General features: G+C 46.5%; 3 protein-coding genes across 15 annotated transcripts; 2 read left to right on the top strand and 1 right to left on the bottom strand.

The window, feature by feature from the left end:
• Positions 1–11,613: 11,613 nt before the first annotated feature.
• On the bottom strand, positions 11,614–71,392 carry MRRF (mitochondrial ribosome recycling factor). Of its 11 annotated transcripts, XM_078436516.2 has the most exons (8): positions 71,172–71,392; positions 66,270–66,490; positions 57,904–58,059; positions 54,472–54,590; positions 48,580–48,671; positions 28,092–28,251; positions 27,785–27,855; positions 19,981–20,063 (listed from the first exon to the last, which is right to left on the bottom strand). In XM_078436516.2, the coding sequence occupies exons 1-7, from the start codon at positions 71,363–71,365 to the stop codon at positions 27,811–27,813; spliced, it is 987 nt and encodes a 328-aa protein (XP_078292642.1). In that variant the 5' UTR covers positions 71,366–71,392; the 3' UTR covers positions 19,981–20,063; positions 27,785–27,810. The 11 variants fall into 11 exon arrangements, with proteins under 11 accessions (XP_060464759.1, XP_060464757.1, XP_060464758.1 ...); XM_060608776.3 differs by lacking the exons at positions 19,981–20,063; positions 27,785–27,855 and adding an exon at positions 11,614–11,986; XM_060608774.3 differs by lacking the exon at positions 27,785–27,855 and having other exon boundaries at positions 14,482–20,063.
• RBM18 (RNA binding motif protein 18) lies at positions 71,282–92,952 on the top strand. Its single transcript, XM_060608786.3, has 6 exons — positions 71,282–71,395; positions 74,261–74,389; positions 81,893–82,019; positions 85,240–85,326; positions 87,022–87,107; positions 90,648–92,952. The coding sequence occupies exons 2-6, from the start codon at positions 74,277–74,279 to the stop codon at positions 90,805–90,807; spliced, it is 573 nt and encodes a 190-aa protein (XP_060464769.1). The 5' UTR covers positions 71,282–71,395; positions 74,261–74,276; the 3' UTR covers positions 90,808–92,952.
• A 9,383-nt stretch (positions 92,953–102,335) lies between these two features.
• On the top strand, positions 102,336–127,734 carry LHX6 (LIM homeobox 6). 3 transcript variants are annotated; one of them, XM_060608790.3, is made up of 10 exons: positions 102,336–102,640; positions 103,779–103,850; positions 104,248–104,430; positions 104,790–104,911; positions 113,708–113,928; positions 116,542–116,642; positions 116,863–116,958; positions 117,176–117,350; positions 120,467–120,570; positions 125,509–125,664. In XM_060608790.3, the coding sequence occupies exons 1-10, from the start codon at positions 102,557–102,559 to the stop codon at positions 125,527–125,529; spliced, it is 1,179 nt and encodes a 392-aa protein (XP_060464773.1). In that variant the 5' UTR covers positions 102,336–102,556; the 3' UTR covers positions 125,530–125,664. The 3 variants fall into 3 exon arrangements, with proteins under 3 accessions (XP_060464773.1, XP_060464775.1, XP_060464774.1); XM_060608791.3 differs by lacking the exon at positions 102,336–102,640 and adding an exon at positions 103,292–103,464; XM_060608792.3 differs by lacking the exon at positions 120,467–120,570 and having other exon boundaries at positions 125,509–127,734.
• The last annotated feature ends 228 nt before the right edge of the window (positions 127,735–127,962 follow it).

Raw genomic sequence — 127,962 nt, 5'->3', positions numbered from 1 at the left:
GCAAATAATAACAATAACATTTACAGAGTACTTACTATGTGCCAGACATAGGCATAGGCGCTCGGATTATCTTATTCAATCCTTAAGGCAACTCTCTGCAACAGGTACTATCCGTTTAGCCTAGCAGTTAAAAGCTCACACTGCGATCAGAATGCCTGGGTTGAGTCCTGGCTTCCCCACTAACCTCTGTGAGCTTCAGTTTCCCCATCTGAAAATGGGGGGCAGACAACAGTCGTCCTTACTTCAAGGGTTACTGTGAAAAGTCAGTAAGATAATAATTGTTGAGAAGCATATAGAGCACAATACCAGGCACATAGTAAGTGCTCAACAAATGTTACCTGTGACTACTATTATCCGTCTTATAGATGAGTACAGTCAGGCTGAGAGAAGTTAAATGACTTGCCCGAGGTCACACAATCTACAAGTGGAGGAGGCAAGACTCGAGCACAGGTCTGTGTGACCACACAGTTCAGGCCTTTGACACAATTCCACTGCTCATGCTTCCATGTTATACAAGACAGAGAGGTAACACACACACACACACGCACACACACACGCACACCATATCCATGCAGACTCCACATGCTCCTTCCTTTAATACATGCATCCACTGTATAGATATGACTTGATTCAACATTCATATAATCAATATCTACCCACCAAGCCAGGCACCCATCTAGGTGCTGGGGGTATAGCAGTTAGCATGACAGACTTGCTCCCTGCTCTCATGGCACTTACAGACCGGCACGCACCGGTGTGAACACACACTGCATACAACCTGTGTACACGCTCACATGCCCATATCCTGTACATATGGCCCAAGTACATGACTTACTCGCACACCTCATCGCTAAACCAGCTGCATACAATCCACGCAGACATGTCTTACATCATCTACAGACACTCAGTGTATCCGTACCACGTGTACCTATGTATGTGTCATTCACATACGGCCACTGTACACACTTTCCTTAACCCGTGTTACACATAACCAGACTGTGTCACTCAGGTACCTGTTTCCCTTTCTGCCCCACGTGTGCAGCTTGGGAGGCCCAGGTCAACCCCTCTGGGCCAGCCTGGGGGTGGGTGGAGGTCAGAAAGACAGGGCCTGGACCCCCATAGCAGGGGAGAGAAGGTGGCCCGTGGCTTCACGGCTGGCGGCCAGGAAATTATAGTCGACACCAAACCAAAGCGGCCCCTTCGCGGACCAGGTAATCAGGCCTCTCCCGGATTCAGCCTGACAGCTTAAATGTTCTAATTCCGCTGCCAGAGGCCCAGCTCCCAAACTCCGGCCATGGCCCAAGCCTCGGCCCTCCATCGTAATTGGACCCACGTTTTCATTACTTTGAGATTAGACAGGTCCCCTCCGGCCTGGACGTCCGCAGCTGCACGGGAACCATCCCCCCGCACGAATGCATTTACCTGATTATGTAGTTTATTTTATAGCAATTGCTCCGGAGTGCTGGAGGCCTCCTTCCCTCCACCCTCTGTTCCCCAGACTCCAGAGGCTTCTACCAACCCAGGACAAGTAGTTTCTGCCTAATAGACTGAAGCCACCTCCCCCAGGCCCTGTTATCCCAATCCCAGAAGTCCCCCTACTGGCTCCCTGCCTGGACTAGGTCCCTTTTCAAAAACTCACTTAAGGAATTTGAAGAAAGAGGGAGGGGAGGGCAGTCTAAGGATCTTTTCCTGGGGTGCAAATGGGAGAGTGATCTTCCTTGTTTCATTTATTCATTCAACAAACGTGTTCAATCCCTGAGCTAATGGCAAAGCCATTGACTGGTGAGGATGTTCATTCATTCCAATAATGACAGTACGTCAGAAAAGAATGTGCATGTGGCCACGGCTTTCCCAGACATCACAGTCTAGAGGGGAAGCCCAGCAGTTTTCCTAGTGCTTGGTTTATGCTCAGAAGAGGGCTGGAGACCTACAGGAGGAAACGGGAGTTAAGAAAGGGGGTTGGACTGGGGCAAGGAGCATGAGACTCTTGACCTTGGGGTCATGAGTTCGAGCCCCATGTTGGGTGTAGAGATTTACTAAAAGATAAATAAATAAAACTTAAATAAAAGTTTAGGGGGAGCTGGCTGGCTCAGTCAAAAGAGCACAAGACTCTCGATCTGAGGGTCATGGGTTCATGCCCCATGTTGGGTGTAGAGATTACTTAAACAAATAAACTTTAAAAAAAAGGAGGGAGGTAGTTAGGGATGGAGGCATTTCAAGCAGAAAGACAGCGAGTGCAAGAGCCTGCAGAGAAAGCACCTGGCATGTCTCAGAAACTGGAAAAAGACAATGAAGTTCAAGTTTCGGGTGTGCAGGGCAGAGGTAAGACCGAGGATGCAGGTCACCGGGGCTCCAGTCATAAAGGGTCTTGCTTGGAATTGCTGGTGCTTCACCCTGGAGCCGTGGGAGCCGTGGGAGGGCTTCAGAGGGACCTCTCGAATAGCACGTGCGAACGCTTTAAGTACTCGCTGTGTGGTTCTGAGTGACCTGTGTGTAGGAACCCATTTTATCCACATGGCAGTCCCATGATGAGGTAGACGCCCCAGGCCTACCATCCCGTCTCCACAATACTGGAATCCTCAAAGCTTCAATGGCCAGAAGGTGTCATGTAGGTTTGTGCCAAAAGTGACTTGAACCAAGCAGAAGCTATTTTTGTTCTTCATTTCACTGCCTGGTGTGAACATTCATGTTTTGTTGGAAAAAAAAAAAAAAATGAGTCTGATTATAAGACATGCCCCAGACCTCACGTTCTCTATTAGACTTTAAACTCAGACAAGCTCTGAAACCATCTGACTTCACAGCTTTTAGATAAGGGACTCTGAATCCTCATTTCGCAGGTGAGAAAACCGTCGAGTTAGGTTAAGTGATTTGCTCGAGATCACACAGCAAGATGGAGTCAGGCAGCCTGGTTTTGCAGTCTGACCGCAGCAGCAAACATCCTGTTTGTCGGTTGTTTGTGCTCTGAAACAGGGGTCTGAGCCTGTCTTGAGAGATAAAGGGGTCCCAGGAAGGGAGAGGGAGCCAACACTGTTCACCACTTGCTCTGACCGTCACCCTGTGCTAGTTCTGCTGGTCTCTGACTTTCCGCTCAGCCAGCTTGTGAGCATTATCAGTCCCATTTTGCAGGTGGGGAAGGTAAGGATGGGAAGAGGAAATCATCTTGGCCAAAGTCCCGCAGCAAAAGAATAACAGGTGGGAATGGGGCTCAGGTCTGCAGTCACCAGAAACCTGCCCTTCCCACTCTTAGAAGGCAAGAAGGAAGCACAGGTGGGCCAGGTAGGACCGAGGAGAGGGACCCCAATAAAAAGCTGATCCAGGTCAAGAGCCCTAGCCCAGGCTGTCTGGCAGCAAAGCCACAGTGCCCCAGTGTCATTCTGGGTGGCAGCCCCCACCCCACCACCATCCCCCGCAGGGCTCACTTCTGCCTCCTCTGCCTGCTCTCTGCCTCTGTGTCCAGCCCCCTCCAGGAAGCCTTCCCTGATCCATCTGAGCAAAGCTTCTATATTCTTGATATTTGGGCCTTCCGACCATGCCCTCTCTACTCTCCTTCACTAACCAAGTAATTTAAGTTATTTATTCACAGGGACTCACCTGCCCAGAGATGGGGGGAGCGGGGACGGGTCCTCCCTTTGGAAGAGGACTGACAATCAGCTTTGGAGCCAGACTAGACCAGGGCTCAAGTCTTGGCTGAATCTGACTTCGGACACTCATTTCACTTCTCCAGATCTCCATTTTCTCATCTGCAATGTGGGAATAATAATAATAATAATGGCACCTCTCTTACAGGGTCGTTGTAAGGTGAAATGAGATCATGCTTGTAAATGCTTCAGTCGGGGGCCTCTCCTCCTGGGACCTGCTGCTACAACTACTCCTTAGCTGCCTGTGCATGGTTGACACTCAGTAAGTTCCTGTCCTTTGATCACTACTTTCCCTGCTACAAGGGATATTCAATTAAAACAAAACAACAACAACAACAACAAAATACCCAGCCCTGAGCCTGCCAGGCTCTCTCACCTCATTTGCTAAGACTTCCCTTTGGGATTCTGGATCTCGTCTTTGTACTAAGCACTCATGGCTCCCTCTTTCCTCTCTACGCCCTTGCTTGTGCCATTCCTGACACCAGGCGATCCTTCTCCGTGCCCCACTTGTGCATGTCTAAATTCTACTGTTCATTTGCTATTCACGCATTCATTCATTCACAACAAATGCTTTACTGGATGTCTACTTCATGCCCAGTCTGCACCGGGTACTTTCATGTAACTTACTCGGTGCCCATGCCAGCCTTGCAAGGGAAGGAGTGTTAACTGCATTTTGCAGAGGAGGAAACTGGGCTCAGAGAGGTTCTGTCACTTTCCTGAGATGACCCAGCTAGCATGTGGCAAAAACCTGCCAGCCTCTGAAGCCCAGCTCTTTCCTCTCTGGCCTGCATGTGCTGGGGTGAGTGAGAGCTGAGTAGGGAAAGGAGAGGAGGTGGGAAGGGGGTGGGGACCAGATTTTGATTGGGTTTCAGGGAACAGCTTCTACAGGGAGATGAGCAGGAGGGGAGCTTCCGTGTGGGGAGCCTGCCACACACAGCAGCAGGTCTGGACCCAGCTCCACGAGCAGATCTTGTGGGGACCATCCCAGTCCGAATGAGGAGTCAATGGGAATCCTCTTCCACCCCGCCCACCTCCCAGCCCCGCTTTTCCAGGCCAGAGTGAGAATAGGTCTGTGGTGGCTGCTTTCCTGCTCTCCTTGAGCAGAACAGGAAAAGGAATGGCCACGGCAGGAAGGCTCCAGAAAGTTCAGAAGCCCACCCCCCAGCCCCAGCTCCTCCTTCCAGGGGCCACAGCTCTAAGTGAGGCAGCCCTGTGGTCTCAGATCTACCAATCCCAGACAGAGGCCAGCTCTGGTACCTCAGGCAGCTGGGGGTAAAAGTGAGCTGGCAGAGAGAACTGGCAGTCAGTCACGGAGAGATGGGGAGAGGGAAGGGGGAGAGCAAGGTGCAGAGAGAGAGAGAGAGAAAGGAGAGGAAGGGACAGAGACAGACAGACTCAGGGATAGAGGCGGGAGAGACAGGGGACAGAAAAGCACAGAGATGCAAGCAGGGAGAGGACCCTGGGGAGGCTGCGAGGAGGCAGAAAGCAGAATGGTCCTCAGGGCCTGCACCAGGAGGCCCCAGCATCCATGCTGCGTGGCTCTCAGTCCCACCTTTCCCTCTCTGGACCTCAGTGGTCCCACCAGCAGCATGGGAGCAATACCAGGTACCCCTGCTTCAGTTCAGATTCCCAGACGTCTATGAGCCCAGTCTAGGGAGCTGAGGTCAGTGATGGGCAGGGGCCTGAGCCTGGGGTGGCGGCAGCACAGCTGTGTCTCTTCAAACCCATGGCTGTGGCTCTGTTCACCTCGGGCTTCGGCTGTGTCCATGATGATGACTGGAGCTTGGGTCACATCCCCGATGGGTCCCTGACTACTTGTGCATCCATGTGTCTCTCTCTGGGTCCCTGATCTCCACTCTCTGTTTACATGGGGAGCTTTAGTAAAGAACCGCTTGAAGGAAATGAGGTGGGCTGCACAGACCCCTGTCCTACAGCCCCTCAGGTCTAATGTCTCCATCGGGATCCTTTCCACCCCCCCACACCGCCCCCCACCGTGAGGTGCATAGCTGTCAGCCCTGGGTCCCCTGACCACACACAGCTTACTTCCCCCATACCCTCCAGCCTCGTGCCTGGTATTGAAGACAGACCCAGATGTGAGGCTGCAGGCTACCTCCTGGGAAAAGCTGCAGGAATTGAGAAGACCAGCCCTAGGAAAGGTGACTCAGCATAGCACAGTCCCAAATGCTGGCCTCAGGGAGTGACACAAGGGAGCAGAGGTGGGCTCTGGGCCCAGAGCACAGGGTCAGGGATGGGAAGGCTCATGCTCATGGACAGCACCTGGTCAGCAAGGAGCTGAGAAAGCAGGAAGAGGCTCTCTTCAGGGAGGGAGCTCCTCATCCCCAGGGGAGAACAAGCAAGAGCTTCTATACCTGTTCACAGGAATGTGGTAGAAAGGATTCTGTCACCATATAAAGGAAGGATCAGGAGCTTTCTGAGGCCCAATTCTGAGAACATACTGCCTCTCCACCCAAAAAAGAAGGCAAGAAATAGAGAAAATGGTGAAGGGCAGCTGCCCAGCCTCCCAACTTTCCTACCTGCCTTGGCTGGCTTTTGAGTCCTGCTGGCCATACATAGTTCAAGCCCACGATGATGACTATGAGGGCAATAATAATAATAATAACAATAAAACAATAGCATTTGCTGGGTCAGAGCTAACATTCAGCACAAATGCTCCGCTAAGGCCCTTCCAGTTGTTAAAATCTTGAAATACATCCACACCAGTTGTTAAGGAGCCACGGTCCCAAGACACTGCTCTGGGCCTAGCTGTGGGGGTTGTCACTCCACATTCCATTCCCTGCCCAGAAAGCCTGCCTGACCCTGAGCATCCCTGCGTCTAGTTCACCTGCAGGAACACCATCCTGAACGGAGATGCCCTGCCTCAGCCATAGAAGCTGCCCCCTGGGCGGCACCCCCCTCTGCCAGGGCCCCTCTCCCAAAGCCTGAGCAATCAAGGCCTGCTCCCTCCCCGGGCTGGTGCAAGTGCCCGCCTCCTCCCGGCCCCTCTCCGGCTGCAAACCCAGCTCATTTGCATGTGGATCGTGCCTGCCACCACGGGTGCTGGGGTCAATTGAAACTCAAGAAAAGAGAAGAAATTTATGCAAAACTGTTGATTGCATTTGTATGTAATGAAATCATCCAATATTCATCTGACTATAGAATCTAATCTGAGAAGAGAACTGAAGGACATGAGTGTCACTGCAAAACCATAATGAGCCACTGTAGTGATTAAAAAAGCTCTTGAGCCTTCTGAAAATCCAGGCAGAAATAGCGTCTAATCAACTCTGAATATAGGAGGCGAGATTGGGCTGGCGCGCTGCACACGGCCCGCCGCGGCGCTGGGGGTGCGAGGTAAACCCTGGCGGTCGTGGTCTGTGGGTGCCAATCGACCGGCCACAATCAGCCGAGTCCTCCGTGCACAAAGCAATCGCCACGCAGAAAGAGCCCAATCACGGCTGTTGTGGAGAGCGGCTTTGGGCTTTCACACCCGCTTCAGAAGCCTCACCAAAGGCCCCATCTGGGTTCCTGGCTCCTGCCCTGGGAAGCACGGAGGGTTTGCATATCTGGGACTGTCACACCTGGACACACCTGGGGTCCAGCCAGCCCAAGTAGGGGAGAGAGGCTGTATTTCTCAGGAGCCCTGGTTCATCTCTGAAATGCCACCTCCTCCAAGAGGCATTCCCTGACTGCTCCGTCTACACTGGCAACTCCCACCAAACACACACACACACACACACACACACACACACACACAGTGCTCCACCCTTACCCCTGCTTTGTTTTCCTTCATAGCAGTTAGCTATGCCTGGCATTGTGTTATTTCTTCATCGTTTTAATGTCTGCCTCTTCCAAGCAGACTGTGAGCTCCATGAGGGCAGGGACTCTACGGTAGTTTGTTTACCACTGTGGAGTGTGGAGAACCAGGCTTGACACTTAGTAGATGCTCAATAAATGTGGCATGAATAAATCAATTTCAGTGGGCAGCCAAACATATTGACTCAATCATTCAGCAAATACTTGTTGGGGGCATAGTACCTTGATGAACAACACAGTCCCTGCCCCCTCGGGGCTCACAGTCTGGGCAGGAGGCAGACACTGAAGACATTTACATATAACCAAATGGGATACTGTGGTATCCCATTCAGTCCAGTGACTGCAGGAACAGCAGGCAGAGGGTATGGACCCAAACTGGGGAGGTCAGGGAATGCTGCCAAAAAGCAGTGAGATTAGGTCGAGAGCTAAAGGGTGGATAGAAGCCAGCCAGGCGGGGGTGGGGGGGGGGGTGGGGGAGTGGGGGGGTGGTCTGGAGTGCCCCAGGAGGAGGGAATGGCACGTACAGTCCCTGAAATGACCGCATCTATGGGGACCTGAGAGAAGTCAGAGCCAGAGCCTCCTGGAGCCAGAGCAAGGGACAGCCTTGCGTGAGATGCGGTTGAAAGGACGGTCCAAGTCAAACCTTGCAGTTAAGACGTTGTGGTAAGAATGTGGGGCTTTTTCCTGGAGGTGACCTGGAGCCTCTGAAGAGGAGCAGCCTGATTTGCATTTTGTCACCATATGGAGGGCAGGTCAGAGGGGCCGTTATGGAGGAATAGAGACCGGTTGGGATGCTCTTCAGGGAGGGAATGAAGAGATCTCAGGGGCTTTTGAGCAAGGCCAAGTCATGACAAAGGCTATTTTAAGATGATTCATCTGACAGCAAGAGATGGAGCAGAGGAAGGGAAACCAGGTGAGGGGCAGCCATTCATTCATTCCTTCATTCATCCATGCAGGCAGGCTTTCACTCAGCAGACATCTGAGTGTAAGCTGCCTTTCCCCACATTCTAATTTATAATTTCCAATCTGCTCTGGGTTTTCCTACCAAGTTACCTACTATTTCCTTTTATTTTTTTTTTTAACGTTTATTTATTTTTGAGAGAGAGAGACAGCGCGTGAGCAGGGGAGAGGCAGAGAGAGAGGGAGACACAGAATCCAAAGCAGGCTCCAGGCTTCGAGCTGTCAGTACAGAGCCTGATGCAGGGCTTGAACACATGAACCGTGAGATCACGACCTGAGCTGAAGTCGGACGCTTAACTGACTGAGCCACCCAGGCGTCCCCCAAGTCACCTATTATTAAAATGCGTTCTAAAGTTGGAGTCAATAGCTTCTGAGAATCCAAGGGATTCTGTGGATCATGAGGCTGCTTTTTTTGGCCTGGACTTCCTGACATCAAAAAGGCCTTGTGAGTCATTTGCCTTCTTTGGGGCTTAAATTCCCCATCACTGCAAACAGGGAGCCGAAGGAGACAATCTCTAAGTTCTCTCCCTGTTCCCCAAACTCTGTAGTCTTATGTCCCACGACGACATTATGATACCACAAAGCCCAGCAGACTGAAAATCCTGTGGAGAGGTCTGCCCTGCTATACGGACAGCCAGGGGAGCCAGAGGCAGTCAGGAAATCTGAGTTCAAGTCCCAGCGCTACCACTCATGTGTTCTGCGGTTAAGAGATGCATTCTTCCCTCTCTGTGCCTCAGTCTCCTCCCAGCTATTGACTCCTTCCTGTGGGGGTAAGGGCACTGGCACACTAGTGTCCTCCAGGGCTTCTGGCCACCCTAGACCCCTGTACAACGGATTCCAGGAAACTACCTTCAGAAACAAACAGAAAGGGCGGGGTGGGGGGAGTGGCCTAGAAGTAAGGAGAGCTATGCAGCCCCACCGCCCACACCAGAGACATCCCCTCCACCTACCAACCAGGTCAGACTAGAGTCCCAGTTTCACCATTTAAGGGCCATCGAGAAAGTCCTTTAGACTTTCTGAGTCCAACTTGGTAGAGCAGGCGCTCTGTGAGAATCAAATTAGATACTGTATCTCAGGGCAGAGCCTGGAGTCTGAAGTGCTCAGGAGATGGGCTCTGCTGTTAGGGTCGGGCCACGCCTGCCTGGATGGGTGGGCAAGCACTTGGTCCTTCTCCCTCCTTCCGCCTCTACAACGGCTCCATTTTACCAGCAACTGGCATTCACTGGGGGCCAGTGGAATAGGGATTCTTTTAACAGGTAGATTTGAGTGGGAGGAGCTAAATGCCTCTCTACCTCACTAGGGAGGGGGAACTAGCTGGGACTACGTTGGGTTTTCTTAGCCATGGTGCTACAGACACTAGTTAACTAGGACCAGGTTATTTTCTGGTCACAGCAAACAAGACCTCCTAAACATTTCTGGGTAGCAGCTGCCCCCTCCCTAGATCCCCATTCTAGAAGGAATGCTTTGAATTTCAGGAGCCCACCCCTCTCTCCCCAAAATTGATTTGTGGGTATTGGATCTAAGATGTCATCAGAGCCTTGGTGGTTTGCCTCCCACAGTGGTGGATGGGAGAGCTAGGTTCAGTCTCACAGACACCCCTGGGCACTGGCTCTGTGCCGGCCTGGTGCTGGAAGCCCCTGTCCTCCAGGGGCTCCTGTCCAGTGGGGAAGACAGTCTATGAACATCACAAAGGGAAACACAAGAAGGAAAGCGCTTTGAGCCTTCAGAGACTGATGCCAGGGGGGAAAAGGGAGACCACATCTGATTGGTGGATGGATTCCTGGAAGGCTTCCTGCAGGAATGGCCTTCAGCTGGGTCTAGGGGAGAGCTAAGATGTCTCTCTCTGGAAAAAAATTTTAAAACAAAACCAGAGAACAAAGGAACAACCACTCCTATTTTCACAACCCCAAACTTTAACACTTGGTCAAGTTTTCATTTCTATCCACATATACGAGATGTCTTTCGGGTACCTTTAAGCTTTTCCCCCAATCCCCAGTGGCAATCACCATTATGAATTTGGTTAAGAATCTCTTCACAACCCTCCCTTTAAAAAGTGAATGTATAATGCAAAATGGAATCAGGAATAATTTTTAAAAATTATTTTGTGTCCTCCTAGTTTACGTAAGGGGCGTCACACCATATCTCTGACTCTGCCTGCTTTTTCCACGGCCCATTATGTTTCTGGGGCTCTCTTCTTATTCAAACATGTGGCTCTGCCTCAGCAGGGCATCTATGGATGTGCCACGCTTATTTACCCCTGGAGTGGGCAGGGTTTCCATAGATGGAGATAATCAAGGGATGACATTCCAGGTAGAGGAAGCGGCAGCAGCAAAGGCACGGGAATAGGAAAGGGGGGGCTGGCAAGGGTCCAGGGTGGAGGGAGCACAGGGCATGCGTGGAGAGCTGAGGGAGGCCCCAAGCCCCAGACCAGGAATCTGCCGCTGGCATGCTGGACATCTGGGAGTGTGGGGACAGACCCCCCCACCCCCCCCCACCCCGACCTTAGGACCGCCCTCCACAATAATTCCACTCATCCACCCTCTGAGTCCTCCCTGGGGAGGCCTCTGTTACTCTTTCCATTAATTGTCTCATTAATGACCCACTGAAGTCAAGTACCCATTGTTCTCTAGGCCTGGGGCAGCCTCCCTGGCTTTCTCCCCCCGGGGGGGATTTGTAAACGTCTTTCCTTCCCCGCTTTCCTTTGGCAGGCGTCCTTATCTGGTCCCTGCAGCCCTGGCCCGGGCTGGTGCAGTCTCTTCCTCCACCCACACCCTGCACACACGGGGCTGGCCGGCCGTCGGGGGCTGTGCGGCCACCAGCTCAATAGCTCGCTCTCCCCCCACGCCTCCCTCTGCCTCACTCAGTCTCCAGCTCTGGCTACATGTGTCTCCTCCTGGTTTTCTGTTCTGTTCTTTCTCTTTCTTTTCTCTCTTTCCTTCCTTTCTTCCTGTCTTAACTGCCTCTGTGTTTCTCCCCCTGGATTTCTGTCGTATTCTCTCTTCGCGTGTATTTATCTCCCTCTGTGTCTCTGTCTCTATCTCAGTGTCTCTCCTTCTAGGTGTCTCAGAATATCTCTTTGGGATGACAGTCTCACTCTCACTCTCTGTTTCTTTCTGACTATCTCCATCTCTCTGTCACTACCTGCGGACTCTGCCTGTACGTGTATGTGCACGTGTGTGCGCACATGCGTGCGTGTGTGTGTGTGTGTGTGTGTGTGTGTGTCTTTGTCTCTCTGATTCTGCCTCTTTCTCCCTCCCTCTGGCCTTCATGTCGTGTCTCTGTCTCTTCATTGCCTCTGTCTCTGTCTCCCTCTCCTCTCTCTGACTCACCTCTCCCTATCCGTCCCTCCTCCTTGTGGGTCTCTGAACCCTCCTGATTGACTATTGTCCTGTTTCTAACCCCTGCCCCATCGCTTGCTCACCCACTGGGTCCCTGACACCCACACAGGTCAAACCGCTTCCCTCTGTTGCCTCACTCCCTGGTTACAGCTCCAGCTTCCCTTGGATGACAGCCTCAGGAGGTCAGTGCTGGCAGTAGGCGTGAGGTCCCACAGCTACCAGACTTTGGGATTCATGCATCTGTAAAGTTAAAAATAATAATAAAAAAAAAATGGAGGGTATCAGCAGAAGGTGACTGTTATTCTTTCTAAATGGGAATTTTTTTTTTAAAGACTCACCAACTTCTTATCCTTCCATAATAGAACATTTTAACACCGAAAGCAGCAGTAGGAAGAGCAAGATCTAACAATATGCAATAGTCCAAAGGAATTAATTTTACGTAAACATTTGCAACATTGCCTTTATTTTACTTATTCTGCCTCAAATGGGTGAAGATATTTTGGGGGCCCAGCCCCGTTGGAAACCACGGATCTTGCTTGAGCAAGCCCCTCCCTGCGCCCCCTGGGGAAGTGGAGACACCCTTACCACGGGCACAAAGGGGAAAGCTGGGACAGGACTCGTTGGCCACTCTAGCCCCTCTGGTCTCTTCCCTGAAATAAGTTACTGAAGCTGCCCGGCTGGGGGTCAGACACCAGGCCCCCTGCACTTCATGCCTTCCTTTGGTCTTGGGGGCCTCTGAACAATTTCACCTCCTCTGTGCTTCGCTTTCCTCATTTGTAAAATGAGCAAAAAAATAACTAGCCTTCTAGGGTCGCCTCACACATAGCAGAGGCTCAGGACTTGTTAGCCACTATTATTCTTATTGCAAAGAGGGGGCAACATGGGCTGAGGCTAGAACCTGTTAGGGAGAGAAGGCACGTGCACCCAGCCACCAGCTGTGAGCCACACGTCAGGGGTTCTACCGGCCTGAGAAGGAGCCACAGTGGTGGGAGGCCTGAGGGCTTTAAACCCCAGCAAGGCTGCTTTGCAGGGGCCATGGGGGGGGGGGGGCTGGGACTGGGAAGACCTTCCCCTGCCTCTGAAGAGGACCCCACCTAGCTGGCTCAGGCACCCCAAGCCCAGGAACCGGCACTCTGGTCCCGGACACCCACACTGCCAACAGGAGCAAAGGTGAAGCTCCAAGTGGCTTTGATGGCTGCAGAGGCTGGCGAGGGGGAGCCTGGGCAGGAGAGGCACAGGGTGGACACCAGTGACCGTGGACACCATGGGAGGCAGCCTCTAGATGGCCAGAAACTCTGGAGGCTGACTCAGCAGATGAGGTTGGAGGTCTGAGCAAGCAGGTGAGAGTAATTAGAGAAACTTTGGGTTATTGATGGAAATTGACTTCATTTGTATTCAAGGCCAGGCAGGCCCATTACAATTGGACAAACATTTCCTTAACAGCTGCTCTGAGCCAAGCTCTGTGCTAGTCAGGGAATGCAGAGAGTTAAAAGAACAAGGAACTTTCTTCCCAGGGATTCACACAAGGCTTATCTAGGGCTGGTGGTGTTCTGCCTCTGAGGAAGGCCAGAGACACAGGCGAGGCCAGCCTGAAACATTTGACACTTCTGTTCCCGGTATGCACCACTCGGCGATGTGCACTTTGAAGACAGAACTGATGGGACTTGGTGACTTCTTGGATGAGAGTGTGAGGGAGAGGGAGGCACAGGTGGCTCCCAATGTCTTGGCTTGGCACATGGGGGGATAGCGAAGGCATTTCCGAGAGACAACACAGGACAGTGAGTGGGTCTGGCGGGGACACATATTCCAGATGGGGCCGGTTGAGTGTGTGGTGCTTGAGGCATACGCAGGTCAACAGGCATACACACATTTAGGGATCAGGAGAAACGTCAAGATAGAGAAATGAATGAGTTGGTGCAAGGATGTGGGACCACGAGCTGTGAAGGCTGGACAAAATGTGCCTGTTGGGTGGGGCAGTGACCTAAGGGTGCGCATAGCAGGCAAACAGCCTAAGACAAGACATGGCGGAGGAAGAAAGAGGCACAAAAATTAAGAAAAGGTAATAATTCCACTGAGCTTAAGCACGAGTTGCCTTAGGGTGGCTGTGAGAGGTGCATCACAACTGCAGAGATACAGAGGTTTAGACGGCAGAAGTTACTGCTTGCCCGGGTGAAGTCTGTACACAATTCAGCAGGCAACAGGGCGCCGTTGACGGGTGTGGAGCAGAGGTGTGGTGTAATGAAGGCTACGTCTCAGGGTGAGTTAACCCAACAGCACGTGATGAATTAAAACAAAGACCAGAACAAAGAATATAGGAGACAGGGATCGTCATTTATTTGTTCATTTGACAAGCAGTGAGCCTCCTCTCTGCAGAAGCAACCCTTCTCCCCAACCTAACACCCAGACCCTAATCTGCCAAGGGTTTAGACACCAAATCACCCAGTGTTAATACTGCATGCAAACAAAGGGTAAGTGTAGGGTTCTACTGAACATTTCAGTATTATCAGTAAGTGTGAATGAGTTAAGGTCCCCTACTGAAAGAAAAGGAGTTTCTTTTATGCTTGTAGATCAAGGGTTTACTGTATATAAAGCCTTGGTCTGCAAGCATAATTTGTTCCAGAAACATGCTTATATTCCAAAGCACTTGTAGAGAAAAGCGAATTTCAAGAACCCTTGGCTCAGTTGTGCTCATGTGACATTCAGCATCGCGTACTACTCGTATTACAAGACATCGCTCGTTTATCAAGTTAAAATTTATTAGAAATGTTTGCTCGTCTTGTGGAACACTCACAGAACAGGTTGCTCACAATCCCAGGTTTTTACTATATATACAATGGAACACTATTCAGCCTGAAAAAGAAAGGAAATTCTGACAGCTGCTACAATGTGGATGAACCTTGAGGACATTGTGCTGAGTGAAATAAGCCAGACACAAAAGGTCAAATACTGTAGGATTTCACTTTATCAGGTACTCAGAGTAGTAAAATTCATAGAGACAGAAAGTAGAACAGTGGTTGTCAGGGGCTGGAGAGCGAGTTGTTTAATGGGTAGAGAGCTTCAGTCCTGCAAGTTGAAGAGGGTTCTGGAGATCTCCATACCGCACAACGATGTGAATGTACATGCTACTACTGAACTGTATACTCAAAAATGGTTAAGGGGGCAAATTTTACGTTATGGGTATCTTATCAATTAAAAATGAGGATAATTTTTAAAAGCAGTTTCAGAATGCTTCATAGAACAAAACCCAACTCTAAGAAATCTAAATCTAAAACAGCGATTTGGAAAGACTACAAATAAAGGAATAGGAAAGACACAGCAAGCAAACATAAACGAAAAGCAAACAGGGGTTGTGATCCTGATAGAGGACAAGACAGAACTCAGACTCCCAAGCACTGAATGAATGATATATGAAGATGACAGAAGAGCGAGGCCATCTGGGCATTCAGACAGCACAGAAATTATGGGAACTGCGAGAAGAAATACAAATGCTAATAACGGGAGACTGAAACACACGACTTTCAGTCCCAGATGCATCAAAAGGCCAAAAAACTAATACAGAAAACCTAAACAGTATAATCTATGAACTGCATTTCTTGTGTCCGTATCAAACTTTGTAGCCCCCAAACAGAGACACTTCCTTTTAATGCACATCGCGGAAACTGACCACGTATTAGAGCAAAAGAAACTGCAAAGCTTCACTCAGTGGTTTCAGTGGGATTAAAGGATATAGAAGCACTTTGAAAACTAAAAGTATCGGGGCGCCTGGGTGGCTCAGTCGGTTGAGCGTCTGACTTTGGCTCAGGTCACAGTCTCACGGTTCGTGGGTTTGAGCCCTGCATCAGGCTCTGTGCTGACCGCTTGCTCAGAGCCTGGAGTCTGCTTTGGATTCTGTGTCTCCTTCTCTCTCTGCCCCTCCCCCGCTCATGCTTTGTCTCACTCTGTTTCTTAAAAATAAATAAATGTAAAAAAAATTTTTTAATAAAAAAAAAAAAGAAAACTAAAAGTATCAGCCAGTATCAGTTACTGGTGCCACCAACACTATGACCGTCATTATTACCATTATTCACTGCTGGTGGTCTTTCCGCTCATTCACTGCTTCTCTTCCAAGTTCTAGAGGACTCTGCCAAACAGGTGAGGTAGAATTAATGTAAATATAAATCTTTACTGTCGCCCTTAGCGCTACCACCCCTTCAGTGTTTACCACGTGCCACGTCCTGTGCAGCTTTCAACGTGGGCCTTTCTTAGAAATAGCTAATTGTTTTCATGAAAGTGAGTTTTCTGCTTCTCTTCTATCACCTCTGGGGCCTAGAGCAGTGCTGAGTGAATTTCGAATTAAGTGTTTGGTGAAGACTTATGGACTGAAGTGCACGGATTAAGGACCTACTTCAAAGTCAGATCTGAGTTTCAGACTTCACTCTGGCACTTGCTAGCTGTGTGACCTTGGACAAATTAAATGCCCATTCTGAACCTTAGTTTTCTCCTATGTAAACAGAGATAATACACCAGCTAGCATTGTTCAGAAGTTTAAATGTAGTAACACACGTAAAGTGTCCAGCATGGTACCTCATCTACAATAGGCATTCAATAAATGTTAGTCTGAGGTTGAGGAAGGGTAGGTAAAACTCACCAAAACAGATAAACTTAGAATGGGGGTTGTTTTTCCTCAAAAAACAAATAAAAATCATCTTAATTTTTTTTTAACGTTTATTTATTTTTGAGACAGAGAGAGACAGAGCATGAACGGGGGAGGGTCAGAGAGAGAGGGAGACACAGAATCTGAAACAGGCTCCAGGCTCTGAGCTGTCAGCACAGAGCCCGACGTGGGGCTCGAACTCACAGACTGCGAGATCATGAGCTGAGCTGAAGTTGGATGCTTTACCGACTGAGCCACCCAGGCACCCCCCCCGCAATCACCTTTAAATAGAAACACCCTCCAATGCATTTGAAATGTTTTTTTTTTTTTAATATCATGGGGGTAACAGTGAAGTCAGTTCAGGTATACCTGTATTATGGAATACTGCATTGCAATGAAAAAGGAGTGAACTCTATCTCTATGTTCACCTATGAAAAGATGGCCATGATGTGTTGCTGGGTCTAAAAAAAAAAAAAAGGCAAGCTTCAGAGTCTGAACAGAATAGTTCCCTTTCCTGCTTTTTAAAAATTATGTATGGGGGTGCCTGGGTGGCTCAGTTGTTTAAGCGTCCAACTCTTCATTTCAGCTCAGGTCATGGTCTCATGGTTCAGGGGATTGAGCCCTGTGTTGGATGCTGTGCTGACAGCACAGAGCCTGCTTAGGATGCTCTCTCTCTCCCTCTCTGCCCCTCCCCAGCTTGTGCATGCGCTCTCTCTCTCTCAAAATAAGTTAAAAAATTATGTACGTATAGAGAAAGATCCGGAAGGATATACATCTAATTGTCAAAGGGGAGTGAGATTAGGAACTTACAAGAAGTTTCTTTTTTAACTTTTTACATCCCAGTTTCTTTTGTAATTTCCAACACACACACACACACACACACACGCACGCACGCACACACACACACACGCACACGGAAAAAAGAAAAAAATAAATAAATAGGACAAAAGTTCTCAATTTCTCTTTGGCCTGTCATTTTCATGGGCTTGGGAAGCAGTTTAACTGAACAGAGGAGGTGGTTAATTCTTCTGGCAAGGAAAGGGATTTCCATACCCAGCTTTTCCTTTTGAGAGAAAGAGGCTCAAGGAAGGGGAGAGGGAGAAAGCACTGCTCCAGCATTCCTCATTACTCAGCGGATCCAAACAGGTAGTCCCGTTCTCGTCCCTGCCACCATTGCAGCCCTGACACAGAGGAACAGAGAAACTCTTTGATAAATGTCAGCTAAAATAGAGCAATCAGCTGAAAGCCATTTGCTGAGCCGTCTGACTGCCCTGGGCTGGAGGTTTTCCTTTATTCATTTATCATGATATACAGCTTTGGCCAACATACACACAGGAGAGAAATTGTTGACATGTGGGACCCAAGTACAGAAAATCTTTCATTTTCCAACCTCCCCCCCCCCCCAACCCTGTCTGTTCACCAAATAAGTTTTTGTTTATTTAAAGACTACAGAGGATTTGGCTGTTAAGAACCAAATGCCTTTGGAGTGGAGTTACAACATAATTTATCATTTCCTCTGTTTATTAAAAAATCCTGCATCTTTGAGAAGCACATTTGCTAGGAGTGGGGGCTTTCGGCCACTCACGAAAGGCTGCTGCAATGCCCCCGCCATGTGGCTTACCCCAAAAAAGGCTCCTCGATTGCTATTTCCATCCCTGTTCTTCCCTCAGCTGACTTCCGATCGTGTGATGGCCACTCAGGGCTGGCGAGAGGGGTTGGACCGAGGACAGGTAAGCGGGGCAGGAGACTGTTAGCTTCTTTCATTTTTGACCTGATTCTGACCTTGAACCCCCACTGGCTGCGCACAGTGTGAGCCACTAGTACAAGCAGCGGGAGAAGAGCAGACTTCCCGCAAGGGATAGAATATGAGAGGAGTCAGACAGCAAGGGAAGCTGGGTGCTGCTTCGAAAGAGTGCGGCCAGGCCTGGCTGCTGCCCAAGGGGGGCCACTCGAAAGGCAGACAAAACTGGAATGGACTTCCTACCTTCCACCTGAGACAGTCCAGTGTGCCGTGCACCCCTCAAAGACAGAGGTCACACCTTACCCATTTTTGCATTCCCAGCATGTAGCACAGCACCTGACACACGGTGTGTTCAATCAATGTTTATGAAGGCTGCAGGATGCGTGGGCAGAGCACAAGCTTTACATCAGGCCTCAGTTTGAATCCCAGCTCTGCCGCTTGCTAGCTGTGTAACCCCCGGCAAGAAACTTGACCTCTTTTGAGCTCCTCCCTCTTGGTAAAATGAGACTGACAGTGAAGAATGGAACCTTCTATCACTTGCTAGGCTTGTTACTTTGGGCAAGTTACCCAATACTCTCAAGTCCCCATTCTCAGTTTTTCTATTTGTAAAGTGGAGAGAATACACATGTTGCAATTGTACCATGAAGATTAAACATATTGCCTAGAACTGCATGTAGCTCATGACGGCTATATTATGAATGAGAGAAAGGAAAGCAAGAAAGGAAAGGAAGGGAAGGGAAAGGGAAAAAGAAGGAAGGAAGGAAGATTAATTATTATTGGAGAATCAATCGATTGTTTACTGGAGAAAAAACCTAACAACCCCAGCACCCAAAGATGAGCCACAACAAACCACTTGTCTGTCAACAACAGGCGGGCCCTGGGGGAAAGGTATCTCATCACCAAGTAAATGCTGAGGACAAAGGCGAGGCAAGAGTGGAAAATGACAGAATGATGGTGTTATGATTGGAAGGACGGGAAAAGAAGCCAGTACTTGTTGAGCGGCTACTCTGTGCAATTCATTCACAACACATCTCGATGCCTACTATGTTCCAGACATTACGCCAAGATCTGAGGAAAATGAAGATCTAGAGACTAAGTACCAAAAAGGTTCAATTCAAAGCAGTAGACAGTCCTGAGAGCCAATAATAGGAGCCCTAGGTTGGGGGAATGAGGAGGACTTCCCGGAGCAAGTGGTACCCAAGCAGGGACGTGAAGGATGAACAGGACTGGCCAGGTAGGTCAGCAGCGGAGGAACGGTTGAGGCAGAGAAAAAAGCATGTGTGAAGATGACTCAGAGGCAAAAGTATTGTTCTGGTGGCTTTCCGTAAAGGTCCTTAGGGAACATTAATCCGGATTGACTCTACCCGTTCCTTTGTGGTTGTTATTCTTTACAATTTATTTTGATTTTATTGTTACGTAAGAACGCGCCTCTGGCGAAGGGATCCAGTCACAGGTGAAGGCCCACACCAGCCCAGAGTTCAAAGTTGGGGACAGGGCCTGACTAATTGAAAAGGAGGCTCCCAAGATGAGAAACAGACGGGCTAAGCCTGCCAATAGTCCTAGTTGCTTGGCAATGTCACGATCAGGGCAAATGCCTGAAGTAGAGGCCATCTGTCAGCAACAGATACTCTCTGAGGGCCACCCATGGCAGAGGGCCAGGGCAGAATGGGGTGGACAGGGAGCAGGAAGAAGAGAAGGAACAAGTCTGGGTGCCCCACCAGAAGGCCTGGAAGGCTGAGCCTCACAAACACTGACAACTGCAAGACGGCAGCCTTCGGTGTAGACGGGGAAGAGGGGTGCCAATGTGCCACCCACGGGCTCCACCAGAAACCAGGCTCCGGAGTACCGCTGCCCCTGGTGGGCTTTCATCCGAGGAGTTCTTTGGTCTTCGCTGCCAGATGCCTGTCCAGCTCTGCTACCGTATCATCGGCCATTTGGCTGATCTGCAGGGACACAAAATGAGACGGCCCGATAACTGAGGCTGGCGAAGGAGAGGGGGACAGACATTCCAAAGCTATGAGGAAGTGATCTGGGAAACGGTAACGGTGACAAAAGCCTCACACTATTCAGGCACCATGCTGATTCCTAACAGCAGCGCATGAAATAGATACAATTATTATCCCCATTTCACAGATGAGGAAACTGGGGCAGTGAATCACTTGTTCAGGATACACAGCTGAAGGTAGCAATGACAAAATTCAATCCTGGGTAGTCTGATTTCACAGCCCAAAATTCTTAAATATTATTATAGAATACAGAGAAGCCAGCTTTCTCTGTCACTTAAGGACCCTCTAGAATTTCCTACACCTCAGACACTCTGCTAGCTAAATCCCATATTAATTGATAAGAAAATTGAGGTCCCAATAGTTTAAGCAGAAAAAAGAAGTCCTGAGAAAAGATGAAGTAAATCTGGTTAACAAACCTGGGAAATCCATCAGGCACTGAAGAAATGCAAATGGAAACAAGATATAATTCAGTTATCGCAGTTAACGAAATCTGATGTCGTCGTTTTTTTTTTTTTTTTTTTTTTTTTTTTCAACGTTTTTTATTTATTTTTGGGACAGAGAGAGACAGAGCATGAACGGGGGAGGGGCAGAGAGAGAGGGAGACACAGAATCGGAAACAGGCTCCAGGCTCCAAGCCATCGGCCCAGAGCCTGACGCGGGGCTCGAACTCACGGACCGCGAGATCGTGACCTGGCTGAAGTCGGAGGCTTAACCGACTGCGCCACCCAGGCGCCCCTGATGTTGTCGTTTTTAACTTACAATATTTGACTCCAGAAAGCTATGGTAAAATGGATAAGCTCGTACATCAGTGAAAAGAATTCGAGTGGATGCAAATGTCCGTAACATTTTTTCACCCCCCAAATCTCTCCACTGGGAAATTACCACATGAATGGAATCTGAAAAAAATTTCTAACGTTCTGTATGCAAATACATATTATTTATATATATATATATATATATATATATATATATATATACACACACATACATATATATATATATGTATATATATATATGTATATATATATAGGCTTTATTTTTAATAACGAAAAGTCAGAAAATCTAAAGTGATAGAACAGGGAAGCGTGTGAGTACATACAGCCATTAAAAATGGCAAAGACTGTCTATTTCTCGCGGTGAGGGTATAAGTACGAGAAACACAAAACAACTTAGTAAGTGCGGCAGCTTCCCTCCCACGTCTAAAAGGGACCCGAGGCAGGAAGCCTTGAAGGGGGCAGCACGGGGCCCAGGATCTGTGTGCTCAGTGGCACAGCAGCTGTTTGACATCTTTATTTGCAGACCACAGGCCTTGGCCAGGAACTGGGAACTAAATGCACTGTGGAAAGGGAAGAAACTAAAAAGGATTTGGAGCAACTGGCCCCGGGCAGGGAGACAACCAGGCTCTCACCATAGCAACAGCTGCTCGTTTGTAGCTGGGAAAGCACCGCTTCAGGGGCTGCTGGGCACGCGGCTGGGCTCCAAACGGCCGCTTGGGCCCTCCTCACTCAGCCACGTACTCTTTAGATGCTCTGCCCGCCCCCCCCCCCCCCCCCCCGCCCCTGGGGCGGCCACCTTGCACGGCGTGTGGCAGGGTGCCCGCAGCACTCACTCCGGCGCCTGGAGGCCGGCAGCCTGGGACGGCAGGAGCCAGCACCGCAACGCTCCTCTGGGAAAACGGCGTGGAGGGCAGTCTGGGTTCAAGAGTGGGGACCAGGGGGAGGAAGACTATATAGGGTAACAGTGCGATAATGTGTGTGCTGGATTACATTCTCGGTGGGATAACGATGTGCAAGTCACTGAGCCTCGCTTCCCTCATCGCTCAAGTGGGGACGCTGGGCCCTTCCTCAGAGTGGTTGTGAAGGGCTAAGTGCGTTCATCGATATGCAGGCACAGCGTAAACGGCTTATTTGCTATGCAAATCGGCTTGTGTTACTCTGAGTTTATCATTTCCTGACTTCAAGTTAATCGATTCATGGAAATATTTACTAACTTTCTACCGAATTGTAGGCACAAAGTGCCCCTGGGGACAGTCAGGCTGCAAGTTCATCTTGTCTGTCTTCGTCAGACTTCTTAAGATAATGATCACCAACAACGACCCCACTGCCACCAGCAGCTCCCTCTTACTGAGTATCACTACATGCCAGACACTGGGCTAAAAACTTCCTGTGCACTGTTTCACATGATCCTCAAAACATATGAAATGCTGTTATTATCTCCCTTTAAAACATTGTGAATATTTCATTAGTTCACCTGCCAGTTGCACAGCAGTTCATTAGTATGCAAAGGGGTTTTGTCCTCTGTTATTTCATTCAAATCCAACAACCACACATAACCTCTGTAAGGCAGGTGGGTCAGGTATTATCCCCACTGTACAGAGGAGTAAACCAAGGCACAAAATGTTAACTCTCCTGCCCAAGGTCACATCAGAAAGTCAGTGGTGAGACTGAGTGAGGAACTCACCCACCCCAACTGCCAGTTTGGTGCCGCGACTCCCCTGGGGAGCCCCCCCACCCCTCCGGCACCAGTGGAACTGGGTGAGGGTCACTCCAACAGCCGATCCCAGTTCTACATTCAAAGGGTGGGGAAAGGAAAGGGACGGGCAAATATAGCGGACACTTAGCGAGGACCAGCAACCCCACCAGCCGCTTTTAATATATGTCCTTTGGTCTCCTCGCCAGTCCTGGGAGATAAGACCCACTACTCCCACTTTATAGAAGCTCAGAAAGGTAAGCCGTTCGCTAACCTGAGCAGCTGGGAAGTAAAAGAGCTGGGATGGGGGTCAGTCAGGCCTGTCTGCCGGCAGAGCAAGAGTCCTTTCCGTTTTAATACACTGCCTCATAGAGATCACATCACCATCACCCTACCGCCACCACATCTGCTCCCTTCTAGTGCAGGAGAGGGGAAGGCAGAGACAGGAAAGGGGATGGCGGGAGCACAAGGCGCACCGGGGCGGGCTGGGTAAAGTCAGCCTTCCCGAGGCTTGTCGGAACACCCAGGGCCTCACCTGGTCCAGCCCCCTGCCTGCGTGCCTGTCCTGTCCGCTAGAAGCCCTGCCCTCCTTCAGCCACCAGCACCCAGCCTCACTCAGAGCAGCAAGCTCCTCAGAAAAAGACGGCAGTGAAAGATCTTGGCCAGATGTACTGGTGGTTTCTGCCAAGTGCTTTCATGCTCGGCAGGCCCATTTACTGACGCAAAGGTGAAAGAGCAGGCTGGCGGATGTCAGAGTCCCGGGAGGGCAGGCCCCTGTCCTTCTTCAGCAGAGCTGGCCTGGGCTGAGGACTGGGAGGGTGGGGGTGGGGGTGGGGGTGGGGGTCAGAAGTGACTCTAGGGATAGAACCCACAACCAAATCCTTCCATTTTTATACACCAAAGAAGGAAGAGTTTTATGACATAGTTTTTAAAAATCTGACCTCAAAAGAATTTTGGAACATACAAAAAAATGTCCCACAAAGAATAATATTGAAATTGCTCATAATCCCATTGCCTGAAATGATGCACAACATTCTCTAGTGGATAAGATGCCACCCTTTTTTTTAAGATTTTATTTTTAAGTGATCTCTACACCCAATGTGGGGCTCAAACTCACAAGCCCAAGATCAAGAGCCACATGCCCTACCGACTGAACCAGCCAGGCACCCCTAAGCTGCCAATCCTTTTATGTACATGAAAGGTTCTGTTATAAAAATGGAGTCATATTATAATATTGTTATGTAACCTACCTCAAAAGAATAAATTCCAGGGCTCCTGGGTGACTCAATTGGTTAAGCGCCCGACTTTGGCTCAGGTCATGATCTCGCAGTTTGTGAGTTCGAGCCCCGTGTCGGGTTCTGGGCTGACAGCTCAGAGCCTGAAGCCTGCTTCGGATTCTGTGTCTCCCTCTCTCTCTGCCCCTCCCTGCTCGCACTCTGACACACTCTCTCTCTTTCTCTCTCTCAAAAATAAACATTAAATAAATACATTCCAAAAGAAACTTACCATATCTGCAAAATATTTTTTATAACTGTCTCTATACAGAGATTCCAGTAAGTGGATGTAACACAATTTATTTTCCCACTGTCAGAAATTTAGACAGTTTCCAATTTCCAACAGATACCTCTGTAGGTAAGATTCTCAACAATTTTATTTTGGGTAAATTCCTAAGCCACTGAATCAGAAATGTATGGATTTTGGTATATATTGCTATATTATTTTAGAAAGGTTGTATAGATTTATACAAAGAATAACTTAATCTTTTCTGTGGAGTGTAGAAACAAAAGCAATACTTCCAAGATAAGCAGCATTTCAAGCTCACACTAAAAATTCTGGGTTCAGATGTTAGGCATTAGAAAAGGCAACCAATTTTTAAAAATATACATATTCTAAAAACCTTGCGAGTGATTTAGGCAGTAAGAATCTTAAAAATATGCATTCCCGTTGTGCAATAATTCCACACTTGGGACTCTATCCTAGGGAAATCATCTCTACAAAGATTTATGTATAAAAATATTCACTGCAACCTTATTTATAACAAAAAAGTTTAAACAAACTAAATGTCCAACAAGAGGCTTATGAAAGTGAATTATGGTATAAACCACAAGACAGACTGTTTTGTAACCATCAGAAATGGCTGTTTAAGACACGAGAAAATGCTAACGGTTTTAATGCTAAACAGAAAATATAAAAAGCTGAGTACAAAACTGTATGAATACTACATTCTCAAACGTGTTAAAAACTGTGTAGTTAAAAAAAAAAAAAAAAAAAAAAAAAGAGGGAAAGCAGAAATACTCCAAAATGTTAAGAGCAGTTGTCTCTGCAATGTGGGTTTATGGTGTGGATTTTTCCCCCATGTTTTAAAACAGTCTTCTGAACTCTACATTTTCTACAGTGAGCATACATTACACTTTAATAATCAAGAACAAAGTAAACAAATACATTTTTACAAACTTTGATAAAACAACAATCAGCTTGTCTCACTTATTCAAAAAACCAAAACAAAAAACACACACCCAAAACTCCAGATTAGTGCCTTCTGTCAGAGAAAAAGAATAAAACAAAGTGTGCACCAGGCTGTCTCCTGAAGATTTTCTTACTCAAACTTTTAACCATATGACAATAAACTATTAATCTAATGATAAGAACTCACATTTAAATGATAATATCTTAAATAATAAAGGTTCTTGCACTGGATATATTATGTATATACACGGTGATCCTTTCTCTTGTAATATGACGTTACACCTTTCCAGAGATAACTTGAAGGTCTGCACTAGAATGTTAACAATGGTCATCTCTGGGGGATGAGATTCCAACTACTATCTTCTTATTTTTTAAAAAAAAATTACATTAAGCATGTATAAGCTTAGCATCAGAAAACTAATAAAGTTATCTTCATTTTGAAAAATAAGAATAGTAAACAGTTGTAAGTATTGAAGAAAAAAATCTAGTCTAAATAGGAAGGTGAAAAGCCAGGTGCTAGTGTGAAGGCTTCTAGCCACTTTGTCAAGTGGGTTTTATCAAGAGTATTGCTTATCTGATCATTCTTCCCATTGCAGGGAACACAGGCTCTGGTCCCTGAGGCACAGGGCCAGTCTTGTTGAGTGAGGAGTGCCTGGCAGGTTCCTGAGGTCCACGGGCCTACCACTAAGAAGCAGTGAAAAGGTCTAGTGTTGACTGTAGAGACAGACTCTCCTGGGGATGGACAAGGAGCTGGCCCAGGTGGGGCCAGGGACAGACTCCTGCAAGGCAGGATGGGTGCTCAGAAAGGCCAGCCTAACCCAGGAGCCTCTTTTAGCTGGTACAGGGAAAAAAGAGAAGAAGAGGGCACAAAGAAGGTGAGAAGGGAGCTCTGAGAGTCCAGGAGTTGGATATTCTAAAGGTGCTTCTAACATCTCCAGGGCAACCCTTTAAGGCAGGAATTACAAATCCCTTTTTACAGAACAAACGGACTACAAGGAGTCAAGAAATGTCCCCAGGGTCACAGGACATCAAGTGCAGAACTCCCTTGATCTAACTCTGGTATCATCACAGGGGTACACCGTAAGGCTTCTAGGTCATTAATTACCTTCTGTGTCTGCTTTTGCAGAATTATCTGGGCAGCTTTTTAAAAATATACATTCCTAGGTAAACATACTGAATGTCAGAAAATGCAGGAGCAGAGCCCAGGCCCAGCTTTTTCTTTGGTGGTGGTTAAGGCCGGCCTACAACTGGCATTCTAACTGCTGGTCCAGGAGGAGAGCAATTGGTTAATTTATGGCCTCCTCCAGATGCCCCTTAACAGCGTTCCTTGCTTCCAACCTCTCCTCTCCTTACTCCCCATCCTGCCCACACTCACATTCAATCTTCCTAAAATAATGATTCTATGGTGGATGCAGAGGCTTTAAGCAAGCCCATTATACTATGCTAAACATTATTCTATCTCCTAAATACTAGTAAATTCATCTTCCTATCTTAATTCCACCGGTTCAGGTTCAGGTTCAGACCACCATTTCCTGGCTGGATTTCTGTAACAGCCCCCCTGGCCTCCCTGCCTCCAGTCGTGCCCCCTACAATCTGTCTTCTACACAGCCACCATAGTCATCTTTCATAAGCACAGATATGACCTCCCCACCCACGGTCTACAAAAAAGAAAAAATCTTGCCAGGGAGTTACTATATCAGAATCACGGGAGGAGCATTTAAAAATGCAGATCCCATGGGGCGTCTGGGTGGCTCAGTCAGTTAAGCATCTGACTCCGGCTCAAGTCATGATCTCACAGTCTGTGAGTTTGAGCCCTGCGTCGGGCTCTGTGCTGACAGGTCAGAGCCTGGAGGCTGCTTCGGATTCTGTGTCTCCCTCTCTCTCTGCCCCTCCCCCACTCACTCTGTCTCAAAAATAAACATTAAAAAAAATTTTTTTAATGCAGATCCCTAGGCCCCACCCCAGATTCACTGACTCAATCTCTGAGAGCAGGGTCCCAGAAACCTGTATTTTTATAAGCTCCTCAAGTGGTTGTGATGCTGTGGTGGATTAGACTACTATTCTATAAATATTCACTCCCTCCCCTGGAGTTCCATGAATATGTATGTTTTCCTGTCTCAGTGATACTGGGCTTGGCCCATGTGATTCACTTGGCCAATGGGATGTACCAAGAACAGGTGCTTAAAATGTACTTGAGTGGTTGGGCTTACGCTCTTGGCATCTGCTGTTGCAGAGATGCCCTGAGAAGACTGTTGACTCCAGAAGACTGAGAGACACATAAAGCAGAGTTGAACCCAATCCAACATCTGGAACCAAGCCCACTAAGCCCAGCCTAGAACCACGACCCCCCAGCTGAGCAGATACGAGACTAAGAAATAATGCCCGATATTGTAAATCGCCGAGTTTTGAGGTGGCCTGTTAGGCAGCATTTATCAGACAACTGATAAAGTGGCACAGCCCATGTGGGAGTCTCTGGACATGCTAAAGTTCAACCTGCTCAGCGTGGCCTCCAAGCCCTTCCATGAACTGGCCACTGTGTCCTTTCTACCCATTCCGAAGCCCCAGCCACTGTTCACACCAGTCACCCACCCGCACAATGTTCTTTTACACAGCATACCTTTGCGTTGTTATGAACACCGTTAAGTCCTTCTGTGTCAGCACCCAACCAACCACATGAGAGTATTAGCAAACTGCCTGTGTTGGGATCCACTGGGACCACTTACCAGCACTGTGGCTTTGAGCGAGTTATTTAGCTTCTCCGAACCTCAGTTTCCCCACGACCCACTTCACAGCTCTGTAGCAACGGGGAGAAATGAAGGGTTCGGCGTGGAGCCTGGGACCTAGCAAAGCATCAACAGCACCCTCCCTTCCTCCATATCCCCAGGGCTAAGCCCAGAACAGAGACTCCATCAGTCCTGATCACGTCAATGAAAGAACCAGGGGTACTGTTTTAGTTTTTCTCTCTTCAGACACAAACAAGTGGTTCCCTGCGTCAGAGACGTAACTACTACATCTGTTGGCAGTAGTTACCTGTTTCTCTATGAGCCTAATGGTGTCCTCGGAGACCTTGTCTTTTGATTTCTTTAGCTTATTCATTGCGTTGCTACGAACTTTCCGTAAAGAATCCTTGGCCTTGTTGGTGTTCTGTTTCGCCAGTTTCACCAGCATTTCCCTGTGCTCCCTGGTCACTCTGATTAAAAAAAAAAAGAAGAACATTTCAGCAAGATCATCCTCTACAGTATCTGTTAGCCAAGAATTTAACATTACTCTGTCCACTAGGTCCACGGTTTGTAGCTTTGCTCTCCTTTGGTGATGACCTTTACATTCCTGAAACGTGCATTCCTGGTGAGTCAGGTGAGGAGAGCTACGAAGAATACTGCTTAAAAGCTCAAGCCAGGGTGTCCTAACCATGCCACCTGACCATGCATAACTGACTTCCTCTCCTCAGAGTTCCCACCTGTATAATGGGGATGCTGTGAAGATTATATGAGATGGTGCACATAAACTGTTTAGCACTGGCCCTGGCCCATTTTAAGTACTCAATAAAAGGACGTCACTATTAGCTCTACCTCTGCCCCTTTCTCACCCACTAAAGATGCAACACAAATGAGTGATGATGCTATAGAAACGTGCCATCGTCAAATCTCTAAATCACCTGAAACAAGTAGCAATCTTCAGAATCTTATTATTTTAGCAAATTACTTGTGTGTCACTTCAAAACTGACCAAGACAGAACATGAGTCCCAACCACCACACCAGGAAACTTCCACAAAGACGTCATGAGAGTGTCTGACACATGTAAGTGCTCAATGCCACTTATTTTCACTATTCCCTTCCTCCTCCTAACAACGCCAATGAGCACATTGAAGGCCTACCACAAACCCCTGGGAAAGGCTGAACCTTACAACTATATGAGGCACTTATTATTATTCTTATGTTACATGGACTCATCACAACAACCCAGCAAAGTAACCCAACACGTTTGCTCTGCCTTTGTTTCTTGGTCACGCATACAGTTGAGTGCCTACTTACCTACAAAAGCAGTTCCGGGCATGTGAACAGTAACAGACTTGTGGTCAACACTAACAGACCTTTGTTCTGTTAGTAGGGACCTCAGCCAGACATTTACCATGGGAGTGTGGGAAGTGCTGTGGTAAGGGAAGCGGAGAAGTACAAGGTGCCACAGGAGCACAAAAGCAGCTCAGCTAACTCGCCAGGAACTGTCCAAGTTGGGGCAGGCAGCAAGCGAGGGAAGACTCTCCTGAAGAAATAATACCTAAATGCGGCAGTCTTTGGGTCTGCTCACTAGTGTTCTGCTTCTTATTCCTTCCAGTAGGAAAGCATTTTTCCTGTATCTCTAAAGTCTGGTGTGGCTCCACAACTGCTCTGGTCAATGAAACATGAGCAGAAATGACGCACCTCAGGGCAGAAGCTTTAAGAGCCAGTGTGTGCTCCACCATATTTGTGTCTGTTGGCTGCAATACAAGTGGAGACGGAGCTTCCATCAGCTTGGGTCCCAGAGTGACTATGATAAACAGCACCCACCAGGCAGCATGAGCAAGAAACAGATTTCTGTGATAAGCCATGGAGATTTGGAGATTGTCTGTTACTACAGCATAGCCCGTCCTGTCCTAATACACAACTAGGTTCTGAAGAATGAGTGCCGGTTGTCCATGCTGGCGTGGCAAGGGATGGATTTCCAGGAGGAAGAAAAGAGCACATACAAAGGCTTTCAGCTGCAGAGACCAGGTGTCATTTGAGGAATTACTGGACAGGCAACAAAAGAGTGACAAGAGGCTGGAAACCCATACCATGGAGGGTCTTGCAAGGTCATGAGCGCCACTTTACAGATGAAGAGAATGAGGCCCAAGAAGTTTGGGCCAAACCCAGGCTGACCTGTCTCAAAAGCCAATAGTCTCAATATGACAAAATTCCTCTGCCCCCCTGGGTTCTGAAATGGACATCACTGGCATACGGTTCCTGACCCTCCCATCAGTGTGGTTCTTGCTTGGTGAGGACGATCCCAAGTTCTGGGTCTATGTTCCATGTGAAACACTGACAAGCAGGTGTTAAAGATTTAGTGGCATCTACCTGCTATTTTTTTTTTTTCCCTGACAGGATGAGGGAAAAAAAAAAATTAAAGAATTTTGAGAAAAGATGAGCTCTGAAGACAAAGCGGACAGATGCATTATAAATCAATTCTTCTGGATTCAGCTATTTGAAGGTATTCTCAAAGTAGAAATGATCCTGATTACTGTCATTATTAAGCCCATCTATGCCAGGTGAGTACTTTAAGTACATTACCTCAAAGACCCTCGCAACAACTCTTCCAGCTAGACTCCCCCCATCTTCCAATGAGGAAATTGAGGCGCACAGGTGTGGAGTGACTTACCCATGAGCCTGAGTGATGGGACTGGGATTCAAATCCAGATCTCTCTGCCCTGTATGCTTTCCACTACTCCGTGCTGCCTACCCCTTGTAATCTATTTCAGATAAATTATGCATTGTTGCCATCACTTCTGCTTCCAGGCAGAAAGCTTTTCAAAGTCAGTAATACGAATCTTGGGACTGAAAAGGACAAAACCACCATGTCAGGAGTTTAGGGATTTGGATCAGATCTTGTTACTTTTATGGTTTTTAATTCATTGAACAAAAATCATGCTGACATGTTTAGGTCTCTTTTTTGTTCTGCCAAAGCATATGTCAGTATAAGGAAGGAAAAGGAAAATTAAAACTTGATCCAGTGATTCAAAAAACTTAATCCCGCTGAAATACTAGGAGGGGCAGAAAATAAATGAATCTGAGTCTGTAAGAAACCTCTTAAACTTAGAGCTCTGAGCAGAGGTATTTCAATCTTCTATTTCATATATAATTTGAAATAAGTATCCCACTGCTTAGACAATCTTTAATAAAAAATTTATCTAACCAACTTCTTTTCACCACATTGTTACATTTACATTTTATGTGAAGAAAAAAACCATATGTATTTTTAGAAAATATAAATTGGGACTCAAAGACGTCTTAGGAGTAAAAGGCTATATAAAGAAAACACAATTGTAGTAAGTGTAATTTGGCCTTAATACAAACATACTATTTTGTATTAATGTAAATGTGACCACAGTAGACTGTTAACAGCAGTTTCCATACATAATAGTGCCCAATTACTGACAATGACAAAAATGTTTCAGTTTCAGGATGCAAGCACAGAGGCAATAATCTAAAGAAATGGAGAGGGGGTGCTGTGAGAGGGTTAAGAAGTGGGGGTGGTGGCGGGCACAGGGAGGGTGGAGAGGAAGAAGGGAATATGCATGCTGGTTCAGGGTGTTGGCTCGAAAGGTACCTCAAATACAAGTTCAGAAGCAGCTGGGGTGATGGAAACCCACTGGTTTTGAAGTCAGCCAGACGTGTTTCATTCCCATGCCTATCACTCAGAAGCTAAGTATCCTTGGGCAAGCTACTTAATCTCTCAGAGCCTCAGATTCCTCACCTCTAAAATGAAGATAATAAAAACACCTTACAGGGTGATGGGAAGAACCAGACATAATACATATATAAAGTACCAGTAAAGACAGCAGCACATAGTAGCTTTGAATAAATGATAGCGTTTATGAATGTTTTAATCAAATACACTTAATTACTTCCTCATGAAACAACGAGGGCACATCTGTTTTAGAAAAGAAACATACCATATTATGGAAATATTTTAACTCCTTTCCAAACCAGTGATTAATACATCTGATCATCTCCATCTCGCATTCAGGGGGTTCTCCCGGCACACGCTGGTTTGTCCTCCAGGCTTCTGCACTCAGCCGGTTGGTTCTGAGCACCCGCTCTGCACTTGGCGTGCATTCATTCATCAAGCACTGGCTGAGGCCCCTGAGTCCTGTGCCAGATCCCGGGCCAGGCCGAGGAGCTCCAGAGAGAAGGCAGGCCTGGTCCAACTTCCCCGGAGGCTCAGTCCAGTGGCGGAGACAAACTCGTCAGCCACTACTTAGAAAGGGAGTGAGTGGCGCTAGGACAGAGGGGTGGACCTTCCGCAGGAGCACCAGGCAAAAAAGTACAACTCTGCCTCGAGACTTGGAAAATGCCTTAGAAGCATTTCGGTCCACTGCATTTCAGGCAGAAGCATGGTGGGAGTCTAATGGCAGGAAGGCAGGAGGCTGCAAAGGTCAAATCTGTCCTGCAGGCCTAGAGTTTTCACATTCCTCTTTAGCCACAAAACTCTGGCTTCAGAGAAAACCAAGGCAGAGGCTCCACTTATAAATTTATAAAACAGATAACAAGAGAGCTATTCCAGTTAATGAGGGGAAGGGCCGTCGGGGAGGGGTGGCGCTCTGTGCCAGGCCCAGGACTGAGTCTGCCCTGCCTCCCCTCCACTTTGGGCCTGCCACTAACTGGCTGAGGGACCTCATGCAAGTTATTTAAACTCTCTGGACCTTGGTCTTCTCATTTGGAAACAGAAATTAAAATCAAGCAAACAAAAAACCCAAGCATCTACCTTTCAGAGTTCTTGTGAGGATTCTATGAGAGAATACGCGGAAAGCACACAGTACAAAGCCTGGTAGAGAATAAACACTCAGAGAATGTCAGCTGCCTTTGCTGCTGTGGTTTATGTGTTGGCATTCACTGAGGCATCTTCGAATAATGATGCGTTTGTTCTTGGAAGTTTTTATCAACGGAGAAATGACAGGGCAAACAATCTATGCTTCAGCAAGATGGCTTTTTGAGATTCTATTAGTAATTTAACGTCTCACATACATTTTAAAATCCACATGCTCCCAGCATGTAGCCCTGAACTTTTCTCTTTTCAGTACTAATTCATTTAGTTTATGGTTTCATTCTACAGCTATTTACTGGGCACGTATTGTGTGCCAGCCCCAATGCCAGCCCCGAGGGATACAGCATTAAACACACGAGTTTACTGTCTGGCAAGGAAGGCAGTCATTACACACACATACACGCACAATTAATCAATATGTTACAGTTGTAATAAGCACAATAAAGACATGTAGAGTTCTATGAAAATAATTAGTGGGGGAAGGGAGTCTGACCGAGGTCTCTTGTGGGATTCCAGGAGCAAAATGTGGGGACATTCAAGAGGAGTGACATTTAAATTAAGAGGTGCAAGAGTGGAGGGGCTGGGGGAGATCATTCCCACCAGAGGGAATGGTCGGTGTAAAGTTAAGGCAGCTTTCCAGGTAGGAAGGTGGGTACTGCTCTCTGAGGGGCTGAAAACGGCCGTGAGGCTGAGAACAGAAAGAAGAGAAGACTGTTCCAAAGGAGGCTGGCGAGCCTGGCAAGCCCAAGAGTATGCATACAGGCCCTTCAATGTCACATGGAAGCCCGGTAGGTCCACCAACAAGTAAAGAGACACACAAATGGTACATGCACACGGTGCAATTGCATTCAGCCTCAAAAAGGAAATTGTGACACATGGGATAGCGTGCATAAACCCTGAAAACATTACCCTGAGTGAGATAACCCAGACTCAGAAGGACAAATACTGCATGATTCCACTTAATACGAGGTACCGAGATTGTCAAATTTATAGAAACACAAAGGAGAAGAGCCGTTACCAGGGGCTAACCGGGGGATCGGGAAATGGGAAGTTACTGTTTAATGGGTATAGACTTTTAGTTTTGTCAAACGATAAAGAGTTCTGGAGACTGTACAACAATGTAAATGTACTTAATACCACTGAACTATACATTTTTAAATAATGGTAAATTAAAAATAATTTTTTAATGTTTATTTTTGAGAGAGAGAGAGACAGAGACAGAGAGACAGAGTGTGAGAGGGGGAGGGGCAGAGGGAGGGAGACACAGAATCTGAAGCAGGCTCCAGGCTCCGAGCTGTCAGCACAGAGCCTGACGCGGGGCTCAAACTCACGAACGGTGAGATCACAGCCTGAGCCAAAGTCGGACACTTGACTACTGAGCTACCCAGGCGGCCCAGTAATGGTAAATTTGGATGTATATCTTACTACAATAAAAAAGTTTAAAAGAGTCCTAGCAGATTATTCTAAGAACAATGTGGAGTTCCAGGAGCCTGAGTGAGGCCCAGGAAACGTGACCAGATTTGTATTTTGTGTAGATAGTGATGTACAAACAAGATCTAAGCACATGGCAGAAGTCTACCCAGGAGTCTGTAGGCAGGCAGATGGAAAGCGGTGGACCCACCCTGGAACAGCTTCTTGGCTGGATGATGAAGACAGCAGCCTTTTCCGCTAGGGTCAGAGAGCCTCCCCACATAAGGCAGGGGTTTTGGCTGAGCTGGCAGGGTCACACTTTGTTTGTACATACTCCACCAGGCAGGTCTTCCAGTAACATCCTGGATGGGGGCCTTCCTGCAAAATTCCTTGAGCATGAACAATAAGCACAGGGCATGCCCTGATGGTAACTCACACAGCAGAGAATCACCCGGATTGAAATGATACTTCCTATTGTTTCAGCGAGAACTGGACACATGTACAAAGCTATCCACCAGGTGTGTATTAGAGGAAGCTGTGCTCAGCGTGGGCAGTTACAGTAAAACCCAGTTATGATATGTCAGACACTAGACTTCGCAAGGCTCACTGGTTACTTACAGGGGTCTTTAAAAGGTGGGGAAAACATGCTTTAAAGCCAAGAAGACCTCGAATTGGAATCCTCACTCTGCTGCTTGTCAGCCTCAGAACTGTCAGCATGCTGTTCAACATCTCCAAACACTCTCCGCGTGTGAAGCGGGAGGAAGAATGTTACTACGGGGGCAGAAGCAAGGATTAAATGAAATGGTGGTGGCAAGGGCCTGGCTCACGGCTAGCGGGTGCACCATAGGCACTCACTGCGGGGTGGCTGCATTCTTACTCTTACCACAGGCTCTCCAGGGCTTGGGGATACTAACAGGACATGAATCGTGAGGGAGAAAACCGTCAAAAGGATTTAGCAGCTTAAGCGGAGAGGGAAAGAATGGGAACAGAGGAGAGCAGGCGGTGGGAGGTGGGAGTTGGGCTCCAGCAGCTGTGGGGGTCGGGCTGAGGGGGAAGGAAGCTGCACATCCAAGGAACAGCCCATCAAAACACATCTCTGACAGCTCCACCGAGAGAAACCTCACCACCGCCTCACCGGCTTCTGGGAGCCCCCTCCCCCCCAGTAGGGGCATCAGCCCGCAATCAGCTGCGGACACACGCCCGACTTTATTGTTTGCCGGTGGGCGCTGCCCGATGCCTTGGGGCCACCGGCCCTGAAGGAAATGTTTTTGTTTGTGTAGCCCAGCCAGACTTCCTATGCTTCTAGGTATACAACTTCCCCATCCCCTCTTGCCTCACCCCCACCACTGCCAGCTCGCCAGCCTGTTTCACATACACTGATGTCTCCTAAGGACATCAGGTGTCCTTTCAGCCCAAAGGAAATCGTACGCGCACTTTGGAGGGACTTCTACCACCAGCGGTAACTTCAGTTCTCTCTGGGGACACAACTGGCCACCTGCTTTCAGACAACCGTCCCGTGCCTCTTAAAGGCCTGGCTGACCCAGACATACTGTGCTGAGATACAGCCCAGCAGGATGGAAAGAGAAAGGAGGTGAGGTCGGGGGCCACGTCTCCACATTCTCAGCAGAGTGACCGTGATTAAGTCCGCTGACTTCTTCCTGTCACCCCAGCAGGATGGAAACCCAAGTTACATGCAGGTAGAGAAAGAACACGGGTCTGGTGGTAAAGGCAGACTTGATTTCCAATCCCAGCCCCGCCACTTACAAGCTGGGTAACTGTGTACACGTAACTTGTCCTCTCTGAACTGAGAAGATGCCCAGTGGGCACACAGGAGAGCAGTCCCTAAAGCCCGACTGCTGGGGTTGGAGGCTCAGATCCATCACATCTTAGCTGCACGGCCCTGGGCAAGTCATTCTACCTCTTTGCCTCAGTTTTCCCATCTGTCAAATGCGTGTAATACCATTAACTTAATGAGATTGTTGTGAGGATTAGAAGAGCTCATAAACATGCTGGTACACGGCGACGTGCTCAATAAACACTATCTGTTCATATTTCCTCAACTGTCAAATGAAGGGGGAGTAATAAAAATGTTACCTTTCTTCCACAGTGAGTGTTAGGAGCAAACGAGAGAGGATGGTTAAAGAATGCTGACTGTGTAGGTATTAACTACTTAAAAGCTATTGATAATATCAGTGATAAAAATAATGGTGATGTCTCCTACTGAGCGAGTGCACAGCACAGGGGGTCAAGCCCTGGCTCAGAGAAAGACTGCCTGCTTTTCCACTTACTGTGTGACACTGGCCCCAAAGAGCTCCATTCCCCTATGACTCAGGTTCTTCATCTGTACAAGAGGGATAATAATATACCTACCTCAAAAGACTGTTAGGAATATATTAGCTGATACGAGTAGCATCTGGAATAGCAGCGGGCATACAGCAAGTGCTCATATTCATTTAATCCCATTATTCCATAAACACTGATGGCATTTTTGCATACTTACTACACACTAAGCCCTGTTTCGGGGCTAGGGATACAGCTGACAGAGCTCTTCCTGTCCACATTCTAGTGAAGGAGAGAGAGAAATAATAAATCCATAAAATGAAACAGAAGAGCTATAACGAAAATAAAGCACGATAGTGAGATAAGGAAGAACCTTATTATTATCACACTTGCGTTCGCCTACACATGACTCGGATGGTACCTGCTCCCCTTCAGTAAAAATAATGATAACTAACATTTGCAGAGCTCTTTCCCTGTGCCAGCCTCTGAGCTGATACGCTCTCCACGCATTAGCTCCATAAATCCTCACAACGCTCTTATGACACACTGGCACTACTACCTGCATTTCACAGATAAGAAAAGGGAGGCTCAGCCAGATCAAGTAACCTGCCCAAGGCCACTCAGCAAGTTCCTGGTAGACCCGGGATCCGAGCCCAGTGCAGATGGCCCTTGCATTCTTTGCTGGTGCCAGACAAATCGAAGCAGCTATTCTTACTGGTGGAAGTGATGGGAACAGCACTGCTCTCACGTTAAGGCCTGCTTAGCTATACAGTTCATTACTATTGCTCCGGCTCCCCTATAAGTCCAAGTGCAGCGGGAAGAAAGGAGAAAGGGAATCCAGAGAGGACCGCGATGGAAAAGTGATCGGACCTCAGCAGTCAATTGTCATGTTCTGTAACAGGGGCAGGACATGAAGGGGAGAGGCCAGAGGAGGGGCAGGGAGAAGAGGAGCCCGTCCTTTGGGGTGCAGCTGTTACACAGGTGTCGGTGGCACTTTCTCCTCAGTCCATGCTCCACTCAATTCCAGATTGCACTTTCTTATGTGTTTCAACCAGAACTTATGTGCTGGGAGCGAGGCCCGTTTCACACACGTGGATCCCGAAATAGCAGGAGGCGAGCCTAACAAGCTGCAGGCCGGGTAGGAAGCAACGCCATAGAGGAGAAGGCGGGCACCCTAACACCGCACGGAGGGCCCTGCAGGACTGGAAGGCACAGAGAAACAATGTGCCGGATGGAACTCATCCAGCACAATGAGTGGCCCTGAGAAAGCAGCGATGGCAAGCAGGCGGTGGGAAGAAAGGGGAAGGAAAAGCAGCTGTAGTTGCTCAAACGCAGTCTGTGGCCGCCCCAGCCCAAATGAGGTCATTAGGCATTCTTCGCTCACCTTTTTTTCCCTTTCAAGACTGCTAAAGGTCCGTACGTGTGTGGGTTGTGTAAGAAAAGGGTATTTCCTGGAATGTATACATCATACACACTTCTCCGGTACAAGAGCCACTAGGCGATACGGCAGCTAGACAAGGAGGCCACAGAGCAGGAAGACAGGTTCCACGCTGGCAGCCTGACAAGCAAGACGACAGTGTGGCGAGAACATAGGCTTTGGAAGCAGACAGATTCGATCTGAATAATGACTCCTCCACTTACTAATCTGTGACCCCAAATGAATTAAACTTTCTGATGCCCCAGGATTACATCTGTATCACACCCATCTCAAAAGGGTATTTCTCTGCAACAGTGAGATCACCGTGAAAAAAGCAAATACTCAATTTCATTTATGTTAACTTAAATACGTGTGTGTGTGTGTGTGTGTGTGTGTGTGTGTAGGTGGGTACACACCTCTTTTATAATTTGGAAGGATATACATTAAACTTACCAATAGTTACTTTATGGAAGAACATTTGGGGGACCACAAGAGAACGTTTTATTTTTCTGTAGGATTTGAGTTTTTACAATAAATGGGTACCATTTTTGCGATTAAGAGAGATGAGGGGTGCCTAGGTGGCTCAGTCAGTTGAACATCCAACTCTTGATATCAGCTCAAGCCACGATGCCAGGATCGTGGGATCAAGCCCCGCACTGGGCTCCACGCTGAGTGTAGAGCCTGCTTATGACTCTCTCTCTCTCTCTCTCTCTCTCTCTCCCTCTCACCCTTTCCCCCACTCATGCTCACTCTCTTTCTAAAAAAAAAGAAACAAAGGGAGATGAAAATCATACACCTAAAAGTCTAGTATCCAGAATATATGAAGAACTCTTACAACCCAATAAAAGGACAAACCACTCAACTTAAAGACAGGTAGAGAACTTCAGCAGACATTTTTCTAAAGATACAGAAATGCCAAACAAGCACATGAAAAGACACTCAACACCAGCAGTCATTACGGAAATACAAATCAAAACTACAATGAGATACCACTTCATACCCATCGGGATGGTGGTAATAATAATAAAAATGAACTAAAACAACAAGTGTTGGCAAGGAGATGGAGAAACCGGAGCCCTCACACATTACTGGTGGGAATGTAACATGTGCAGCCCCTGTGGAGAAGTTTGGCAGATCCTCAAAAAGTTAAACAGAGCTGTCATATGACCCAGCAACTCCACTCTTACGTATACACTCACGAGAACTGAAAGTATGTTTATACAAAAGTTTGTGCAATGATGCTCACGCAGCACATTATTCATAACAGCTCAAAAGTTCATCAACTTACGAATGGATAAATAAAATGTCCATACAATGGAATATTATTTGGCACTAAAAAGAATGAAGTACTTATACATGCTAGAACATGGATGAACCCTGAAAACATTATGCTAAGTGAAAAGAGCCAGTCACCAAACACCACATAATGTGTAATTCCATTTTTATGAAATGCTCAGAACAGGGAAATCTATAGACAGAAAGCAGATTAATGGTTGCCTACAGCAATCCCAAGTGGGGCGAGGGGATTGGGTAAAGCTGGGAGTGACTGCTAGTGGGTACAAAGTCTCTTTTTGATGTAAAATGTCCTAAAATTGATTGTGGTGAATGTTGTACAACTCTCTGAATATACCAAAAACCACTGAATTGTACACTTTAAATGGGTGAATTATATCTCAATAAAGCAGTTAAGCAAGGTCACGTGCCTACTTGGTTCTTGTCACTGAACAGGGCTTGTCTCCTGGATGGAAAACGTAATGACGGTGGCACATGTTTCTTCACCTGGGGAATGGCAGTGATGATAGGGCTCCCCGTAACAGGTAACACGGAAGGTTCCTTAACAGCAGCTACCTTGATAGCGACAACTTAAAAACTAACATTCACCCTCGCTGACTTTCTTTCCTCTCTTCACGGGTGTCAGGCCTGCATCCATGGTCCAAAGGCTCTCCCCTCTAGTGCTGCTCCCCCTCCCCTTTATCCATCTCAGCAGTTTCTCCCAATAAATGTTCATAAAAGTAAATACGGCTATTATCCTATTCTACAGATGAGGACACTGAGACTTAGGGAACTGAAATAACTAGCATAAGCTCACAGAACTCTTTTTATTGGTTTTCTTTTCACAGTTCTTCTGACTATAAGCTTGGTTCCCCCAGCTTTCAATGCTGGCTCTCCCAGGCTGCACTACAGCTCCCCGCCCATGGTTAACTCAGCCTGGGGACCACCCTGCCTTACCTGGCTTGCTTTCCCTGGAAAAACCTGGCCATCGTTCATGAGAAACCATATGTCAGGATATGGTGGGGGAAAACTACTTGGGAAAGGGAATTCGGGCTAGGAGAACTGTAACTCAGGGCTTTTTACTGGTATCTGGTAAAATAGCCAGGTCTGATCCTGAGTAGACTTCTCCTCCGTGCTGTCACCTCAGAACAAATCTGGGGGAAGGGGCCTAGCCTGGGCATAAGGTCTATCACCCCTGACAATGCCCGAAGGGAAAGCAGAAGCCAACAATGGCAACTGTCTGGCTGTTGGGAGGCCCTGTGGAGCAGCTCAGTGGGCTGAGGGTGACAAGAGCCAAGGTCCCTCTGCTCACCAGAAACACAAAGCATATCCCACACCATAGGCAGGACTGGTCATCAGACTTTTTTATTTGGGATAGACGTCCTAGGAGGTTGTATTCGCCACAATTCACATTCAAAGAACAAACTGAATGCTCGTTAACAATCAAACTACAGTGTTCCCGAGTAACTGAAATTCCAAGATAATTACAACATAATGACTCCACTCCTCCCATCCCTAAAAATGGAGGATAGAAAAAAATGAACATGGCATTGGGGGTAGAAGTTGGTGAGGAAGAGGGTGAGAGTTAAGGACTAAAAGAGCAGTCAGTAAACAGAAGTCAAGTATCACTGGTTTTACTTCCAAATAATCAGAAAAAGACGGCTTCCAAGAACTCTTAACCAAGAGAATTTGATAAAGTCAAATAGTGTAAGATACAGCAATTAAAACTGATTAAGTACCTATGACATGCCAAGCCCCACACTAAGAGCAACCCACATAATATGCCATTACTCCTCACAACCATAAAAATCATTCCCATTTTACAGATAAGGAGGCTGAAGCTTCCAACAATTGAGCAATGGGCACATTCACCAGACTGCTGCTAGGCAATGACCACGTGACAGAGGGACTCCTTTAATAGGCAACCTGCTCAGGAATGCCCCTTCAGCCTAGGTGACTTTCTCAGGGGTGCTGTGTGAGTCTTCTCCCACCCAATCCCCCTCTCTTCCTTTCTTCACTGGCGGTAGACCTGTGCTCGGTGTCTCTCGCAGGCATTTCCTCCCATAAACCTCTTGCACATCTGATTCTGTCCTGGCGTCTGCTTCTCAGAGGACCCAAGCTGACAAAGCTAGAGTGACGCAACAGGGATTTGAACCCCAAAGCCTTTGTGCTTTCCTTTCTACGAAGACATTAAGTGATGGATAAATCAGGTCCTTAAATGCAGTGAATATTCTCAGACCTTCTCTCCCTGGACTTACCAGCCATGTTCAGCATAGCCGATGACTCCCTCCTCTTTAAAATACTTCGCTCTGTTGGGGCACCTGGGTGGCTCAGTTGGTTAAGCATCTGACTTCAGCTCAGGTCATGATCTCTTGGTTCGTGAGTTCTAGTCCCACGTCGGGCTCTGTGCTAACAGCTCAGAGCCTGGAGCCTGCTTCAGATTCTGCGTCTCCCTTCCTCTCTGCCCCTCCCCAGTTCACACTCTGTCTCTCTCTCTGTCTCAAAAATAAGTAAGCATTAAAAAAAATTTTTTTTAAACACTTTGCTCGGTTTCCTGGACTCCACGCCCTCCTGGTTTTCTGGCCACTTAGTCTCAGTCTCCTTTGCTGGTTTCTCCTCACTGCCTTGACCCATAAATCTTGAAAGTCAAGCATCAAGGCCATAGCCACCCAAACCCCTTCTCTTCATGATCTACGTTCCTGTCTAAAATAATCCCACCTCAGGGCACCTGGGTAGCTCAGTCAGTTAAGTGTCCAAATCTTGATTTCAGCTCAGGTCATAATGTCACGGTTCGTGGATCGAGCTCCGCATCAGGCTCTGATAGCACAGAGCCTGCTTGGGATTCTCTCTCTCTCTCTCTCTCTCTCTCTCTCTCTGTGCCCCTCCCGTGCTTGGGTGCACTCTCTGTCTTTCTCAAAATAAATAAATAAACCTAAAAAAAAAAAGTCACCTAATTTCACGGCCTCCTCTACAGGGTCATACTTCCCAGATTTCTCTCCCTGGTCCACATACCTGTCCTCTGAGCTCTAAACTCACAGATCAAACAGCCTACTTGACCTCCCCACGTAGGTATCTAATAGTATCCCAAGATAAACACAGACAAAACCTGCTCTTCCCTCGCACCCAATTTGCCCTCCCACAGTCTGCCCTGTCAGTGAGGAGTAATCCCATCCTTCCAGGTACTCAGGCCAAAACTCTTGGAGGCATATTTATATTTAGTCCTTTCTTTCTAAATCTACAACTAATCTGTTAGCAAATCCTGGCAGCTTTTTCTTTAAAATGTATCCAGAGGCAGACCACTTCTTACCAAGTCCACATTACTAAGCTAGTCCAGGCCATCATCATGCCTGGATTACTGCAATAGCCCCTAAATGAACCCTGCCTTCACCCTTGCCTTCCTACAGCAGAATTCTCAAAATAGCCACCATTACGATCCTTTGAAAACCTAATTCAGATCATGTCACTCCTAGCTGAAAACCCTCCATTGACTGACTTCCCGTTCCCTTCCAAGCAAAAGCTAAAATCCTCGAAATGATCTATAAAACTACAATGGTTAATTTTATGTGTCAATTTAACTAGGCCACAGGCTGCCCAGATATTTGGTCACACGTTATTCTGGATGTTTCTACAAGGGTGTTTTGGGATGAGTTTAACATTTAAATCAATAGACTGAGGAAAGCAGTTTGGGTCTGAGGACCCCTGGAGGGGTCACTTGGGGGAGCTGCAGACTGCTGTCTGGCCCTGAAATGTCCCCGTCTCTAAGAAGCTCAGCAATATGCAGCACACTGTTGCAAACAAGCACTCAGGCAATCAAGCAGCAGTAGCAACACTAAGGCTCCCCACGTTCTGTTCACTTGTTTCCCAATTCCAGCGCCCCTCCCTTCCCACTCCCAGTAGAACAGGAAGTACACCTTGAAGATCATTAGGACACTGTTAGTCAAAGAGAAAAACTTTCAACAACAAAGACATTCAACAACTGGGAACTAGTTAATGCTGTATGTAAAATGTAACCACTATGCATCCTTTAAAGAGTGAGGAAGAATTCTCACTCTTACTCATCAGAGAGTAATGACACATTGTTAAGTTAAAAAAACAAGGGCAGAACAGTATGTATAATTTGATCCCTTATCATTACAAGAAAAAGGAGGAGATATAGACATGTGTTTGAATCTGCACAGGAAAAAAAAAAATCTAGAAAATCAAGGTGCTAAGAGTGGTTCCCCATGGAGAACAGGATGGAGGTATTTTAATTTTTTCTTTAATTCCACTTAAAATTAAATCGATGCGGACATTGATGAAAAATAACAAAAGAGGAGGACAATCAAGGAAGAACACAGCCTCAGCAGGGAGTGAGTCAATCACACGTGCTTTTATCTCTTCAGTGAGTTCATGATTCCTTACAGGTTTCTTTCAAGGCAGACATGCAGTCAGTGCTCTCCACCAAGCAGCTTTGTTCTACTGTGTGTGGTTTTCTCCCTGAGATTTGATAGAACAATGAGCAAGGGAGTGTGTGTGTGTTTGCTTGTTTGTGTGGGGGCATAGTAAAGATCTGAATGGGGTAGGGGCAGAAATCTGGCCTGGTGCAAAAAGATCTGCTGCTCAAAACTTTTCAGAGTCCCTGATTAAGAAGTGAAAGAGTGATATTTCAGAGAGATGTGCCACCAGGAGACGAGAACAGGCAACGGCAGTTAAAATAGTGAGGCCTGAGTTCTAACCATGCTTCTGCCACTTAGCTTTATGACGGCAGGCGTTCACTTTCCATGAGCTTCCGTTGTCTTCCCAGTCAAATGGGCGTTAAGAATAGTCTCCTGGCCTCATGGGAGTGTAATGAGAACAAGAGGAAACTACAGAGCATTCAGCACGGCACCCTCAGGTGCTGCACCTGCAGAGCAGGTGGTTGATAAACAGCACCCATAGTTTGACTACATAGATAGGAAAGGAAAGTAGAAGAAATGATTTCAGTACACCTGATTAACAGGAATGGCCAAAGAATCTATCCAGTAGGCTGGCTTCTCTAAATCAAAGAATGCTGGCCAGAGAAGAAAACAAAAACTATATGCACTGCCAGTGGGGGCAGACACAGCCCAGCCTCAGGCTCCGCGGTACCGAACTGAGAAGAACCGCACGCAACCACACGGGGCTGGGTTCCCAGAGGCTGTGAAAGACGGCTCCAGGTCTGACCTGTTGTCGATTTAGGATTTATCTTCCCCCTAATTCCCAAAAGGATCAGAGGCAGATTCTAGTAAGAGTCAACATACTCAGTAGACTCATTTAAATAAGAATAAAAGAATCAGAGAAATATAATGAAGGCGAGGTACTAGCTGAGATCTGCTGCAACTGCAAATAAAACTTAGCGGTGGGCAGCCAGAGTTAAGACCAGAAAACTTGCAGACGGATCATTAGGCAGAGGAAGAGTCAAGATCATCAGGAAGGGCACATTTTCCTAGAACTAAACTTGAAATCTTGTAATCAGAAACTGATCCTAGGGATGTATGCCTCTGGTTCAATCTCACCTCCCAATCACCTCATGTAAGCTTAGTGTATTATTTTCCTCCTCACAGCTTTGCCAATTACCAGCTATCTGACCCGGAACCGATGCCTCACTTCTCTGAATCTGTTTCCTCGTCCTTAAAAGGGAATTATGTTCTGACCTATCTATGAAAGGGAGGAGAGGAACATTTGCTAGCATTCATTCACTGGGTGCCGGCCAAACAGCAAAATCTTTGTGTACGTTAACTCACTGAAATCTCCCAATAACCACACGCCAGCCCTGTAAATACTTTACAAGTAATCTCCCAGAGATTCAGAGAGGTGGGGACAGGTGCCATTGTCACACAGCTACAAAAGTGGATGAACTCAACTGCATGCTTCTGTGATACCAAGGCAGACTTTAAAAAGTGTCTCTCCCACTTAAAAAGCAGACTCTCCCACTTTCTCCATCTATGTCAAGCACCTAACAGGCCCTGGGACATAGTAGGTACTCAATATATTAGTTCCCTTCCTCATTTCTTCCCTTCTCAACTAGAATTATATATATCTAGAAAATTAAGTTTACTGAAATAATATCAGTATCTTATATTTACATAGTTTCTTTCCTCTAAGGAGATCATACGACCTAATCTATTTTCTCTACTAATCCCACCAAATCTCTACCTATCATTATGTATTATTTCACTTATTTTCCAAGTAAGGAACTAGCAGGCAGCAAGCTGCTAGGGTGACGTGCCCACAGTCATGTGGAAGTCACTGCCAAAACCAAATAAAAACCTTGGTCCTCTTCACGTCTAAATCAACCTTTATCCTCTCATGTGACACAGGCTCCATAATGAAGAACAGATCATTCATTTTTTATCTGGAAAACTACCAAACGTATAATTCAGTAAGGGGCCTCATGACCTTACCACCTTGTCAAAGGGAAGTAAGTGTATAAAAAATGAGGTTTGCAGGAGCAGACGGTTTTGGTCCGTCAACTTTCTCTTAGATTACTCCCATTAACCAACGTAAAATAATGTAAAATATAATGTAACAGATCCCCAAGTCTTTGGAAATTTAAGTAAAACTCACTGATCCTTCAAACTTACATACAATGCACAAGGGCAACCGTTAACTCCTGAGGGGCTGCAGAGGTACACATTATGTAAACTAGGTCTTTGAAAGAAGAATATGATACACAACCAGGCCACTCCAAGGAGAATCTAAGTGAGCAATGAGCATTCAGCAGCAGAAATTCACAGTATCACAGAATTTTAAAGTTCAGAGGGACCTGGCAGGCCAATGGGAACAATCTCTTCATCTGGTATATGAGGAAACTGAGGCTTATGGAGGTTACGTGGCTTTTCCAAGATTTTGCAGACAAAAGAACAAGAACTAAAAAATAGGGGCACCTGGGTGGCTCAGTCGGCTAAGCGTCCGACTTCAGCTCAGGTCATGATCTCGTGGTTTGTGGGTTCAAGCCCCATGTGGGGCTCTGTGCCCAGAGCCCAGACCCTGGAGCCTTAGATTCTGTGTCTCCCTCTCTCTCTGCCCCTCCCCTGCTTGCACTCTGTCTCTTTTTCGGTCTCAAAAATAAACATTAAAAAAAATTTTTTAAAAGAACTAAAAAATAAACCTGCTGACTGTTATCTATTCCACTTGCAAGTCTTACTTACATCTGCTGTCCATGAGTACACATAGCACTTTCCAGAATAACCCACCTATAAAGACAGTGCAGGATAAAGAGCACGTACTCTAGTAACAGAGAAATAGGATTCGAATCCTGACTGCCACTTACTGACCATATGATCTTGGCAAGTCCCTTAATTTCTTTGAATTTCAATTTTTCATCCATAAACTGTGGGTAATAGTATATTCCATGGATAAGCTGCAGATGATATAAAGAAGGGGCCTGGCCACAGCCTGTGAGCTCCATGAAGACAAACACCAGGTTTGTACATCCCTAGCCTCCAGCACAGAGCCTTTACGTTTGTAAAAACTGGCTGAGCAAAATTAATGAACTAACCAAGCAAACAGGTTCTGGACTTGAACCCAGGTCTACTTGGTTCTTAAACACTAGGTCATATTGCTCCCGATTCACATGATTTCAAAGCACAGTGTTAATTCTGACTTACAGAATACGAGAACACAATGAAATAAAACAGCCATTTTCTGGTCCTAAAGCAGAAAAAAAGTTCAGTGGGGAAAGTTCCTGGACTCTCAGTGTCGGGATTGGTTCTTATTGCTACAATAAGCTTATTGTGCTTATTGGTTCTTAAAGCACATCATGAGGCTTTAGAATCAATTAAGGCTAGGCTTGGGTCCCAGCTTTAGCATAAGCTGAGTGATCTCAGACATATTACTTTACCTCTCTGAGCCTAAATTTCCATACCCAGAATAAACGTACTTCACAGGACTGTGTGAGAAGTGAGGCAATATATGTGAAGAAATACAACGTGATGTGTGGCACAAAAAGACGCTATTTCCCTTCTAGTTACTTGGAGGCTTCATTCATTCACTTCACCTAGGTCTCTGCTCAAACGTCACTTCCTTCTGAACCTTCCTATCTACAATAAAAACCTCAATCCTCTATCCCCTTACCCTGCTATTCTTTTTCATAGTCCTCATCCTCACTTGATATTACATCATGGGTTTGTCAGCCTTTCTGTTTACTGTACCTACTCGACTATAAGGTAAGCCCAGGAGGACAGCAGCTTCTTCTTGTTTATTTTGTTTACTGCTGTATCTCAACCACCAGGAAAGTGCCTGACATGCAGTTAGTGTTTAATAAATATTTGTTGAATGACTAAATGAATTAATTCAACACTCACTTGGGACCTGCTGTCCAAGAGGCATCACGTAGGAAGAAGGACTTACAGATAAGTAAGAAATGAGATTATAGGAGAAACTACCGTGCCTGCTCTGGAATCTGCAAAGATTTCGAACTCACCTGGACCCTCACAGTTGCCTCCTGACTATTCTTTGTGTCTACTCTGCCCCCCTATGTTCCATTTGTTAATCAGCAGCCAAAAAGACCCCCAAAAAGTCAACATTGGATCAGATTTCTCTGCTTAAGCCCCTCTAGTGGCTTCCCATTCCAATTAGAGTAAAGCCCAAACTCCTTACCATGGCCTGAGAAGCCTACCTTCCATTCCCTCTCCCTCCCTCCTTGACTTTCAGGCACACTGGCTTTCTGCCTCTCAAACATGCCAAAGTCTTGTTATTTCTTTTTTAATTTAAAAATAAACATACATTTTTGTTCATTCAAAACCCTAAGTTCTATTTATATAATCAACAATATTCTGTTCTAATGCCTAAATTTTTCAACAAGCAAGGACTAATGTAAAAAATAACTCTTCAATGGACACGAGTGTCGAGGTCTTTTGTGCTGGCTGCTCAGTCTGCCTGGAAAGCCCCTCCCCCGGCCTGGCTCTTCCTCCCCATTCAGTTCAGCAAAAACGTTACCTCCTTAAGGAGCTCTCCCAGGCTAAGTTGTCCCTCTACCATCACCTTCATCAAGTCGCTCTATGGGGTCCCACCGCCATTACTTTCCCCACAGCATTTCACTATCTGGGATGACTTTACTATTTATGTGTCCCACCTTCCCAGCCTGGAATGTTCCCAGCCTGGAACGGAGACAAGGACTTTGCCAGGTTCACTGCTGCATCTTCAGCCCCTAGCATGTAGTAGGCATGCAGGAAATATTTCTGAATCGGTAAAAAGGATCCCAAAGGATGCTGGAGTTTGCCAGGGTAAGAGTACAGGTAAAATATGCTACGGGCCTGGGGCGCCTGGGTGGCTCAGTCGGTTAAGCGTCCGACTTCGGCTCAGGTCGTGATCTCGTGGTCCGTGAGTTCAAGCCCCACGTCAGGCTCTGTGCTGACTGCTCAGAGCCTGGAGCCTGTTTCGGATTCTGTGTCTCCCTCTCTCTCTGACCCTCCCCCATTCATGCTCTGTCTCTCTCTGTCTCAAAAATAAATAAACGTTAAAAAAAAAAAATTAAAAAAAAAAAAATATGCTACGGGGCTAACAGTATCTTGGCCTGTTGGTTTCCTTCCGAGGACAACTGCCCCACTGCATCAGATGATGTGAATTTTAACCAAACTTACTTGGGAATGGGCACCCGAATTAGCGTCCCTTCCACTTCTGGGTTCAGATTCATTCCACTTTCTCTTATAGCCTTGATAGCTGCAGCTGTACACTGAAAACCAGATCAAAAGGTAAACAGAATTAGTAAATAATTATTACCAGATGCAAGCCCTCTGTCGATAACTGGCAACCCATCTTGGCAGAACATGGAAACATTTAGTTCTGTTACCAGTAAGATCAGGAAGTTACATTGGTGTAGAGTGCTTTGATCAAGCTGAATAGCAAACTACGTCCACTCCTGGTACCAGTGTACTGCGGGAGGGAAGAAAAGCAAAGAGGAGGAAAAAATAAAAAGAAAACAGCTCTACTTCTTTGAAAAGATTTCAACGGTTTGAGGCAACACAGATCAAAACCACAATAAATCCTCAAGGGAGGGGGGCTGGTCTGTACAAAGATTGGTGTAAGGACAGATGAAAGATTTTATACATTAAAAATTCCAGTTGACATTTTACACTCAAAATATACCAGTGCCGATTTGGAATGAGTAAATAAATTTAACTCCTTCGCATCTACACTCACACCGACCTCACTCGTGTTTTGGCTTGAGCAGTGAGTGTCTGCTGGTCTGTGCTCCAGGAAAGGCAGTATGGTACACCAGTCAAAAGCCTGGGCTTTGGAGCCAGAAAGATCTCAGCCCAAATCCTTGCTCTGCCAACCATGTGACCCTGGGCAACAATCTCGACCTGAGGTCTCCACGTTGTAATCTGAGAGCACACGGTACCTGTATCTCCCGGAGGAGTAAATGAGGTAACACGAACGATGCATCTTGTTCTGTGCCTGGCACACAGTAACACCCAGGCAAGGGGTGTTATCATCTAAACTTATTCTATAAAGGTAAGAATGCGCAAATCCTGCAAACAAGGCTGAGCTGATGTCATCAGTCAGCTGACGCACTGTTGTCCCGTGTGACATCCTTCAGGGTCTTCTCTGATACAGCCTTGCTCTCTACTGTGCCAGGCGGCACAAGGTATATGGATTTCCCAACGTGCTTCACTTCACCTCAAGCAATGTAACTATACCTGCCACGAAATTCTAAAGGACAAGATAAAGCAGTGTGGATGGAAGACACTTTTCATTGGCACGGCAATGTGGAATTCAAGAAAAGAAGGCCTCCGACATTTTCAAAGACTTTTAGGTTTGGCCACAGCTGGTGTACTTCACTTGGATTCACAGGGACAATTGTTGGCCCTGAGTTCCTCCCTAGACTTTGTGGTTTAATGAATGGGGTTTGTTGCACTCCTGTTTTGTTTTGGTTTTTGAGGGAGTGCCTAAAAAGCTTATCCATTTCATCTTGACATGACCTTAATTCTACAAGGACCTAAGGTACTGCCATAAGGTCAAAAAAGACAAACTGCAAGTCCACATGCAGAAGAATCATCCCTTTGGGAGGCTGTCACAGAATGGAACACAGTGTGACCATTGCTTCAAACAGTAAATTCTTCAAACGGTACTCCTGACCACCACAGACTGTTGGAGCTAGCGGGGATCTCTGACGTAATGTAGTTCAGTCCCTTCCTATGTACACAGGGACCCTACACACATATCCGGTCTTCCCTGAGAGCCAAGGGCGGTGGAATGAGGATCTTGCCCACCATACTTCTGGTTACCGGCAGAGTCGGGAGGAGATCTCAGGTGCCTCAACCCTCTATCCAATGACGTTACCTTGTATTTCCTTCCAATGTATTCAGTAATCATAGCATGTGGAATTTAACTTTTTTAAAATAGACAAAAATAATGTGGAATTGGTCTGGTATATAAAGGGAATGGTGAAGGTACGTAAAAGAGATGGATAAAGAAATGAAATTTTCCTCCGCCAAGAGGGCTGCCATTTTCCTTAATAAAATGAATCATTTCTAAAGTTAGCAATAAAGGGAGAACCTCCACTTTGAAGAAGTGGCCTGATCTCAAGTCTCTAAATCCTCCTCTCCTGAAGCTTCTGAATGACAGAGAACTCAACTGTAGCATCTCACCGCCACCAACTCCCTTCACCGTCTGCCCCAGTCTTTCCAGACAACTTTCCCCCAGAGGCATGGGAACACCCACTGCGGCTTCCAAGCTGGGCAGAACTATCCCTCAATATGTATATCCTTCCAGTAGAATTACAGTGCTGGGTACATGGAAAGTGCTCAGTAAATGCATGTTGAATGAGTGGATTAATGAACTGGCTTCTAGGTCAGTTCTTCTAAAATATTCTCAACATGTATATTTTCATTTGATATGGTAGGATACAGAAACTCAGGGAATTACAGTTATTTTCCCAAAACGACTTCTGAAACTCATTGTTCAGACAAAAAGGCACGTATTTCTATTGCATTTCCATCTCAGGCTGTATCCCCTTACTGAAGGGATGCTAATCAGCACCTCAGGACAAATAGGCTATTCTCAAACAGCAACACTGACCAACTAGTTGGAGCTGCTTGGAGTACTGTGTCAAGAAAGCTCATAGACTCCATCTAGGGTCAGGCAAGAAAGAGTGCCATAACCAATTAGCAATGTCTGCTATTGTGATTCTTAAGCTAATCTATGTTAAAGGATAAAAATGACAAAATTTTCTTGGACAGGCGAACAAGCACTTTGACAATCTGGGTTCAAGTCAACTTTGCTGGGGCCATTTTAATTAGTGGCCCTCCATTTTCTTTATATCCCAATGAGTCCCTAGAATGTAAGGTCTATGAAGGCAGGAACCCTGTCTGTCTTAATCATCGACAAATTCCCAACACCTCAAAGAGAACCTAATAACTCACAGAAACTCAGTAAATATTTGTGGGGGGTTTTATTTTTGTTTCCTAGTTTGTTGAATTAATGCAGGAATGGCAAAAGCACAGGCTTTAGTGTCAGACCTGTGCTCAAATCTTGACTCTATCATAACAGTGTGAACCTGGGGAAGATATTTTACTTCTCTGAGCCTCATCTATAAAATGGAATAAATACTGCTTCATTTTAGAAAGTACCTGTGTTGATCACTAAACAAAATATGAGAAAGCAAAGCCTGGCAACACAGCAGACACGCAGTACACATTAGCTTTCTTCCTTCCACAAGAGCAATCGTGGAGGCTGTGGAATTTTTTTTTTTTTTTCATTTGCCTTGTTCAAATCAAGCTGTGGTTTTTTACTCCCTTCTTTTCTTTCCCATCATTAACTCTAGCTGCAGGCAAGTTTATGGAAGGCAGCAACTGTGTGTATCATTCATCAAGCAGGACACGTGTTAAACAAATGCAACACAGTGTTCTGTCTGCAGTGCGTTTGAAAAGATTATGCATGTAAATCTGCATCGTGTCACTACGCCACGACACAGAAATGCTCAGGTTTGGAAAGAAAGCCAACCGCATGTGAGACATAAAGGAATTACATAAACACAGAGGGGATTAGCTCAGCATTTTGAAGCTATGAACCTGGGTAGTCTATGGACAGTTTCTAAACTAGAGGAAGGAAATGTTTAGTTAGAGCTATTTGTTTAATATATGCACCAGATGAGATAAAGGAATTCAAAAGACAATGTAAGTCACACTTCCTCACTCTGTCCTTGCAAAGAACCTCTCTACTGAGATGATTATGAAGATTTTTCTTTTCAAAACTCACAGAATTTCAACTTAGGAAGATGGCAGAGATACTTTGGTAAAAAAATGAAGATATACTCCAACTTCCTAAGAAAAAATTAAGCTGTTAATACCTCCTCCTGCCTCATAAGATGCTCTGGTGGCCAATCAGGTGCTTCTTCTGTGAATGCCATTTGCTATTTAATAACAGAAGTGGCTGGCTCTGAAAAGCAATCTGCCTGATGAGGTCTTCAAGCTGTGTAATTAGGAGGCTATTCCCTAAATTGGCCCACGGTGCCTATGGGATCAGATGAACAAGGCAGAAGGCCTCAGCCATTTAGAGGGAGCCAGCATGGGAAAGAGTTGACAATTCTCTTTTCATCCATTTCTCTGCTTCTCAGTGACACCAGGAAAGAGTGCCTTCCTTCCATCAATCTAACAACAAGTATTCATCCACTTGAGGAAAATCTACTGAGTGCTTCCGTGTGCCAGGCAGCGTGAGGGGTGCTGGACGCAAGGAACAAGTTAGATACAATTTCTACCTTCCAAGCTTACAATCTAATGGAAAGGAGATGGAAAATAAAGATGGAAATAAATGTGTAACTGTTAATGAGAAGTGTGATGAAGAAAAAGAACGTGCTATGTAAGAGAGGCCAGTGTGGATGAATAATTGAGATTGAGCAGATTAGGGAAGGTGTCCCTGAAAAAGTGACATTTAGGCTATGATCCAAAGTAGGAGTAACAATTAGACATGCAAGAGTGTTCCAAGCAAAGGCAACAGCATATGCGTAACTCCTGGGGATGCAAAGGTATGGCGCATTTGAGGAACTGAAAGGCCAGTGTGCCTAGACCGGTGTACAGGGATGACAGTGGCATTAGACTGCAGAGATTAGAGGCAGACTAGGGCCATATCAGAAGGCAAAGCCTTTTTTTTTTTTTTTAATGTTATTTATTTTTGAGAGAGAGAAAGAGAGACAGAGCACGAGCGGGGTAGGGGCAGAGAGAGAGGAAGACACAGAATCCGAAGCACGTTCCAGGCTCTGAGCTGTCAGCCCAGAGCCTGACGTGGGGCTTGAACTCACGGACTGTGAGATCATGACCTGAGCTGAAGTTGGACACTTAACCGACCGAGCCACCCAGGTGCCCCCATAAGGCAAAGCCTTCTAGGCCAAAATAACTTTTTTCCAAAAGACTACGGAGCCACTGATAAATTTAAAGCATGGGAATGATATAATCCAATACATATTTTTAAAAGTCCACTCTGGCTGCAGTATGGAAAACAGAACAGCCCCACACAAGTGTGCCTGGCACATTAGCTACAGCAGCCTTCTGATTTGAAACAGTTTGTTCACAGCAAGGGATTTCCCTCCTCATGTCTCTAACCCAGTTTGTCAAATCCAACAGGTTCCACTTTGGTCTTTGGGAGAGAAGTATTGATAGAGACCATCGGAACAGGAAGAGACTTCAGATTCCTCTACCCCATGTTAACAGATGATAAAATGGAGGTCAAACAGTAGAGATGGGACCGGGTCCCAGGTTCCCCAGGACTCCCAGTCCAGGTCAATTCCCAATCCACTGGAACAATAAGGAAAAGCCCATTTGTCTTCCTCAACTAGACTTAAAATCATAGCCTCAAGGCTGTGATGATCTAATGCAATCCACCTTCCAGCCCTGGAGGCTCTGTGCTCTGTCCAATTCTGCAATGGACCAGTTTGAAAGGAATATGAATTCCTGAAGGTCTGCTCCCAATACTAATGCAAAGGTCACAAACTGGGGGCCCATAGCCCAAATCTGGCCCATTAATACACTTTGTCTCACAGTCTTTAAAAAAAAAAAAAAGTGAATTTGTTACCAACATTTAGGAAAGATCTTATATAAAAATGTGAGTTACTGGCTTATTCTAGAAATAAAAACCTTAGCGTCTGATAACACTGATTACCAGGTTTAACTTCTGCCTGGCAATGATCAGCAGGAGCTGGGCAGAGGCTGCTCCCTTCAGACCGGGTGCAGGCTCTCCCGCTTACCCCAGCCCCTTCCATTTGGCTTAGCGCCAATCACTGTATCGCCACTATTATGTTCCTTAGATGGAGCCAGTTTCAGTATTCAAGTTACTTGCCTGGCCTTTTAGTGCTTGAGTTTAACAAAAAAGGAATTTTGAAACAAGAAGAGAGTTTTTCCTTATCATTAAGTTCCCTTTATTGTGCCTTCTCTCTTGTTCCATCCCAAGCTGGAGGGACTACTTCTTCCTGACTTGACCTAGCCTCCTCCATTCCAAAAGAGATCACGAAGAGGTCCCTTTGGCAAAAGCCACCTTACCTCTGGGAAGCTGGCCATATTCACCAAAATCAGCTGTGGAGACTTCATGGAGATCTGGCCAATCTGGTTTAAAGCAAGCTTCCCATCAGCAGTTACCACAGTGATATGATCAAGGGATCCTAAAAGAAAAGTCACAGAGTCTTAGAACTCAGATAGACCTTAACAGCCCCACATCTAAGTCCCTACCTAATTCAGATTCAACTAATATTCAGTGATCCCTCATCAATGTGGCAAGACTGTTCAAGGGGCTGTCACAGGAGCAGCAGTGTCACATGCCAGAAAGGGCTCTGAAGTGTTGTCAGAACTAGGACTTCCCTACCGTCAACCAGGGTGGCCAATCATAAATGGCTCATTCTGAGACACAAAGAAAAAGTGGGGGAGGGGTCCTCTTAGGCAAACTGGGAATTGTCCCAGCATACCATTGTAAGAATAATGCAGTGCAGTACTTTATTAAGACCCCAAGATCTGATGTGAAGTATTCAACCAGATTCAATGTCATCACAGGAGAGGAGGTTGTTGACAACACTGGCTTCAATCTGGAAAAGTCCAGGAGGTATAATGGTAAAAATCTCCACAATTCTGAAGACCAATGACCTGGGTTCAAATACCAGCTCTGCCCCCTCCTGATTATGTGACCCTAGGCAAATCCCCTAAACCTTTAGACACCTGTTTCCTGATCTCTGTAAATGGGGCATACAAATTGTACCTACCTCATCGGGTTGTTATGAAAGTCTCTGGAAGGCACTTGCAACTGGCATATACGAGTGCCCAGTAAATGTTAACCGTTACTACTTCTTGACTTTCTCCTGTATTTTAACCAAGCTAAACTACTTACAATTTCTCTAATACAGTCTGCTCTTTCTTGCCTCAGGATTCTGAGCATATATTGTTCTTTCCATTGAGAATGTCCTTCTCTGCTCAGATAACTCCAGCTCATTTCTTTAACACTCAGCTATAATAGCCTCCAATCTCAGAAATCTTATCTGACCTTCTAGGCTGGATAACAAACCCCCTTATGAGCTCCCTAGGACCCCATGCACCCTTCTATAATGATGATAACCAGATTTGCTGAACACTTCCTATGCACAAGACACCATGCTAAATGCTCTCTATAATTTCTTTTGCTTTCGTTATCACAACTCTATGAGATAGTTCCACTATTTTACAGATGAGGAAACGGAGGACCAGACAGTAACTTGCCCAAGGTCACAACAGTTCTTAATAATGGAGCCTAAATTCAAACCCAGGTCTGGACAACTCTACAGCCAAGTTCTTCACCACTGTGCTTTGCTATCTGGTTTTATCCATGTTGGTTTACTTGTTGATCTCTTCACATTAGGCTCCAGGCTCTTGGAAGCTGGGAACAACGTCCTTTCTCTCTGTATCTACAGCACCTACTCAATCAGCACGGAATAAGTGCTCAATAATGTTTTGGTGAATACATCAGTGTACAGATGGATGGATGGATGAATGGAAGAGGGCAAGAACAAATACATGGATAAATTTGTATCTTAGACAACTATTAAAAGCAATCAACAGAAGACCATGGGGGAGGGGAAGGAAAAAAAAAAAAGTTAAGAGAGGGAGGGAGCCAAACCATAAGAAACTCTTAAAAACTGAGAACAAACTGAGGGTTGGTGGGGAGTGGGAGGGAGGGGGGGGTGATGGGCATTGAGGAGGGCACCTGTTGGGATGAGCACTGGGTGTTGTATGGAAACCAATCTGACAATGAATTTCATATTACAAAAATAATTTTTAAAAAAAGCAATCAACTACCTTGGAGATAGAAATTACTGGTAGACAGACAGAGGTGTGAAAGGAAAAGTGCCTGCTGGCTTAGATAGTAGTGAAAGAGGATATGGAAGAATATGGCACAGAAAAGACTGGCTAAGTTCAGTTTCACCCAGTCTCTTCATGGCCCCAAGTTCTAGAGAGAACGTTACACAAACATAACCCTGAAGAGAAGGAGGCAAAAAGGAAATACCAACGGGAGGCCTTTTGAAAATGGATCTTAACTCAGCCTTCCTGATTTGCCATAAGATCCTTTGCCACAGAAGTCGCAACATGGGCTTTTCAGTATGCAATTGTGGTGGTTCCCATTCCCTAAATCCATATCGACATAATGCATCAAATCCTTTTCCCTCAATCTGTCCCCAGCGAGAATCTCCCTCAGCCTCATTCCTGCCCCTCATTTTCACAGAGGTTAACATTTAACAAATTACACTCCCAACCCCTTTCCAGGCCCATCATCTTTTTAAGTTCAACAAGAGTGGAGCTTGCTGGCTAATTTTAAGTATCACATTTCTCCCTGAGCTCCTCTCAAACTGCTCTCTGGTTTCGGCTGCAGAATGTTAACAGGCCAGAAAGCACAGGGGAGACAAAGCACTTTATCAGTTTCATACCTAAAATAATAAGCAAGTTTAAAATAAACAGTTGGGAGAGATTGAATGGCACGCTCTACTGTCAGCAAAGGCAGAAATGCCCCAGTCCAAAGGTTGACAAATGACGGAATGGTCTTCTGATTTCACACAGGATCTCGTCTCTAAACTCAGTATGTTTCTGCTGGTGTTTATAAATGGAGCTGTATATTTTCCATTTGGTTTTCTTAAGAACAAGTTCATGAAGTATTTCCTAGTTTCCTTAGGAACTATCCCAGCCAAGATGTGAGTGGGAGCAGCCCAAGCTCCTATAGATACCTTCAGAGGGGGTCCCAGGCTTGACTCTAGGATGATGACAATTTCCAAAAGGCCAATTTAACAGCAATTGGATTTTTCCTGCCTGCCTGCACCATTAGCTGACAACTCACTTCTTCCATCACATCTGCAAACAGTTCTCTTAGACAGTTCTGACATTTCCCACTTAGAAAAGCCACTTTCAGGAAGTTATTAACCCAAACGGAATCTTCCTGGTCAAGCTCAGAGGTACAGAAATGCCTCAGATGGATAGGTCTGCAGCCACTTGGTTCCCAGTAAGGGACAAGAATGGCCAAATAGGACAAATTGGCAAAATCAGACCAAAAATGTCAGTTACTGTAAGACCAAATACCTAGAAGTGCTTATATAGTACAATCATAATAAAAATCCCATTTTTTGAGAGTGCAATTCCATGGGAGCAAAGACCATGCCTACTTTTGTTCACCACTTGTGGACCAGCACAATACTTAGTTCATCGTTGAATGGACAAATAAACGTAGTATTAACTACGAGCCAGGCACTGTGCTCGAACCATTACATGTGTCACCTCACTGACTTTAACACTCACCCCAAAGCTATAAGGTGGGAATCAGACAAGGAAACTGAGGACCAGAAAAGTAAAGTTAACTGCCCATGGTCACCAGTTAGTAAGTAACAAAGCTAGGACTGAAACCCAGCCCTGCCAAAGCCATGATCTTTCCACTATGCCCTTCTCCAAAACATTGGTTCAGTCACTAACCTGGTGAGGTCCTTATATTGACAGTCTTATTGAAATTATCTTTGAGCGCTTCTATCACAGACTTCATTTCTTCATCCACCTCTTCCAAGCTGATTATATCCTCAACCAAGGCAGCATTAAGACTCACTCTGGTTTGGAACTGTCCTTTCCCTTTGGCTAGAAAGTCAACAATCAGTGAATACAAGAACAGCAGCAGAAACAGAGACAATAAACAATTAGGGAAGGAGTGCCTACGAAATGCAGGGAAAAATGCCAAGTGCTAAAAAACTGTACATCATCAGTGTCCTACAAAATAGCCTACGTTTATTACCCACTGGATTCCCAGAAAATGCTAATCATTTTCTGAGGTACTAGTGAAGGTACAGGCTTTATAATGAAACACCCCAGGTGAAAATCCTGGCTATCACGCATACGAGTTTTATGACTTTGAGCAATTACTCTGCTCTTCTGAGTATCAGGTTCCTTCCCTATAAAACAGGGATAATATCTATACTGCCAGGTTGCTACGATACAAATTAAGTAATTCAAACACCTATAAGAGCACTATCCACATGGCATGCACTCCATAAATAAATTAATTCCTTATTTTTTAGAAAAATAAACAGAAGATGAGAAAGGTAAAGTGACTTGCCTAATGTCACCAGATCATGAAATAGTATAGCCAAGATTTGGTCTCAGATCTGCCTAATTTTAACCTACAAACTTTCCATTAGATTGTCTCTATACAATCTAATTGGAGACACAGGAAATACATTAATTCATTTTAAAACGAATGCTAAGACAAGGATATGCAAAGTATCTGATAGCTGGTAGAGACAAAAGGAACAACAGCAGTTACAGACATTAAATACCACCAGTGGTGATAATAATGACTCATATTTCAGAAAAATCAACAGCAATGGGAGCTGAATAAAATTCTATTTTATGCCTAAGCCACCATGGTGATTTTTCATTTACGTTCTATGTATATAGATCACTCCCACAAGTATACAAATATTCCTGCATTTCTTCGTGGGAGGTGGGTCAAGGGAAAAAAAGAATAAAAATATTAAGTACTACTACTATCCTACACTTATTTGCTAACAATTCAAGTATTTATTGAGATTCATTCACAACAAATTTTATTAAACATCTACAGAGAGCTAACTCCTGTGGTATTTGTATAGCATATTATAATTTGCAATGCAATTTAAAGTACATTCTTCTATTAGATAATCAAAGCAGCTCTTGGAAGTAGGAAGAACAGATATTATTACTGTTCCCATTGTAGAGGGAGATGAGATGAGATGAGAAATCTATAGCACAAGTCATTTAAATGTGTTCCCCAAAGTACCAACCAGTAAGCAGCAGAGTGATTTTTAAAAAAATATTTATTGGCTTGTGTCACCACCGTTCTTGAAACCTTATTGCCCTTAAGTTAACAGAATAATGGCTTACTATTTTTGGAACTAATGAAAGATGACAATCTTCAGATTCAGAAACACAAGTTCCAAACAGGATACTAAAAGTAAATTCATACCTAGACATCCTGTGAACGCAGAAAATTAAGGACAAAGAGATCTTGAAAAGAGCCCAAGATAAAAGAAAAATTATCTAAAAAGGATCAAAATTTACAGTAACAGTATACTTTCCAAGAGCCACAACAGGAGCTATAAATGATGGAAACAGTATCTTCAATTTTAGATTTTCTAAACTAAGAATGTATGTTAAAATTTTTAAGTGGGAGCCTGGGTGGCTCAGTCTGTTAAGGGTCTGATTTTGGCTCAAGGCATGATCTCATAGTTCCTAAGTTTGAGCCCCGAGTCAGGCTCTGTGCTGACAGCTCAGAGCCTGGAGCCTACTTCGGATTCTGTGTCTTCCTCTCTCTCTCTCTCTCTCTCTCTGCCCTACCCCTGCTCACACTCTCTCTCTCTCTCAAAACAAAAAGAAAAAAATTAAGTTATGCCCATCAATATGAGGATAGATAATATGAATAAAATAGTATACAGTCATGAGAAAGAAAGATCTACAACTACACAGAATAAATCTCACAATCATAACGTTGAGCAAAGAGGCTAGACACTAGAATACAGAGTGTGCAGCACAGAAGCCAGATATAAGAATATAGAGACAAACATAATCCTGCCATTAGAAGTCAGAATACAGGGGCGCTCAGTCGGTAAGTGTCCAATTTCGGCTCAGGTCATGATCTGGCAGTCTGTGTGTTCGAGCCCCACTTCGGGCTCTGTACTGACAGCTCGGAGCCTGGAGCCTGCTTTGGATTCTGTGTCTCCTTCTCTCTCTGCTCCTCCCCCACTCACACTCTGTCTCTCTCTCAAAAATAAACATTAAAAAAAATTAAAAAAATAAAAAAAAAAAAAGAAGTCAGGATATAGTTACCTACAAGGAGTAGGAGGTAAATTACTAGAAGGGAGCATAAAGGGGACTTCTGACATGCTGGGAATTTCTGGTTTTTGATCTAGGTGCTGATTACACAAGTGTTTTCAGTTTGTGAAAATGACCAAGCTGTTTCTTATGATAACTGCACTTTTCTATAGGTGCCTTTTAATTTCTATAAAAAGTTAAAAAAAAAAGAAATTAAGGGTAACTACCAAAACAATAAGAAATAAAATGTATAACTTCCAAATTAGCAGAGATGAGAAAACAGAAATAAAAAAAAATTTGGCTAATTCAACAGAAAGGAGGAGAAAAACAAAGAAAACTATGATAAAGTAAAAAATAAAATGGTAGATATACAAATACTCAGTAATCACAATAAATATACACAGACCAAGAATTTGACTTAAAAGTTGGAGACTCTCAGGATGCCTGAGTGGCTCAGTCAGTTAAGCATCCAACTCCTGATTTCAGCTCAAGTCACGATCTCACAGTCATGAGATCGAGCTCCCATGTCAGGCTTCTCACTGAGTGTGGAGCCTGCTTGGGATTCTCTCTCTCCCTCTTCTCTCTCTGCTCCTCCCCACCTTGTACGTGCTTTCTCTCTCTCTATCGAAAATAAATAAACATTAAAAAACTCCATCTATTTCAAAAACAAAAGTTACAGATTCTCAGTAAGATATTTTTAAATCTAGTCATATACAACACGTAAGAGGTTTTACAAAAACATAAGATTACAGAAAGTTTAATGTACATGAATGGAAAAATAACCCTGGAAAATATTAAACAAAAGAAGGCTGATAGCTATATCAACATCTAAAAATAGATTTTAAGACAAAATGCATTTTTAGAAAAAATGAAGGCCACTTCATAATGACAATAGAAACAATTCACCAGAAAGATACTCCCCTTCTGAGCTTAAATACACCACATAATGTAGCGTCAAGATCAATGGAATTAAAAGGAGAAACTGATGAATCTACGATCATACAAAGACATTCAAAATACCTTCCTTCATAACTGATAAATTGAGCAAATAAAACAAAATAGAAAATTTGATCAATACAATTAGCCAACTCAATCTAATGGTCATATACACAATCTTGCATCCAGCAGTAAGAGAATACACATTCTTCTCAAGCATATTTGGACTTGTATACAAAATGACCTTGTTCTATCCCTCAAAACAAATCTCAATAAATATCAAAGAATCTTCATCATATAGGACATAGTCTCTGATCACAGTGGGATCAAGCTAACTCTCCAAAAAACATGTTTGAAAATTTTTAAACACTTCAAAATAAGTCATGAACTAATGGAAAACACATAATGAAAATTTTAAGTGTTTTAAAATAATAATAATACTGTATATCTAAAACTTCTTTGAGCCACCTGACATATTTACATAGAAGTTTATAGCTTTATACACTTATAGGAAAAGAACAAAGGTTGAAAATTAATGAACTCTCCAGTTCAAAGGATAGAAAAAGAAAGACAGGGGAGAAAATAAACAGTAAAGGGCAGAAATCAATAAAACCAAAAATGACAAATCAACAAAATTAAAATCTCTTTCTTAAAAGGCTTATGAAACCAAAACACTTCTTTCAAGAATAACTGAGGAAAAAAAGGAAGTAGACAAATCAATTAATATTAAGAAAGAAAAGGAGAAGACAGTTACCAAAACATTAGAGATTTTAATAATTTTGACAGACTATTATGGACAACTTTATGCCAACAACTTTGAAAAAGTAGAAATAATAAAAAATTTCCTAAAAATACATAATTTACTAAAATTAACTGAAGAAAAAAGAGAACATCTAAATAGCATCATAATCATTAAAGAAACTGAATCTATGATTTAAAGCCTGCCCACACACAATACCAGGTTCAGGTGATTTCATAGGCATGTTCTAACAATCATGTAAGGAACTGATTAATCCTGGTCTTACACAGACCATCCCACTGAGAGAGAGACAGAAAGACAAAGATGAACTCCCAGCTCACATCATGAGACTAATATAGTCTTGATACCAAAACCGGACAAGGAAATGCTAGAAAGTTATACCCATCAATATCAGAGACTTACATTAAGGCTAGCCTCACATAAAGGTATAGACTCAAAAATCCTAAATTAATATTAGCAAACCAAATCCAACAACATACATAGAAATTATGCATCAAGCAGTGTACATACAAATTACATATCAAAAGGAGAAAGCAGGGCTCATACCAAAAATGCAAAAGTGGTTTAACATCAGAAAAAGCTACTGATGTTGAGTCACCCCATTAATAGATTAAAAAAGTAAAAAAAAAAAAAAAGACGATCGTCTCAATAAATGCACTAAGAGCATTTGATAAAAACTTAACACCCATTCAAAACAAAAATTCTTAACAAAATAGGGACAGAAGATATTTGCTTAAAAGAGAGACAACTGAAAAATAAAGCAAACATAATTCTTGATGTTAACATATGAGAAGTGTTCCTTAACAAGTCAGAAATATAACAAGGATGCCTACTATCATCAGTCACGTTTATTCAAATTATATTAGAGTTCCTAGCCAATGCAGTTAGAAAGAGAGAAGGGAGGGAGGAAGAAAGGAAGAGAGGGGAGGAAGAAAAGGTATATGGATTAGAAAGGGAAAAACAGGGCTACCATCATTTACGGGTATCACAATTACCTGGAAAATTCAAAAGAATATACAAATAATAGATCTAATAAAAGAGTTCAAAGTTGCAAGATATCACATCGGTGTATAATAACCAAAAGTGTTCCTATTCACCAGCAACCAAACAGCACGAATGATCTTTAAAAAAGATATGAATTTAAAAAAACAAATCTTCCATAAAATAACACAATAGATCCACTCATGACCTTAAGGTAGGGTCATTTTTCTTAAACTGAAAAAAAAAAAAAAAAAAGCATTATCCATAAAGGAAAAGATTAATAAATTGACTACCTTAAAATTAAGAACTTCTATTCATCAAAAGACACAATTAAATGTAAGTGATGAATCACTGAATTCTACTCCTGACACCAACATTACACTATATGTTAAGTAACTCGAATTTAAATAAAAACTTGAAACAAAACACCACTAACAGACTGAAATGGCAAGCACATCAGCAATACGTACATATGACATAAGTCTTATCTTTAGAATATACTGAAACTCCTACCAATTGACTTTTTTTTAATGGGCAAAAGACTGGAAAGAGGATATACAAAGAGCCAAAAAACAGATGTAAAGGTGCTCGCCATCATCACCCATCAAGAAATGACAAATTAAAACCACAATGAGATAAAACCACACACCCATCAGAATGGCTAGAAATGAAAAGACAGTGTACTGAGCACTCGTGAGTACGTGGAACAAAGAGAAAGCTAAAACCTCTTTGGTAGGAGTGTAAACTGGCACAACCATTCTGGAAAACTGTATGTACTGAAAGGGAATATGCACATCCTCGAAAGACTCGACCATCCCACCTCTTGGTATATGTACACCAACAGGAAGGTATATATATATGGGCACCAAAATCCATGTACATGCACATTCACAGTAGCATTATTTACTTCCAGTTCAAAACTGGAAGCAGCCCAAATGCCCATCAACTGGACAAGCATACACAAGTTGTGGTATAAGCATTCACTAGGATACCATAAATAAAAACGCAGAGACAACTACTACATGCAACAACATAGACAAATCTCACAAACAGATTGTTACCGGAGGAAGCCAGGCACAAAAGAAGCTACAGTGAGCTCAAAAAGAGAAAACCCAATCTATAGTGCTAAAGTCCCAAAATGGGTTATCTTTCAAAGGGTGACAACTGAAAGGGACGGGCAGGAAGCTTCCAGAGTACGAGTGATGTTCTATATCTTGATGTGGGTGATGGGTACAAGGCTGTGTTCACTTTGTGAGAATTCTCTGAACTGTAACCACTTACAATGAATGTATGTACTATTCTGCATATATGTTATAACCCCAAAATTTATTTAATAAAAAATATGTATGTGACCAAAACGACAATACCCAGAAATAAAGCTGATCAAAGAAATGTATAAAATCTTTATGGAGAAAAACTAACAATATGATTATAAATTTCACATACACGAGTGAAAGACCAGAAAAGTGTGTAGTAAGGGGAAAGATTTTTACCACTAGGTCCAAGGCTTTCTGACAGTGATTCAGGTAGCAAGAAATTTAGAAGAGGAAGAGATAAGTGATTCAACAAAATCAACTAAAATCAACAAAAAACTTGACATGCAACAGAGGAGGCATTACAAATCTGGGAGTAAAGAAGGGGCTAATCAATAAGTGATGTTGACACAACATATGACCCATTTCAAAAAAGAAACTTAAAACTAGATTCCCAGCCTCACAACACCTTCAAAAATAAATTCCATATGGACTCAAAACCCACGAAAAGTAAAAAACTTTAAAATATTTAGAAGAAAATATAGAAGAATATGACTCTGGGTAGGTAAGGATTTGTTACAGAAGACACAAAAAGTACAAATGATAAAGGAAAGGACGAAAAAAATAGGACCACATTAAAACTTATGGTCAACAAAAGACACCATTAAGTAAAAGGCAAAGCAGACAGCTATAGCACAATCAACAAACGACTCTCATTCCTAATACAGAAGGAATCCAACAAATTTCAAAGAAAAAGTGAAACAACCGACTTTTTAAAGAGGCAGAAGAGCTAAAAACTGAGCAGCCAAGTAAATATGAAAAGCTGCTTACACGCTATAGCTAATGTGTGCATCAGGAGGCCCCCCCCCATTCCCAGTTCTGCCACTATCTAGATGTGACCATGGACAAACATCGTACATAGGTACCTCGGTTTCCTCGTTTGCAAATGGTGAGATTTGGGCTTCACCAGATAATTATAAAAATGTCTTCACTAGATAATAATAATTCTTTCAATAGATAATTATAAAGGTCAAATTATTAAATACGTGAATTTGTGAAATTTAAAAAAAATCAGTGCAACATACAGATGAAAAGTTGTTACCATTATCACTAGTAACAATATAAATCTTCTAACTATTAATGCTCTTACAGCAATTTGTTAATTTTCCTATTAATAGCAAAGGGAGGGTTCATATGAAACCATAAAAGGAAAGTCAGCGGAAAAAATATTCAGCAGCATGTTTCCAACACCATCCTTGGGAATGGACTCCCTGACCCACCACTGCAAATAGCACGTGTGCTTTGAGGTGTGCTGAGGAGTGCTTTCTGCACTCCTTATTCATTCAACAACATTTTTTGATACATACTATGTGTCAGGACCTGTTAGGTACTAAATAAGGCACGGACCCTATTCTCATAGGGTCCAGCATAGAAGACACAGAACAAACAATAATTAATCTCACAATTAATTGATTAATTAACGGGTGCTGTGCTAAGGATGTCAAAGGTAAAATAACAGTGCACAAGAGTGCACGTAGCAAGGGACCTGACCCAGTCTAAGGGGTCAGAGAGGACTTCCCTGAGGAAGCGACATTTAAGCTGAGACCTGCGGCATATCAAAGTCTCATTCTTGGATGACACAAACCATTAAGATCATCCATCTAAATCCATGGCTCTAATACCTCCTCACCCAACAAACTTCTGGTTTTAATTTCACTTCCAACAGAGGTCTTGCTTGTTATAAGGAGAAAATATGTTGATCTCTGCCACAAATATTCTGGTTGGCTTGGCACTTACATCTCTAATTCCAAAACTAAAACTAAAAGAAGGAAATGAGGTATATTCTGAGCAATGGTAACACGGGAGGCCACACGGTAATGAGCAAAGAGACCCTTGGTTCTAACACTGTCTCTGTCACTGTGGTATTTAAGCTGATGAACTGAACTATCTGAGACACCATCTCCACGTTCTTCCTCAAGGGGAGAAATTCAGTACATCTCTGAGATCCCTTCCAGCTACAATAGTTCAAGGGCTAAATGCAAGAAAAGGGCGAAGAGGTCATATATCTCTACCTTTGGCTTTCTTGGTAGCGAAATAACGGATTGGTACAGCTGGTGAGGCCATGTATTGTCCATGGTCATTTTGTCTGCCACTCACTGTCTTCAGCGTCACTTCTGAAACAGGTCTGGTCAAGGCTGCAAAGGAGTTACAAAAGACAGGGTGGACCAAGCGGAAGCATCTTAATCCCAAGGCCATGCCGGAAGACAATCCTTGTGAACATTCACTATAAAGACTAAAACCAAAAAAAAAAAAAAAAGGAAAACAGATAGTATTACAACTTCAGAAAATAATTTGTACCAATTATCAAGCAACAACTGCAAACTAAGCTATATGCTAAGCAATTTAAATATATTACCTCCTCCCAACAGCCATACAAGGAAATATGATTAGCCCCATATTACAGAAAGATACTGAAGCTCACAGAGATTTAAGTAACTTGCCCACAGTCTGTAGGACTCCAAATCGCCAGGCTCTTTCCACTGTACCAAATGCCCCTTATAGTACACAGGAAACACAGAGTTAAGTAAATGTGCAGCAGCTGAAATCTTTAATGATGCTAATTAAACCCTTACATGAGAAAAGGCAAAAAAATCTTGATAAAGTTATACTCTAAAAAGGGAGGGCAGAGCACTGGAAGAGGACTTTAAACTAAATTTAAAAAACTCATTTCAACAGGCATAAAATGACTGGAAAATTCACACGACAGCATTTAATTAAAATTTTCTTTGGTTCCTTATGCGCTGATTACCAATTAGAATGCACTTTACTTTAATGTGAGTCTGAAGCACGGTTGAGGTTTGAGGTCTTCCATGTTACAGAACTAAAGCTCTGGAAAATGCCACCCTCCTCTGTGTTAACACAAGTTATACATTATACTTCTAAGGTCTCTGACCATGAAAAGATGCGGGAGTCTACAGCCAGCTTCTGCCAGGAATCTGGCTATCACTCAGTTAAAACCAAGAGCAATTAGCATCAAATACCTGGAAGTTACTATCTTTGAAAATCAGTCCTATACCTCATTAGAAAAAAAAAAAAAAAAATCCCATCCTTAAATGTTAATGCAGCAGAACTGAATAAAAGCATGCACTTTGCAGTCAGGAAGACCTGGAATCTAATCCCAGCTCCACCACTGACTAAATGCCCCTGAACACCTCTGCACCTTCATTTCCTCAACTGTGAAATGGGGATAATTATAGTTATTTCTTAGGCTCGGGAAGAATAAATGAGTTTACGCAGGTAAGATAATTGGCACAGTGCCCAGCTAATAGCAGGAGCCCCCCGCCCCCCAAAGAGTATCTGTTGACAGCTATCACCTTTCCTTTCAAAAAGACTTCTACACAACGGTCAGACACAATAAAGAATCCCGCGTGTCTTTACCAATGATAGTCTAAGATAGTATAAGATAGTCTAGCCAGTCAGATCTGGATGTAAATTCCAACTTCGGGCAATTCACTGCACCTATCTGGGCATCACTTTCTTCATCTGCAAAATGAGAAAAATAATCCTGATCTTAAAATGAGATAGTAAATGCATGTAAAACACCTAGCACAGTGGCCGGGATATAGTACCTACTTAATAAATGCTAGCTACCATTATTATTATTTCTTAAAAGAAAAGCGAGTAAATCAAAGGCAAATAATTTCTCCTGATGGAGGTGTTTTTTTTTTTTTTCTCTCCTGCTGGAATTTTTAATAGCAAGGGATGCTAGATGTCTGTGATTGACTACATGAAATCAGTAAAAGCAAATCTAGATTTTAAAAAGTATCTTTCCTCTTCTTTAATTATTTTCAATAGCTACTATTAATTGAAGTCAGGCCTGGGCTGCTTGCTTTACCATGTCTAATCCTCCCAATAATGCCACAGAGAAAGTATAATAATCTCCATTTTACAGATGTAGAAACTGATGCTCAAAGAGACCATTGCTGTCCAAGGGCACGGAACTATTGGCTCTGCCCTATTTTGCCAAAACTGTTCACAAAATTTGGCTCTAAGTGAGGTTTCTATATCTAGGTTTTTCTAATATAGCCAATGCCTTACCCACACTTATATCCAAATATGGCTGTATAATAATGCGTTTTGTTGTTGTTGTTTTTTTAATCTACAGGGTTTCAATCTGGCTGCTCCATTTAAGACAGGTTTCCTGGTGTTCCTGTTGCAGGTCATAATACCAATCCACAAAGCAACAGGAAATCAAAATGGGTTAGAAATAAACAACCTTTGACAGAAAGCGCAGCACCCAAAAGCAGACCCAGTACATGTGAACCGGAAGACAACTCTATAAATAAACCACATTGCTGAAATGTTTTAGGCGTAGATTTTAATTGCACAGAAGTCAGGAAATTTCAAAGTAGAGGTTCAATAAAGGCAGTCCCTTGGGCCCTTTACCTTAAGGACATGCATATTAACAGTTCAGCACAGAAGAGTTAGTCAAGGAAAGGAACTGTCACAGGAGCCCAGGTATTATCCGACAAAATTAACCTAAACTCAGAAAAAAATGTGAGAAAGTATTTGGGCTTTGGACACAGCCTTGAAATGGAATCCCACACTTAGGAGCTGTGTGACCTTGCATAGATCATTTAGCCTCTCTGAGCTACAGTTTCCACCCCATTTTTACTGCCGTGATATTACTGAGCCTTCAAAAAGATAATTGTAACAATAATAATGAAACAATTGCTAACATTTACAGAGTTACAACTATGTGCCAGAAACTATTCTAAACGCTGTATTGCATACATTAACTCATTTGAGCCTCATGATATCACTATGAAAAAAGGACTATTAGTATACCCATTCTATGGATGAAGAAACAAAGGCACAGATAACTTGCCCAAGATTAGATTTCAGGCAATCTAGCTCCAGAGTCTGTGCTCTTATCCAGTGTACTGTATACTATTACATATATGAAACACTCAGCAATTATTGACGTTATTATTAAAACTGTTGGGAGTATATTTTAAATCTATTTGAGGCACATACTGTTTTTCCAAAGTTAAGGTTCTCAAAACTTGACTTTGTGTTTTCTATAGAAGGTGCATTTTAATTTTGTAAAGAACTAGATGAGGGACACAAAGCCCTAGCTTATCCATTGTCCCAGCAACTTCTCACAATCCAGCTGTATATTAGCTTATAATATGTACATTTTTATAAACACGGATGTGGGTCCTCATTGTATATAAAGTACTTTCACATGTATTATCTCATAACCAAATTCATAATTACCACCCACATTTTACAAATAAGCAAAATGATTTTTCATTTCCTTGAATATTCATTCCTCCTGCTCCTGGGTCTTCAAACATAATGCTGAAGTTGAATCTGCTTGGAATGATCTTCCCCCACCTCTTTAATGAACCATCTCTCATTTTTCTTTCAGATTTCAGCTTAAGCATCACTTTCTCAGAGGATGCCTTTCTTGGCTGTCTCCTCCAGTCCAACTCGGTCAAATGTCCTGTAGCCCACTTTCATCAACACCCTATACTTTTTTCATAGCACTTAAACAGTATCAGCTAATAGTTATTAGCTGTGTAGTTATTTGATCACTGCCTACATCCCTCCCTGAGACTATAACCACCACAAAGACTGATCTCTGGTTCTCTTGTTCACTGCTGTACCTCCAGCATAGCACAGTCCCTGAATACAGAAGACACTGAATATGAGTGATGAATACATACATGAATGAAAGTCCAGAAAGATTAAGTCCTTGCCCAAGGTCACAATTACAGTGCAAGATCTGGACTCTAAGCCTCAGATTGAAGGTCCTGGGCTCTACTTCCCAACAGTGCTTCAATCATCTCTTAGTCTCCCAGATTTTTCACATAGAGATAGTAGGGTATGCTCTCTAAATTCAGTGCCACATACAGGTATTTGCAGCAACTGACTACATAGTATCTGACTATTCACAGCATCATGACTATAGTATAGAATCATGTCCCTGATGTAACCAAAGGAGGATGACACACTTTAACAGGTAGAGAAACAACTTTTGCCTAAGAGCTAGAAGGTACAGATCCCAATATTCCTCTCATCACTCCCTGCCAACAATCCTCTTTAGATTCATAACCACCTGTATTACAAAAAGCATTTGTGGCAGCTCTCCAGTGACATGTGACTTGTACCAAACCACTTCTCCTACCTAGATTGTGTTTCGCCAACTGCAAAATGAAGGGTCAGTTCAGGTTTTCATTCTTTCGAACTAAAAAGCTCTCCAAGATTCTGGAAAATGCAGTAGAGTGCGGTGAAAGGAAAAAAGGCACCAAACTTAGAGAAGACCTGGGAAAGAGTCCTGGTTCTAGCACTTCCTAGATATGTGACCTCAGATAGATCACACTCCCTGGACCTCAATCTCCTAGGTAAAATGTAAATGACAATACTATTTGTCAGGGTTACCAGGACGATCGAATGAGGTAAGGGCTGCAGAAACACTTTGTAACTAGACAACGGCTACTGAAATGACAACTGTTTGCTGAGGGAAGGCACAGAGTAATGGTTAAAAGTTAAGGCTTTGTAATTTAAGCTCCATCCCTCACTAGCCGCATGACCCTGATAAAGTTATTTCTCTGAGCTTCCATTTCTTCATCATGGGGGGGCAATAATACCTACCCCCGTGGGATAGTTCTGAACACTAAATGTTCCTGCCAGATAGTGGGCTACAAAGGAGGGGATGCTATTGAATAAGCACCCTCCCCTCCGCATCCTCGAAGTTCGTAGCTGAGGGGACAAGCCCCGCCCCCACCCCACGAAAATCTCGCGGAAGCGACAGGTCCCGCCCCCAGTCTTAAAGGTCAAGCCGGATTCGAATGGAACCGGTCAGGGTACGGTGATCAGACTCCCTCAGGTTCCCCAGAGATGCTTGAGTAGAGGTCTCTGGCACCCGGATCCAGCGCGCGCCTCGAGGCCTTGCAGAGGCCACTCACCAGCTATCGCCCAGGCTACTAGGAAAAGACCCACGCGACCGCGGAGACGGCGGCGGCGCGGGCGCCATTACGTCACGGGGCGGCGCGGCGGCGCAGGCGTAGCGCGTCACCGACGGCCTGGCAGCGGGCGACGTTGAGGTGGACGCGCCTGGAGGGCCGTCGGGCTGCGGGGTCGGGACCTGTTTCTGGGGCATGAGCCGAGGGGACGACGCCGAGGCCACGAGGTGAGTCCCGCCGCGAGGCGCCCCTGCACTTGAGCTCCGGCCCCGCGAGGGGCTCGTAGAGGAGGCTGCCCTAGCAAGACGGCTTCTCAGGCCCCGCCCCGGATTGTCCCGCCGCTAGCCCGGAAATAACAATCCGAGAAATGACCCATTGCATCTGGGAATTCGCGGCCAGGAATCGGGAAGCCGGGGTTCCAGGCTTGACCCTGCCATTACCCTTAGCTTTAGGAACAAGTGGCTTTGCTTCTCTGGACTTTATTCCCTGTAGGATTATTCTTGCCTTCCAGGCGGTTGCAGTTTGACTGCGAGGATAGATGTAACAAGCGTTTTTTGTGATCTCTGTTAATCTAGGGGATTGTCGCCATTGCAAACCTAAAAGATTTTAATGGTCGCATGCCGTCTCGATCTTATTACGCTTTTACAAAAGGCCCAGTGCTAAACTGTCACAGATACTCTTATTTAAACCCCTCAACGACCCATGAGTTAGGGATAATCGTGCCCATTCTAGAAAGGAAGAAGGAAATGAGGTTCCAAGTGGAGCCCCGTTCATTCATTCAGTTAATATTGAGCACCAGGCAGTGTACTAAATGCTGTGAATGGAACTATGTCCAGGATAGGAAGGTCCTCCAGGAGCTTACATTCTGGTGAGGGAAACAAAATAGAATAGTAAATAACGTTGAATGAGCAGTATACAGAAAGAAAAGGTGGCTATGGCTCTACTCTTAGGAAAAGCTTTTCTGGAAAGACACTTAGCTAAAGTCACACAATAACTTGGTGCCAAAGCCAGGATTTGAATACAGATCTTTCGGCCCCATATCCCGCACTCTTGCCACTAAAACATGCTACCCTTTTGTCATATTAAGTAGTAGTGGGTATTCCTGTTTTCAGACATGAGAAAATCCGAGAAGGTCCTGTGATTGAAGTGTCATCGCAAATGTTGTCTCTTTTAGAGAGGCCTTCCCTCTCCACTGATGCTGAAGTAGTCCAACCCCAGTCTCCGTGTCAAATCACCTTGCTAAATTGAGTTTGCAGCTCTGTCGCTAATTATACCTTGTTTATTTATCTTGTGTTTGTGTTGTCCCGCCCCTCCTCCAAACCATGAGCATTCCAAGCACAGAGAGCTTATTTGTTTACTGCTTTGTCCTAGACAATGCCTAGAAATAGAAGCTCAGTTTTTCTTTTTGGAATGAATGAATGATCTGTAGGAAAATAGGAGGATAGGAAAGCACAGAGAATACAGAATGCTTCTCCTGGTCTGTTTCCACTCCTGGGATTCTGTTTCTGTGTGTTTCACCTTTCTCTCAGGAGGTAAGAGCAAGAACTACAAGCTTATTCATTTCTCTTTTTTCAGCACATAGCCATGGGCTTAGCAGTTAGCAGTTGCTTGTCACACTTTGTTGAACAGATTGAAGACGTGAGTGGGAAAGGTAGAATAACACCCTCACGTGAGGGGCTGGATAAACATGTTATTAACAATAACTTAGCACCCACTGTGTACCAGACTTCATGGGCTATGCTGAGATGAATAAGAGGTAATGGCAGTGATCAGTGTATGTCACCTGCTGTTTTTAAGACCGTTCCTGCAAGCACTACCCTCTGAGGTACTTCGGGTTACAAAGTATCTGTTTCCTAGAGCAAGGAGTTGTAAAGTCTGGCACAGCCTGCCATCTTCCCAGCCCTTTTTTTCTTTCTCTACCACGATATATTTGTTAAAGCTTTGCTTTACATCTGTCATCTCATTTTTGGCCTTCTCAGCACCCTTAAGTTACAAGCAGGGCAAGGTTTCATATGTAGAAATGAGGAAACAATCTTAGAAAGAAGTGACTTCCAATGGAAATGCCAAAATTTGAAACCAGGTCTTCTGACACCAGCGTTTTTTCTCTTGCCACTACTGTCTCCATCATAACCCTCAGCCTCCTTTTTTGGTTGTGAGATGAGTCCTTTCCAGATCGAAGACTAGTGATAATTTAAGCTAACATTCATTGAAAACTCCTCAGGTGCCATACATTGTTCTTAATGCTTTGAGTGTGTTAACTCAGTGAATCTGCACAACTTTTGTGAGGGGTCATTCTCTTTTCAGATGAGGAAACTGAGGCACAAGTGGCTAAGTAACTTGCACAAGGTTACGCAGCTAGTAAACGGTGCAACTGGAATGACTTAGGAGGAAGTTAGTCTCTTCTCTGAGTCTCTTCCAAACTATTAAACACGATACTAGCAAACATTGATTGATTGCTTACTGTTGTTAGATGCAGTGTTTAATGATTTTTCATGCATTATCTTTAGTCTTCCCGACAGCCCTGTAAGATAAAAACTGTTATTTCCATTCATAGTGTATATGAGGGAACAGGGGCCTAGAATGTTCTGGCAATTCACCAAGTCACACAGCCTGCTTTCAAACCCAGTTCTGATTCCTAAATCTATAGCTTTAAATTTCGTGTATTGCCTCATCCATGTTGAAGAGACGTATAACTGCACTTTCCCACCCATCTCCCTCGGTGCCATTAAGACTCTCTTTCTGGTGGTTTCCAAGACTTATTTTGGGTGACAGTTTTTGAACTGGAGTATCATGTAGTAATAAAGACTTTGGCCTCCCGCCCAGTCGGCCTCTGGCTTCAAAAGAGGAAAACTTTAGTGTCTGCACGCAGAACCACACCCCTTTCACCTTAAATGGAAGCTCTTGCACTCTGGCTGCCAGAGGAGCTGTCCCAAGGGAACTGGTGCTGGGGCCCTGGTTGTGGAATAACTGAGGCCTTTGAAGAACTGCCCAGGGCTTGCCCTCCTTGAATAAATGTTTGTTGAATTGAATTTGAAGTCTCCTGTTCACACAGTGCTGCTCCTCTCCTGCCTGAATGTTCACGTTTTCTTTAGTATTTCATAGAGATTGATGGAAGCAGAAACCAAAACTCTTCCCCTGGAGAATGCATCCATCCTTTCAGAGGGTTCCCTACAGGAAGGGCACCGGTTATGGATTGGCAACCTGGACCCCAAGATCACAGAGTGAGTCTAAGTCATCTTAATTTGTTGCCTACAAAACTGGGATGTATGTAGTGGTGGTGTTCAGAAGAATTTTCAAGAGATGTAGGATATATTTTCGCCCTTTTATTTATGTTTTAATTACCTTTGAAGGGTACATGCTTTTGTTATTAACCTGTTATGTTGACATTTTTCTTATATTTGGACTGTTCTGCAAGAACACAGACGTGGGTATTCTTTAAAACATATACTTCATTTTTCTTACTTGCCGAAGATGTTCTTTTTTTTTCACCAATTTGAATCCTTGTACCCAGTGACTACAGGACGTTATTTTCTAGAATCAAGCCACAGCATACTTTTATTCCTCAAAATGAGGGAACCAGCAGACGTCTCAGTACCTTCACCAACAGGCAGAGGGTACCGCTTGACTGTAATTCATGTTAAGCAGCCATGGAACCATAGAAGGTCAGAGCTGGAAGGCATCTTAGAAATCACGTCAGCCCCTTTGGTTTTCATTCATTCACTAAATGGTATGGTGCCTGATGTGTGCCAAGTGCCTATTTGTGCCAAGTACCACACTAAGCAGTTTTCAAACTTTTTAAATCTGAGGAACCTTGTCTTAAAGTAATCAGAACCTGTTTATAAAATACAAGCTCAGAGCTCTGCTGATTAAAGTGGGGAAGAGGTCCACCCAAAGCCTTTTGGCAACTGCCACCCTTTCTTTGGCAGTTAGAGGACTCCATGTTACAGGACTCCATGGAGCACACTTGAAAACCTCTGATAGGATCCAGTTCTCTTATCCTACAGTAGAGGAAACTGAGATCCCAAACACAGAAGTGCCTTGCCCGGGGTAACAAAACTAATTAAATTGTCCTGACTCCCCACTCTTTCCATGGTGGCCATTATAGTGGAAAGTACTTTCTTAGCAGGAGAGAGTTAAGAGGTGTTTCCTTCCCCCAGTTGTTCAGTAGGTACAGGGCTGTAGTTGGTGGCAGGATGGTAAGGAGTGAATAGATCCAGCTGTGTGGGATCAGTGCTTAAAGCAGGCGTGGAATATGTCATCAGTCCTAAAAGGCAGTCCCTGTGGAATAGTGTTAAAGGCAAGGTGAGAGGAGACAAGAGAACCTGCTTACTTGAGTCTAGGATAAGAGGAGGTGTATATAGGATTGGGACTGGGAGAGAGGAAAAGGATGTGAACTAATGGGTCAGGATGGTAACAGAAAGTTTAGTTCTTAATTCTGCTGAAGTTCAGGTCAGCTGAATGAAATTAACTTTAGGTTCCTCTAAGAATTATGCCATTTAACATATGTTGTCCCCATGTTATGTTACTTTGGTCACTGGGGCCCTGGACTGTGGACTGTGCATTTATTTTGGTTCCCTTTATGGCTTATGGCTTTGAGGATGAATGAATGTGTGAATCAGCCCAGCCTCTCAATTATGAGTGTTGATCAGAGAAGCTGTTTCCATCATCTAAAAGCCAGGCTGTGGGGGGTTGCTCCCCAGAGTGGTTTCCATTCCCACCTCTGCTTCTCTGAATGGAAATCGGAACATGGAAACACTGTTCGTTGTTTTGGCTGCAACTCACCGTAATGAGACTCTTGTTCTGATTGTGTCCTGCTGCTGGATAGGAAAGTTCAAATGGGCATCTACCACCTCAGTTTATGTCAGAAGTTAAGAGTATATCCATGTTTTCTTCTGTTAGAGCATTAACAGAAACATTGAATCAAAACTTTCCCACTGGTATCTCTGCCCCTTTTATGTCAGGCCAAAGGTGGACATCATGGACTGAGCTGCAGATCAGGGCTTTGCGGGGCCTTCCTGTGGCTTCCCCACTTCTGTGTCACCTGCTATTGTTTTTCTTCTATGGATTCCTTATCTCAAAACATTTTCTCTGCCAAACACACTGACTAAATAATAATAAATTTCTTTTTGAAGATATGACAGTCGTAGCTGTGGTTAGCATGAAACGCTGAGCGTTATCTCATTTAATTTACTTAATTATAGCAAAGAAACCTAGCATGTTAGTAAGGTAGGTCTTATGGAAATGTGTGATTTCCTTCCAAGTTTTTGAGTTACATAAACTTCTAGATCCTGTTCCTCTCAAGGTGGGTAATGATGGGCCTACATGAATTATTAAAATACAGTCATTTCCAGGCATTGTAGGATTGCATGTTGTATGTTACGTGAATATGGGTGCCTGGCTTATAGTTCAATCTCAGAAGGGATTTGAATCTAGATCTTTAAACTTCTAATGACTCGTGGGGCAACTGGGTGGCTCAGTCAGCTGAGCGTCCCAACTCCATCTTGGCTCAGATCACGATCTCACAGTTAGTGGGATTTAGCCCCACGCCAGGCTCTGCGCTGACAGTAGGAGCCTGCTTAGGATTCTCTCTCTCCCTGCCCCCCCAAACCCCGCAACTTGCACATGTGCTCGCTCGCTCTCTCCTCTCTCAAAATAACTAAACTTTAATAAAAAATTAAACAAGGGAAAAAAATAAACTAATGATTCTTTAGAGAAGTTTGCAGAGCATCCTCCAGTGTTCATAATTAAACCCCACCCACAAATTGCTGCTAGTTCCTGCTGTTTCCCCTTTCAACACACTCTTATCTCTTTCCTGTACATACCCCTGCTCTTTACCATCCCTCTTCCTGATCTCTTATAAACTGATTTGAATGCCCCTCTTATACAAATGGCCTCTCACCTCTTGTTAGAAGACAATTTATAGTGTATATTTACTGTGATGAATGGTAACAGAGACAGTTTAAAAAAAAAAAAGACTTTTCCACTCAATTTTTCAGTTTTTTTGATAATTAATTCGAGTCATCTTATGTGTATGTGCTTATTACTAATCTGAGTCCTGATCAAGTTACATGGGACGCCCATCAGTCTCCTCTCAGAGGAATGTGTACTGCTAACTGACTGTCTAGCACTCTGATATCCTGCTTCACATTGGTTTGTGTTCAGTACTTTGTGGTTGCAGTACTCCCCATAGCATTCTTGGCTATGCTAGCTGCCAAGAATATCTGTGTGACTAAATAGGTCGTAGAATTTAGATTTAAGGGAATGATGACCTATGATTTGTGGAGGTAGCAGGTTCCATTATTCTGATTCCTCCCGACTTCATTACACCTCATATTTCTCACCTACAAAGTGAGAATGTTCAACTAATGGGGTGAACATTTTTTCTGGCTCTAATATTGTATTAGTTCCTCTTATTTAAGCTCATGACAACCTTGTGAGGCAAGGAGAAAGATAATATTTTCCCTGTTTTATAGGACAGGAAGAGTTAAGTGAGGTGACTCAGTATACTGAAATAGCCGTGGACTAATTTCCCATCACCTAATTTAGTGCTCCTTGCTCAGATATTCTAATAGTCCATTTAACTGAACAAGCATAACCTAAAGTGTCCTATTCTAAATTTTAAAATATAAGGACTTCTTTTAAATTGTCGTGGGACTGAGTCTAACCATAGAGTAAAAACAGTACTTCCAAATATCGTTGCTAGTGCCTGCAACAGAGAAGCCAAAAAAGTTAATGTCCTTAGACATTATCTATTTTCCACACTGTGGTTTCCTCTGAAAGGATTAATCCAGGTTTTCTTTTTCAAATATTAAATGTTTTGCATAGAAAGTCAAATCAATAGCCACTACGTAATTCATGAGGAGAAATATGAGAAGAAACAAAGCCAGCAAAAATTGTACAAGAAGGAGCATTCTAAATGGAAGGTGTAAGTGGAAATAAGAAAGAATGTGTGAGCAGACTATCAGGAGGACCTTTTTGACTAAAGGAAGGTTGAATACTAAATGAGGGTGAAAGCAGCAGTGGGATAGATGGAGTTCCATCAGATGCATACAGGGTCTTTAAAATTGACTCAGACAAGAAGTATGAATTTGTTGTAGAAGAGACTTATTGGGGGTGTTAAGCAGGATGCTGACAACATGAAAGTGATGTTTTAGTGGAGAAATGAGACGTCAACATGAAAGTGATGTTTTAGTGGAGAAATGAGACGTCAGTATGCAGAGTGGGTTGGAGGAGCAAAGACTGATGCCGAAGATTAGCTAGGAAAGACTGCCAGAAACTAGGCCAATCTATCACCCAGGTAGAGACCGTGAACTTGGAAGCCACTAGGTGAGTCTGAGAGATGAAGAACGTGATGGATGAAAGGGGAACAGGAGTTGAAGATGACCCTGATGTTTCTTGCCTAAGAAATGGAGAATCATGTCCACACTGACTGGTGGAATAGCTGGAAAGGGTATCAGGTTTGGAGGGGGGGGTCATTCTGGGTTATACTAAGTAAACTTAAAAGCAGCGGAGAGCCATCCAGGTGGAAGTGTCCTTCTGAGGCCGACTTTCAGAGGTGAACTGGAATGCGAGAGGGGAGTAAACGCATGAATGTGTGTTTAACCCTAAAGAAACCTGTGTTTCTCAGCTAATTCTTGTTTTTCCTTCATGATTCATGCTTTTCTTTTAATGCCTTGGTTTGCACGAATCAGCCTTTACTGTTTGCTACTTAAATTTGAAACACAGTGATACTATTTAATAGCATAGAACATAAAGACCCAGCAAATAGTAATTTCTATAAGTTTTAAAGAAAATTTTCTCTAAAACAAATTATGCATTTAAAACAGTCTTAAATATCATTTCATTGGCTTCCCATTGCCTACAGCATCAAATTAAAATTCCCTCACTAAGAACACCAGCATCCTTCACAGTCTGTCCCCTGCCTGCCTTTCAGCTCATCTCTTAACTGCCCTACTCTTACTGTCTTCCAATGAAGCAGATTCCCTTTCGCCTTTATTTCTTTGCACATAATATTCAGTAACCACCATGTTCCTGCACAATTGGGCCTCTTTGTGTGCTCATGTACATACGTCTGTGTGCAAGTATCATAGCATTTTGCAATTTTTTGATTGCATATCTCTATCTTCTAACCAGAATGTGAGGTCCTTGAAGGCCAGGACCTGGTTGTATTCATCTGGATGGTTCAAGTGCCTACTACGGTCTTTGACAAGTAGTAGGTGTCTAGGTGTCTATTTTAACATTTGTGTAGACTAATTACTTCTGTGCCACTAGGCAGGAAGGCCATTTTCAAGACCATTACGGAAAACACTAAGTTGCAGAAATATGTTGGGACTGGTGTACTAGCTCCTGAAAGTTGCAGGGCCCCACATTTCATGAAGTGAAGCAAGGCTCTGATGAGTCGTGAGCCCTCCCATACTTCAGCAGCACGTGAAAGTGCTTGCAGATGTGAAAGCAAGACTCTTCAGGCTTTTTTTCACTATCAGAGCTCACAGTCCCCATCTCCAGGAAGCAAAATAGTAAACATTTCATTCCTTTTGTTTCGGTGTTCCGATAATTTCAAGAAATTATCAAACAAGGAAAGAAATCCTGGAGAAGTTGAAAGACACAGACCTAAGCAGATGTTCCTGGAATCTTAAGGTCGCACTTCTCGGGCAGAATGTATTTGTTAGCTTTTCAAAGAGTAATCTGTTGGCTTTTTTTTTTTTTTTTCTGAGTAAATTAAAATTCATTTCCTAGGAAATGCCGATCGCCTTACCTTCCTGCTTTTAAGCAGAATGGAGCTGATGAAAAGATGACCGGCCCACAGCAGCCCTTAGATTGTTTTTTAGAAAAACGGGTTTGACCCACCATTCATGGCAACTGGCACAGTGTTGAGGTTTGAATGAGTATATTAAGTGGAAGATGCAGCTGTGAGTTAAAGACTCAGGGGAAGGGTGCTTGGCTGGCTCAGTCGGTGGAGCGTGAGACTCTTGATCTTGGGGTTGCGAGTCTGAGCCCTACACTGGGCATAGAGATGACTTAAAAAAATAAAAACTTAAGTTAAAAAAAAAAAAAAAAGACCCAGGGGAGACTCTTCCAGCCCATATCCGTCTGCACATTTGAGAGGCTCACCCTTGTTGTACCCCTACTCAAAAATCAAGTAAAACCAGAAATCTGTACTTGAGGTGTCTCCCTTTCCTCTGGAGAATCCACACCTACATCCTCCCTAGCAGTTGAGGTCTCCTGATGGGAGCTGAGAATTTGGAAACTAGGGAGTTACAATTGCTTTCCCTTTCAAAACAGGTCTAAAGACGAGATTAATGTTCACAGTATGCCTTGGGATCCTTGCATCCTGCCCCAGTGCAAGACCTGTATTATGTCTTTCTTGCTCCATTGTGTCAGGCACCTGATCCAGGATAATGGGCTTGCTTGTTGATGTACATTAGTATCAAATTTAGTATGTAGAGCTTATGATCCCCTTCATATCTTTCTGCCTCCCAAAGGAGATTGTTACTCAAGAGTAAAATCTTGATGAGTTTCTCCTAGAAAACAATGTGAATATAAATGTGGCTGTAACGACAGCTCTACTGACTCCCTGTGGGGTAGAATTCCCAGTAATAACAGATTTAGCATGTGGGCTGATACCTTTTTAGTATCACAGGGACAGCATTGTTTAGAGAAAGCCTTGACTCCATTTGAATAGTGTGGAGGATGCCAGGAGGAAGGCCAAAGGAAAAGGAAACGGGAGAGCTGTTGGTTTGTCTCACCCTTACATCAGATGACAGGAAGTCGGAATTGAGATTGGCCACAGCAACCTGTTAAGGCCACATCTGTTTGAATAACTTAAAAGCTCTATAGAAACCAAATAAGTGTTAGAGAAAGGAATCTAAGAAGAGGATGAGGGGCACAATGGCAAGCAAGAGCTTGGGGTGAACCTCCTACCAGGAAAAAATGTCTTCCTGGGCCATCAATACTCTTTAATCGGCCATGCTCCAAGGTATAAACTGTGTGAAAACAACTGAGGTTGATTAGTTATCCACAGCTGGGTGATTTATAGAACTGGCCAGGTTCTCCTGCCCTGTATGAGACCAGCCTCGGTCACACTGTAGTTCCACATTGTCCCTAACGTTCAGTCACGTCAGGGATTGAAACTCACAGGCACGTATGGAGTGCCGCTAGCTGTGGTTTGGTTTTTGGCAGAGTTTCTCACGAGTGCAATTCAGGGCTAATGATTAATTATGGAATCTATTACAGAAGTCTTCCAAAGTTGTTTTTTTGTTTGTGTGAATGTGTGTTACTTTATTTATTTTTGAGATAAGGTAGGCTTTGGCTTTTGGAGTGTGGGTATGTGTTCCTGATGGAGTTGTAGTTATTCACAAATGCTAGTTCATTGCCAAGAGATTAAAAATAAATAGATCGACACTATTTTTGAGCTTTTCTCCAAAAGAAAAACAAATGGTGCTCCTGGGCCAGACAGCTGTTTGTTAGGTGTGGTTTTTTGTTCGGTATTTTTGTGCTGGACAGACGCTTAGCCATGACAATTCTAGTTCCCATTCCAAATAGAGGCAAACAAGTCTGTTTGCCAAATAAACTAACGCAGCAGTTTGGGAGAAGGCAGGGGGGCGGGGGGGGGGGGGTGGCAAGATTTTATCCTGGGGTAAATCATCTCCTGCTTTTATCTCCCACTTCGGCCAGAGTGGCCATCCAAGTTCCCAGTGTATTCATGGGCTGTCCTTTCTCTACAGATACCACCTCCTCAAGCTCCTCCAGAAGTTTGGCACAGTGAAGCAGTTTGACTTCCTCTTTCACAAGTCTGGTGCTTTGGAGGGACAGCCTCGAGGGTACTGTTTTGTCAACTTCGAAACTAAGCAGGTAATGAAGCCTCTCCCCTTTCACGGTGCTTCCCGTACTCTCCTCCTTACTTAGTCCTCTCTCCCCGAGCACAAGTCATGGTGCCTTGTGGGCAAGAGCCGTGTTGGACTCACCCCTCTGTGCCTCGCCCTGAGTCCTAAAGGAGACCCTCGGTAAAGGAACGGGTGAACGGCTTTCAAAATCGACCCTCCCCAGGCTCGCGGTCTGAGGCGGCTGACCTACTTTTCTGACCAGATGCTTTGGGGTGCCCACATTAAGCACATGGACATCCTCCTCCCTGTTCTGGTTTGTTTGTTCCTTTAGTGCCAGGCCAACAAAGCCTCCTTTTCTTTCAATAGTTTTGCCCCGTGGTGCAGAAACCCTCCCTCTGTGTGGTGAGCCACCCACAAACTCTTTTATTTTGATTTCTTAAAAATGTACCCTTCTTCTCAGTGTCTCAGAACAAATGCGTACAGATTTGAATATATATGGGGGAAGAGAGCATTCAGCTTCAACCATGATATACACATGTATCTTCTTGCAGTAAAATTGTATCCTTTAAGTGGACATGGCTTGATAAAGAAATTGAATTTGAACGTTATTAAATATAGAGATACTGGTTAGTATTCTCTATAACTTTAGTAGTCATATGGAAGGACATTGCCTGGTTATTGTTTCAATAATACTGTATTTGGATGTTTTTTTTGTTATAAAAGTAGTACATATTAATTACAGATGAAAATATAGATGACGTGACTTCCTTATCAGCCCAGTACCCAGAAATAATTCTTGTTAATATTTAGTCTTGTTAATATTTAGTTTTCTTGTTACTATTTAGATCTTTCTAGTCTCTTCTTTCGTTACATTCACACGTGCATACACACGTATAGAGCTTAGAGCACTCAAATAAGGTCATATCGTCCTATTTACCGCTCAAAGTCTATTAAAAATTTTCTGTCCTCTACTACACATCCAGAAAACATTCTGTATCATGATACTGTGGTTTCACCAGTGTGGCTGTTTATATGTAAAAATTCACTGATGTAGATCTTTAATGTTTATATATTTTGTTGTATGTAACTCAACATCATTTTTGATGACTACACAGTATCTCATCGTAGGAGTGTATGGTAAGTTATTTGATTAATCCCCAGTTATTAGCTGTTTAGGTTGTCCCCAGTGATTCACAAGTGTAAACAGTATGCTAGTGAATATCTTCATACCTCTAGTTATTTTCACGTTTACTGTATACATGGAAACTGAATGCTATCAACAAAGGCCACGCATATTTTTTCTTGATACGACTGCCAGTTGCCTTCAAGCAATGATGTATCCGTACGCTCTGAGACTGTATGAGAGTGTCATTTGTCCTTATCGGTGCTGGGGGTGCTTTCCATCTCCTCTAACTTTTGCAAATGAGACAGGCACTAGGAGATACATTGCTATTCTAAATGAGGGAAGTGAAAAAAATGCTGCGTATGGTTAGCATTTTTAAATACTTTATTCTTCCTTAATGATAGAGTGTGATGAGCATTCTTACAATTAAAATCAGTGGTCATGGTGGGGATAGATGGTGGTTTTAAAACACTGGACTACAAATTACAAAGCCTAGCTTCTATTGCTGGCTCTTTTATTTATGAACTTTGGGCAAGTCTCTTGACCTCTTTTGGCTCAGTTTTCATTTAAAAATGAGGATTAAGGGGTGCCTGGGTGGCTCAGTCGGTTAAGCGGCCGACTTCGGCTCAGGTCATGATTTCGCGGTCCGTGAGTTCGAGCCCCGAGTCGGGCTCTGTGCTGACAGCTCAGAACCTGGAGCCTGTTTCAGATTCTGTGTCTCCCTCTCTCTGACCCTCCCCCGTTCATGCTCTGTCTCTCTCTGTCTCAAAAATAAATAAATGTTAAAAAAAAAAATAATAATAATAATAAAATAAAAATGGGGATTAAAAATACCCTCCTTTGCTTACAGGAAGTTGAGAGAATAGATGAGGGTACATAGGAAAATACAGTTGGCATTTAATATTGTTGAATACACAAACTTTGAAATGACGTACAGAGATAGGAAAAATTTTTTAAAACATTTATCTCCTTGCTGGCATTTTTAAAACATTTATCTCCTTACTACTGCCGATGCTGCAGAATTAATAGAGAATGCCATGTGAATTCTAATTCCCTAGATGAAACTAAAAAGGAGGATAAAATGTCTCTTATCTGTCTCTCTAACTGGTAAGCGAGGATGTCATTGACTGTCCAATGGCTGACACATAGGGAACACTCAGGTGTTTGTTGACTGTCATGCTGGCGAGCTCTGGAGGAACAAGAGAATCACCAGTAAAACCAGACTGGAATGTCTGGTGGTATTACACTGCAGTGTCAGATCCACTCTTGTTCCTGCTCCGGTTCCTTAAGGGCTTCTTCACCCCCTGGTAGATGTGGGTTACACTTGGCTGAATGCCTCAGGGATACAAATGGAGCAGAGAAGGTTTGGCAGGATGGAAAAGTACGACCAGGCTTCCTGGGAATGTCCTAGAGTGACTCTTAATCCAGCTTCAGGAATTCCTTTTAACCTTGTTCCTCCTGTATCTGATGGGGAAAGGGTCAGGGAACTTTTGGCTCCCAAAACCAGGTGCATAGATTGGCTCACACAAATACCTTGCTCACAGGCTCTTTGACTCACTCCTGCTTTTTCCGGCCTAGTTTCCTTCACTCCCGTATCCTTTGAAGCCATTACTGTTTCTCACTTTGGATCCAGGGAGTGTAAGCCCTCGTCTGGGGTATAGTTCCGGTAAATTTCCTAGCACAGTGGGTCCTGGCAGACAGAAGTGTATAGAAAGGTATCCCCTGATAAGAACAATGCGCTAACAGTGGTTGAGTGCTTACCACGTGCTCCATGCTTTCTTTACATGCACTCTTCCTCCTCCCTCCAACCAGTGAGGGACAAGTAGTAGTGTCCATGTTGTAGAGATGAAGAAGCTAATATTCACAGAGCTTAAGGGAGGGACCTGCCAGCTATCCCACTGCCAGTAATTGGCAGAGCCAGGATTGGCGTTTCTGTTTGACCAACTTTATAAAACTCACACCCTTTCTGCTATCATGCCTTTTTTTTTTTTTAATTTATTTAAATTGTAAATCCTTTGCCAGTTGTTTATCAGAAGCAGTCCGGTTGGAATCACAGCCTTCAAAGCTGGTGAGGCCCTATGAGGCACATGAATTTTTGACGAACATCTGTCCCTTTCCTGCACAGGAGGCGGAACAAGCCATCCAGTGTCTCAATGGCAAGCTGGCTCTGTCTAAGAAGCTGGTGGTGCGATGGGCACATGCTCAAGTCAAGGTAAGCCTGCTGGGCTAGAAAGACCACACCAAGCTCACCCTAAGGAGTTTTCCAAAAGACCGTTGTCCACTTACCCGTTTGCATCCCAGCCTCTTCACATCTGGAGCAGGCATACTTTGGTCTCCTACTTGTATTTACCATGTGTGTTGCCAGATTTTTCTTTTGAGAAACATCTCAGGAGGGATTAAGTTCCTTCATTGTTTCTCTCCACATACCCACAGATTCTGTTTTTGATTGATTTTTCCATGTGGCTGATGTGTATACTCAGACCTCTATCATGTTTTTGGTGGGGGTTGTTCTTTGGAGGAAAAAATGCATTTATTTTTAAAATTAGTTGCTTTAGGCATTATTAGACTGTTCCCAGCCTCTCCATTCTGTGGAGAGTTTGAATATGTTTATTCTAAACGCTTGAGAAATGGGTAGTTTGTATGAGTGCTTAAATTCCTGGCATCTCATCACTCCAGAGAGTTTGAGAGTTATTTGTGGGACTTTGCAGGGTCTGAATTGTCTCCAAGGCCCTAGAAGTGGCAAATGGCCTTGTTCATCTTTATAGTTGGTCTCTTGGAAAAATGCACTGGAAAAGATAATTACCATTAAAAAAAAAAAAAAAAAAAAAAAGAATGGCATTCTGTGTTACCTGGCACAAAGGTAGAGAAGGATGTGGACCAGAGCAATCCCAAGAGTTGAGTCGCTTCCTTCGTGGTGGGGTGTTGACAGACCTGCCTGCAACAAGATCCATAGCGGTTAAAATTAGAGCTTCAGTCTTTAGCTATAGGAGCACGGCTTTTGATCAGAGGCCCCCTACCCATCAAGCTTCCCAGTAAAGAGTCACAGAAATTAAACTTTGGAGCTCGGTGTCCAGACTGAAAAACAGAGCTCCAACACTTTGTATCCTTCTGAGTATCTCAGGTAATCACAGAGCCTTCTCAATTTCTAGGACACATTGCCTTAAACATAGAAACAACGGGGAGAATTACCAAATGCTTTTTTACTCAAAAGAAAATCAAGTCTCATTTGCCAGACTGGCTGTCATTTTCTCATTCTGTGTCTCATTGAAAAGACACGCAAGAGAAATCATCCTCTGTTCCCATCTTTCGTTTAAGAATCTCTGTGCCTTGCAGTTCTCTTCTCCTATAAGTCTTTGACCAGAGGGCCTGATTGCTCTTTAATATTTAATTTACTTTTTACAAGGGGTGTATAATTATCTGACTTCACATTAAACTGTTCTTTTGCTATAGGATGTTCTCTGTATCAGTGGCTGGGAGCTTTTATTGCTACTTTTCTTCTCCACTCAGACCTGTTGAGAGTTGAATGTTATGCTTGGTGCTTGGCAGAAATCTAGCAAAATTTTAAAGTGTTTTGAATAAAGCAAAATAAATACTGTAAGAGGATGTAAGAGGGGACTCCTATTGTGTATTTGTACCATCTGTGAATTTGAAAGTTGACGTTCTTTCCCTACCAAATAAGGCAGACTAGTGGCTAGATAGGAAGCTTCTTTTAAACTTCTTTTTCTAAATTTGTAGCTTTTAGGCCAAACCTGTGTGGAGTTTTGCATAGGTTCTAAATGTAAAGCAGTCCGAAGATTGTCTAGAAATATGCCAACGGTACACTGATGGGGTTGGAGTTTTTGAACTTATGCACTATAGTAAAGGGCTGGTTTTTGTTCAAGTGAAGTGATTTCCCTTTTTCTTTCAGAGATATGATCATAACAAGAATGATAAGATCCTTCCTATCAGTCTTGAGCCGTCCTCCAGCACTGAGCCCACTCAGTCTAACCTGAGGTAAGATGGGGTGCTATAGAAGGACACAAACGAGAATTCGAGAGCGTGAGCCACTGCTCCGTTCCAAGCCTTCATTCGTACTTCAATGGATCTTTAGACTCTTAGTTTGTAACAGAACCTGTCAACTTCTGACATTTTGAGAGATGTGTTCAGTTAATCTCTAGAACGCGTAATAGTCTCTCCTCCCATACCCCCAAGATCACGGACTTACAGAATTCATTCACTCAAAAACAGCTGCATATACCTGCCGCGTACCAGCCATTGTGCTTGGCACAGGAATACGCAGGCACGGTCAGACGGTCCTTAAGCTGAAAACAAGCATTTTAATGAGGGCTTGAGTCTTGCTGGCTTTGTCATTATACGTATGCTAATTCCTCCCCAGCCGTGAATTCCTTTCTGCAGAGTGTTAGTGTGCAGCTCGTTCATTCTCTGGGCCACTTCAGCGACTGTAGCTGTGTTGGTTCTAGTGTGCACAAACTGTCAGTTACTTCTTTGGAGTTAATTCAAAACAGAAGGAATGAAGAGTTGGGTGGAGAAAGGGGAAGTTAAGTGGATGGTTGAGCAGAAGTAGAGGGTTTATGTTGTTTGGGTTTTTTTTGTTTTTTTTTCCCTGCATTATAGCCTGGGGAGAAATTTTAACAATAACAATAGCCAGGATTTATTGAGTTTACTATAAAGCAGGCACTGTGCTGAACACTTCACACGCCATATGTCACTTAATTATAAAAATGCCGGTAAAAATACTGTAACACTCATTTTATTTCGGAGGAAACTGACACTCAGCAAGGTAAAATATCTTGGTCAAGATGGCACAGGTAGCAAATAACAGATTCCAGAGTCAAAGCTAGGACTACTGGACTTCAAAATTCAGTAAATTAATTTTATAGTTACTAATTTAATGTCATTGCTTTATATATTTACAATATTACTACACTTAAAATATTTAATACTTAATATTTGGTAAGTTATATTTTTTATATTATAACATTTAATATAATACATTTAATATGTCGATGACAAATATTAAATATAATAGTTAATATAATTGATATTTCTTAATTTTGTCCTCTTTTACTATTTTATGCTCCCAGAAATTAAAAAAAAAAAAAAAAAGAAAAAGTATGATGACTATTGTAGGTTCACTGGGAACCCTATCCACTATGCCATTTTCCCCATAAAGTTTGAATCTCCATGATCACAACTCAGTTTTCATGGAGGTTTTTATAAATCTAACTCCTGTTGGGAGGAGACCACTGCATTAATGTCTGCTGCTCTCTGTTACAATGAACATGTCTTTAATTTTACTTTCAGTGTTTGCGTCTATACTAAACAGCCTAGTGTTTTCCATTTATTTTGTTATCCAGAGAACCTCAGCTTACATCTTTCTATTAACATCTATACCTAATTAGAGAAGGTTGCTTTTTGGTGACTCCTGAACAAACAGCTGGCTATCCCACTAATGGCGAGGAGAAGGTGCTGGAATGCATCTTGGTAATACCTTGGTGTTCTTTTTTATTGTAACCTAGGGTTTTAATTTTACATTGACCATGTAAAGTTATGAGTATATAGGAGCAGATGTACACTTTTTGAGGATTTCTGAAAGACCATTGTATACATCCCCTTCCAGGTTTCTGTCTCCCTGACTATAGATCACTGACCGCTTTGCAAATGGAAAGGAAACCAGGGGTCATAGAATATCCACTGCCTGAGTGCTTTGCATTCTGGTCCAGGGATGGCAATGACCTCCATCAAAGAGAATTCCTCCCAACGTGGGCAGTGTCTCCTCACCCCTTCTCTCTGATACAGGGCTGTGCAGCTCCCAACCTGATGGAGAGGAAGGAGCAGGGGTTTGGGTGATAACAAACTGGGTTTGAATCCTGGCCGTGCAGTCTGTTAGCTGTGTGACCCCTGGGCAAGTTACTACCTCCCTGCATTTCTTTATCTATAAAACATGGATGTTATCACAAGGATTAGAAACAATATCAGTAAAACTCTGGGCACAGTGCCTGGCTCATTGTAACTCCATAAATGATTGCATTTATAAACACACATTTATTAGTAAAAAGAGATTTTGTAGGATTTCCAAGGTGTTTCTTCCATTATTACTCAGTGATTCAAAAAATGGTACAATGTAGTAGTTAATAGCATGGGCTCTTGAATCCCAATTGTGTTCAGATCTCTACTGCTTACTAGCTAAATAATATTGGGCAAGTTAACCTTTCTGTGCCTCAGTTTTCTCATCTGCAAAATGAGTATAACCCACCTTATAATGTTTTCGATCTTACACGAATTTTTTTTCCAATTTTTTTTTTTTTAACCATGGTGAAAGGCATATAAAATAGCACTTACCATCTTAACCATTTTTTTTTTTTTAAACTCTATTTGACCTAGTCTTGGTCTACTTTTTTTTTTTTTTTTTTAAGTTTATTTATTTTGAGAGACAGCAGAGGAGGGACAGAGAGAGAGGGAGAAAGGGAGAAAGAGAATCCCAGGCCGGAGCTGCAGGGCTCGAACTCACAAACCATGAGATCATAATCTGAGCCAAAACCAAGAGTCAGACACTTAACCGACTGCACCACCCAGGCACCCCACCATCTAAACCATTTGAAGTGTACAATTCAGTGATTCTAAATACATTTGTAATGTTGTACAACCATTACCACCATCATTCCCCATAATTCTTTTCATCTTGTAGAACTGAAACCCTATATCCATCAAGTAATAACTTCCCATTCCCACCTCCCCCAAGCTCCTGGAAACCACCGTGCCACTTTCTACCTCTGATTTTGATTAGTCTAAGTACCTTATACAAGTGTAATCATCCCATATTTGTCTTTTTGTGACAAGCTTATTTCACTTAGCTTAATGTCCTCGTGGTTCATCCACGTTGTGGCATTATGTCAGAATTCCCTTCCTTTTAAAAGCTGAATAATATTCCAAAATGTGATCTAATACCACATTTTGTTTATTCATTCATACAAGACCCTGCTTTCAATTTCTCTATGAATTATTTGAGTGCCTACTATCTGCCAGGCCCTACAGTGTCAAACAGTGTGTGTGTCTGAAGATTAAATGTAGCCTATGTGATGTACTCCTAACAGTGTCTGGGTTTTTGGTAAAAATTTAATAGATGGTTCAGGTTTGATCGTTTCTGTTTCTGTTTTTGTTTTTTAACGTTTCTTTATTTTGAGAGAGAGAGTGCGTGCGAGGGAAGGAGGGGCGGGGATTGGGGAGAGAATCCCAAGCAGGCTCCACACTGTCAGCGTAGAGCCCATCGCACAGCTTGAACTCACAAACCACGAGATCACGCGTGACTTGAGCCAAAATCGTTGGACATTCAACTGACTAAGCCACCGAGGCAGCCCTGATTTTTTTCTTAAAATGTTATTGTGTGTGTTTTATGTGAAATATTCGCATATTCATATTTGAGTATCTTGTTGCTTCTCTGATCCGCCAAAAAAGACACAAGGAAGATGAAGTACGCGAGTATTTTCAGAATGCACTCAGGCCCGCTCTGATCCTCTGCTGTCCTTTTTCCAGTGTCACTGCTAAGATAAAAGCCATTGAAGCCAAGCTGAAAATGATGGCAGAAAATCCTGACGCAGAGTATCCAGCAGCACCTGTTTATTCCTACTTTAAGCCTCCAGATAAAAAAAGGACTACTCCTTATTCTAGAACAGCTTGGAAATCTCGAAGATGATGGTTATGAATTATTGTAGCAGCAAAAGCCAATTGGTCTTCACACCTGAAATCCTCTGCCTTTGTACTTTGTAGATGTGAATGGTACTACCCAACAGAGCACAATCACTGTTAATGTTTGGTAGCGTAACATTTTTGGATGTTCTCATGGATGTTTCTTCCCTGAAGTATGTGTGGAATTGAGCGTCATCCAGAATAAATAGGATTGTATCCAAAATTGTGATTGGAACATTGGGATGCTCTAGTTGGCTGGTGTGTTTGGATTTGTAACTCCAGAAACATTATATAGTATGCCAGAGAGAAAGGCAGACATAAAAAATACCATTTAAATCCGGAAACTAAATCTATTAACATCCATCTTTCTGAAGAAAAAAAAAAAAAGTGGAGCATTTTTCTATGCTCAAATGTCCTTGCAAGATAAAGAAAAAGTAAGAGAGAGGGAGGGAAGTGAGAAACTTTGAATCATGTTGAGAACCGTTGTTCCAGAATTTATTATGGAAATCCATCCCTCCAACTAGACTAAAAAAGAAAAAGTTCTTGGCAAAAGGGAGCCGATTCTTTGAACAAAAGTTGTGGTAATCTGCTTAAGAATTATGGTTCTTGTTTCAAAATCTTGTTAGGAAAACACGGTGTACATCTTTAAGTTGTCCGCGTCAGCAAAACCGTAGAATCAGATCCAGCATTTGATACCACAACGAAGTTCTGTTCGGAAACCCAACTTTGACTCTTGAGTGATCATTTTTTAAAAATCTAAATAATTCTGCCTTCTACATGCCAAATGTTGTTATTAACGTGGGACTTTTACAATTGCGCATATTGCATGAGATTGTTTTTTATAGCATGAGTATGTTCTATTTGGAATTGTATCATGGTCAATCTAAATAGGAAAGCAAACTTTCTCTGAAAACCTAAACATTGCTATATCGATCTCTGTCAAGGATACTATTTCTTAGTAATTATGTAGGGGTCTGAGTAGGAGAAATTGAACTGTCTTGTGCCGGGTGAGGAGGGGACACGCGGTGGACGCAGGAAGTCCGCAGAGCAGGCCCTGCTCTGGCACCAAGATTGCAATGAGCTCATGATTTGTGTCGTTCTTAAAGGCTGGAAAGACCGCATGACTTTAAAATGATTCTTCCTTTGTAAAACATACTCTCTGGCTCGGGTAGGTTTTCCCAGTTTGAGTATTTTAAATGCAACAACGGAGAGAGAAAAATAAACGAATGGATCTGGGAGTGTGTTTCTGTCAGCGGTTTTGGTCCTCTTGGGGCCGGGTTGATGGGACTGTTGCATTGGGCGGCACCTTTGCATCTTTACCAGGTAAATCGTCTTAATCCCTAGTGATGACAGATGCATTACCATCCTCGGCCCTAGCAAGAGGAAGCTTTCATTCTAGGAATTCAAGTCTTCCTGTGAGCATAGGTGAGTTTATGACACTTGAACCAAATCTTGAGCATAGTGAGGTTTCAAAGTTCATAGAACTGGTTCAGAGAAAACTCTCATCCCCTTCCCCAAGGTCAATCTTTTTAGATATCTTTAGATATTAAATACTTTCTGCATTTATTAGCTCTGTCTGCGATGCAAGTAGCTCTCCTTCCATTTGGGGGATAGTTCAGAGAGGTGGGACCATCATCTCCCATTTTTCTGGTGACTTCTTAGATTACAGAATTCACCATTTTATCCTTAACGTCCTCAAAGGGTTATGGTGGAGAAGGACTTACTTAATGCAAAATAGTCTATTTTTAATAGGAACTTAGAAAATACATAACTTTGAATTATCTAGAGTTGTTTCCTTTAGAAACCAGAGCTATTTATTTGTATTTAAAGCAATGTTCATTATTTGTACGGATTCTTAATTCCTCTGTGTGAATAAATGCAAGACAGTGTCTGCGTGGCTGTGTCTCTTGTTTATTTTCTAGCATAAAGACTACAGTTTTCTGGTAGGCTCGTTTCCCTGCGAGCCTTGGGCCAGGGTGTCCAGGTAGGGTGTGTTTTCTAAGTGCCTTCTCTCCAGCAGAAGGTTCTGGCTAGAAGTGAACCTCAGAGACCATTCTCTCCACCCGTATGCCTCCCTTACTTCTGTTGTTAGAGATGAGGAGAGTGGTTCTCACAGCAAACATACCCATGTGAAAAGAAGCCACAAGTGGAAGTCCCTGAAAGTATCACACTGTGTTTGGTCCTTCCTTCAGAGTAGAGGTTTCAGAGAAGAACTGTGTCCTAAATATGCCGAAAGCAGTCTGGTGAAGGGTTTGTAAAATACAGGTGTTAACTTGGTTGACGCGTTTGAAATTACAAGAGTGAAGAATTGAGGGAAATATTCAGGAAAGAGGTGTGAGCTATATCCTTAATCTCAGCTCCTGTTTTGTCAAATGCAAAACATAACTCTAGCCAGTTGATTTTCTGTAATTGGTATCTCAGTGTTGGGAAAGAGGATTACACAGGGGCAAGTTTTTCAAAGCATGTCAAAAATCAACAGCAAAAGTTTTTTAAAACCAAATATTCTAGAGCCCTGTCCCTTGTGTATTAAGGTAGATACAGTTAATTTCTGAATCAGCAAATAGACTGGTAATTTTATAATACTATGTGTAAAAGGAACAGGGTTTATTATTGCCTTATAAATTGAATGTTAAATATTTCTTATATGTAATCACTGTGTTCCTAAAGTACGATTTGGTCCCATCACATTTATCCTTGATTTCTCTTTTTTTCTCCTCTTCCCGTCCAGTCCTTCAACAAATCCTGTCAACTCTACCTTCAAACTCCCATCTTGAATCCAGCCACTTCCCTCCCACCCCCAACACTACCATTTTTGTTCAAACCATTGTCATTCTTGCCTGGACTCTCGCAGTGCCTTCCTGATGATCTCCCCGCCTCTGCTAGTGCCTCCTTAGAGTCCACTCTCCACACAGCCAAAGCAATCCTTTTTAAAATCTGAGCTTTGCATCACACCTAGAATAAAATCCCTGACTGCCCGTCTGTCTTTATGACCTGTTATCTTTTTCGTTCACTGTGTTCCAGCCACACTGGTCTCCTTGCTATTTCTTGAATACAAGGCAGTTCCTACCCCAAGGCCTTTACATTGGCTGTTCCATAGAGCCCACTCCTTCATTTGTTCCCTGTGTCTGTTCAAACGTCAATGATCAAAAGGCCACCTGACTTCTTTGTAAAATCACAGCCCCATCATTTCCCAATCCTTCCCCTTCATTTTCTTAACAGTACTTATCACTACCCAGTTTAATATATGTTTATTTTAGCTTTTTTTTTTTTTTTTTTTTTTTCATTAGAATGTAAGTTCCATGTGAGCAGGAACTTTTATTTACTGCTATTTGCCCAACATTTAAAACAATGCCTGGTATATATAATACATGCTCAATAAATATCTGTTGATGAAAAATCAAATGTGTGGTACTTGAGAGCCAAGGGGCTTGAGAGGCTCATCCATATGGCCCCTTCCTTGTCCAGATGGAAAAAAGAGTAACCCCAGAGACACAAAGGGACTTGGCTAGGATCACAAGGTTATCGGGAAAGCATTAAGTAGAACCCAGGCCTGCAAACACCTACTGTGGTGTTTGTTATGCTGGCAAACTGACATATCCCTTCTTTTTTGTACAGCCCACAAAGCTAAGAATGGCTTCTACATTAAAATATTGAGGAAGAAGAAGAAGACTGTTTGTGACACATAAATATTATATGAATTTTGAATTTCAGTGCCTGCAAAAATAAAAGTTTTATTGGAACATAGCCATGTCCTCCCACGTACGTATTGTCTGGCTGTTTTCCCACTACAGCGATCAGTTGCTGTGCCATGAATATTGTCAGTTACTCATCACATCTTTTGGGATAGAGAACTAGCCATCCATGCCTAGTACCATCACTGCTGAAAAAAATTGTGTGGGTGCAGGCTAAATCCTTTCATTGTTTTTGTTTTCTTTAATTGTATCTTTTTTTTTTTAAGTTTATTTACTTAGAGGAGGCACAGTGAGGGAGGGGCAGAGAGGAGAGACAGGATCCCGAACAGGCACTGCACCATCAGTGCAGAGCCGGATGTGGGGCTCAAACTCACGAACTGTGAGATCATGACCTGAGCCGAGATCAAGAGTCAGACGCTTAACCAACTGCGCCAATCAGGCACCCCTGAATCCCTTCATTGTACACGTGAGGATACTAAGGCCCAAAGAGCTTTGGCATCAGGTATGCCCTGAGTTAGACTTGTAGCTCCTGCTGTGTGAGCAGGTTAGTCCGGACCTTTCAAGTGACAGACACTACTCAGACTACCTTACGGTAAGAAATTTATTGGCTCACGTAACTGAAAAGTCCAGGTGTTCAAATGATAATGTCAGGAATCTATCTCTTGATTGTGTTTTCATCTGGGTTGGTTTATTCTCAGGCAGGCTCTCCGTAGTGGTCTCTAGAGAGAGACTTGAAGCCCAGGTATGAAAAACAGATCTGTCCGAATTTATCCCAGGATGTGGGACTGTACCTTCCTTCTGTGTTTGGTCGTACTTGGCTAGGATTACAAATTACGTACAATGGCATTTTATTTTTAATATGTCCTGCGACCTTTGTAAGCTAGAAATAGAATATAAAATTTAGTTGTAGAAGATGAAACAAATTAAGTTTTCCTCTTCTGAAAACATCTCTCCCTATTGAGAAGCTTTCTGGTGGGTGAACTCATCAAAAGGCAAGTTATTCATTCTTCAGACATGCACTGACCTCTGCCATGCTCCAGGCGTGGCGGGTATAATGATGGTCAGGCACGGCCCCTGGGCACTATTACGTGCGATGATAGAGGCAAGATCTGGGAGCTGGGAGAGTGCAGAAAACGAGCACCTGACCAAGCTGGAAACGGAGGTGAGGGCACAGGCGATTTCCCGGAGGAAGCGACACCTGACCTGAGTGCTGCAGGATGTTTAAACGCAAGCCAGGCAGAAGGTCTAAGCAAAATGTTGGAGGAAGAGGAACAAAGCCCATTGAAGTGAGAGCTAATCATGAGGGGAGTTAAGACACTTCCGAACACCTATACCCACAGGATGAGCCAGGTGTATGAGGCCGTCCACAGTCTGTTCCCAAACACGTTCTCCCCCTAACCAGACCCAACTGCTTGGACACCCCAAATGTCATGCAATCTGTCAGACTTTCCATGTCCTTGTTCAAGATGCACTTTCTACTTGGGAAGTCCCATCTGCACACCTCCATCCCATTTGTCAAGCCTACATACCCCTACCCATCCTCGCTGCCCTCTAGCCCGTTAACTGTCTTTCTGTTTCTCAATGCCTGATTCTGTTTTAGCTTGTGTCACCCATATGTTTTACAGAAACATAAATAATAATAAAATGTATATAATTCTATAATTTTAATTTTTTTTTTAATTTTTTCATAATTCAAAAATCATTCTCACTGAAGATAAGTTAGCCTCAGGGACAAGTTGCTTTCCCCTGAACATGAAAAGGAAACAAATCGACTCTCTTCTGTAGGTGGAGTTAATCCTCGATGCTGTAGAAATCTCAGCTCCCCTGGCTTCAGAGACATCCCTGCACTGACGTCTCCGAAGTTCCTTTCTGCAGCTCCAGCCCATCTTCTAAAGCACAGACCTAACATCCAGGTCACCCCTGGGCACTTCAACCTGCATGGTCCAGGGGACCATTGAACCCAGACTGAGTTCGTTATTCCCCCTTGCCCCTCTCCAGTCACTCCTGTGTCCCATGCCTTTGGGAACAACATAATAAATAAAAAATTAGGAAATGGTGAGTTGTCTTTGACATTTTCCACTTCCCCACCCCCCCCATCCTATCTCTTAGATGATCAACTTTACATATTAGTTATAGATGGCAGTATATAGACTCATATTGCATATGTGTAGCATATGTACATATATATGTATCATATATACAATGGTATGTGTATCATTATGTATTATATATAACATGCTTCTATATAGCATCATATATAGCTTTGCTATATAAATATTATTTAGGAGACTGGATGTGTTATATATAGTTATAAATGTATATAACATATGATCATATATAACATACTAAAGTGATATGAAACAATTATCTTTTCATTATATATATATATTTTTTTTTCTTTCTTTCTTGTCTTTGCAGCTCCCTCCTCAGCCCTCCCTTAGGTTACTGTAGTATCTTAAGGACTCTGTGGAGGACTCGGTCCCTTCAAATCTATCCTCAAGCCCCTGCTTCAGTCATCTCTCCAAACCCCCAATTTGGCCATGTCATCTTCATACTTAAAAGCCTTTTCTTTTTTTAAGTTTATTTATCTTGAGAGAGAGCACACGGAAGAGGCAGAGAGAGAGGAAAACAGAGCATCCCAAGCAGGCTCCACACCATTGGCACGGAGCCCGATGATGCGGGGCTCAAACCCATGAACCGTGTGATCATGACCTGAGCTGAAGTCGGGCACTTGATCGACTGAGCCACCCAGGCGCCCCCACGCTTGAAAGCCTTTGATGGCCCCTCACGGTTTATATCTTAAAGTTGAGGTCCTTTAAATGCTGCACAAGGCTTATCCCCATCTAGCTTGTTCTTAAGCCCTATTCACCCTCTGCTGGAAAAAGTTTAACAGGAGAGATTTACTTCCAAATAGTGTGGCCAGGGCAAAATTCCGGGAGGAGGGAACATCTAGCCCCTTGAGGACTCCCCACCTAACTAGCACTTTCTGTGCCCTCATGACACTCTTCTTAGCGATGATGATGGCACTGGGTGACCGGGTGCTTGCTGGATGCCAGGCCAGCGCCAAGCTTTTAACTTGTAGATGTATCTTGGTCTTGTGGGCTCATCACAGCTCATCTGGGTTCTCCGTCAATGCCTAGTTTATGGGCGAGGCAACTGAGGCTCATAGAGTTTGTCACTTGCCTTGGGTCCTGCAACCAGTGTATATTAGAGTCAGGTATCAAGTCAGGCTACCTGACTCCAAACCCAGCGTCCCTAACCACCGTGCCTCACCACATCTGCAGAGACAGGATGCTTTTTTTCTGCACGGTTTGGCTGGCGGCTGCTTCGCTTTCCAGATGAACCCAAAGTCCTCACCCAGCACTAAGCCCTCCATGGTCTGGCTCCTTGTACCCCCAAAGCCTCATCTAGCAAACCGTTCACTGGGCACCCCTTCTCCATCCTGACCCAGCTCCCCTCAGAGCTGGGGATCGTGCCTGCGTCACAACCCCTCACCTTTTAGGACTCCGCTCAAAGGTCACCTCCTCCGGGACACCTTTCCTGGCATGCCTACCCTGTAAGCCGGGTGAAATGCCCCTCCTTCTGTGCCACCCACTGTGTATTGCCTGCCCTGTTACACTGCAGATGCCAGCTGTTTTCTCTCCCGATAGACTGGGTTCCTTGTGGGCAGGGACCAGAATGGTTCACTCTGTGTCTCCAGTGCCTGGCCTGGCAAGGAGTAAGTGCGTTATTATTACCTGCTGACCTGAATTCACGCCATGAATGTCAGAACCGGGAGGGGACTTCAGGTGACTTTGGTTGCTCACACTTGTACACTTGACGTCTAAAATGCGATTATTTCCTTTACTTCTCTGAGATTGATATTATCCCCGTAGGTGAGAAAACTGAGGTTCAGTTAAATGACTTTTCCAAGTTCGCCCAGCCAGGAAGTGGCCAGACTGAGACTGACCTTGGGTCTATCCGACTCCAGGGCTAGTGCTCGTTCCATCACTTCCCCAATGAGCTGATTCAAATGACACACATATTTGCTAATGAGGACACTGAGGCCGGGGGCGGCAAATCGCTTGCCCAGGTCAAGCAGTCCATAGCCCATTCTGTGGTCTTTCCTCTACTCAAGCAGGAAATGCCCAGGAAGGTGACAAGGTGAGGACAGGGTCCTGAGCTGGGGAAGGGTGTACTGCCTGTGTCTCTTCCCATTGCTCATTTCCCATGTGTCAAACCCGAATGTTTAAATCTCGTATTTAGTATTTACTCTGCAATGGCTTTCATCTAACTTCCCCCCCTTGCTCACCAATTTAGCTGTCAGAGTAAATAAATGTGAAGCTGGGTCTGTAGCTCCCCCCCCCCCCCGCCCTGGCTCACATTACCTTCCTAAAATTACACCCCAGTGGGGCGGAGCCGCTGCTGGGGGTGGCGGGGGGGCCCTCCCATGAATTCCCCAGTTACTATTGAAGCCTCTTTTTAAACACAAACCTTGGATCAGGTGGAGAAGGATGGAAAAATTCGCCTCGGAGGATGAGAGGATTAGATCCTGTTTAGTGAGCAGGAGAAAGAATGAGGTGAAGACTAGATGACATTGTACCTGCAGGATACTTCTGACGACGTGCATGCACGATGCCGATGACATCGTATATACAGACTCCCCATGACCTTATACACGTAAGGCATTTTATACAGTGCCAGAAACCAAGGCAACACTTTTAAAATATTAGTTTTTAATAGATGGTTAATTGTCACTACGATCCTGAGAGATGAGTGTTGGTATCTCTATTTTGCAAGGAAGGAAACTGAGGCTCAGAGAAGCCAAGTGACTTGCCCACAGTCTCCTGTAGGAAGAAATCCAGTATCCCGATGGAATGCACTGAATTTGCTAATCCTAATTTTGCCGAGGTCACTCCTATATGGACTCTTTTCCCTGCTGGAGTCGGGGGGAGTTGTTAGAAGAGAGATTTCTTTTCCAAAGTAAGTTCACTTGTGTTCCTTTTTGAAGTCAGGCAAGCCTTGACTTGGGTTGGAATATTGGCTCTGAAGCTCCCTTAGGTAAGTTATTCAGAAGAATATTCGATTATTTGGTTGATGTATGCCCTGCCATCCTCCATAAAAAAGAAAAACTGATACGGCATCTGGTAGAATGACGAGTGGAAGAGGTAGCCCGTCCGGTAACGACAGGAACCCTTTCACATGGATCATTTGCTCAATTTTCACAAGCATGAGAAGTGGACTCTGTTGTCATCCCCGCTTTGCAGATGAGGAAGTTGAGGCTGAACCAGGGACTGAATGCCTGGTCCAGAGTTACCCGGTATTAAGGGGCAATGCTAAGGCTGGCATCACAGCAGTCTGGCTCCAGAGCCTCTGTTTCTCACTATTGAGGTTAACGCCTCTTATTCCAGTAGTGATTTTCTGAGCACCTAATCTGAATTCAGGAGCAGAAGTGCATAGTAGGTAAGAGTTTGGGTTCTGGAGTCTGAGTGCTAGAGCTCGAGGTGGGGCTCCTGTAAGCTTGTTTCCTCAGCTATAAAGTAAGTATAACAGGGGCGCCGGGCTGGCTCAGTCGGAAGAGCACGTGACTCTTGATCTCAGGGTGGCGAGTTCGAGCTCCATGTTAGGCACGGATGGTACTTTAAAAAAATAAGTATAGGGGCGCCTAGGTGGCTCAGTTAGTTGAGTGTCTGACTCTTGATTTCGGCTCAGGTCAGGATCTCGAAGTTCGTGGGATAGAGCCCCGCAAGGGGCTCTGCACTGACAGCACGGAACCTGCTTGGGATTCTCTCTCTCTCCCTCTCTCTCTGCCCCTCCCCCACTGGCACTTTCTCGCGCTCTCTCTCTCTCTCTCTCTCTCAAAAATAAATAAACATTTGAAAAAAAATAAGTATGGGGCACCTGGGTGGCTCAGTCGGTTAAACATCCGACTTCGGCTCAGGTCATGATCTCGCGGTCTGTGAGTTCGAGCCCCGTGTTGGGCTCTGTGCTGACGGCTCAGAGCCCGGAGACTGTTTCAGATTCTGTGTCTCCCCTCTCTCTCTGACCCTCCCCCATTCATGCTGTCTCTCCCTGTCTCAAAAATAAAATAAACGTTAAAAAATATTAAAAAAATAAGTATAATAACAATCTCCTTGTGTGGTTGCTGCAAGGGCTGAAGAGAATAATATAGTAGCTGAGTTTATTACTCAAAAAGATAATAAACCAAAAGGTAACTGAGAGAGAGGAAGTTGTTCATCTGACATTATGTGGATGCCTGAGGGTACACGTGTATGCGTGTACACATGTGTGTATATGACAAACCTCACTAGCTTGCACATTGCCATGGAGCTCTTTGAATAAAAGAGGAGGGTTCAGAGAGAAACTTTTCACTCTGAATTTCTGTGCCTGAGAGTAATAAATGACTAGGAGGGGGTAGGAGGTGCCATTGGCTGGGGCTGGGGCTGATTCTGTGTATCTTGGTGTCTGTAAAGAAACCGTATTTGTATCTTTCAGGGATACAGGTGTGGGTCTTTAGTATGACATTGCCTGCCATTTGTGCCTATGTGTGTGCATGACTGAGGCTGAAACTATTGGGAATCCTGTGTCTGCAGGGTTATATACGCTGTTTCTGCCTATAAATGGTTATCTCACCAGCTGTAGGGATGTGTGTATCTGTGGGTGTCTGAGTAAAGGACAGGAGGTTTTACACGGGTTTGGAGCTATGTAGGTGTAAAAACAGTTGTGTGGGGTGCACATTTGTAAATGAGGGCAATTAGGGGTGTGATGGAACGCATGTGGCTTGGAGGTGGGGTGTTGCACTGTCTATAGGGTCGGATCTGAGTCTGAGTGTGCATTTTTTTCCCAAGAATGATGCATATTTACATGTGTCTGTCTAGGCTAAGCTTGTGTAGAGAAGGGGGCTGGAGGCTGTGAGTGTCCACTTGTATATGTATATTGTAGAGTGTTAGTGTGTGTAAGGCTCTGTCCTGGAGTCTGAGGGTTTGTGTATGTGTGTGTTTAGGGGCTCTGTCTCCTAGCCACGTGTCTGGCCCCCCCCCCTGCCTTCCCCATCTCTCTGACTCTCAGTAGAACCCTACAGAAGGTGAGGTGAGCGTTAGACCGGATGGCTCAACAAATCACGAAGGGAAAGGGGATATCCCAGGCGATCCCTCCCAAGAGAATTCAGGGAATCAACCCCCCACCAGCCCCCACCCAGCCCAATCCCATTCAGTCCTTAGGAACCAGTACACTCTGGTTGTTACCCAGCGAGGCATTTGTGCAGGTGTGTGTGTATGTGTGGATGCCTTGTGCTCCCGTAAATGATGTGAACAGGTAATCATTTCCATCAGTATGTCCACAAATGTACAGGAGGGTGACTGTGTGAACAGAGTATAACGTGCGACTGTGGATGGAATCCATCTACAGTCCAAGGTGTGACCATGGGTCCTTTTGGTACCTGTGAGTGGGGCTGTGCCTGAGGGCTGCGGGTGCCCCCTGCGGGAGGGGCGGCAGTGAGAGCTGAGTGGAAGTGGGGGTTCTGATGCCTTTGTATGTCAGCTGTCTGAGTCTCTGTCAGCAGTTCTGAGGTTCTGTGTGTCTATATGTCTGTGTGTGTGTGTCTCTGGGTCGCTGCCTCGCTGTGTGTGTCTCGCTCTGCCTTGGCGGGGAGGGGATTGGTCACGCATGACTCATCTTGAACCGAGCGGGGCTCCAGCGGCAGGGCGGCCGCCGCCGCAGCTGGAGGGGGAGGAGGACGAGGAGGAGGGAGAGGAGGAGGAGGAGGAGGACGACCAGGAGGGGGAGGAGGGGGAGGAGGAGGAGGAGGAGGAGGAGGAGGAGGAGGAGGAGGAGGAGGAGGAGGAGGGGGCGGGGGCCTCTCCAAGTTTGTCGGGACCTTCTTCCGAGGCAGCGGCGGCGGCAGCCGGGGAGGCCGGGGCTGCGCGCGGGCCGGGGGCGGGGGCTGGGGCCGGGCCCGGGGCGGCGGGGCCGGCGCCTCCGCTCTCCTCCAGCTCCTGCTTCAGCCTCTGCTCCCGCTGCTGCCGTGGCCCCTCTCCGCGCGGCCCTCCGCGCTGCGTGCCCGCCGAGCCCGCCGCTCCCCGGCCCATGTACTGGAAGCATGAGAACGCCGCCCCGGCGCTGCCCGAGGGCTGCCGGCTGCCGGCCGAGGGCGGCCCCGCCACCGACCAGGTGAGCGAGCGAGCGAGTGGGTGAGCGGCCCGGGCCACGGTCCGGCAGGGGCCGGGCGGCGGGCGGCCGCGGGGAGGAGGGGTTCGGGGGTGCGCCTGTGAGTGTGTGTCTGTGAGTGTGTGAGCGCGCGCGAGCGCGGAGGGGGGGGTCGCGGAAAGCGGGAACACATTATGCAAATGTTGGAGGAATTTCTCAAAAAGCGATTTAGCAAAGACACAGGCGAATCAAGAGGAGGCGAGGCGGGTATTGTCCGTCTGAATAGGCGCTGATAGCGCCGATGCGCCGGGGGTTGTGCTGGCGCAACGCTGAGAATCCCGACGCGGGGCCGGTCCCGGGCGCGCCGAGGGGCTGGAGGGTGCTTTTTCCTCTTCTTGGACGCCTCTGTCTTCTCTTTTTGGTTCCATTCCCCCCCCCCCGAATCTCGCCCCCGTTTTGCTCCGGGTTTCCCTCCGACTGGCCCTCCAAAGGCGCCTGAATTCGTGTCAATATCGCCGCATCAATTTCGAAGCGCGCGCTGGGCTGGAGGGCTGATGCTCCCAGCGCTCCGGGTTTTATTTTCCTCAAACGCCTCCCCCCCACCCATCTCCTTTTTATTTTCTTTCTTTCTCTCTTTTCTCCTTTTTGCATTTTGTGTCGAGAGGAGGAGAAGGGAGCGAGGAAAGGGGGGTGGGTGGAGAGAGAAAAAATTCGATTTTTAATTACTACCATTAAAAAATCAAATTTGCAATTCTTTGGGCGGCCTGATGGATCTCACTGATTGACAGTTGGAATTGACACTCTGGCTACCTCTTATCTTGGGCATTCACGACAATTTCTAATTGCAGGTAGTTTGTGTGTGTGCGTGTGTTTTTTTTCCCCCTCAGAGGCTTGGATTGCAAGGGAACTAAGCGATTACTTCAAGAGCCACGGGTTAAGTGCAGGGAGAGGGGGAGAGAGAGGGAAAAAATCCAATCCAAATTCAAATTGCTTCATTAGAGAGACACCGCTTTTGTGGGGAAGGGCTTTAAATGCCCACTACAAAGTTAAGACTCATTGTTCCGCGCCGGTTTATATAACAGGCGCGGGGAGGCGCTGGGCTCAGGCTGCGCGGAGCCAGTTGTGCAGCCGCCGCCGCCTGAGTTCCCTCCCCCTCCCCCAGGTGATGGCCCAGCCAGGGTCCGGCTGCAAAGCGACCACCCGCTGCCTTGAAGGGACCGCGCCGCCAGCCATGGTGAGTTCGCTCGGCCCTGCCTTCGATCCCCGGTCCCCCGGCTGTCCCGCCCTGGGGACCTTGACCGGCTTTCCGGCCCCGAAGCCGCTGCCCAAGCGCGGGGGGACTGCGGGAGGGCGCCGCCCCTCTCCGAGCCTCGGTTTTCCGGCCGGAAGTGTAGACTTTGGCCGTCCCCAGCACCCAGGACGCGCGGGTTGAAAGTTGGGGCTGTCCCTTCCTCTCCAATAGGCCCTTCCATTCCTATCCTGTAGCCCATAGCGCGGCGACTCGGGAGAATTTCGTTGTCGACTGATGCGCTGGGGCCCCAGATTTGTCTCCGAGGCGGCGGCAGCCTCTGGCACTCACTCGGCTGGGCGCTCAGCTCAGCGTGCGGTTCTCCCTCTCTCCCCGACCGCAGGCTCAGTCGGACGCCGAGGCCTTGGCAGGCGCTCTAGACAAGGACGAGGGTCGGGCCTCCCCTTGTACACCTAGCACGCCATCTGTCTGCTCACCGCCTTCTGCCGCTTCCTCCGTGCCGTCCGCCGGCAAGAACATCTGCTCCAGCTGCGGCCTCGAGATCCTGGACCGGTATCTGCTCAAGGTGAGCCAGGGGCGGGGTGTTGCGTGTGTGTTGGCGGGGTGTGGGTTGCAGCCCCGAGGACTGCACGGAAGCGGCGCCGGTGCCAGGTCCACTAAATTCCTAATCCTGGTTCAGCCGCTGCCTGACTGTGCGGCTTTGGGCAAATCTTAGAGTCTCTCTGCCCCCTCGGGTTTCCGTCTGAAAAATGGGAAGAGTGTATGTCTACCTTCCTAAGCTTCCTTGTTACAGAAGGAAAGTAGGGCAGCCTCCGCACCTTCAGACCTTCAGCGACCATCTCAGCAAACGGGGCCGGGGAGGCTGGGGCCGGGCGTGAAAAGAGGCCCGCGCTGAGCCGGCCCCCACCTCCGCCCCCTCCCCAGGTCAACAACCTCATCTGGCACGTGCGGTGCCTCGAGTGCTCCGTTTGTCGCACGTCTCTGAGGCAGCAGAACAGCTGCTACATCAAGAACAAGGAAATCTTCTGCAAGATGGACTACTTCAGGTAGGCTGCCGCCGCTGGGCCAGCAGTGTCGCCGGAGGCAGGCCCCTGGCGCGCACGGAGGACCCTTTGGCAGCGCTTGGTCTCTGGCTCCGGAGCCCCGATCCCGAGTGCACGCGCTGCGCGCCGCGGGGGCTCAGCCTGCCCGCTCTCAGCGCCCCAAAAGAGGAGCTCCAGGCCGCGCGCCGGTGCAGGCACAGGTCCGGGCCCGCGACCCGCCTCCGGTTCCTGCGGCCCACTCGCTTTGGGTCGCGTCTCTGGCTCCGTCTCGGGTCTTGCAGAGTGTCTGGCTCCGGTTCCGACCTCAAGCGCCGCGGTCCAGCTCTGACGTCCTGGTCTCTGGCTCCGACCCGCTCCGATCCCAGACGCGATCTGGCTGCCCCTACAGTGCGCTTCGGCTCTGGGTTCCAACTCCCGCTCCGACTCCAGCCGCGCCGGCATCTCTCCGGGGCCGGACCCTGAGCCGGGCTCCCGACTCCCGCTCCGTCTTTGCCCTTGACTTGGCTGTGGGTCTGGGTCTTGGTCGGGGGCCCCAAGCACTAGCCTCGCGGCTCTCATATCCAAGCGCCTCTTCCTAAGCCCCAACCTCTGTCTCCGGCTCCGCCTCAACTCAGACCCTGGCGTCGTTCGAGTGTCGCATTTCCAGTCTGGGATCCTGCCCGGGTCCCAGGCGCCTGTTTCAGTCTCAGCTCCGTCGTCGTTTCGGTCGGGGCTTCAGCCTCTGCGGGTCTGGGCTCTGACTCTGAGCCGCCGGGAAGGTCAGGGTTGTCGGGCACAGCAGTCAGGGCCGCGAGTGGCATTACCCTGGGCTGGGCCCTCCGAGCTGCAGAGCCGCGTCTGGGCAGCTCTCGCCGCGCCGCCTCATCTCAGCCCCGGCTCCTAACCGCGATCTCAGGCCTGACCTGGTCATGGGGTCGAGGTCACAGCGAGGTCAGGGGCACAGCCGCCTCCGGTGTGATCCCTCCGGGAAGCGTGAACCTAACCTGAGGCGGGGCCTCCAGGCCTATGGAGTGGGGAGAGTGGAATGGGACTGTTTCCTGGGAGGGATGCCTGTCCCCAAGGGCTTTGTCAGGAAGTGGTGAAAGCTGTTCCCCTATAACCGCTACCTAACCCGCAGACATCCTTCCCATCCTTGTCTCTGCGGAGGTCATGGCTTCAGTCTTCCTAGAAAGACCCCTGGCCCTGAGAGTCAAGGAAAGTGGTGGGAGGCTAATTCCTGCCTCCTTGCCTCTGGTTCTGAGTCTCCTTGGCACCTGGAAAGAGATCTTGAGTCTAGGGCGAAGTTTGCAGCGTTTGGGGCTGGAGTACTCTGGGAAAAGCATAGGAAGCATGATTTCAGAAGCAGACTCTTCCTTTTGTGAAAGATCCTTGCAGCTGAGGTGTGCGTTGGGAGAGGAGAGCTCGCCCAGGTGGCCTGGGACTCAGCATGCAAGGAGCGTATTGTGTCTCTCTGTTGTCCGGATCTGTGCAGTGCCACAGGAGGAATGCATCACTGAGCAAGGTCAGGGGTATGAGGACAGTGTGTGTAGTCCTTTATGACCATTTTTGTCTTTTAGTTTAAATGTGTGTCAGGAGTGTGTGTCTCTGTGTGAATGTTGGGACTTCGCCTGGTGTGTGTGTGTGTGTGTGTGTGCGTGTGTGCACGTGCCCGCAAGGTAGTCAAGACACGATTACATCTGTACAGGGACGCAGAGGTGACAAGGCAAGAATTCCGAAATCTCATCATTCCTCCCCCCCTCCTTCCCCTTCTCTGAGGGAGCATTCCTGCTTAAGGCCTTAACCCTGGCATTGAGGAGCCAAGGGTGTGATGTGAACGTGGGTGTGTGGATGTGGACTGCCACACGTGTGCGTCAGAGGGGGTTATCCTTGTGTGGTAATGTAACAGGAGCATGGTGTCTTTCTGCACTGCCCCATCCGACTGCTGGCTGGCTGGGCAGGAAATGAAGGTTAGAGTCCCTGTCTTGCCACATCCCTGCTCTGTGCCTGACTCCGTTTGGTTAAAAACAAAGCCAAAAAAAAAAAAAAAAACAAAAACAAAAACAAAAAAACAAATAAGAAACCAAAAGCCAAGCCAGTTGCTGTTTTAGGGCTCATGGGGCTCCTCAGCTGGCCAGGGACAGGGCTCCCGCCTGGGGCACCCAGCAGGATGGTATCTCAGCCTCCTCCTGCAGAGTAAGGCAGGGCTAGGTTCCTCTCCGGGCCCTCCCGGTGATGGTGGACCTGGCAGCTTCATGAACCACTTGTCCACACTTCCTCGCTGTTTCTCTAGCCTCAGCCCGTGCCCAGGATGGACCGAATCTTCTGGGACACTGTGCTTTACTAGGCCTTCAAGGAAGAGTCAAAATTCAGGTCCTGACCCTGCTGTTCAGAGCCTCCACTGGCTCTGGAGTCCCCCTTCCCACTGCAGTGGTGGGATGTGTAGCTATTGCGAGTACGGGCAGTAAGTGGGGTCTGCCAGGTCAACAATCACTGTGTGACCTTGGTCAAGTAACTACATCTCTCTGCCCTCAGTGTCCAACTTCCAGGATTGTCTGTCTGAACTGCCAAGGAGGCCAGGGCAGGGAGAAAGGCTCCGTAGCGCCTCCCTAAATGGCAGGTGCTACGGATGCCTGGATTGTCACCATTGGCACCATTGGCAGAGTGGGTGCTGGGCACAGTCCCCTGATAGCATTTCCTCTGGTGGTTGGGGGAGCAGGGCTTGTCTGGAAGGATGGGGCCAGGCCTTTTCTAGGTTGCAGGTTCTGAGCGTTAATCCTTTTCCAGTGACAAGAGCCCCCAAAGCAAAACTAAAACAGATTTTGAGGTAAGAGAATGGATGGGATAAAAGCTCACATTCCTTGGGATGCGGGAAGAATTGGGGCTCTCCTGATCATTTCTATCCCAGCCAAGTCTCCCTGCAGGCGTAACCCATCCCTGACAGTTCCACCTGTAACAAAAATAACAAAACCCACAAAAAAGGAAAGAAAAAGCCGTGGAGCACCAGGCATGGACTATTGCCTGCTCTCAGCAGCAGCCCAGGCTCAGGGTGGCTGCTGCAAGGGAATTTTTCCTGGGGTGGCGTGGGAGGCAGACCTCTTCCTCAAGAGCTGGGGCTCAGGGAGAGGCCATGCACTGAGTTTCCCTAGCCCTCTGCCTCCTGAAACCCAAGGTCAAGGGTCTGGTGGGATAGGGCCTGGAGCATTCTGCCCAAAGAGAGACCAGATCTCTCAGTGGGACAGAGGGAGGGAGGAAGTGGCCAAGACCTCATGGAGAGGGCACAAGGGGGCTTCCATGGTCCTCTAATCTCTGGTCTTATCCCTTAGGGGAAGGTTTCTCCGCTTTTCTATGCCTCATCTTGCCCCTTCTTTTCACCACCACCCCCAATAGTCTCCCTTAGCAGAGCCTGGTGTTGGTGGCTCAGGAAGTCAGAAGTTAGGAAAGCTCTCCAAACTCACCGGGGAAGGAGACTGCAGAGCACAGAGGATGCCCTTAGCAAGACTGCTAGCCCTCCTGCCTCACTTTCTCCAACTCTCTCTCTAAAGAGGGACCTCAGCAGCCCTTGTGGCCTCAGTCAGATTCCCAGTAACCCTCGCTCCCTGAGCCCTAGCAGAAAAAAAGAAATTACCACCAGGGAAATATGATATTGCTTTTAATTTCTTCACTTTTTTGGTTAAGACCGTTTTCTTTCTATTTCCTTCCAAGAAGTGAAGAAAAGTCCTGAGGGAAAAATAGCATTCCTTCCTGGGCCATTCATATCTCCACTGCCCTCAGCAACCACAACCTCAGACAGCTGTCTCTACCTTCGACCCCCCCCCCACCCCCCCCCCCACACACACACCTGCCGCTGCTGCCTGCCGAACAGGGCATGGACTGATCTACAGTGCCTCCCCCTTCAGCTTCCTGAAGCATCATGCCCATTGCATGGCTGGGGAGACTGATGTCCTGGGGAGAGAGAAAAGTGGAGCCCAGGGTCACACAGTGAGGGGGGTAAGAGGGGCTGGGCAGGGGTGAGGATACTGCTCGTCAGAATGTATAGAACTCTGCTCCAGCCAGGAATTGTTAACTCATTGCATACTTTATCCCAGTGAATCCTCAAATCCACCCGGTAATTACCATACTCTCATCATCCCCACCTTAGAGGAGGGGAAACTGAGGGTCTGAGAGGTGAGGCCATGCGGCTAGTAAGTGGCAGAGCCTGGGTAAGCCCCATGGCTGTGGACACCACCATCCCTGTGTCTAAACGTTCTGTACTGGTCTTTTATAGGGGAGATATGTCAGCAGTAGCTCTCCCTACAACATGTGGCCGGTGGAGTGGCAAAGACCCCTCTCTCCTGGCCCTAAGGAGTTGAGGCCAAAGGCCCTCTCTCCATTGGCTTCCACAGGGAGCACCGGCTCTGGTGTGTGACTCTCCCTGGATGGGCCCTGGGAGGACTAGGACAGGAGTGACTTCCTCAGGGGCTGTGACTAGATCAACTTTGTCAGGATCAGGTCACCATGGTTCCTGGCCCCCTTGCCTCCTGCCCATTTGAGTGGGGAATAAAGGGTTAACTACTGCTCCTGGCGTTGATACGGGTGGGGTTCAGAGAGTGTCCTGGGCTGGGCGCGGGCAGCCGGCTGAAGTTCCTGTCCCTGGCTTGGCCCATGTGACTTAGGGCAAGCCCTCAGCTTTCTCTGGCCTTCCTCCTAGAGCCCAAGCTCCAACCGCGGGCTCCTGCGGGAGAAACCCACCCCCTCCCCCAGAGCGAGGGTCCCCAGGGAGGCTTATAGCTGGGAAGCGGCCCCCCACCGCGGCAGAGAGCTGCCCAGCGGCCGCCAGCTGTTGGGGGACAGATGTTGGGGGAGCGGAGAGAGGAGTTCTGGGGAGGGGCCTAGGGCCGGGACCTCCGTGGCGCGGGGCGTTTTAACCTCGTAATTGCTGGTTCTGTTTTTTCTGGCTTCTTCTCCTAAGAGTTTGCCTAGAAGGGAAGGAGCAGAGGGGATAGGAAGGGCTCCACCTCCAATCCACCTTGTTTGCCTCTTAGAATCTCCCCACGGCCAGCAAGTGAGTGTCCTGAACGTAAAATAATTGAATTCTGGTTTGAGTTTCCCCACCGGCTCACCAGCTTTATAAGTAACATTGGCCTTCCCACTCGAGCTTCGGTTCAGCTTCGGGTAGCTTAATACGGGGGGAAAGGCTCTTTCGTTGAGGCTCATTCACCCAGCAAATAATGACTGAGCACCTCTCGGTATCCAGAGAAAGTAGGCCAGAAGAGCGAGTTTGCCCTGGCCAAGGGCGCACAGCTCCCTCTGCACAACCGCGAGTACCCAGACGTCTCTGGTCCCTCCTCAGGGGAGAGAGGGCAAGGAGACGCGCGATGCCCACCCCACTCCTTTCGGCAGTTGCCAGGATGCGAAGCGTCCATGCGCCGAGCGCCTCAGTCCTTGGAGCCTTTACCCCGCGGTGCGCGCGGGGACCCAGGGAGGCGCGCGCACAAGGCTGGGGGTGGAGGGGGGTAGCCGCGCCCCCTAATCCCTTTGGCGCTCCCTTCGCAGCTCCCGAGCACCCCATTCTTGAAGTTTCGTTGTCTCGCCGCCAATTTCGCTGCTTCCGGAATCCCGCGGCTCGGGCCTCGCTGCCCGCCTGGGAAGGAGTCAATCGGTTTGTCAGAGCCTCGATCCGTAAGCCTCCTCGTGCCCCCTTGTTTGTGCCACTGACCCCTGCCCTGGGTGGAGGATACGTTTCAGGAGCGGCCCGCAACGCACCCAAAACTGCATAATGACCCCACCCCCACCCCCACCCAAGGATCTTTCGCAAAGGTGATTTCGTTGACTGGGCGGAGCCACGGCGAGCGCGGGCAGATCCTAGGGCTGGGGACAGCTCTTGTCGTTTGGGGTGACATGTGGAGGGTGAGAAAGTTGCTGAGAGATCACTCGCGGCGTCCTCCTCGGAGTAAGCAGTGCACAGTGTAGGCGCTGACCCCGCCCGGGCGTTGCGGACTTGGGGAGCCGGGAGATCAGGGGTGTGCGGGGTGTCGTGGACTCATCTCTGGCGGAGGACGAGGAATCCCGTACAGCCTACCGCGGGGACCCGGAGTCGGAGACTCTGGCGCAGCTCACGGGGCGGGGGCGCACGGAAACCACAGGCTGGAAACGCAACCGCTCTCACCTGGAGTCTGAAGGCCGGGGCCCTTCCCTTCCCCGGCTCTCCCCTCTCCCCGGGAACGCACTGTCTGCCTTCCCGAGCCCGCTGGGCCTCAGGCCCTACGCGCGGGACTTTCTGGGACCGGTGGCTGGGAGTAGGGACGCGACGGGGGTAAGACCAGGTCCCTTTCCAGTTAATACAACTGGGATCCAGTCCCTATCATCTCCTGCCCTGCTGCTTCAGCACGGACTAGGTTCCTTTTGCACCTCAGAGCGGACCTTGACCCCCGCCCCACGCTCTTTGTGGTCTTGGGCAAGTCACTTGTCCGCTCTGAACCTCCCATTCCACGTGTGCAAAGCGGGTGCTAGAGTCTCCACCTCAAGCGGTTGCACCAAGTCGAGGGTGTGCAATGAAGACCTTGCGCCCTGGGTCCCTGAGTCGCTTTCATGGCTCTGCACACTGCTGGCTTCTCCTTCCTCTCCAGGGCCGGAAAGTGCTCCTAATCCGTGTACAACGAGTCAGGCAGCGGAACCCTCAGTCCGCCCCGCGGCGAGAGTAGGCAGGGGTGGGCTAAACGGTTTCCTCTCCCCTTTACTGAGGGATTGGGAAAGAAACCGCGGGCTGTACTAGGCTGTCCCTGGGGAAGCCGAGTTTCCAAGGTCGGGAGCCGCCTCAGTTTAGGGGGCGGTTGACCCAGCAAAGGCGCACAGTGCAGCCTTAGCTGAGCAAACCGCGCTGCCAGGGACAGGGTCCTCCTGCGGTCCTGGTCAGAGACAGTGGCGTTACAGTTACGTCTGGGAGCCGGGCTGGCGGAGGCCTCCGCGCTCCCTCTTTCAGTTCAACCCAAGATCGTTTATTCAATTGACAGTTGCTTGCATTCGGCAAGACAGGCGAGGCTGTAACCAGAGTGCATTTGCCGGGCTGTTTTCTCCACACAGTCACAAGCATTTCCCAATGCTCCTCCGGGTGCAAGTGTGTGGGCCCTGGGGACACAGGGCAAATCTTCTTGGTTCTCTCCTAGGATTGCAGGGGGTGGGAGGGAGAACGAAGAATCTGACATTTACAAACCTGTCTGACCAATGTTGAGAGCCTGGTGCTGGGACTGGAGGGCTCTGCAGGGAGGGGGTGTGTGAAGAGCACAAAGTCTGTGCAAAGACCTGGGCCGGGAAAGTGCTTCAGAGGGGGCCATAGAGACCTGGCACTGACCTTCCATTGTGGCTGCCTGGGACTCCTGTTTGGGTGTGGGGTGGGGAAAGTTAGGGAGGAGATGAGTCTAAGAGGTTATGGTCTTCTGGGCTTTGTAAATTCCAAGGCTCTTGGACCAGATCCTGAGGTAGAGTGGAATCAGCAAAGGATTTTAAGCAGGGCAGGGTAGGATGCACCGTGCATGCTGGAAACTTCTCTGTGGCCACTGTGTGGAGGAATGGTTGCCAGGGGTGGTGCTGGAAGCAGGGAGATCAGGGCAGACAGATACTGGCCTAGGAGGGCAGCTGTGGGACTGGAGACGAAATGGATCCCAAAGATACTTAGGAAAAAGAACCAACAATGCCTGATCATCCGTTAGATGTAGTGTTGAGGAAAGGGAGGAGTGAATGATTTAGGTTTCTAAGCTTGGGGGGCTGGATGAGTGGTAACATCATCCCCTGAAAGAGTGTGCAGCAGAGGAAACTGAGGCCTAAAGGGCTGGGACAGGGTCAAAGGATGAGTCATCCACTTAAGGAACAAACCTTCCCAGGTGCTCAGGGGTCAGGCCTTGGGCTGACTTCTGGGACAGGATAAACCAGACTCCTGCTTCTTCTTGGAGGGGCTCGCAGTCTGGTGGTGAAGGGAGTCATACCCAAATAGCTGCACCTCGAGGTGGGAGAAGATGGGAAAAAGGCCCAACAAGGAAGGCTTAAGGGGGAGGAAGCATTCGATCTGCTCCTCCCCCCCCCCCCACTTTTTTTTGTCTTTTTAACATTTACTGTTAGAATGCCATGGGGCTCCAGAGCCTGGGACGGGCTGGGTACTTAATAGACTTAGACTCAAATAGTACTTAGACTCAAAGTACTAAGTACTAAGTGGTAGTCATTGCTGTTGTCACCTAGTTCAGCTCAGGGCAAGGAAAGTGAGCACTCAGAGGGGTTAAATAATTTTCCCAAGGGCACAAAGCCAGTAAGTGCATATCTGTCTATGCTTCCAAGAAACCCTGAGCATCTCTACAGCTGGGGTACGGTTTATTCATCGTGGGTTTCTAGCCTTGCAGGCTGTGTGACCTTATGCAACTTACTTTACCTCTCTGGTCCCCATTTTCTTCATCAGCAAAATGAAGATTAGTTGGGATACGCAATACAAAACACTTAGAATCTTGCTGGGCACGTGGTAAGTGCTCAAAATTTTGCCTGTTATTATATTATTACATTTTCCCTAACACTCATGATACATTTGAGTGAACAGATTAGTTATATATAAATATAAGGAGTCATTGTAGAAAGTTTGGAAAACTCAGAAAAGCACTAAGAAGAAAATAAAACCACCCACCAGCTCACCTTCAGAGTAAGCTGGTGTCTGCAGGGGGGTGGGGTAGGGGGCAGATCCAGGCAAAGGGAAATTTGTGAGCGAGGGAGGCCAGGAGACAGGGTGCCAGCGGGCCACTGGGAGGTGGAAGGGGTAGCCTGTCTGAGCTTCGCCACCCCCTTTCCTGCCCCGGTGTCCCGCAGCCGATTTGGGACCAAGTGTGCACGGTGCGGCCGACAGATCTATGCCAGCGACTGGGTGCGGCGGGCACGCGGCAACGCCTACCATCTGGCCTGCTTCGCTTGCTTTTCGTGCAAGCGCCAGCTGTCCACGGGCGAGGAGTTTGGTCTGGTCGAAGAGAAGGTGCTGTGCCGCATCCACTACGACACCATGATCGAGAACCTCAAGAGGGCCGCCGAGAACGGTACCCAACCCGCCCCACCCAGCACCCTGCCACACCTCTGTGCCCCGCCCTCTCCCACCTCAGCCCAGCTCCCCAGGAACTGACCACACTCCTCTGGGAGCAGGCGCTTCCTTTATTGCCTGGAGACTGAGTGGGCGCGGGGCCGTGCACGGCGCATGCGCTCTTGGCCCACCATTGCTTGAGAGCCTGCAATGGTAGTCTGTCTCTGCAACTGTTTCCTCATCTGTAAAATGGAGCCAATGATAAGACACCTTCTCAAAGATAGATGAGCCCATGTGTTGTAAAGGCAGGAAGCACCCAATGAACCCTAGAGCTCATTCTCACAATGGGGCAGCCTACTCCACCTTTAGGCAGTTCTGGTTGGCCTGAGGGCTGATCCCTTCAGGCTGCCTGGAACTGGGCATGGGCCAGTCCTAGAGAGATGATGCAACTCTGTTCTCCCAACTCCCATGCCAGCAGCTCCAAGCCAGAGGTTTGGGGGGCGGGGTTCAGCCTACGCTGTGAGGGAAAAGGCCTTTGAGTCTGGAGACCTGAGCACCAGTTTTGCTGCTGGCATGCTGTACTGATATGTGAAGTTTCCTTTCTTATCTGGGCCTCAGTCTCCCCATCTGTGCAAGAGAGATGGGTCAACTAGAAAGATCCCCTAAATCTCTTCTGGCCCCAATACTGTGTCTCCTCAAGACACATAGGCCTGCAGACAGGGTTCACATCTTCCAGAGATTGTGAGGACCGAGTCACAAATGGTTAGAAAGGGGTGGGGGGGAATGGAGGCTGGGCTGAAGGTGGAGTCAGGGACCCTTTCCATGATTTTCCTGTCTGGGTCTTTGGAAGCTGCTAGCTTCTCTGTAACGTGGACTATTTTGTGTGATCCTTACAAAAAAAAACCCTAGGAAGTAGCTGATGTGTCCCCATTTTACAGATGAGGAAACAGGCAGAGGTTATCTTCAGTATGTGATTTGCCAAAGGTTGCATCCTAGAAGGTCTGCTTTAACTCCAAAGCCCAGGCTTTTAACCACCATTCCATACTACCCCATTCCTGAGCTCCAGGGACCGCTTAATCAGGCTTCATTAAGCAAGGGAGACTGCTGGGAGGTGGCTGCCCCTGTAAGTTTCACTTTCCCATCTAAAAAATGGCACAGCAATCCTTGTCCTGCCTGTTCTCCTAAGGGACATTAATACCACAAAGTGTCTGTCCCAGCCTCAGGGCCTCTTGGGAGGTATGTGGACCACCCTGCCTCAATTTCTAGCCTGGGGACTAGTCAGGAATCCCCAGAATGTTCCAAACCATGGCCACACCAAGGCTATCACTTTCTCCTGCCAGGATCAGGACTAAGTGGGCCTAGGTGGGAAGCAAATGAGGCTGGGGTTGTATGAAATTACCCGCAGTGGTGGGCAAGTCAGCAGTGGCGCTGGGATGGAATCTCAGGAATCAGGGCTCCCCCTATACCATGGCCCATCAGTGACCCCAGGCTTCTTCCACATCTGGACCTATCAGGGCCACCCTTACCCACAGCCTGGTCAGTTACAACGCTAACTCTCACATCTAGGCTGACCCCAGACTCCTACCATGAAGGCTTGGGGCCTCAGATCTCCTTTACTGAGCAACCCTCAGTTTTGGTTACTGGTTTTCTTTTAAACACACCCGTCCATCATAGAAAATTTAGAAAAGATGGTTAAGCAAAAAGAAGAAAATAAAGATCACTCCAAATGTCACCACCTCTCATATCTTTAGTATATATCTTCCCAGATTTCCCCCCATGTATTTATGGTGGCATGTTTGTTTGTTTTTTCCCCCCAACATAGTCTTCTTCCTAATTAAAAAAAAAATTACAACTAGTTGTGTGAATAGTGCTGGAATTACTGGTGATTTTTATTTTCTTCTTTGTGCTTACCTGAATTTTCTGAGTTTTTGAGAAGGAGCATGTATTACCTAGAAAAAATGAGGTATTAAAAATAAAATGGGGGACTATGTTTAGTGTGATTGTAAAAGTAATAGAAGTGGAAAGAGAATGGCTAACATATGCTCCAGTTAATGAAATTAAACCTTGGAGAAATAAAGTGACATGTGATTGCTGTTAAAACCTCAAAACTTACAGAAATATTGAAACTAGAGCCATAATTGCACTCTTCAGAAGTAACCACTGCTAGCACCTTGGCGTGTATCCTTTCAACTTTTTTGCTTCCATACATTTTTACAAAATTAGAACCGCAGTTCTGTAACCTGCTTGCATCTTAACCTCCACTGGCCTTTGGTTTCCCCAGTTTAGCTAAGAGGGAGTCCCCTTGGGGCGCTAGAGTCAACCACTAGGCGAAAGGTCTTGGTCAGGGGTTTTCTTCTCTTTGAGCTTTAGTTTCTTTCCTCTGCTGTAAAATGGGGCTGTGAGACAGACGCAAAAGGCACACCGAAGGAGCAGTGTCTGGTACTGAGTAGACGCTCAGAAATGAAAGCCCCTTACCTAAAGACAGAGCTCAGGGACTAGGACTCTGGGATCCCCGCTCCCAGCCAACTCCGCTCCTGACCCTTCCAGGGACCAGCTGCCCCCACCCCCGTCCTTTCCAGGATGCCACTAGAAGAGATGGGGACGCGTGGTCAGCCACTTCTGTCACCCCCAGGGAACGGCCTCACGCTGGAGGGGGCAGTGCCCTCGGAACAGGACAGTCAGCCCAAGCCGGCCAAGCGCGCGCGGACATCCTTCACCGCTGAGCAGTTGCAGGTACCCGGGCCCGCCGCGAGTGGCCGGGGCTGTGGGTGGGGCGTGGACGTGGGCGGGGCCTAGAGGACCTCTGGCTCCGCCCCCTCTGCCCGGACCCGCGGGTGACGGGGAGGGGCCGTAGCTGTCTGGGGCGTGGCCTCCTGGCCGGAGCCTCTGATTGGGCCGCAGTCTGGGAGACCTCCGCGCGTCCCTGTCTCACTGCCCCTTTTGCTCCCGTCAGGTTATGCAGGCGCAGTTCGCGCAGGACAACAACCCCGACGCACAGACGCTGCAGAAGCTTGCGGACATGACGGGCCTCAGCAGGAGGGTCATCCAGGTGGGGCCGAGGGAGGGCGGGGCCTTCGGGTCTGGGGCGGGGCCTAGGGGGCCGGGGGCGGGCTCTCCAGCGCGTAGCTGGTCTCCAGCTGAGCCGCAGGCCCGGGCGCACGTGGCCGCCCTTACCCAGGAGGCAACGAGGCAGTCCCGCCTGGGGTCTCCGGCGGTGTGTCCGACCCTTTTCCGCGAGGCTGAGGCTGCTGAGGCTGTCGTTCCAGGTGTGGTTTCAAAACTGCCGGGCGCGTCATAAAAAGCACACACCGCAGCATCCCGTGCCGCCCTCCGGGGCGCCGCCGTCCCGCCTCCCTTCCGCCCTGTCCGAAGACATCCACTACTCCCCGTTCAGCAGCCCCGAGCGGGCGCGCATGGTCACCCTGCACGGCTACATTGAGAGTAAGTGACCGCCACAGCTAGACCGCCTAGCCTGCGGGCGAGGGGTCACGGAGGAGCGCGCGCGGGAGGTGGAGGCGTGGTGGGTGAAGGCCTTTCGGAGCCTGGTGGGTGAAGACGTGGGCTCTGTGGTCCCTCAGACCTAGGGTTTGGGGAGAGGGGCTAAGTTCCCAGTCTCCGCCTTAGTGAGACGGGACCCTTCATAGAGAAAACTCATTCCGCCATTCAAAAAACACCATCCAAGTACCCACTGTGTGCGAGGCCCCAGGGGCTAGGGAGAGAACAAGACGGGTAAAGTGCTTGCTCTGGTGGGACCTGCGCTGTCGTGGAAGAGATAACATGGCAGGATAACCAGACAGATGAGGGCATGGTTTTAATTGTGATGATTGCTATAGGAAAAGTGCTGGAATATAGGAATATAGGAATGTGTGGAGATGACGCCTCTCAGCAAGCTGAGAGTGGAAGGATGGATAGGAATTAGTGAGGCACCAGGAGAGGGGAGGCAGGAGTGCAGGGCAGCAGAGGAGATGAATGCAAGCAGGCCTTAGTCGGGAAAGCATTGTGGCATGGGTGTGTTTGGGGTTGCAGAAGAAGGCCCGTGTGGTGGGAGTATCCCCACCTACCTACCCTCCTTGAACCTCAGAATCCTCATCTGTAAGCTGGGACATTAACAATGCCTACCTCACAGGGTTGTGAGAATCCATTGATGTGTTCAGTAAATACTTTTCCATGCTAAACACTGGGATACAGCGGAGAACATAACAGACCAACTCTGTGCTCCAGGGGCTCACGTTCTGGAGTGGGACATGGGTAAAGAGACAATCAACTAATAAAGGAGGGAGGGCTGGCATGTCAGTGGGACTGGATGCCATGGGAATGATGGAGTGGGCCAAGGTGGAGTGACCTTTGAGCAGGGACCTGGAGGAGAGAGGGAGTAGCCTTGTGGATTTCTGGGGGATGAACATTCAGTGAATCTGCTAGGGAGCAGGTGCTTATTACAGATTTCCATTCCCGTTGAGCTTGTTTGTTTCCTCAAAGCTGGGTGTGACCAGAAAAATAGAAGTGGCCACAACATACCCACAAACATGAATCTTCCCTTCTCTGGCTCCAAGTAAAATGGAAAGGGAAGGAGGGGTCAGAGAGAGCCCTGCTGTTTACTGAGCCCCGGCCATGTGCCAGACACTATACTAAGCGTGTTTGTAAACATCAGACATCACTGTCTCATTGTGCAGACGAGAAAACCAAGGGTCCACGTAAGTGAACAGGAGCAGTGTTCCTTAATGGTTGATTGTGGGCTTTGGGGTGAGACTGTCAGGCTTCTAATGCCATCCTTGCCACTTACTAGCTGTGTGACATCAGGCAAGCTTGGTAGCTTCCCTGAATATCAATGTCCTCATCTGCAAACACGAGGACAATAAGAATCCTTATCTCAGAGCAGTGTGTGAGCATCAGATGAGATCACTGACTTCAAGTCTCCAGCATTCAGTAGATGCCGGGTAACTATTAACCGCTCTTGTAATGGTGGTGGTGGCTCTGGCTGGCACAGTTGGAAGTGCAGATTCCTGCCTATCGCACCAGACAGCCTGCTGGAAACCATGTCCGTTTGCACTGTTCCATTTCTGAGCCACCTGCTCTGTAGGAGGGACTTTTCTTCCTTTCTTTTCTAAACAATGACATATGTTCAAGCTGCACAGAGCCCATTGAACATCTAGTTCATCTCTTAAAGGTGCCAAGGACCCAGGACTCTCTAGATACCAGGAGTCTGGGCTACCAGCTAGCCCTTGCCATGGGGTTGGTAATGGACCTAGGTGACCCTCTTGGGAGTGGGGCCATGGCCTTCAGAGTCCTGCTAGAACTCCCCACATACTTTGCCAATCAAGCCTAGATGTGTCTTTGACGCTCAGAGAAAAGGCTGAGGTCCCCTTTCCTCTTCCCCTTGAGGTGGAACCCAGCTTGGGGCAGGAAGTGTTGAGAGTGTTTGGACCTGCCCCCTCTTGCATGGCTGAAGGACAACCTCAGCAGTTTGCTCTGCTGTTAACTAAAGTTACACCATTCTGAGTCTCCTGGGGTCTTAGAGCTTGGAATCTGATAAAAAGCTTTGGAATCGGACCCCAGAAAGATGCACGTACACATGTCGTTTTCCATGTGATCGCAGGACTCCTAGAATACCCCAGGTTAAGAATCCCCAATCTCATGCAGCTGCCTTACTCTACAGATGAGGGAACTGTGACTCAGAAAGGCACGGTGACTTGTCCTAAGTTACATATTGATTGTTAAGTCTCTGTACAGGGCTTTTCCCCCCTATGACCAAAGAGGAAGAAGTGTAGGGAAGAGAGAGGCCATGGACTTCTCCACTGTAGTGGTAAAACACGGAAACATGAGAGATTCGGGTCAGATCTGAGGATGGACTTTCCCCCCACAGTTTTAGGTGTTGGAATAAGGTACAGAGATTCATGCCAGAAATATTCAAAGAGTACCTACTAGGTGTAGGACCTACTAGGTGTCATGCCTCATTCTAGGTACTGGAAATCTATCAGGATCTAGAGTCTGGAAAATTCTCGAGTCAGACAAAAATTCCTGCCCTTGTTAGGCCTTGCATTCTAGTTGGCAAAGACAGATAATGCCAAGTAAACAATAGATATCTACAGTAAGTCAGGTGATAGTAAGTGCTAAGGAAGAGAAACAAAGCTGGGAAGGAGGACAGGGAGGGTAGTGGTGGGTACAGTTATAAACAGGGTGATCAGGGACAGCATCATTAAGAAGGTGATGTACCAGTGCAGGGTCCTCTGGGAGGGACACAGGTAAAGCCTGAGTGACACCTGGCAGGTAAGAAGGTATAAGGCACCAAGGAGGATCTTAATAATGGGGTACAGCCTTGCATATAGATGTTAAATACATAGGAGTGTTTGTTTATCAGTGAGCTGGGCAGTTATCACATAGCACTTTATAGATTATAGGGATTTTCATAACCCTCTGTTGAAGTTTTGCCCAGGGCCAACACAGCTGGTAAGTGGCCAAAGTGAAACTGGCCCCAGGACTCCATCCTGCTGAGCACGGGGCACACGGGTATCCTGCACAGAGGCTGCAGGATGGGTTCCAAGGCATCCTTTCGTCCACAGGTCAGGTACAGTGCGGGCAGGTGCACTGCCGGCTGCCTTACACCGCACCCCCCGTCCACCTCAAAGCCGATATGGATGGGCCGCTCTCCAACCGGGGTGAGAAGGTAAATGGAGCCAGGTTGGGTGTGGTGGGTGAGAGCCTTCCTGCCAGGGATGGGTCTCAGGTAGGCCCCATGCTGCTCTGTGGTAGATCCTCTCTGCCTAGCATACTCCAGCCCCCACCAGGCCCCCGAGGTGGTCACTTGAGCGGCACATTCTATGTGCACAGCCCCTCCAGAGGCCTCCTCGTAGCCCCCCACCAATAAGTGGCCTTCTTTTTTTCAGATTTGTGGATTTAGTTACTTGGCTCAAATCTTGTGGTTTCAGGAAAGGCTTGTGTCACACACCACCCTGCATCCCACCCTGATACCCGTTCCTCCTTCCTCCTTTTTGTCCCTGTCTGTTAGGAGTGGATACCCTTATCTTGGGGGAGGCCTGGAATAGCAGGCCGGGGGTGACCTTGGTCAACTGGCAGGGCCTTCTTGGTGTAATTGGGATCTCTGGTTATCTCAAGCATCAGGACTGAATATCCAGAAGGGTGCTTAGGTATCCCCCAGCCAGTGGTTTGAAAGCTTTGTTTTTAAGCACCTCACATTTAAAAAAAATTTTTTTCCCATAACCTATAACACAGATAAAAGTGGATAGAGCTGCTCTGGGTGAAACCACAGAGTGGGTAGAAACCCCATCTCCCTCTCAGTGGCAAGACACCTGTCAGTGAGCCTTGCAAGCCTCTGTCCTAGGACAACCCCTCGTTTTAGGACTGGAGAAATTGAGGCCCAGCTTGCTCAGATGGAACCTATACACTTCCTCATTTATTCAGCTGACATTTGCTGTGCACTGACTTTGCCTAGTAGCCCCGAGTCACTTGCCAGGAGCATAGAGATGAGGAAAAAGCATGGTTCTTGCTCCGAGGGGGTCACAGCCTGGAAGGGAAGCACACACAGTGTAATCAAACTGATGGGGGAGGCCAGGGAGCTGGAGAGCGGGGGCACAGCTCGGGAGAAACACAAGGAGGACTTTCCGGAGGGAGGCACTATCTGCCCCCAGGCCCAAAGACTGAATCAGAGTTCATCAGAGAAAGCGTGAGCCACCATGGCTCTCGGGAAACCCTGAGCAGTTCAACATTTCTGGCACCCAGGCTTGGGAGGGACAGTGAGAGGTGGGGAGCTCAGGGCTGTCAGTGGGGGAGTCTGGACTCTGTCCTGGGGCAGGGGGGGAGGCCCTGGAGGCCTCTTGTTTTATTGATTTAGTTTTAAAGATTTTATTTTTATTTTTATTAAGTTTATTTTATTTTAGTTATTTTTGAGAGAGAGAGCGCGCACATGAGTGGGGAAGGGGCAGAGAGAGAGGGAGACAGAGAATGTAAAGCAGACTCTGTGCTGTCAGTGCAGAGCCTGATGTGGGGCTCGAACCCACGAACCGTAAGATCATGACCTGAGCCCAAGTCGGATGCTCAACTGACTGAGCCACTCAGGCGCCCCTAAAGATTTTATTTTTATAATTAAAAAAAATGTTTATTTATTTTTGAGGGGGGAGGGGCAGAGAGAGAGGGAGACACAGAATCCGAAGCAGGCTCCAGGCTCTTTGCTGACAGCACAGGTGTGGGGCTCGAACCCACGAACCGTGAGATCATGACCTGAGCCGAAGTCCATTGCTTAACTGACTGAGCCACCCAGGTGCCCCAAGATTTTATTTTTTTAAGTAATATCTGTACCCAACATGGGGCTCGAACTCACAACCCCAAGGTCAAGAGTTGCATGCTCCACTGACTGAGCCAGCCAGGCGCCCCTATTGTATTTTATTTTATTTTTCTGGTTTTATTGAATGGAGGCCTCTTTTAGAAACATCGTAGTAGCAGTCCTCAGGGAGGCAGGGAGCCCCAGGAGTCAGCAGTTGTGGTGGGCCAGGAACACTGAGCCAGTGCCTTCCAGATGGAAGGATCTCCAGACACCTTCCAGGCCAGCAGAGCACCATCTTGGCGTGCCTCAGAATCACCTGGGAAGCTTATAAAGAAGCAGGTTCCCCAGCCACACCCCTAGAGAGTCTGCTGGGGAGGCGGAGGGTGGGGGGGCGCTCCTCCAGGACACCTCCACTTACTCTGCCTCCTGAATGAGCACCTCCTGCGTGCCAGGCTCTGTGCTGGGCACCATGGGGCAGGTCTGTAGTGCAGACAGCCTAGCTGGACAGATGGATTTATAAATAAATGGTAGCGTGTAATACAAAATCCCACAGAACTGGTGGTGGGTGAGCGCGCCCCGTGAACACCCGCCAAGATTGTCCTGCTCACAGCAAGAGCTGCTGTTGCTTCAGCGACTCCATTCACGGCAAGTGCGTCACGGACCTTGTCTGATTGATGCCTTCCAAGCACTTTGTGGGTGTGGGGATGGCCATCCTTGTGGTGAAAATAAGGAAACTGAGGCTCAGAAGGGTGGCGTGCAGGGATGCCTCGAATCTGTTGGACTCTGAAGTCCGTACAGGTCAGTCATCACTTCCTCTTGTGCAGCACTTTACACAGTGCTCTCTCTGACCTCACCCATCACAGCCTCGCTGGGGGGATGATTCTGATTCCGTTTCACGCCTGCAGAAACCTGGGCTCGGGGCAGGAGCTCACCAGCATCACACAGTGAGTGTGGGTAGAGCTGGCCTCGATCCTAGGACTACCGGCCTCAAAGCTGCCACTCTCCTGCGAGAGGGCACTTGTCCCGTCAGCCCTGGCACAGGGACTGCAGAGGCAAGCTGGCACAGTCCCTGTCCTCAAGAAGCATGTGGCTTAGAGCAGGAGGCGAGCAGGGTGACAGGGCAGTTGAGGTGATGGATGAACATGGCCCTTGAGGACCCAGAAGAAGTGCTGAGCTGTAAGGAGAAGCAGGGAATGGGAAGAAGGGTGTTCCATGTCAAGAAAAAAGCATGTGCAAAGGTACAGAGGCATGGAAGAGCCTGGGTCTGAGGGACCGAGGGATGTTTAGTGTGGCGGAAGGCCAAGGAGGTGACAGAGGTCACATAATGAAGGGCCTGGACCAGGCCCAGAAGGGAGCGGAGAGGGGAGCCTTGGAAATGTTTAGGGTTGGGCTCAGCACTTGGAGCCAAGCCCTTGTCTCCTGGTTACTCAGCTAAGCTTGTGGTTATGTCTGGTTCAGTCTGAAGGATGAGCCAGTCTCGGGTCTGGCAGCTCTTGCTGTACAAGGTTTCTGGCCCCTGGGTTTGGCTGCTGAGCCAGAGTTTTCTCCTGCTGGGCCTCATCCCCAGCTTCACATCCAGCAGCTCTGGAAAAAAAATGTCTCTCCCTCCTTCGTGACCTCCCACCCTCTCCCTATCAGTCCTTCCTGCCAGCTCCCGGGGACCTTTTCTGTCCATCTCTTGCCAAACCCACAAGACCTGGTCATGTGTGATCAGGGCAAGACTGCACGGACTTTCTCCCGAATGCCTCCAGGCCTGACTGGCCCAGCTGTGAGGAGACTCAGTAGGCCCTGGGGCAGGCCCCTGAACCCACTCAGGACCAGCGCTGGCCCAGCGAGGAGGACCGTGTTCTGAGCATTTGCCTGGCGCATCCCCTGCCTCCGCCACATCGTCATTTGGCCACACACTCCTGAAAGTTTCCAGAACCGTACTTCTTCTTGGTCATGTCCCCCGATTCCACAATTTTGGAGCTTGGAAAGCTCTTAGAAATCAGAGCCATGCTGTCATTGATCAGACGGAGAGACTGAGGTCCACAGAAGGTAGGGTCTTATGAGAGTTATCCCTCTTGAGACAGCTTCTCTTAATAAGAGCCCAAAGCCAGGCATCCCAGAGGTCAGAGAAGAGCTCACTGGGGTGAGCCAGTGCGGTGTGAGCTCTGGAGTCGGCCAGCCTCGGAATCCCAGCTCTGCCGCCCTCTCACTGTGAGACCTGGGAACACAATTAGCTTCTCTCAGCCTCCATTCCCACACCCGCAAAATGGGGAGAATCATCGTTGCCGCCACCTAAGGTTGTTGCTGAGAGTAGATGCAATAATGTAGGTGAAGACTTTGGCACAGTGCGTGGTACACGGAAAGTGCCCCATAGATGTTGGTTATTTCCATTATGTTTTTGGAGATCATCACCATTGCTTTCCTCCAGCTCCTCCTCATAGTGACTGACATGTTCTTGATCAGAAAATGGAACGGCCATATGGCCATGCCTACTGGATGTCCCTGGACCCCTTGAAAGCGCCTCCTGACACGTTACTATGAAAAGGCACCTCCCATTGACTAGCCAGCCAGCAATCCTTGACCTGAACTTCAGGGAACTGGCCTTGTTGGTGGCAATGAGAAGTCAGCCAGGTGCTTTAGGTGGAAGAGGGAGAGGGAAAGGGGCAGACAGTTCTTGATCGCCCGCTGTGTGTCAGGCACCTGGCCGCCTTTTGGCTTGGTGATGATGAAGTGCATGAAGGGCTTGGCCCGCTGCCTGATGTGTAGTGAGCGTCGATGACTACTGTCCCCATGGCCTCGCAGAAGCGACGCGTTACAACAAAGAGAGCTTGGTCTGGGGCCAGGACTGTGTTGCGGGACCCAGGGCCACCTCTGCCTAGCTGTGTGATCGTGAGCTTCCTGACTTGCCCCTCTCTTGCCCCCCTCAGTGCCCTCCCCGTCAAATGGAGACAATGGCGGGATGTGCCCACGGGGGTTGAGTCTTCTGTTCCATAACGTCGGGAAGGCACGTTACACGGCGCCAGGAGCAGGGCGCAGTGCCCAGTAGACATGTGCTGCTGCCCTTGTGTCTCACTGAACCCTCCCCATTCTGAGAGAGAGGTTTTGTCATCCCCGTTATACAGATGAGGAAACGGGCTCGGAGAGGGGCAGTGAGTTGCCCAGGGTCTCACCGCGAGTGACAGAGCTAGGATTGGAACCCAGATCTGGGTCCCGAGCCACCCTCATTCTCCATGCCTTCAGAGGACCTCTGGGGGCGGGGGAGAGCGGGGCTGCAGGGGGCCAGGGCGGGGGTGTCAGGCCCCCAGCTCAGCCCCCTCCCCCTCCCTCCTCTCGCAGGTCATTCTTTTCCAGTACTAGCGCCGTTGGCACTTCCGCATCCGTCCGCGGGCGCCCCACAACTGCCCCGCAGCCGCCGGAAGCCCGTGCCCGAGCCACTGCCAGGGGCCCACCCGCTCCGCGCCCGCCCCTCGCCCACCGTCCCGCCCGCCGCCAGCTGGGCCCCCGGGCCTGGCCTTCCCTTCTCCTGCTGAGAACCAGAACCTGCCAAGAGCACTGCGGAGTCCTCCTCTCCCAAGGCAGAGCTCCCTGAAATTTGGAATCAGGGCGAAAACAACGGCCTGTGTTTCCACTTAGACAGGAGTCATCTTCAACTTAAGCTGATTACAATAGCAAAAGGCCAAATTGAACCGTGCAACGCCAACAGCCTTCTAATTTACAGGTTTTCTTTCCTCCCATATTGGCCTTTATTTACTACTTCCTTGCAACCATCTCTGAATTCTGAATAGCCGACAACCCCCCCAATGTTATCCACTCTGTTGCTTTTGTCTGGAAAACTCTACAGTGTTTGTGGGATGTCCCCAAAGGAAAGCTATGTTCTAATTTTATCATTTCCATCTGTCTGGTTATGTCAAGTTAATTCAGAGAGAGAAGAGACACTGACCAACCCTGAGAGGCCCAGCAGGGCAGAGATGGAGCCCTGCCCAGACCAAGAGGCAGGGGATCGGCAGGGACTGGGGGGAGGGGGCGGCAGAGGCTCCCATTGGAGACGCATGTGGCATAGTGGGCTGGGGGAGGCACGAGCTCTTTTAAGGAGAGGGAAGAGAAAACTCGGGGTGTATAGGGGGAAGACTGTTCCTACCTAGTTAGCCAGCCATATACACAGGAGACTGGCGGAGCTGGTGTATGATACGCACGACGGCATTTCTGAACGTTTCGGGGTTAGAATCGGGAGCCCTCACTGGCTACTTGTTGACTCCTGATAGGGGCATTTGGGTCATGTCTTTCTTGGAGGGGCCGTTCAGTGGAGGTGGGGCGGAGCTGGAGAAACAGAGCCCTGGGAAATGGCAGAATGCGGATTCTGAACCCGGCTCTGAGTAGAGAGAAGGGACCTGCTGCGGAGGTGAGTGTGCCAAGCCTAGGATCCCAGCGGGCACTCCCCACCACCCCTGCCCAGAGCCAGCCCCACCCACTCCCGAGAATGCAGGCCAGACACAGCTGTGCTCACATCCACCCTGCTGTGCCGCAACTCTTCCACCCCAAACAAAAGGGCTTCGGCTACACAAGACCATGATTTATGTTTTCAGGGGACGCCCATTTGTCCCAGACTTCTCCTGTAATTTCAGAATTACTTGGTGTCCTGATGCATTTCCCACTAGAGGCTGCTGGTAGGCATGCGCTAGCCCGAATCCTCCCTCCTGCTTTGGTTAGCCTGACCTGTTGCTCTTGGAAGGAGACCCCAGGACAGGGAAAGCAAGTTCATGGCACGTATGTACCGGCTGTCCCTGTTGTCAGAGGTGGTAGGCGTCGCTAATTGATTGCATCTCTCTGTCTCTCTGAGTCTGGATAAGGTTTCGATATCCAAATGCTTGAAGCTGGCACTTAAAACAAAAACCTATTTGCCTTTCTCGCCCTGGGACCTGGAGGAGGGCCAGGCCCAGGTATAGCCCAAGTTGGGAACCCGCTTCCTTTCCCTTCTGAAGACCGTTCCAGGTGACTCGGGGCCAAGGGAAGGTAGCACCAGAATGCGGTCAGTGCAGCTCAGTTCAGAGCTCATCCACTGAATAGCTCGTACCTGGCCATGCACAGGGTGCTGATGTTAACAAAAGGAGCTGGGGCCTGATCCCTGGTGATTGGGGAGCTCGGTTTCCTTTGATTTTTGCTCCTGATGTCGAAGCCCTGAGCACAACCTTGTGGTAAGTGGCCAGCCAAGCCCTGCCCAAGTGGGTCACCTAGTACCCACTCTGCCTTGAGCCTCCCCCCACCCCAGGGTCTGTTCCTTGCGTGGATCATGTGGTTGTAGCATGTTGCCATTCAGACAGGTCTCCACTAGCCTGTTAGAGCAGCCTGGGAAGCCTGGGAACACACAGGCCACCAAGACTATTTATTTAAATACAAAACAGAGGGAGAAAACACACACACGGAAAAAAAAAAAATTGTAAGCACTTTTTTTGTAAAACCAATGTCTGTTTTGTTACATACCTTTCATGTTGTGCTTTGTAAATGTCCTATTTGTGTAATAAATAAAGTTAATGCAAGTAGAAGTGCTGGCACTTAAATCCAGAACCTGATGGGATTCCATTTCTTTCCTGCTGTCCGGCTAAGGGCTCCCTGCAACTGCCCCGCAGCCGCCGGAAGCCCATGTCCGAGCCACGGCCAGGGGCCCGCCCAAGTGTCTGGGCTGTCAGACAATGCAGTCCCCCTTCCCGGACAATCGGTGCTATTAACCAGTCAGCCACCTGTGCATTGCAAAGGCATGACAGCGAGCTTCGTCTCCAGTCTAAGCTTTGTAGG

This window comes from Panthera onca, chromosome D4 (genome assembly GCF_046562875.1).
Source record: "Panthera onca isolate mPanOnc1 chromosome D4, mPanOnc1 haplotype 2, whole genome shotgun sequence".
In the NCBI taxonomy this organism is placed as follows: Eukaryota; Metazoa; Chordata; class Mammalia; order Carnivora; family Felidae; genus Panthera; species Panthera onca.
Note: the sequence above shows the minus strand (reverse complement) of the source record. Positions and strands in the feature narration are given on the sequence as shown.

What these genes read in the sequence shown, in the direction of transcription:
- MRRF (XM_060608774.3), bottom strand. Translation starts at nt 71,365, where the DNA reads ATGCCCCAGAAACAGGTCCCGACCCCGCAGCCCGACGGCCCTCCAGGC. An exon ending in AGTAGCCTGGGCGATAGCTG is followed by an intron (nt 66,491 to 71,171) that starts GTGAGTGGCCTC and finishes TTTTGGTTTTAG; the next exon opens with TCTTTATAGTGAATGTTCAC. An exon ending in CAATATAAGGACCTCACCAG is followed by an intron (nt 54,591 to 57,903) that starts GTTAGTGACTGA and finishes CTTTTCTTTTAG; the next exon opens with GATCCCTTGATCATATCACT.
- RBM18 (XM_060608786.3), top strand. Translation starts at nt 74,277, where the DNA reads ATGGAAGCAGAAACCAAAACTCTTCCCCTGGAGAATGCATCCATCCTT. An exon ending in GGGCACATGCTCAAGTCAAG is followed by an intron (nt 85,327 to 87,021) that starts GTAAGCCTGCTG and finishes TTTTTCTTTCAG; the next exon opens with AGATATGATCATAACAAGAA. An exon ending in CCCACTCAGTCTAACCTGAG is followed by an intron (nt 87,108 to 90,647) that starts GTAAGATGGGGT and finishes TCCTTTTTCCAG; the next exon opens with TGTCACTGCTAAGATAAAAG.
- LHX6 (XM_060608792.3), top strand. Translation starts at nt 102,557, where the DNA reads ATGTACTGGAAGCATGAGAACGCCGCCCCGGCGCTGCCCGAGGGCTGC. An exon ending in TGCAAGATGGACTACTTCAG is followed by an intron (nt 104,912 to 113,707) that starts GTAGGCTGCCGC and finishes GGTGTCCCGCAG; the next exon opens with CCGATTTGGGACCAAGTGTG. An exon ending in TCACCGCTGAGCAGTTGCAG is followed by an intron (nt 116,643 to 116,862) that starts GTACCCGGGCCC and finishes TGCTCCCGTCAG; the next exon opens with GTTATGCAGGCGCAGTTCGC.